Source organism: Podarcis gaigeae (genome assembly GCF_964106915.1).
Source record: "Podarcis gaigeae genome assembly, chromosome: W".
Taxonomy (NCBI): domain Eukaryota; kingdom Metazoa; phylum Chordata; class Lepidosauria; order Squamata; family Lacertidae; genus Podarcis; species Podarcis gaigeae.
This window is the reverse complement of record NC_139695.1, coordinates 19,352,440-19,496,618: the sequence shown is the minus strand read 5'-3', so window position 1 is coordinate 19,496,618 and position 144,179 is coordinate 19,352,440. Positions and strand designations below refer to the sequence as shown.

General features: G+C 46.1%; 1 protein-coding gene across 1 annotated transcript; it reads right to left on the bottom strand.

Annotated features, from left to right (window-relative positions):
- Positions 1-72,119: 72,119 nt before the first annotated feature.
- Positions 72,120-114,396, bottom strand: LOC310836049 (nuclear pore complex protein Nup214-like; the record flags this gene model as incomplete). The annotated part of the gene is made up of 8 exons (XM_083720983.1): positions 114,314-114,396; positions 110,557-110,752; positions 87,325-87,476; positions 86,217-86,406; positions 85,692-85,762; positions 83,711-83,774; positions 75,794-75,897; positions 72,120-72,230 (listed from the first exon to the last, which is right to left on the bottom strand). Exons 1-8 carry the CDS (start codon positions 114,353-114,355, stop codon positions 72,120-72,122), a joined length of 930 nt encoding a protein of 309 aa, XP_083577109.1. The 5' UTR covers positions 114,356-114,396.
- Positions 114,397-144,179: the final 29,783 nt, after the last annotated feature.

The following is a 144,179-nucleotide window of genomic DNA, read 5'->3' as shown; positions in this document are numbered from 1 at the left end:
TTTTCTCTTTTATGGTTTTATTTGTATAATGCCTAATAAAGGTTGATAAGTAGTATTAAGTAGCAAAGTAGATTAGGCTGATAGTGCCCGACTGGCCTAAGGTCAGCTAGCAAGCTTCCATGGCGGAATGGGAATTCAAACCCAGGTCGCTTAAATTTTAATCCAGCACTTCAAGCACTACACCACACCGGTTTTCCAAGACTTGGTGAGCCAAGAGTAGAACATCTAGAACAGGAGTCTCCAACCTTTCTGAACCCGTGGGCACCTTTGGAATTCTGACACAACGTGGTGGGTGCAACCACAAAATGGCTTCCACAGAAAGGCTGCTGCAGGAGGTGAATCCAGCAAGAAAATTGGGACCACATCTTACCTTCAGACACACTGTTGGTGGCAGCTGCTTCCAAAGCAACATCTTTAAAAATCTGCACAGCCAATCAGTGGTGGTGGAACCCGCTCCGGCACCCGTATGGGCTGCTGTGCATGCGCAGTCCATACGGACATTGTGCGTGCGCAGTCTGTACAGACGTTGTGCATGCACCGCCAGGCGGTTTGCCCCATCCCTTGGCGCCGCACTCCAGGTGCCGGAGAGGGTTCCTCCGCCACTGATTGGCTGTGCAGATTTTTAAGTTGTTGCTTTGGAAGCAGCTGCCACCAACAGGGTGTCTGTATGGGCTGCCGCTCACGCGGCGACCGTACGGACTGTGTATGTCCTTGGCTGCTCTACAGCTGGGGGGAGGCAGTGGGCCATCTTGTCACCCTTCCCAGGGTGGCACCCGGGGCACCCCCCGCCCCCCTTTGTATGCCCCTGCAGCCAATCAAATGTACTATGACCAATTTGAAGTCATGTTGGGCACAATTCACCACTGATCCTGTCCACTTTCTAAAAACACATGGTGGACTCCAGGAAAGGTGTCAGCAGGCACCACGGCACCCATGGGCACAACGTTGGAGACCCCTGATTTCAAAGTTTGCGCTGACAAAATCTGTTGGCAAGAAAACTTGCAGTTAAACCTCCATTTATAATTACCCCCCAAAAAACAATCAACTTTTGTCCAAAAACCATTTGTAGCTGAATTGACGTAAGATGATTGCTTTTCATGGTTACTTTGGTGGTCTCCATCTAGTTGGTTTGATATATTACATTCACAGGCAAGATCATCACAATCTATGCCTTGGATATTCTTGTAGGTTGGCAGCATCAAAAAACTTCCAGGTGCAGTTCTTCACAGTGGAAGCCATGGATATGAATGTCATTTTAATACAGTGTTCTTACTAATGCAGAATCATTTCAGATAGAGTTTTTATTTCAGTCATTCCATGGACATTGGTGTGATCTTACAAGTAATTTGGTGGAGTCCATTTAACATTCATGACAATCCATGAGGCTCAAAGTATTTAATATAGTGTTTGTTCCTTGGCTGTGCTCTGTGGTTTTTGTGGCTCATTTTGTGATCATATACACCATGTGTGATTTGATGGTGATTTCAGGGTGACCAAACATAAAAAACCTAAGGATCCATGGGGATCCATGCTTCATGAGAATGTTTTTACAGCATGGCAGTGCCCTAAAGTGATCTGGCCATGAACAGCATAGGTGGATGTGTAATGAATATGGGGTGACCCAGAAAACTGTGGAGCCGTAATTTTAAAAAAATTAATAAAATTATTCAATTTTATAAGGATAGGGAAGTACAGAAAGGGAAAAGGGGGAAGGGATAGATAGATAGATAGATAGATAGATAGATAGATAGATAGATAGAGAGATAGATAGAGATTAGAAATTTAAAAGACCTATAAAGATTATCAAATCCTACAAAGTACTGAGCACAAATATAACATTGAATCACAATGGTACAAAATAACTCAGCAGGCTGCCATTTTTCAAGAGTTAAACAAAGGTTAGTGTACTAAATATTATTTCCAATTCTAGGTAGTTTGCTATAAGAGAAATACTACTACTACTACTAATAATAATAATAATAATAATTTATACCCCGCCCATCTGGCTGGGTTTCCCCAGCCACTCTGGGTGTCTTCCAGCAAAATATTAAAATACAATAGTGCGTCAAACATTAAAAGCTTCCCTAAACAGGGCTGCCTTCAAATGTCTTCTAAAAGACTGGTAGTTGTTGTTCTCTTGGACATCTGGTGGGAGGGCGTTCCACAGGGCAGGTGCCACTACTGAGAAGGCCTTGTGTGGTGTAGTGGTTAAGAGCGGTAGTCACATAATCTGGGGAACCGGGTTCGTGTCTCCGCTCCTCCACATGCAGCTGCTGGGTGACCTTGGGCCAGTCACACTTCTGTGAAGTCTCTCAGCCCCACTCACCTCACAGAGTGTTTGTTGTGGGGGAGGAAGGGAAAGGAGAATGTTAGCCGCTTTGAGACTCCTGAAGGGGAGTGAAAGGCGGGATATCAAATCCAAACTCTTCTTCTTCTTCTTCTGCCTGGTTCCCTGTAACTTGGCTTCTCGGAGCGAGGGACCCGCCAGAAGGCCCTCGGTGCTGGACCTCAGGGTCCAGGCAGAACGGTGGGGATGGAGATACTCCTTCAGATATACTGGGCTGAGGCCGTTTAGGGCTTTAAAGGTCAGCACCAACACTTTGAATTGTGCCCGGAAACATACTGGGAGCCAATATAGGTCTTTCAAGACCGGTGTTATGTGGTCCCGGCGGCTGCTCCCAGTCACCGGTGTAGCTGCCGCATTCTGGATTAGTTGTAGTTTCCAGGTCATCTTCAAAGGTAGCCTCACATAGAGCACATTGCAGTAGTCCAAGCGGGAGATTGTTGGGATACTGCCAGGGAGACATCGACCGTCACTGCCTCCAGCCGGACTCCGGACATCCATCGATCCCCCGTAGACGTGCAGTATCAGCAATTAGCGACACGAAGCCTCAGAAATAGATTGCCACATTCTTAGGCTGGTGCACACTCTATCAGCAGAATTCACACAGCAAAAGTTGCACAGCAGGAGAGCATATTTACAAGTTTATTCAACGTTGGTCAGAACAAAGAACAAACATGACCGCCTACTAGCGTGTTCAGGCATCGAGAGAGAAAACGAAAGCAATAGCAAACATAAACATCCTGTGAACAGGAAATACGCAGACTCTGTGACTTACATAGCCTGCTCCCTTTTAAGGTGGAACGGAAATATCCTAACATCCTCCCCCTTTCCGTGTAACCTGTAGTACCTGTGGTTCAACCCAATTGCAACCTCTGTACGTAAACCTTAAGTTGTTCTCTGTTAACAACTTTAGACAACAGATCAGCAGGAATTTCATTTCCTGGCATGTAGGACACCTGAATGAGTCCTTTCTGAATACACTCTCATGCACGATGTAGTTTAATCTGCAAGTACTTGGTTCTTTGCTTGCAACTCTCTGAGTTCAGCAAAGCCAAACAGGATTATTGTCTTGATACACTTGTATAGGACATTTCACAAAAACCCCAATGTCCTTAAACAGTTGCATCAACCATTCACAATCCATGAGTGAAAATGACAGAGCATTGAGTTCTGCTTCACAGGAACTTAGGCTCACTGTCGTCTGCTTTTTGCACAACCAGTCAAACAGACAGTGGTTGTACATGTAGCATACTCCAGAAGTGCTTGTACCATCTGTGGTGTCACTTCCAAAACTAGCATCTGCAAAGATTTCAAGACCTCCAGTCTTCTGACTGGTGAACCTCAGCCTGTAGTGCATAGTCCCTTTCAAATAGCGGGCTATGCGCTTCAGAGCTTTCCAATCCTGAACAGTAGGATTGTTAGCATGTCTGCTAAGCAGGTTCGTGTTTACAGCTATGTCAGGTCTTGAGCATCTAGCAATGAAATTCAACTTGCCTAGAATGCCTAGAATCGGTGCCTAGAATCGGTGTGTCTGCTGGGTTTGCATCAACCAAATTCAACCTGGTTAATACATCAACAATTTTCTGTGTTTGGTGTACCAGAAAATTACCTGCTTGGTCCCTCTCCATCTGCAGAGAAAGATAGTTGGATACCTCACCAAGATCCTTCATGTCAAAGTGCTCCTTCAGCTGAGCAAGGGTGCTTTGGTAAAAAGCCTGATTCTTCCAAAACAGAAGATCATCAACAAAACATAAACAATACAGTTTGTTTTGTCCCTCCTCCTTGACAAACACACACGGATCAGCTTTGCCCTGGTGAAAACCTAGAGAAAGCAATGTCTCAGTGAGTTTTGTGTTCCAACACCTGGCACTCTGCTTGAGACCATATAAGGATTTCCACAGTTTACAGACCATTCCCTTCTGTATCTGCATTCCATCAGGTGGAAGCATGTACAGCTCCTCCCCCAAAATCCCGTACAAAAAAGCTGTATTAATGTCATGGTGAGAAACATGCAGTTTCTCCTCTGCAGCTATCTTGAGCATCAGCCGAATGCTCTCGTATTTGACGGTGGGTGAGTAGGTCTCGTGGTAATCCTGTCCTGGTACCTGTGAAAAACCTCTGGCAACCAATCTGGCTTTGTGTCTGACAACCTTGCCATTCTGGTCTGTCTTGGCCTTGAAGACCCATTTGCTGCCAACCAGTCTCATTCCTGGGACTACCGGTACCAGTTCCCAAGTTTGGTTCCTGTTCAAGGAATCAACTTCAGCCTTCATGGCATTAAGCCAAGGCTCAGCATCTTTAGAGGTTAACTCCTGAACCTCTTTGAAGCTTGAAGGTTCCCACACCTTCTCTGAGCTGCTAAGAACAGCAGTTGCCGTCTTAGCAAACTCATCAGCAAATCTCTTCAGAGGTCTGCCTTTGGTCGCCCTTTCAGACCTGCGAACTAGACGCAAGTCTTCTGGACTCATTTCCTTCTTAGGAGAAAAGCGACCAATGGTGAACAGTGGTTCTTCCAGTTCATTGTCAGACGCATCAGATGGTCTGACTGAGGCCTTTGCGCTCTTATAGTCTGCTGTGTCATCACTGTCACTGACACCAGCAGCAGCGCCACCAACTGAACTGGAATCCGAACTCTGATCCTGATCATCATCATCATCATCATCCTCATCCTCAGCTTTCTCAACATCATCTGCTTTCATCACATCACTTTCATCCTCCTCTGGGTAACTCTGGAAAATTCCCACATTTCCCCCCCACTTAGGATTGTACTCAACACTCTTGGTGAACTTAATGGACTTAGAGTTAGTCATCCATACCCTGTATGCACCTTTTTCGTACCCCATGAACAAACCATGTGCCCCACGCTTCCCAAGCTTGTTGCTCTGTGGGGTGTGTACCCACATGTCAGAACCAAAGATTCTCATGTGCTTGACGTTCGGTTTTTTACCAAACACCTTCTTGTAGGGAGTGCAACCAATAGGTGATGACAGTCTCCGATTATAGGAATAAGTAAACGTCGACAGAGCTTCCCCCCAAAACTTCTCAGGAAGGTTGGCATCATGCAACAAGGTTTTTAGGCCTTGAAGCAAAGTTTGATTTGCTCGCTCAGCAAGCCCATTCATCCATGGCGATCTAGGTGTTGACAAGTCATGCTGGATTCCCTTCTCAGTCAGGAAAGCTTCAAACTGCTGAGAAGTGAACTCCCTGCCCCGATCGGTAAAGAGGCAGCCGATACGTTTACAGTGAACATTCTCCAACCAAGCACAGAATGCCTTGAACTTAGGGAATGCTTGCGATTTCTGCTCAAGCATAAACACATGAATGTACCTAGAAAAAGAATCAATTAGAACCATGAAGTACCTTGCTCCTCCCAAAGAGGGCGCAAGTGGACCAACTAGGTCTGCGTGCACTAGCTGGTAGGGTTTGGAAGCCTGCCTGCTAGACTCCTTGCCTTTTGGAGCAACCTTCACCTTGTTCTCTGCACAAGATGCACATTTCATGTGATACTTACAAGGTTTGATGTTCAAACCTTCAACCAACTCAGGCATCTTGGCCAGCGCCTGCCAAGACATGTGACAAAATCTTCGATGTGCTTCATGAATGCATCCTGCATGAAGAACTTTGTTAGTTTGTGCAACACAACAAGAATCAACATTAGACACAACAGCATTGTCATCATAAGTTATACAGAATAAACCATCTATAAACTTTGCATGCAAAATGTCCTCTTTGCCTTTCCTGATGACACAGACGTTCCTCTTGAAGGAAATCTCAAAACCACGCCCAGTCAGCTGTGGGACACTGAGCAAATTGTCCGCTGCACCTGGAACAAAAAATTCATCACTGATGGTAGGTAGTGTGCAGACTTGCAAGTTTCACAGTCCCGACTCCTGCAATTTGCAACGTCCTTCCATCAGCCAGGTGGATCTCACCATCTTGAGGTGTGAAGGAGATAAACAGGTGCTTATCCTTTGATAAATGGCGGCTGGCGCCAGAGTCCACAATAAACCTGGCTTTAGCCTTTGGAGCAGCTTTTCTGGCAAGCAAAACCTTGTTTTCCACCGGCGTGGGCTTTTGCCGCTTGCCCCCCTGCTCCTGGCCATCAAACTTGCCTTTAGCATTTGGTAAAGCAGTGCCAGCTAACAAAGCCTTGTTTTCCACTGGCGTGGGCTCTTCACCCCCCTTCTGCTTCGGGCCATCTGCAGGCATCTTGCTCTGTTTATTTCTGGCCTTCCGGCCTCTGCAAAGGCGATGACCTTTTTTTTATTATTACTTTATTTACAGCTATTAGCCCATAAAATATGTACAAACATAAAAGCACAGAAGCATAAAAACCAATACATCTAACAACAGAAGGGGAACACCACGATGCAAGGGTGGTCATTGAACAGTGACAGTAACGGCTTGGGGCCTGGAAGGATCCAAGGGATGGTTCACAGAAAAAGGAGAACTGGAGACGAGATCCGTCATGCACTCTCATCATGACTGTCCGATTAGTTTTTGTTGTTGTTGTTTTTTGGTGGTTTTTGTGTGTGAGATAACCGCATTCAGGAATCTCGCCACCTGCAGAGTTACAGAAGGATCTGTATCCTGCAAGAGCAGTGCGGCATGTGACTCAACAGGCCTGCCAACCAAGCACAGTAAAGCAGGACCCAGGAATTTAGTCCTAGCTATGCTATGTAAGGGACAGTTGAACATTATATGAGGAAGAGATTCAACTGTTTTCCCGTCACACTCGCATAGCGGAGACACCAAACCCTTGGAAAATCTGTAGCTCAACAGGTTCGATGGAAAAACATTGAACCTTGCACGAATAAATGCAAGTCGGTGTGGTACAGATGAAAGAGATGACATGTATGATGGAAGGCCAAGTGGTGGGGTTATTCCGTGATACCTGGGGGAGCAAACACCCCCACCCCTGGAGAGGTTGTGTTGATTTTCAATGTCTGCTAATCTTTGCTCGATAAGGCTTTTGGCTGAGCGTAGGTTCATCTTTAAGGAGTCCGCTGGGGAAATTCCGATGCTCAAAAGTTTGGCATGGATTTTTCCTACCCACGGGTTAACAAAGTCATCCCGCCAGAGGCACTGAAAGAGGTAATGGTCGGGAAGCCTATGCCAGCTGGACAGCCAATAGCCAAAGACTCGCTTCCAGATGGCCGTCTCCAATGATGCAATCCTTAACTCCAGATGTATGGCTGCATTGCTCACACACGGGGAGTTTCAGGAGGCGACGGAGAAACTGATTCTGCAATGTCCCCAGCGATGTTAAATTGGACCCTGGGGCCCAGAGCGGGGCAGCATAACAGAGGGTGGAAACCACTTTTCCGTCGGCCGCAAAAAATTGGAGTAGAGTGTAAAGTATTGTTTTCCCTTTGTTCAGTAGGCGATGACCTTGGTTCCCACGAGAAACAGAGCTTTCAGCTGCCGGCTCCTTGGCTCCCCCTGGAGGCTGGAATGCGGCCTGGGATGACATCACAGTCAGCTCCCCCTGTAGCTTGCAACCGGTGCCCTCAGCATCCCTGCATTCACTTGCATTCTGGGAAACAGCCAGGACCTCCGATGCATTCACACTCTGGGCATTCAGACTCTGAGCTGGGATGACTGGCAGATGAGCTTTCTTCAAAGCATTCCACATCTGTCGTGCAGTCACGTTGCCAGCAAGCGTTTTAATTTCCTCCAGAGAGACAGACAAGACTATTACGTCCACGGCTTTCAAATTCTGAGCCGTCCATTTCTCTGTCAGAGGAACTGGAGGGGTCTCACACACAGTATACCACACCCCAAATTGTCGCAGCAAGCTCTCACAGTACACAACCCAGGTGTCATAATTGTGGCCATTTAGCTTTGGGCACTCAGCAGCTTCAGACGCTTGGAAAAACTCCATTTGAGGTCTTTACTTGAGCCCGAGTCTTTTCCTTTACCTCAAAGACTTCTTATCTTGGCTCCCATTAATCATGAAGCCTGCTTGGCTCGGCTCCCAGACCAATTTAGCCCTGCCGGACATCAAAAACTCTTTGCCGTGACCCAACAGAAAAGCCTCATTTGCTTCTGCCTTTGCACACATACCTCAGCAGTCTGTCGCAGTCTTACTCTCCTGTAAGTGCCGTGAATCTGGGCCCGAAACCTGTTGTTGGGATACTGCCAGGGAGACATCGACTGTCACTGCCTCCAGCCGGACTCCGGACATCCATCGATCCCCCGTAGACGTGCAGTATCAGCAATTAGCGACACGAAGCCTCAGAAATAGATTGCCACATTCTTAGGCTGATGCACACTCTATCAGCAGAATTCACACAGCAAAAGTTGCACAGCAGGAGAGCATATTTACAAGTTTATTCAACGTTGGTCAGAACAAAGAACAAACATGACCGCCTGCTAGCATGTTCAGGCATCGAGAGAGAAAACGAAAGCAATAGCAAACATAAACTTCCTGTGAATAGGAAATACGCAGACTCTGTGACTCACATAGCCTGCTCCCTTTTAAGGTGGAACGGAAATATCCTAACAGAGATAACTAGAATCATAGAATAGAATCATAGAATCATAGAGTTGGAAGAGACCACAAGGGCCATCGAGTCCAACCCCCTGCCAAGCAGCAAACACCATCAGAGGACTCCTGGTTGTCAAGCCTCTGCTTAAAGACCTCCAAAGAAGGAGACTCCACCACACTCCTTGGCAGCAAATTCCTGTGAGGAGAACCTGAGCTTACAGGGTTAAACAGCTCAGAGTGTACGCCCTGCCTACAAATTGGGAGGAGGGAGGAGACACGTCATATCTGAGAGTCTCCAGCCTTTGTTCTTTTTCTCTACTTTCACTTTTGAGGAGAGAGGACGTGTTTACACGATGCTGTTCGCTGTGATAGACAATGGATAGTCTGCTGTAAATAAAAACTGCTTCTAGCTGCTAATATCCTGAGTGGATTTTATTTAAGCACACTGAAGAACGCATTGGAGCTTGCAGCTTTTTCTTGCCGCTCGTTAAACTCTGCGTTTGCTCAGAGCCTTTGGAATGTGCCTTTGAAGTCCGGAGGCCCAGCAGAACTGCACAACCGAAGCGGGCTGGACGCCAAGGCTTATCTGAGCAATAAACATTCTTCAATTCCACTGTCAAACAGCTCTTACTGTCAGGAAGTTCTTCCTAATGTTTAGGTGGAATCTTCTTTCTTGTAGTTTGCATCCATTGCTCCGTGTCCGCTTCTCTGGAGCAGCAGAAAACAACCTTTCTCCCTCCTCTATGTGACATCCTTTTATATATTTGAACATGGCTATCATATCACCCCTTAACCTCCTCTTCTCCAGGCTAAACATGCCCAGCTCCCTTAGCCGTTCCTCATAAGGCATCGTTTCCAGGCCTTTGACCATTTTGGTTGCCCTCCTCTGGACACGTTCCAGTTTGTCAGTGTCCTTCTGGAACTGTGGTGCCCAGAACTGGACACAGTACTCCAGGTGAGGTCTGACCAGAGCAGAATACAGTGGCACTATTACTTCCCTTGATCTAGATGCTATACTCCTAGAGCATGCACCACTCTGGCGAGACAGTCTGCAGGCAGATAGGGTCTCAGCCTGCATACCAGATGGAGCTGGTAAACAGCTGCCCTGGACACAGAATTAACCTGCACCTCCATGGACAGCTGTGAGTCCAAAATGACTCCCAGGCTGTGCTCCTGGTCCTTCAGGGGCAGTTACCCCATTCAGGACCAGGGAGTCCTCCACACCTGCGCACCTCCTGTGCCCCCAAAACAGTACTTCTGTCTTGTCGGGATTCAACCTCAATCTGTTAGCCACCATCCTGTTAGTTTGATCAGCTCCGGCCCATCTGGAGCTGATACAGCAGAGTGTAGTTCCGCAGACGAAAGGATAAGTAGGTATCGTGCTACATGCTAATTTTATTTCTAATCTATACCGAGAACACACAAAAGTACATCTTGCCTCTGCGAGAGCACAGAGCAACTCTCTCTCCAACAAAGAAACGACAGAACAAAGAAACAGGAAACCAGTGTACGTCACATCCAGTCTCCCATTCCCGTGGGAATCCAACAGTAACTCGGATTGTGGAATGTAAACATTGCCTTGTGACATGCAGTTGCTACTCAGTGATGGAAATAGAAACCAACATCCTCCCCCTTTCTGTGAACATCACTGGGCAGCGTGTTCGTACAATATCAGTACAAACCCAACTTCCGTACATAGGTACAGTGTTGATCCCTTGATACAACCTTGGACAATACATCAGCAGGAATTTCATTACCTGGCATATAGGACACCGTTACGAGTCCCTTCTGAATACATTCCCTAGAATGTTGCAACTTCAATTGTAAGTGCTTCGTGCTTTGCTTACAACCTTCAGAATTCAGCAAAGCCAAACATGCTTTGTTGTCCTGATAAACCTGGATTGGACATTTGACAGGAATTTTCATGTCTTTGCACAATTGTAACAACCATTCACAATCCTTAAGTGAATAAGACAGTGCATTCAGTTCAGCTTCACAAGTACTTAAGCTAACTGTTGTTTGCTTCTTGCATGACCAATCAAATAGACCCTGATTGTACATATAGCAAACTACAGACGTACTTTTCCTGTCTGTAGTGTCACTTCCAAAACTTGCATCTGCAAATATCTCAAGACCACCAGACTTCTGATTGTTAAATCTCAGTCTGTAATGCATAGTGCCTTTCAAATAGCGTGCTATGCCTTTCAGAGCTTTCCAATCCTTAACAGTAGGATTGTTGACTTGTCTGCTTAGCAAATTACAGCTAACAGCAATGTCAGGTCTTGAACACCTGGCTATGAAGTTTAGTTTGCCTAGCACACTTCTATACAGTGTAGTGTCAGAAAATGCTCCTTCAGTGTCATCTACCTGATAACCTGTTGTCATCGGTGTGTCTACAGGGTTAGCATCCATCAGGTTTAGTTTGCTTAACACATCAGCAATTTTCCGTAACTGGTGTACTATAATGTTACCATCCTGGTCTCTCTCTATTTCCAGAGATAGGTAGTTGGTTACCTCACCAAGATCTTTCATGTCAAAGTGCTCTTTCAGTTGAGCTAGGGCGTTATTGTACATTTTAACATATTTCCAAAAGGAAAGTATATCATCAACATAAAATAAGCAATACAGCTTATTTTGCCCTTCCTCTTTGACAAATACACATGGATCAGCGTTACCTTGCTGAAAACCTAGACAAAACAATACTTCACTGAGTTTAGAATGCCAGCATCGTACACTCTGTTTGAGACCATAAAGGGACTTCTTCAGAGAACAAACAAATCCCTGTTTTACCTGTACACCATCAGGTGGAAGCATATAAAGTGATTCACCTAGAGATCCGTACAAAAATGCTGTATTCATGTCGTGGTGAGAAACGTGAAGATTCTCTTCTGCAGCAAGCTGATAGTCTTCTCCTGGTACCTGTGAAAAACCTCTGGCTACCAATTTGGCTTTGTGTCTGACTATCTTGCCATTTTGATCTGTCTTTGCTTTGAAGACCCATTTGCTTCCTAGCAGTTTCATTCCTGGAACTACTGGAACTAGCTCCCATGTTTTGTTCTTCTCTAAGGAATCAAGCTCAGCCTTCATGGCATTTAACCATGGCTCAGCATCCTTTGAATCCAAATCCTGGATTTCTTGGAAGCTTGAAGGTTCAAATACCTTCTTGTAGCTTTTAACAGCTGCAACTGCTGTTTTAGCAAATTCATCAGCAAATCTCTTTGGAGGTTTACCTTTAGTGGCTCTTTCAGACCTGCGAATTAGCCGTAAGTCTTCAACACTCTCCTCTTCCTTCTTAGGAGAAAAGTGGCCTATAGTGAACAATGGTTCCTCCAATTCTCGATCAGAGCCTTTAGAGGGTCGCATAGAGGCTTTCGCACTCTTGAAATCCTCTGAATCATCTGATTCAGTCTCAGATTCAGAATCAGAACTTTCATCAGTGGGTGTAGGGTGTGGCTGTTGCTGTGGCTGTTGCTTATCCTCAGTCTCATCACTGTCATCAGGCTAACATTGGAAAATTCCCACATTTTCCCCCCACTTGGCATTGTACTCAACACTTCTAGTGAGCCTAATTGTCTTAGAGTCAGTCATCATTACTCTGTAAGAACCTTTCTGGTACCCTAGAAAGATACCATGCAAACCACGCTTGCCTAACTTGGAGCTCTGTGGTGTGTGAACCCACATGTCAGAACAAAAAATTCAATTCTCATGTGTTTGATGTATGGTTTCTTGCCAAACATCTTTTCATAGGGGGTACAACCAATCGATGATGATAATCTTTGATTGTAACTGTAAAGAAAACAGCTCAGAGATTCTGCCCAATAACTCTCTGGAAGATTGGCATCATGCAGCAAGGTTTTCAACCCTTGAAGCAATGTTTGGCTTGCTCTCTCACAAAGTCCATTCATCCATGGCGAACGAGGACTTGACAAATCGTGTTGAATTCCTTTCTCATTCAGAAAAGCTTCAAACTGCTGAGAAGTGAATTCTCCCCCTCGATCAGTAAAAAGAGTTTTTACCTTCTTACCATGCACATTTTCCAACCAAGCACAGAATTCCTTGAACCTAGGAAATGCCTCTGATTTCTGCTTGAGATTGAACACATAAATATACCTGGAAAATGCATCAATGAGAACCATGAAGTACCTGTTTCCACCCAAAGAGGGCGATAGAGGACCAACTAGATCAACATGCATAACCTGGTATGGTTCTGTAGCTTGTCTACTAGACACCTTACCTTTCAGAGCCATTTTCACCTTGTTTTCTGTGCATGCCTTACATTTCTTTTTATTTTTTTGAATTATTTTTTATTCATTTTACAATACAAAAATATAAAAACACATAACACAATTTTTCACAAATACATTTTTTTGGGAGTTCCCTCAGCTCTTCTGCAAATCCTCCGTTTTAGTCCTTCTTCCGCATTTCTTAATCTGATATTGCCTTTTATTAAAAACCTCCTCCCTCTTATTTCCTTTTTTACAATATTTCTGATATTATTTTCACAGAGCCTCTTGCAAACCTACAAATGTTAATTGTTCATCGCAAATACCTTTCAAATAGTCTACAAATTTACTCCAGTCTTCAGTGAATCTGTGGTCTCGTAGGCTTCAGATCCTTCCTGTTAGTTTATCAAGTTCTGCGTATTCCATTAACTTCATTCTCCATTCTTCCATCGACTGTAATTCTTGTTTTCATTTTTGGGCTAGCAGTATTCTTGCCGCTGTTACTGCGTATAGAAAAAGCTTATAATCTTTTATGTTTATTTCATTTCCTACCATTCCTAACAAAAATGCCTCTGGTTTCTTAACAAATGTATATTTCAACATTTTTTTCAATTCGTTATATATCATTTCCCAGAAGCCTTTCACCTTCTTACATTCCCACCACATACGATAAAAAGTCCCTTCCTTTTCTTTACATTTCCAACATTTATTACACACTTTAAACATTCTTGCTAACTTCACTGGTGTTATATACCATCTATATACCATTTTCATACCATTTTCTTTTAACGCAGTACAGGCCGTAAATTTTAACCTTTCGTTCCATAGTTTTATCCATTCACATAACCGTATATTATATCCAAAATCTCTAGCCCAATGAATCATAACCGATTTAATTTCTTCATGTTTAGTATACCATTCTAGCAGCAATTTATACATCTTCAATATCTCTATTTGAAATTTCGATTCTTTTTCAACATAACCTTTTTATTTTAGTTCATTTTAAAACATTTCATTAACCTGATAATAATGCACCCAATCATTAACATATTCTTTAACTTCCTCGTAGGGTTTCAATTTCCATTTACCTCCTTCTTTAACAATCAAGTTCCCATATGTTACCCAATTCCCCCTCATATTGATCTTCTTTACACTCATCACCTCTAATGGAGACAACCACTGTGGTATCCTTGGTTCTAATAGGTTTTTATACCTATCCCAAACTTCTATAAGAGATCTTCTGAAGATGTGGTTTTCAAAGCCTTTGTGAATTTTTTTTCTTATCACACCATAAATATGCGTGCCAACCAAATCTGTTATCAAATCCTTCCAAGTCTAACAATTCTCCATTTTCTAATCTCATCCACTCCTTCAACCAACAGAGGCATGATGCTTCATAATACAATTTCAGGTCTGGTAGGGCGAAGCCTCCTCTTTCTTTCGCATCTGTTAACAACTTAAACTGTATTCTTGGCTTCTTACCCTGCCAGATATACCTTGAAATTGTTCTTTGCCATTCTTTATATATTATTGCCCCTTTGATTATCGGGATTGTCTGAAATAAAAATAGCATCTTTGGTAACACACTCATCTTTATCATTGAAATTCTTCCCCCAAATGATAACTTCATCCTCCTCCACACCTCCAGGTCTCTTTTAATTCCATTCCACATTGGTGTATAGTTGTTTTGAAACAGATCAATATTTTTTTGGGTTAACCAAATTCCCAAATATTTAACCTTCTTAACCACTTCTATTCCTGTTTGTTGTTGCATTGTTTCTATGAGACCTTGTTCCATGTTTTTAGCAATTATTTTAGTTTTTTTCTTATTTAGTATGAATCCTGCTACTTGACCAAACTGTTCTATCTCCTGTAATACCTCTTTAACACTTCTTAACGGTTCTTCCACAGTCAATACCAGATCATCGGCAAAGGCTTTAACCTTATACTCATTATGACGGACTGTCACCCCTCTTATTGATTTATTTTTCCTTATAGATCTCAGAAAGATTTCCAACACGAAGATGAATAATAGTGGCGAAAGAGGACATCCCTGTCTTGTACCTTATAGTTATTTTTATATCTTCTGTCGTCACATTATTTACAATCAATTTTGCTCTTTGTTCCGTATATATAGCTTTTATACCATTAAAAAACTCTTGACCTACATCCATAGTTTCTAAATTTTTTAACATAAAATCCCAAGATATATTATCAAAGACCTTTTCTGCATCCACAAATATCAACATAGCTTGTTTTTCATTTTTGGCTGTCAGATATTCCAAAATATTAATTATATTTCTTATATTATCTTTCATCTGTCTGCCAGGTAAAAAACCAGCTTGATCTTTATGTATCACTTCTTGTAATAACTTTTTCATCCTCTTAGCTAAAATACTTGCAAATAATTTCTAATCATTGTTTAGCAACGAAATAGGCCTATAGTTTTTTACTTGTGTTAGATCAGAGTCTTGTTTTGGAATAAACGTGATAAAAGCTTCTTTCCAAGTTTCAGGAATTTCTTTTTTCTTTAAGATATTATTCATATCTTCTTTCAATGGTACTGTGATGGCCTGGGATTCCGATTCTGAGAGTGAACCGGAGGAATCCCAGCTGGCACAGGAGTCCCCGCCTCCAGGGCCGGCTGAACTGGGGCAGGACCTTGATTCTGAGGCGCCTGCACCTGGGCCGGATCCTCAGGAGCAGGCACCAGGTGAATCCATTCTGGCCCCAGAGGTGGTTGAGGACTCAGTGCCTGCAGGTGAGTCTTCCCCTGGGCCCAGTAACCCTTCAGCCTCTCCTGAACTGCAGAGGCTTAGGGCAGAGAGGCAAAGGGAACTGGTTTCTCCCAGGAGGAGTGATCGCCTTAAGGCCAGGGGAGGCGGGGCTCCTGGGGGCCGGGACCGCCCCTGGCCTCAGAGAAGATAAAGGCCAGTCAGCCCGGTCCCAGGTTGCGGGAGCAACGTCGTCATTGAAGAGCTGTTTTGGCCAGCATCCAGTCCTGTTCCTCCAGTGTTCCTGTTCCCCGCCCGGCTTCCTGCTTCTGATCTTTGAGTGTTCCTGTTCCCCGCCCGGCTCCCTGTTTCGGACCTCGCCTCTCATCTTGTGAACTCGGACTACGGTAACGGTACCTTTCCCCCGGGACCAGCACAGTTTGCTCCCGCCACCTCCCGCACTTCCCCTTTGTTGGGGTGCGTTCGGGAAGAGCCAGAAGCCATGGCTGACCAAGCGGCTATGCTGCTGGCAATAGCCCAGGAGAACCAGGCCTTGACTCACACCGTGCAGCAGCTCAGCAACGCGGTTACAGCACTTCAGCAGCGCTTGGACGCCCTACCGGCTCCTGGGGCCGACGCCCCGGCTCCTGGCAAGTGCCCAGTGGCTTTGCCTGAGAAATTTGATGGGGCCCCGGCCAGTTTTCCCATGTTCCTCGCCCAGGCCAAGTTGCACATTCAGGGGCGAGCCCGGAACTTCCCTGACGACCGCACCAAGGTGCACTTTTTAATCAGTTTGTTAAAGGACCAGGCGGCCAAGTGGGCTTTGCCACTGCTCCGGCAAGACTCTCCTTTGCTAACGGACTATGTGGGGTTTTGTAACCACTTAGAGACTGTGTTTGGTAACCCTCTGAAGGAGAGCCAAGCCAATCGGGCGATTCGTCGGTTGAGACAGGACAAGTCCACAGCCGCCGCCTACGCCACAGAATTTCGGCTGCTGGCACAAGACTTGTCTTGGAATGACTCTGCACTACGGGACCAGTATCTTGAGGGACTGTCGGACGAGATACTGGACCAGTTGGCCATGATGGATCGTCCCACCACGCTGGACGCCCTCATTCAGCGGAGCCTGCAGATAGACGATCGGTTGGAGGACCGGCGCCAGGCCCGGGACCGCCAGCACTCCCGGCTCCTAGCGCCAGTCCTTCCCAGCAGGTCCACGCCCACAGCCGAGTTGCCAGTCGAGCCAACGCAGCTCGGGGCTGCGCGACCTCGCCTCTCCCCCTCGGAGAAGACGCGGCGTCGGGAGGGGCCCTCACCAGTGGAATTGCGACATCTCATGGTACCGGTGCGTCTCTACCCTCCAGGTGGGCCCTGGATTCTTACCCACGCTCTGGTAGATTCGGGGGCAACCCGCTCCTATATGGACGCTGCCTTTGCCGCTCATCATCAGGTGCCACTTCAGAACAAGCCAGAACCGGTACAGGTGGAGGCAATTGACGGAGGGCTCCTGCGTTCGGGTGCTGTCACTCGGGAGACCCAGCCCTTGGTCCTGTGTCTCCAGCAGCACCGGGAGGTGCGAACCTTGGACATTGCCTCCATGCCCTGGTTCCCCCTGGTGCTTGGGATGGACTGGCTGGAGGCTCACAATGTTCAGATTGACTGGGTCAATCGGACTGTGCACTTCCCAGACCCATGTCCCCATGCTCGGTCCGAGATGCTAGCGGCTGCACCCACTGAGGAGGCTGCATCCACGCTCCCCGCCGAGTACCAGGACTACCAAGATGTGTTCGAGGAACGGGGGGCAGACCAGCTGCCGCCACATCGGTCTTTTGACTGCAGCATAGAACTCCAGCCCGGAGCGCCCCTACCGGTGAGTCGCTTATACTCTCTAACAGAGCCAGAGCGCGAAGCTTTGCAGGACTTCCTGCGCAAGAACCTGGAGCGTGGGTTCATTAGGCCTTCTACCTCGCCCACCGCTGCGCCTGTACTCTTCGTTAAGAAGAAGTGTGGGGAGCTTCGCCTATGCCGATGAGGAGATTTCACCCCTCCCATACCCAAGAATCTCCTGATGATCTCCTGATGATCTCTGCTGACTCTCCAGAGAGGAGGAGGCGTGTCCTGCTATCTACTTATTCTGGCCCAGCACCACATCATTGTGTGAGTTAGAGAGTCAGTCAGTCAGTGTATCAGAGAGAGAGAGTGTTAGAGATCGTGACTAGAGAAAAGGTTGCTGCTAAGAGCAGCTGCAGACTCTCAGTGTAGCATTGATTTATGCTTAGAATATTCAGCTCTGTATATAGTTTTGTATCATAGTTGTAGTTACAGAATAAAAGGAAGATATTCTACAGAGCTGCTCTCCGAGTGGTTTATACTCTGCAAAACTCTGCAAAACTCTGCTGCACAACGACTGTATTATTGAGACAGTGAATCCAATGCTCTCAGCTCTAAGCTGTGAGTCCACAGCACTGTGACCTGTTCCTGTGAGAAAGGAGATCTCTGGCAGTGCTACCCAGCTCACCTAGCCCAGTCGGGGTTGAGGTGCATGAGTCTAGTTGGTGCACTGGCTCAAGGGCGATGCTGACATCGGTTATGGGCCCAGTCGTTGTTCCAGTCGTCTGACCTGACGTTGTTCCAGTCATACCAGTCGTCCCAGTTGCCAGAGGTTTCTGTTGCTGATCGCTGGACGGCGGAATGGAGGCTGCATGCTGGACTGATTTGTGGTGCCCAGAAGCAGAGCTGTTTTGGAGCAGAGTGTTCAAGCTGCCGCTGTTGCTGCTGCTTGATTTATGGAGGTATGTTGCTGACTGCCAAAGAAAGAAGATAGCACCCCTGTTTGCCTGTTAATTGCACTCTGAGTGGGAGAGAGAGTGGCTGAAGGAGTCAAGGCTTTATCTGTGTTGCGCGAGGGAAGTGTCTTGCTCTAAGTAATAGCAGACATGGCCTGTGCACATTCTGGCCAGATGGCTCTGTCCTTTCCTCTCCTCACACCTGAAACCTACGCAGTTTGGCAAGTAAAGATGAAAGCACTTTTACAGAGGGAAAAGCTATTTCACACGATAGAAGATGACCCTCCTGATAAGGATGATGATGACTGGGCTGAGTGGCATGCTGCAGATATGAGAGCCCGAGGGACAATTGTTTTGAGTGTTTCAGACCACTTGCTGGTGAACTTAGAGGGTCAAGAGACTGCACGAGCTGTTTGGCATAAGTTGAGAGATATGCATCTGAGACAAAATGCTGGTTCCAGTGTGATTTTCTTCAAGAAGCTGTGCAGGCTGCAGTTGGAGAAAGGTGGTGATTTGCCTAGCCATCTATCTCAGTTAAAGCGTCTCAGACAGGACCTTGTTCAGCGAGACCTGGCTATTTCAGAGGCTGTGTTTGCAATGCTGATGATAAATAGCCTAGATGAGTCTTATGATGGAGTAGCTGCCCAGATTTCCACAATGCCTTCTGACCGGCTAACAGAAGATTATGTGTCTAGCGTGCTCTTGAATGAGTGGGATCGCAGACAGGCTGTTAGAGAAAGCCGGGACTGTGCCGTTAAAAATGTGCTTGAAAATGTGCCTGAGTCTTCAGCAGGGGAAAGTGAAAGTGAAACTGCTGCTGTTAAAGCTTTGAAATTGAAGCGGTGCTTTTCGTGTGGAGCACAAGGCCATTTGAGTTTCCAGTGCAAGAAATCTTCAAAAAAGAAGGGAAACTTCAGAGGCAGAGGGGGAGGAGGAAGAAATCCCCAAGCACCTGCTACTTCAAAGGCCTTGATCTCTCGCTGTTCCAATCAACGTGGGCGGAGTTTCTTCGTGATCAACTCTGGCTGTTCAAACCACGTGGCCAAAGATAAGGATCTCTTTGTTCAGCTTGAGAAGCAAGAGAAAGCAATTCATCAAGCAGATGGGACAGTTCTCACGAGTGTGGCTAAGGGAACTGTGTTCTTAAAGAGCCTGAATGCTACAATTAAGAATGTCCTGTATGCACCTGATATTCAGGACAATTTGTTGAGTGTTTGATCGTCAGGGGTTTAAGGTGGTTTTTGCTAAATCTCGCTGTGAAATTCTTAGAGATGGCAAGCTCATTCTGTATGCCAAATGTGTTAATGGATTGTACCAATTGCCTTTTGTTTCAGGTACTGCAGAAACAACTGAAAAAGAGTGTTGCAATTTGTCTGTAGATAAGAATGAGAAGATGCATGACCGATGTATTCATTATTACCACCGTGTTTATGGTCATTTGAATTTCCAGGCTGTGGCAAAAATGCCTGATATGGTTGAGGGAATGAAGTTGAAAGAATGTCCCTACCACATGAAATGTGTTTCTTGTGCTGAGAGTAAGGCAAGGCAAGCTCCCAAAAGTACAGAGTCTGGGAGAGAGGCCAAGAAACCATATGAAGTCATTCATGCAGACTTAGTGGGGCCTCTAGCACTCTCTAGAGGCAATTCAAGGTTTTTCATGGTTTTGATAGACTCCTATTCAAAATATGTTTGGGTCTATATGCTGCAGAAAAAGTCTGAAGCCTTTACTAAGTTTTGTCAGTTTTGTAAATGGCTCAGGAATGTACATAATGGGAATGTACGTTGTATTTTCACAGACAGGGGTGGAGAGTTTTGTTCAGAAGAGTTTGAGGCTTTTCTTTCTGAACAGGGCATTGAGCATAGGACTGCCACGCCCAGATCACCTTGGCAGAATGGTTTATGTGAGAGAATAAGCCAGACCCTGCAGCAAGGAATCAGAACGCTGTTACATGATTCGGGGCTGCCCAATCCCTATTGGGCCGAAGCTCTTTCGTTTTTCTGTCACGTGTATAACAGGAGGTACCAGTCCGCTGTAAATTGCACCCCATACGAGATGCTTCACAAAAGAAAGCCATGTGTAAAGCATTTTAAAATTTTTGGTTCGGAGGTTTGGGTGCACACCTCGCAGGGTGACAAACTGAATAAGCGTGGAGAACATGGTGTTTTCCTAGGATATGAGAAAGGGTTTTATCGTGTCCTGATCACAGACACAAAAACCATAAGGCTGACCAGGAGTATTGACGACAATCCACAATGGGACAGAGTTGGCGTTTTTCAGTGCCATCCCATTTGTGATGATGGTGCAAATGGGGCAAAGACAGTTAAGAGGGAGGCAAGTTCTGATGTGATTGATAATTCTGATGCCAATGTAGTTCCAGATGATGGCACAGATTATCAGAGCCCAAAAGCCTCAGGTGAGTCTGACGCTGATTCAGACTTAGCAGCTTCATATACTTTAGCTCCCCATTCTCCCAAAGAGGAGGAAGCACCAGAACAAGAGGATCAGAGAGTTCTGCGCAGGTCCGAGAGAACAACCAAGGGTGTACCACTGAAAAGGTTTTCTGAAGAATTTGCAAAGACTGCGGTCACGAGCAACTCTGGTGGGGTTTTTAAACCAGGCATGAAGTGTGCTGAGAGTAGTAGCACAAAACGCTTTATTTATTTCCTTACCTGACCTTAAGTGGTTCATGTGTAATATGTTAAAAGGATCAGGATTGAAGGAGCAAGCGTGTATTTGAGTTCTGAAAAGTGGTTTGTTCAAATCTGCCTAATTAGAAATGTCAATTTGCATTTGAGAGGAAGAAATGTGTGTGAAGATTTTTCTAGAAGCTGCTTATTCATTTGTGTGTTCACAATGTGTATTTTGTGTAAACTACAGGTTGAGATTTGTGTTTTAACTCTTTCCTAATGCACACAGAGTGGTTGCAGCAACTGTTTAATGACATAAAAGTGAAGGTCGCTTTTCCTGTTCAGGTTTATCAGGATAATAAAGCATGTATAACGTTGCTCCACTCAGAGGGATGTAAGCAAAGGACAAAATATCTGCTAATCAAGCTCCATCGAGCTAGAGAGTGTATTCAAAATGGTATTGTAAAAGTGTGTTATATGCCGGGAAAAGAGATACCTGCAAATATGTAAACCAAGGTTGTAAGCAGAGAACAACTTTTGGAGTGTGTGTGCAAATTGCAGTTATGTTAAAGATTCTTGAATGGTCGGATGAAATGGGGGAGGATGAGGAGATTTCACCCCTCCCATACCCAAGAATCTCCTGATGATCTCCTGATGATCTCTGCTGACTCTCCAGAGAGGAGGAGGCGTGTCCTGCTATCTACTTATTCTGGCCCAGCACCACATCAGTGTGTGAGTTAGAGAGTCAGTCAGTCAGTGTATCGGGGAGAGAGACAGTGTTAGAGATCGTGACTAGAGATAAGGTTGCTGCTAAGAGCAGCTGCAGACTCTCAGTGTAGCATTGATTTATGCTTAGAATATTCAGCTCTGTATATAGTTTTGTATCATAGTTGTAGTTACAGAATAAAAGGAAGATATTCTACAGAGCTGCTCTCCGAGTGGTTTATACTCTGCAAGACTCTGCAAAACTCTGCTGCGCAACGACTGTATTATTGAGACAGTGAATCTGGTGCTCTCAGCTCTAAGCTGTGAGTCCACAGCACTGTGACCTGTTCCTGTGAGAAAGGTCTTTGGCAGTGCTACCCAGCTCGCCTAGCCCAGTCGGGGTTGAGGTGCATGAGTCCAGTTGGTGCACTGGCTCAAGGGCGATGCTGACAGCCACGATTACCGGGCCCTGAACAAAATTACCATCCCAGACCGATACCCTTTGCCCCTTATTTCAGAGTTGCAGGAGCGGGTGCAAGGGGCGCAGGTGTTCACCAAGCTAGACCTCCGGGGGGCCTACAATCTAATTCGGATCCGAGCCGGGGATGAGTGGAAGACAGCGTTCGGGACCCGGTACGGGCAGTTCGAATACCTGGTCATGCCCTTCGGATTGTGCAACGCGCCCGCTGTGTTCCAACGGTACATCAACCACGTGTTCCAGGACTTGCTAGACAAGTACGTGGTGGTGTACTTGGATGATATTTTGGTTTTCTCCCGTGACCTGGCTCGCCACGAGGGTCATGTCCGGACCGTGCTGCAGCGTTTGCGGGAGCACCGCCTGTATGCAAAGCTCAGCAAGTGCGAGTTCCATCAGCGGTCAGTGGACTTCCTTGGTCACCGACTCTCTCCAGATGGGGTGCAGATGAATCCTGGGAAGGTGGCAGCGGTTCGGGAATGGGCGGCACCTCGGAACCGCAAGGACCTACAGCATTTCCTGGGGTTCGCCAACTATTACCGGACCTTCATTGCTGATTATGCTCATCGCACCACCCCGTTGACCCGGCTACTGCACCCCAAGACGCCGTTTTCCTGGGACAAGGAGGCAGAGGATGCGTTTCAGGGGTTGAAGGCTTGTTTCCAGAGAGCGCCGATCTTGCAACATCCTGATCCCTCTCGACCCTTTGTGGTAGAGACCGACGCCTCCAGTACGGCTCTCGGTGCCGTCTTGTCTCAACAGTATGGACCTGATGCGCCACTCTTACCCTGCGCCTTTTATTCCCGTCAGCTCCTTCCAGCGGAGCGTAACTATACTGTATGGGAGCGGGAACTACTGGCCATCAAGGTGGCTTTTGAGGTCTGGCGCCACCATCTTGAGGGGGCACGACACCCGGTGGAGGTGAGAACCGACCACCGGAACCTGGAGTACCTCCAGACCACCCGCAAGCTGAACCAAAGGCAGATCCGGTGGGCGTTGTTCTTTTCCCGGTTCCAGTTCCGGATCCGCTACATCCCCAGCGCCCAAAACCAGAAGGCGTATGCCCTGTCCCGGAAACCTGAAGACAACGCAGACACGGTACAGCAGGCAGTACCCACCACGATCCAACCACCGGCTGCATTCCGGGCCACCAAGGAGGCTGAGCCACTGCAGGCTCGGGTGTGGGAACAGCAGCGGGTCGACGCTTGGGCCCAGGAACGACTCCAGGAACTGGCCGAGGGTCATGCCCTCAGTATCCGGGGCTGGTCTTGCATCAGGGCCTTCTGCTGCACCATGGTCGCCTGTACATCCCGCCAGGGCCACTGCGGGCTGAGGTTCTCCAGATGACTCATGATGCTCCAGCAGCGGGGCACTTTGGGCGGTATCGGACCACCCATCTGGTAAGCCGTGAGTTTTGGTGGCCCTGCCTGAAGGCTGACGTGGCTCACTACGTCGCTGGTTGTGATGTCTGCCGGCGGGCCAAGGGCCCTACCAGGCGACCCCCCGGCCTACTTCAGCCATTGCCAGTTCCACCACGTCCTTGGCACACGGTTTCGCTGGACTTTGTAGTGGACCTACCTCCATCTCGTGGCTGTACCTGCCTTCTAGTTTTCTCCGACCATTTCACTAAGATGGTGCACTGTGCTCCCTGCCCATCTGTACCCACAGCCAAGGAAACCGCTCAGCTGTACCTTCAGCATGTCTTCCGCCTGCATGGCCTACCTGAGCGTGTGGTGTCCAATCGGGGCGTTCAGTTCACATCCCGGTTCTGGCGAGCATTGCACCAGACCCTCGGGACAGAGGTCTGTCTCTCGTCAGCCTACCACCCACAGACCGATGGCCAGGCGGAACGGGTGAACGCGGTGCTGGAGCAGTACCTCCGGTGTTACTGCAGCTACCAGCAGGATGACTGGGTCGACCACCTAGCATTGGCGGAGTTCGCCTACAACAACGCGGTGAATGCGTCCACCCAGCAGACCCCGTTCCAGGCCAGTTACGGTTATCATCCACGGCTGTTTCCAGATGTGCTGCCGCCATCTGCAGTCCCTGCGGTGACGGAGTGGCTTCAGGAGCTCCAGTCCCAGCAACAGCTATTGATGGAGCAACTGCGCCAGGCCAAGGAGGCGTACAAGGCCCAGGCCGACCGCCACCGCCAGGTGGGGCCGGAACTTCACGTCGGTGACCTGGTATGGCTCTCCACTCGCCACCTCCACCCCTCTCGACCTTCGCGGAAGTTGGACGCCCGTTTCACCGGCCCGTTTCCTATCGTGGACCAAGTCTCACCTGTGGCATTCCGTCTCCGGTTGCCCGCAATCCTGAAGGTTCACCCGGTCTTCCACAGGTCCCTTCTGAGTCCGGTGGCCCCACCCGATGAGTTCCACCCAAACCGTCCCCGACCGCAGCCAGTTTTGGTCCAGGGGGAGCCTGAGTACGAGGTGGAACGCATTCTGGACTCCCGATACCGCAAGGGAAAGCTGCAGTATCTCATAGACTGGAAGGGGTTTGGACCGGAGGACCGTTCCTGGGAACCAGCAACCAACGTTCACGCGCCTGCCTGCCTCCGAGATTTCCATGCGGCGTACCCCAGCAAGCCGGGTCCAGACCCTCGATTGAGGGGGGGGCTGGGAGGGGGGATGGTGTGATGGCCTGGGATTCCGATTCTGAGAGTGAACCGGAGGAATCCCAGCTGGCACAGGAGTCCCCGCCTCCAGGGCCGGCTGAACTTGGGCAGGGCCTTGATTCTGAGGCGCCTGCACCTGGGCCGGATCCTCAGGAGCAGGCACCAGGTGAATCCATTCTGGCCCCAGAGGTGGTTGAGGACTCAGTGCCTGCAGGTGAGTCTCCCCCTGGGCCCAGTAACCCTTCAGCCTCTCCTGATCTGCAGAGGCTTAGGGCAGAGAGGGGAAGGGAACTGGTTTCTCCCAGGAGGAGTGATCGCCTTAAGGCCAGGGGAGGCAGGGCTCCTGGGGGCCGGGGCCGCCCCTGGCCTCAGAGAAGATAAAGGCCAGTCAGCCCGGTCCCAGTTTGCGGGAGCAATGTCGTCATTGAAGAGCTGTTTCGGCCAGCATCCAGTCCTGTTCCTCCAGTGTTCCTGTTCCCCGCCCGGCTTCCTGCTTCTGATCTTCGAGTGTTCCTGTCCCCGCCCGGCTCCCTGCTTCGGACCTTGCCTCGCACCTTGTGGACTAATTCCAGGCTAGTGACTCAGGACTGAACTTTGACTACGGTAACAGTAACCTTCCCCCCGGGACCAGCACAGGTACTAGTAGGATTTTTTCATCTCTTTATAATAAATACCTTGCCGTAAATCCATCTGGTCCTGGTGTCTTTCCTTTTTTTAATTCCTTTATAGCCTCTTTTTCTCTTCAGTTTCTATTGGGTCATTCAGTCTGTCTCTTTTATCAGTCGGGATTTTCTGCACCTCTTTTTCCTTTAAATTTTTTTCTATTTTTTTCATGTTGCTCTTCTCTCTTCTTTTATATAAATGTCTATAAAAATCCAAGAATCCTTTTCTAATCCCTTTCGGATTATCTATTTCAGTTCCCTCAACGATGATTTTGTTAATTGTATTCTGTTCCTTTCTTTTCTTAATCTGCCAAGCCAACCATTTTCCTGATTTATTAGCAAATTCGAAATTTCTTTGTTTCATTCTTTTAATATTCCATTCCACTTCTTTATTTATTATCATTGTGAATTGTGTTTGTAGAATCTTTATATTTTGTTTTATTTTCAAATTCTTTGGTTTTTTAATTAATTTTTCCTCATTTTCCATTATTTGTTTCAAAATCTCTTTTTTCCCTTTCTCTCTAAATTTATTTTTAATCAAATTCTGCTGAATAAAGAAACCTCTCATCACGGCTTTGCTGGCATCCCATACTATATTCATTTTCGTTTCTTTATTAGAATTGTTTACCAAATAGTCCATCAATTTTTTTTATGCTTTTATTAAAATTTCTTGATCACCGAGAAGGTTCTAATTTATTCTCCATCTAAACGTTTTTTCCTCAAATCCCTTTATTTCCAATTTTATTGCATTATGATCCGAGATTACCTTTGGTTGAATTTCAATTTCTAGAATTCTTGGTGTTAATTCATTAGAGACCCATACTTGATTGATTCTTGACAGTGACTGATTTGGTTCAGAATGAAATGTGAACTGTTTTTCTAATGGGTGTCTTAGTCTCCAAATGTCTATTAGGTTACAGTTCTGAATCATAGGAAAAAAAGTCTTAGGAAGTTTCCCATCTCTAGTCTTCCCCGTTGCCCCCCATTGAAACCACTCCATTCACATCTCCCATTATTATCATCTTTTGATCCATAAAATCAAATAGTTTTTCTTCCAAGTTTTTGTAAAAATCAGTCTTGTTTCCATTTGGTGCATAAATCCCGACTATTATTAATTTCTCTCCTTGCCAGTTGATCTGGACTGCTATGATTCTCCCTTCTTCATCTTTAAATATTTGCTGAGCTTCAATCTTATTCTTTCTATACAGTACTACCCCTCTCTTCTTGTTTCTATCTGATGAGATAAATTTGTTTCCTAATCTTTTATTAATTAGAACTTTTCTATGTCTTCTTGCCACATGTGTCTCTTGTAAACATATAATGTCCAAATTTTTCTTCTTTAAAAATTGTTCAACTTTATTGCGTTTTTTTCCTCTGGTTCATCCCATTAATATTCCATGTCCATAATTTCAGCACCATTTTGTCCTCCTTTTTTAATTTTAATATATTAAAATTGTATAACCTTTCTTCCTCTTCCTCTTTTTCCTCTTCTTCCTCTTCACTCTTTCCCTGATCATCTCCTTCCTCCTCTTCAGGTTCCACTTGATCTTCAACTCCTGCTGCTGCTCCTGCTCCTGCCTCCGCACCTCTTGCTTCTTCTTCTCCTGTTCCTTGTACTGTAGCACGTGAAAGTAAAGTAGTACCCACTTAGAGTGAAACAAGGATCAGACAGACACAGCTTTTTGGAGAAAAAGAAGGTGGGGGTTTATTGCTGAGCAATAATGGACCCAGTTGGAATCTTTTCCAAAAGACTGGGACCCAGAAGCATACAAATCCTGAGGTTATATACCTGAGCAAATCACAGATCATGAGACAATCATGAGACAGTCATGCACGCCAGCGAAAAATGACCAATTAGCGCTTCTTCTTGCCATGCTCACGGCTCCCAACTTCTGCTTTCCGTTGTCTGCAATGATGTGCAGTCTGACCTTTTCCCTAGTTCTGACAGAACAGGGAGTTTTGTGGAGTTTTTGTGGTTTGGCCCTTCCTGTTCTGTGGATTATTTTAGCCTGCATTTGAGGGGGATTTTGTACCAGTGTCTCTGATTCATGTCTTCCCCTTTGTTCAGGGTACAAGGATGTTTTCTAGGTGAAAGGTCGGTTCTGGACTTGCGGTTCCAAGCAGTTTGCAGTTAGCTAAGGCAAAGCTTCCCTTGATTTAAAATGGATTATACAAATCACTGTAAGCCCTGTTATGTGTGAGCATATATGAATATATTGATTACTGATAACTGATTATATGAATAGCATAAGGGTAGCATAAGAGTGCCCCCCCTTTTCTTGCTTTATTCCCCCCTTTTCAAGCTCAGAGAGAAGATTCATCTGACTCCTGAGCTTGAATGCCACTCTGGATGTCAGAATAAACCACTGTTTCCTGAAAGGGGACCTGTTCCTGCAGGGGAACTGGTTCCCGACGCATTCGCTCGTAACCATTGTCTTCCTGGTCCTACTCTGGCTCCTCTGGCACCGGGGGCAGAGCTCGATATATTGCCAGAATCTAGGGGGTCAGTAAGATGCTTAATATTGTGGCTTATCATTCCTCTAAGCAAGGACAGACAGCAAGGGATTACAGAAAGAAGCAACAGAAAAATAAATCCTCCTATGGCTAAGGCAGTCAGTAGGCTATGCACCCACCCTTCTCCTGGGATCCACGACCACATGAGTGGGAGTGTTGTCACCTACAAGGGCCTGTAATTTTTGCAATTCGTCCTCGATTGTCTTGTTAAGGTCATGGAATATAACCTGGCATTGACCTTTTGGGACAATTTTGCAAAAACCGCCCGAGCGTGCAAGGAGGTAGTCAAGAACTAATCTATGAGTCATCGTCAATTGGTTCAAATCCTCCACCTCTGCCTGTAGGGAGCGCAAGACACGAGTGGTGGCATTGATAGTTTTCTCCAGCCTGCATGTAATAATAATAATAATAATAATAATAAATTTATTATTTATACCCCGCCCATCTGGCTGGGCCTCCCCAGCCACTCTGGGCGGCTTCCATAAAAACCAAAAATACAGTAAAATATCACACGTTAAAAACTTCCCTGAACAGGGCTGCCTTAAGATGTCTTCTGAATGTCAGGTAGTTGTTTATCGCTTTGACATCTGCTGGAAGGGCGTTCCACAGGGTGGGCGCCACTACCGAGAAGGCCCTCTGTCTGGTTCCCTGTAGCTTTGCTTCTCGCAGTGAGGGAACCGCCAGAAGGCCCTCGGTGCTGGACCTCAGCGTCCGGGCAGAATGATGGGGGTGGAGACGCTCCTTCAGGTATACTGGACCGAGGCCGTTTAGGGCTTTAAAGGTCAGCACCAACACTTTGAATTGTGCTCGGAAACATACTGGGAGCCAATGTAGGTCTTTCAAGACCGGTGTTATATGGTCTCGGCGGCCGCTCCCAGTCACCAGTCTAGCTGCCGCATTCTGGATTAGTTGTAGTTTCCGAGTCACCTTCAAAGGTAGCCCCACGTAGAGTGCATTGCAGTAGTCCAAGCGGGAGATAACCAGAGCATGCACCACTCTGGCGAGACAGTCCGCAGGCAGATAGGGTCTCAGCCTACGTACCAGATGGAGCTGGTAAACAGCTGCCCTGGACACAGATTTGACCTGTGCCTCCATGGACAGCTGTGAGTCCAAAATGACTCCCAGGCTGCGCACCTGGTCCTTCAGGGGCAGTTACCCCATTCAGGACCAGGGAATCCTCCACACCTGCCCACCTCCGGTCCCCCAGAAACAGTACTTCTGTCTTGTCAGGATTCAACCTCAATCTGTTAGCCACCATCCATCCTCCAACCGCCTCCAGACACTCACACAGGACCTTCACTGCCCTCACTGGTTCTGATTTAAAAGAGAGGTAGAGCTGGGTATCATCCGCATACTGATGAACACCCAGCCCAAACCTCCTGATGATCTCTCCCAGCGGCTGCATGTAAATGTTGAAAAGCATGGGGGAGAGGACAGAACCCTGAGGCACCCCACAAGTGAGAGCCCAGGGGTCTGAACACTCATCCCCCCCCCCACTTTCTGAACACGGCCCAGGAGGAGGGAGCGGAACCACTGTATAACAGTGCCCCCAGCTCCCAGCCCCTCAAGACGGTCCAGAAGGATGTTATGGTCGATGGTATCAAACGCCGCTGAGAGATCCAGCAGAACTAGGAAACAGCTCTCACCTTTGTCCCTAGCCCGCCGGAGATCATCAACCAGTGCGACCAAGGCAGTTTCAGTCCCATGATGGGGCCTGAATCCCGACTGGAAGGGATCCAAATGGTCCGCTCCTTCCAGGCGTGCCTGGAGTTGTTCGGCAACCACTCGCTCAATCACCTTGCACAAGAATGGAAGATTTTAGACTGGGCGATAGTTGGCCATTGTGGCCGCATCTAAAGATGTTTTTTTAAGAAGCGGTTTAATAACCGCCTATTTCAGCGGGTCTGGGAAGGCTCCCTCACGGAGGGAAGCATTCACCACCCCACGAAGCCCATCGCCCAGTCCTTCCCGGCTAGCTTTTATAAGCCAGGATGGGCAAGGATCCAGGAGACAGGTGGTTGGTTTCACTCGTCCAAGCAGCCTGTCCACATCCTCGGAGGTAACAGATTGGAATTGATCCCACTCAACTTGACTAGACAGAACTTTAGCACTCTCCCGCCCCAGCCCTGCTCCCACGGTGGAGTCTACTTCTTCCCGAATCTGAGCGATTTTATCTGCAAAAAACCTTGCAAAATCATTGCAGGAGAACATGTGGCCCGTACTGGGCCCCGATGTTGCAGGTGGTTCCGCTAAATTGTGAACCACCTGAAAAAGTCTCCTGCTGCTGTTTTCTGCAGATGCAATAGAGGCAGTGAAGAAAGTCTTCTTCGCCGTCGCTATCGCCACTTGGAAGGCTCGACGTTGAGCTCTAACCTGTGTCCAGTCAGATTCGGAATGAGTTATCCGCCACCGGCGCTCTAGCCGTCTCAACGATTGTTTCATTGCCCTCAGATCCGTGGAAAACCACGGGACTCTCCGGGCTCCATGCAATCGGAGAGGGCGCTTTGGAGCCAAACAGTCAATAGCCCTGGTTAACTCCTCATTCCAGCGGGCCACCAGGGAATCAGCTGAAAGGCCATCAACATGGGATAAAGCATCCCCTACCACTCTCTGGAAACCATTTGGATCCATTAAGTGGCGGGGGCGGACCATCCGAATTGGTCCCACCTCCCTGCAGAGGGGATGGGTCGCAGAGAAGTCCAGTTGCACCAGGAAGTGATCTGACCATGGCACTTCTTTTGTTTCGCTTTTACTTAGTGTCAGATCACCAACATCCATAGAGGTAAACACCAGGTCCAAGGCATGTCCGCGGCTATGGGTTGGGCCAGACCTATTCAGGGACAGCCCCATGGAGGCCATGCTTTCCACGAAGTCCCGAGCTGCCCCTTGTAAGGTCGTGTCGGCATGGATGTTAAAATCCCCTAGGACGACCAAGCTAGGTGTCTCCAGGAGAACATCCGCCACGACCTGAAGCAGCTCGGTCAGGGAATCCTTGGTGCAGCGGGGAGGTCGGTACACCAAAAGGAATCCTGTACTGCCCCTATTGCCCAGCTTCCAGAACATGCACTCAGAAAACTGGGTCTTCCCAATAGGACGCCTGGTGCAAACTAATGACTTTCTAAAAATCACTGCAACCCCCCCCCTCCCCGCCCACATGACCTGGGTTGCTGTGCGTAAGAGAAACCTGGTGGACAAGCAGCGGCAAGGACAGGCCCATCTGCTTCATCCAACCAAGTCTCTGTTACACATGCCAGGTCAAGTCCTCCATCCATGATCAAGTCATGGATGGCAGTGGTCTTATGAATCATTGACCTGGCATTGCACAGCAGCACCTTCAGGTCATGTGGGTTTCCCTTGCTGATTCTAGTATCCATCCGGTCAGGACCAGACCCGGAGGCAGGAATAGTCCTCAGATAACGACTAAACCTGCCCCCTCTGTAATGACATGGTCTAGTCTTAGCGTAACGCCTCCTCCTACCCGTGATCACTGAGATCGGTTGTCCCAGTGCATCCCCCCCTGTGGAACATGCCCCAGCCATTTTGTGGGCTGGGGCCCACTCCCCGGCAGCCCTGACCCCTCCCCCTAAGAACAAAATAACAACTTAAACAAACAAAACCAATAAAAAATACAAACAAAAAAAATTGTAAAAATTACAAAAACATCAAAATAAAAAAAATAATTCCCCAAACCCAAACAAACATCCATCCCTCCCCCCACATACAAAAAATCCAAAAGAAAATTTTAAAAAAACATTTTAAAAACACTCTGTGCCCCTCCTGCAGTAACAACTGTCCTAGTGAGGCCTGTCAGGCCCCGCCCTGGGCCAGGTGGTAAGTGGCAAGAGCAGGGCCCTCAGGGGAGTCCTCCTGGGCAGCAGGCAGCAAGCAGCACACAGTCCTTATGAGGCTTCAGGCCCTGCCCCAGGCCAGATGGTAAGTGGCAAGAGCAGGGCCCTCAGGCACTCACTCAGGGGAGTCCTCCTGGGCAGCAGGCAGCAAGCAGCACGCAGTCCTTCTGAGGCTTCAGGCCCTGCCCCAGGCCAGATGGTAAGTGGCAGGAAGGAGCAGGGCCCTCAGGCACTCACTCAGGGGAGTCCTCCTGGGCAGCAGGCAGCAAGCAGCACGCAGTCCTTATGAGGCTTCAGGCCCCGCCCCAGGCCAGATGGTAAGTAGCAGGAAGGAGCAGGGCCCTCAGGCACTCACTCAAGGGAGTTTGTAAGAGCAAACAGCGCCGCTCGATTTTGCTCAGAAACTACTCCTTGGGTATATGCCCATTGAGAGGAATCCTATAAATCCTCCCCCAACACTCCCCACAGAATTTGACAGAAAAATTTCATCTTCACAGTGCTCGCCTAGGGCTGCCCTTTTTCATCTGCTTCTGAGGTGGGGCACCTGGTGATTGACCTCCACCGTAACTGGAAAGGTGAAAGCACCTACGCCTACACACTGGTAATTTCCTGGGTGGAAATTTGTTGCCAATCCATCATATAAAAAGCAAAAGTTAGGATCCTTAATCATCCAGCCAGAACATATGGATCCTTGTCCAGTGAAATTAACCGAATACTGAGGGAAGTATGGGTACAAATCTGAAGAGGTAGTATTGCCCTGGTAGGAGGCATTGTAGGAACCCCAAAGCCAAAATTTATCAGTGCATTGGGTATAGTTTCCCAGCCATCCTTTGTCAATGTGGTACTTAAAATGGGGCCAATACTTCCATTTGGAATTCTATACTCCAGTGGAATGACAACAAAACATAGGCCTTTTGTGGTTCTGGTGTATCAAATGTATCGGTAGGAGGTGTCATTCATTTCAGAAGGTGGGGCTGCAAAGAGGCCACTTTGATTGTACAGTAGGCCTGCCAAAACAACGTCAGGATCCTTGATCAATCCTGGTATAAGGGACATGTCAGCTACCTTCCTTGGGTGTTCATAATATAAGGTAGCATTTTCTCCATATATTTGGAACATGTGTTCAGCATGCTTTATAAAGGCATTACCCACTACCATTGGGCCTCTCTGGACCCACAAGCAAATCAAGATTAATAGGAGCTTCATTCTCATTTTCCCTTTGTGGGCCTTCGGGGTTGAACTGTATCAGTTCTGGCTCTGGGTTGGTGTCACTACTGTAATCCTTCTTGTATATGCAGAAGAGAATGATCAGGACCAGAAGGAGTGAGGTTGCAAGAATTATATAAGGTAGCAGGTACCAGAACATACCTTAGGTGAGATATAGCCTCCCGCTCGGCCGCACCCAGTGGACTTATCAGTGGTCCCCGGGTTCTGGTCGGGCTGGAGAGGTCAGCTCACACTGTATACACTCTGCAACTGCTACCTGGAAGGGACCTGTGGGCGGTGGAGGGGAAAAGGCTACAGTGACCAGTATGGCGTGGGGAAATGCCCCTTGGTGAGGTGGGTAGGAGAAGCTGCGTATGGCTCTCCTTGGTTCCCCTGGTATGTACTCTTCCCCCGGTATGTGTCACTATTGTCTTGGACCTGCTTGTGCCCAATCTGGTATGTAGAATTCACAGAAAAAGAAAGGGATGTAATAACCGTATGCAGTCAACCAATCCACCCACTTATCAAGAATGCCCCCACCCAGGGATGCCAACCTCCTATTGGCCCTTGCTACTGTTATTTGTACTAGGGGTTTATATGCAAAATCTGGCTGAAATCTGGGATTGACTGATATTTTAAATGGTAGGGGTCCTCCCATCCGCTGGTGCAGCTCCCAAATCTTCCGGTGTGCGTAGACTCACTGGCATCCAGGTGCAGTGAGAGCAGACCTGTAGTCCCGATGCCTGTGCTCCTGCCCACTTCCGGTGGTGCTAGGTGCAAGGATTCCTGGTGAACTTCAACTTCAGAGGGTCACACGGGTTCAGCTCACAGTTCCAATGACCCTCAGACCGCTTCAGATGAGAATGATGAATCCACGGGGTTACCTCTGCTACCTTGACCGCTGTTGGTGTGGCCAGCAGGACCGTGTAGGGGCCTCTCCACCGGGGTGTCAAGGGGTCGCTTTTCCACTCTTTCACCCAAACTTGGTCTCCTGGGCGGAAAGGATGGACTGGTTCAGCCAGGCTGATCGGCGTATGCTCGAGACACCACCTGTTTAAAGAGAGAAAAATACAAGAAAGAGCCTGGATTATTCCGGAAACATGGAAAGAAGCCTTTATCACACTTATTCCAAAACAAGATTTGGATTTGACACAGGTCAAAAATTATAGGCCTATTTTGCTGCTGAATACTGACTATAAAATCTTTGCGAGTATATTAGCAAAGAGAATGAAAAAAGTATTGCAAGAATTTATACATAAGGATCAAGCGGGTTTTCTTCCTGGCAGACAGATGAAAGAAAATATAAGAAACATAATAAATATATTGGAATATCTGAATGCCAGGAATGAAAAACAAGCTATTTTAATTTTTGTGGATGCTGAAAAGACCTTCGATAATATATCATGGAATATATATATATCATGTTAAAAAATATATAATATATCATGTTAAAAAATCTGGAGTATATGGAAGTGGGTAAGGAATTCTATAATGGGATAAAGGCAATATATACAGAACAGAAAGCGAAGTTGATAGTAAATAACTATACTACAGAAGATATTAAAATAACCAAGGGTACAAGGCAGGGATGCCCACTGTCGCCATTATTATTCATTATGGCGCTGGAAGTTTTGCTAAAATCAATAAGAAAAAATGAAGATATAAAAGGGGTGTCTATAGGGAAAAATGAATACAAAGTTAAAGCATTCGCAGATGACTTGGTAATGACAGTAGAAGAACCAGTGGAAAGTATTGAAAGAATCTTAGAAGAAATAGAACAATTTGGACGAGTTGCAGGATTCTATCTCAACAATAAAAAAGACAAAAATTATGGCTAAAAACATGAATCAAGAACTAATTGAGGAAATACAGCAAAGGACAGAGATAGAAGTGGTGAATAAAGTGAAGTATTTAGGAATATGGTTAACCCCCAAGAACATTGATTTGTTTCAAAACAATTATTTACCTATGTGGAATCAAATAAAAAGGGATTTGGAGGTGTAGGGAAGACTGAAGTTGTCCTTTTGGGGGAGAATATCTACGATAAAAATGAGTGTGCTACCAAAGATGTTATTCCTTTTCCAATCACTGCTGATAATCAAGGGGGCATCAATTTTTAAAGATTGGCAAAAAATAATTTCAAGATATATCTGGCAGGGTAAGAAGCCTAGGATACAGTTTAAGTTATTAACAGACGCAAAAGAAAGAGGTGGCTTCGCCCTGCCAGATTTGAAATTATATTATGAAGCATCTTGCCTCTGTTGGATAAAGGAATGGATTAAATTAGAGAATGGAGAGCTGTTAGATTTAGAAGGATTTGATAACAGATTTGGTTGGCATGCTTACTTATGGTATGAGAAGAAAAAAATCCACAAAGGTTTCGAAAACCACATCTTCCAAAGATCATTGATAGAGGTGTGGGAGAGGTATAAAAACTTGTTGGAACCTAGACTCCCCCATTGGATTTCACCATTAGAAGTGATGAGTGTGAAAAAATTAATATGAGGGGGAGGTGGATAACATATGGAGAATTGGTAACAAGAGAGGGGGGGAAATGGAAAATGAAAACTTATGAAGAGGTGAAAGAATTTGTTTACGATTGGTTACATTACTTTCAGATTAATGAAATGTTTAAAAAAGATTGTAAAATGTGTGGGTATGAAGGTAAAGAATCAAAATTCCAAGTGGAGGTATTGAATAATGATTATAAAAATCTGTCTAAAATGTATAAAATGTTGCTGGAGTGGCATACAAAAGATGAAGAGGTAAAAGCAGTAATGATACACTGGGCAAGAGACTTTGGTTATAATATACAGTATGATGATTGGATGAAATTATGGAATGAAAGGTTAAAATTTACGGCATGTACTGCGTTAAAAGAAAATGTAATGAAAATGTTCTACAGATGGTATATAACGCCAGTTAAACTGGCCAAAATGTATAAAACATGCAATAAGTGTTGGAAATGTAAAGAAAAAGAAGGTACTTTCTATCATATGTGGTGGGAGTGTAAAAGGGTGAAAGACTTCTGGGAATTGATATACAATGAATTGAAAAAGATGTTGAAATATACGTTCGTTAAAAAACCAGAGGCCTTTCTATTAGGAATGGTAGGAAACAAAATTAATAAGAGAGACTGTAAATTGTTTCAATATGCAGTGACTGCCGCAAGGATACTTCTGGTCCAAAGATGGAAACAGGAAGAAATTCCAACAGTGGAAGAATGGAGAAGGAAATTGACTGAATATGCAGAATTGGACAAATTGACTGGGAAGATTCGATATCAGAAATACCAAACGTTTATTGAGGACTGGGGGAAATTTACAGAATATCTGAAAAATATATGTGATGTACAGACAACGCTTGTTGGTTTTGAAGAGACTCTGTGAGATAGTAAGAAATATCGCAAAAAAGAGAGTAAGAGGAAAAGGAGTTGGGAAAGGCAATATCATGTTCAATTCAATTCAATTCAAAATCCTTTATTAGGCATAGCACACCACACATTAACAAACAAACATTATATACAAACTATATAAAATACGGGTACAGCAAACACAATTTATCCTAGTCCTATTCTTAACTCCCAGAAATTAACCGGTGTACATGAATAACATAATACAGTATAATATAAAATAATAATACAACGCAACATCATCACCTACCATTAACAACCACTAAGTCTCTTTATCGTGGCCCATTCTTTCTTCATGGACAGCTCTTAAAAATTCGGCCGCTATTAAAGTAATTTGATCATCGCTGTCCGCCAGCATGTCCTGAACAGTTGGTTGAGTAAAAATCTGTTTATTGAATTTTAGGGCCTCATACAGTTGTATTCTGGCATAACTGCCAAAATCACAGGAAAAGAATATATGCTCTAGAGTATCTAGTTCCTTTTTACTGCATTTGCAGAGACGCTCAGATTCTGGGATAGCTAAATATCTTCCTCTCACTACCACCGAGGGAAACATGTTAAATCTGGCCAACATAAACCGCCTACACTTTTCATGTTTCTTCAGATTTGTCATGTATCCCTTTTGGAAATCTCTACACAAAGGGAGATTTAAGTGGATAGGAGAGCAGGTGCTATGCTTTGCAACCTCAAGCATGGCGAGAGCACTTTTTTCTGTGAGAGTCTTCCTAATAATTTCCCAGGTATCTTTGGGATCAGAGATTTCAAAGTCAGTTAGAATGAGCCCTATAGAATCCAGTTTTCTCCTACATATCAATGATAGATTGTAGATTGCATTATCACTTAAAAGATCGTAAAGTAGAGAATTAGGTTGTTATTAACAAGATGGCAACGAAGGTAGCAGCCTAGTTAACTTCGTCTGCCTTTAGATTAAATTTTAAGTAGTTTTAAGTAGTTTTAGGTAGTTTTTTAAACCCCTCGGGGCTTTTATCTCTCAATTCTAATGATTTAGTGGCTGCATTATCTCCTTCGCTTTCCTTATTAGCGTTTTATTGTTTTATCACCTGATTCGAGCTTCAGCCTTGCTGCCTTGCCGCACCCCCCGCCGTGCATTTGATGCTGAGGAGCTGAGTAATCTTCCAAAGCGAGTGAAAGGGGAAGGAAAGAGGCCTGGCCTGACTCCCCTGCCGTGAAGGGACCCCCGTCACTGGGAAAGGAAAAACTCAAGGTGGGTGATTGGAAACACCGAAAAAATGGGGTTGAAGCAAGTCCCTTTCGAGTCCCGCCGGTGTGAGTAAGAGCGTCTTCAGCAAAGCAGGCTGATAAAGAGGCGCGGCAGGCTGATAAAGAGGCTCGGAAAATAATTACCATCCTTCACCTTATATCAATTAACCCCCAGCTTCTATCAGCTTCTATCAGCAAAAGGACACTGGGAGCTGACGGAAGAGCTCTCAAACCTTCCTCCCTTCCTCCCTTTTCCAGCTCCACCAAAGCTGCCTTAATAGCTCACAGTTAGCATACCCTCTTGGGGCTGACAGTTCTTCCCCTCGAAGCTCCGGAGCAACACGCACAAGTGACCTGCGTGAAGGTGGCTGCTGGACACTGGAACAGATCCTGAGACCCAAGCACCTTATTGTAACTTATACCCTACAACAGAAGAGCCAGTTCTTTCTCCTCTTTTTCTTTTTGTTCAGCAAGGCAGTTTTTAATACAGCACCTCTACTGCACTAGCGCTTCAGCGTTTTCATTGCTTTTTACCTTCTGGTACCTTTTTACCTTTTTACCTTCTGGTACCTATATTTAAGCAGAGAAATATATTGAGACTCAGTGCTCGCTGACGAGCTAAGCAGGAGAAAGCTGCAGATACACCCTTACTCATCCATCAGCCCTGCAAATTAGGCAGAAACACTTGGGGACAACTGGGGACAACTGGCTTTCTAATTGGAAGACAACTGCCCAACATGGTCCTCACCAGAAAGATATGTAAGGAGTTGGGTATCTTGCCAGATACGCCACTCAGCCCCCCGGGACCTGGAAAGAGACAAAGTAAAATTATAAATTATTTCCCTAAGAGGGAGGAGTGCATGAGTGAACAAATTGAACTAATTACTGACGAACTCACTCCTCCCCCCCTTACCCATCTTGACTGGTCACATTACTCCAAAGAGCTTCAACAAAACTCTGGAAACACAAATTCTCCAAGAAGCTTGGCGCAAGAACTAGCTCTAGCGGAGAAACCTGAGGAAAATATTTCTGTCATCAATAATCAGCAGCCTCTGGCAGAATTAACAACATTCCACCAAGACCAGACGCCCACTTCTAAGTATACTCAAACTGAACTGAGTGATGGCCTCTTTCAGGCCCACCTCCAAGACATAAATATAGACCTTTCCAACATAAAAAATTACTTGACAATAACAAATGGGTTATTGCTGACCCTTGTGGAAAACCTTACTCCCCAACCAAAAGAGACAACAGCAACTGATGCACCCCAAGTGCATAAACCAGATGAACCTGTGAAGATGAGACAAGCAGTAACAACCAAGAAATTGCAAAAAAATAGACCAAAAGCCAGAGAAAAGAAAACCAAGAACATTAAAACAAAAAGGAAAATAAAGATAAGTTGACATAAACAATGGCAGAAATTATTTAATCTACTCCCATCGGACTCAAACAAATCTGCTGCACGAGATAAAAAAGAGAAAGGTAGGAAGGGGGGAAAGAAGTCACCGCCACAGCTAATAGATAAGGAGGCATCTCCGAACCAGAGTTTAGAACTAAATGGGAGGATGGAAGCAACGTCCCAGAACCCTGGTAATAGCTCACTCAGTGAACTTGATACTAGGGGAGAAGCGGTCTCCAACAAGGAAGGCAACAAACCGCTTAACAAACTGGGAAATGGGGACGATGCAATGCCCAATCGCGATGACAACATTTTACAAGATGGGCAAGCCTTTACTCAGGCAAGATGTTGGAACCTGATCTTAAATCCCCCAAAATTGGTATTTACAAACTTTCCAAAATCAAAGGGCTTCCTTACAGGGAAAGATCGAAGAATGAGCTCCTTGAACATTCTGAATGATATATTGCCAGGAGCAGTAAAACCAAATGATATTATTTCTGTAGATTATTTGCATCATGATGGCTGTTCTATGAGAGCAATGATCACATTTAGAGACCAGAACCTGGCCAAGTTAATTTACAGATCAAGATATATATTCTTAAAGGCCCAGATAAAAATTCTCAGATTTTTTGAAAACAAGGCACCACTGAATCCCCTTCTGGAAGCTAAGCATGCAAGCCCTAGCAAGGAGAAACAACCTCCCAAAACCCGGCCTGGTCTCCAGAAACAAGAGCCTCAAAAACTAAAAAGGAAAGATGCTCACCTGCAAGACCTGCAATTTCAAGCGAACGATGATGAGGACCCCTTCTCCGTGGAAGAAAATACCTTAATCAGGCAATTTTGCCAATTTCCATCTCTAATACAAACTGAAATATTAGAAAGATTAGATATGCTAAGAATTAAGCTGGCTGGGAGAGATATAAATAAGGAAATCAATGTGGACGCCTATAAAAAGGACCAGACTTCCTTTAATTTGAACCCTATACAAGAACAAAACCCGGCGGCCTGTCGGCCACGTTACCTTCAGACAATGGCTGAGATTAATTTACCTTCAATCAAGGAAGCCCAGTACACCGAAGAGAACTCTACACCACCTCCAATAAGGAGAACCATCCCCAAGGTGAACTCACCAGGCTCTTGGGACAAGCTGAGGTACCTAGACAAGGCAGAATTAGGCCACAATCAGGTACCGGAAGAATACCTACGGAAAGAGATAACACACTTCAAAGGCCCGGTGACCACTAATGTCAGTACTCAACATTTACCAGCCGAAACTATAGAACATTTGGCTAGTTTGCCATGCATGGAGAACAATGGGCCGGCTCATAAAAGAGTAATCCCTAAAAGTTCCTTGGGAAATAATTGACAAAGACCAGACCAGAGGCAAACACCAGCCGGCTTCCTATCTCCGCGGAAATTCGACATCATTAGAAATAAACAGGCTCAATCCTCACCCACAAATCAAGCAAAAGTAGTCCTTTCCCTGAAAGGCGCATCCAACCCACCCCAGAGCCTTAAAATTGTCTCCTGGAATGTTAACGGCTGGGCGACAAAGCAAATGGATCCTGAGGCAATAAACTTCATCTCTTCTTTTGACATTGTGTGCCTCCAAGAGACCTGGTCCCAACAAAGTATCGCTCTCCCAAACTATTGTTCCTTTAGCTCCTGTGCTCGCAAACTGTGGTCGCCCTCAAGTTGGCCTCGCCTGTCTTATTTCAACCAGCTTATCCCTCACAATTTGTGAGGAACTTAAATCTTCCCCTTACTTTCTCACTATAAAGATCCACCTTCCAAAGACCAAAAGCCCATGGTTGATAACTACAGTATATCTGCCCCCAGCAATTAATGATTCCGACCGTAATGAAAGGTGGTCTGAACTTTCGTCTTGGCTCCATGATCTTCAAACAACTAACCCAGGACTCCCTCAAATCCTCTTAGGCGACTTTAACGCAAGAATAGGTCCCAACGACGATGCTATATTATCTCCTGCAGCACTCCTGGACAATCCTCTGCAGCCCCCCTGGGGAAACAGATGCTCTCTTGATCCCATAACAAATGCGTCGGGGAGGCTGATGGCCCAATTGGCCATCGAAAACGATCTCTGCATCGCAAATGGCAACGTTACTCCCTTGTCCTCGCAGCAGTTAACGTGCATCTCTTCCCGGGGAACCAGTGTTGTCGACTACATTCTATTGACGCCGGAGCTATTCTCAATCTCTACAAAAATGGAAGTGGCTGAATATTTTGGTGGTGACCACCTTCCATTCACTCTATTGTTAAACCTAATAGAGCCATTTTCAGCCCCCTCAAACTATAGTTCCACGGCACAAAGCTACCCTGTATACAAAACAAAGAAATGGACAAGCCTCAGCTCCTCTCTTGCCCTGGACATACAAAAATCATTTGATATGTCTGCAGTTCTCTCTGACCCAATTCTGCCCGCTGACCAATACCGGAAATTAATTGATGCTTTTTCAACAACTTACATAACCACCACCTCGCCTACCCACCAACGCTTCTTCTCTGAATCACCTTGGTTTGACAAGGAATGTAAAGCCCTAAGAAGGCGAATAAGGAAAATGGTCAGAATCATCAAATTTTCCAACAACCCCCAAACCCGTGCAGAGCTTTTAGATATTAAAAGGACATACAGAAACATGATTCATTGCAAGAAACAGCAACACATCCTCGAGGCTTGGTCCACTCTTCGTTCAGCTGTAGAGAGGCATGACTCCCGCTCCTTCTGGCGCTTAGTTAGGCCTTCGGCTCCATTCAATTCAGCTACCCTGATTTCCGCTGACGAATGGATCGCCTATTATTCAGCCAGCTTCGCTTCTCCAAATCATCTTACAGATCACCTTCAATCCCCGCTGGGCCTCTGTTCCTGTTCTCTTAGTTCCTCCTCCTCAGTAAACTTCACCTCAACTCGCATCTTCAACATCATAATGTCCATGCGAAGGAATAAGGCCCCCGGCCCAGACATGGTCCCGTTGGACCTCTTCCTGACTGATCCTCTTTGGTGGAGTGAACAGCTGACTCCTGTATTCACCGCTATCTCCTCCGCCCTAGACATCCCCGACTCCTGGAGAGAAGGTACAATAGTCCCGATTTTCAAAGGCGGCCAGCCAAACATCCAAACATCCCTAGGAAGCCCCATCAGTTTATTATCTATTCCGGGAAAAATATTTACCGCTGTTTTACTGGAAGAACTTCTTTCATGGGTCCATGAGAGGAACATTCTACCGCCAGAACAGATTGGCTTCCGAAAGTCAGCATCAACCATGGACCACTGTCTAACTCTCTATCACCTTGCCAGTAAATACACTGCACCAAGGCAAGGCCACCTGTTTGCCGCTTTCATGGACCTGGAGGCCGCCTTTGATTCCATTCCTAGGCAGAGATTATGGTCCAAACTTGCCCATCTGGGAATTGATCCGCACCTCCTCTCCCTAATTATTTCCCTTTATTCAAACACCACAGCTCGCGTCCGAATCGGCCACAATGGCTCCCTTACCACTCCATTCCCAACGGCCAGGGGCTTCCGACAAGGTTGTCTCTTGGCCCCTTTACTGTTTAATCTTTATCTTCATGATGCTCTTTCCCCTTTGAAGCTAGCAACTAAGTATCCTCCTCACTTAGCAGGCCACCCCGTTGCTTCCCTTTTCTATGCAGATGATGCCGTCATCTTATCCAGAACAGCTGCGGACCTAGCAAATGCAGTTAATGCATTTATCGCCTATTGTAAGGCGGAAGCTCTTAATATTAATTATAAAAAATCGAAAGTCCTCCACTTCACTCGTTCCCGCAAACTCAAGATGGAGCCGCTTAAGATCACAGGTGGCTACTTAGAAAAGGTAAAAACCTTTAAATATCTAGGCTTAATATTTACTTATAATCTCTCCTGGACCACCCATCTACAATCTGCCTCTCTTGCTGCAACCATGACCTCTAATGCCATTGTCCGATTTTATCACCAGAAAGGCGGCAAACACCTTCCAGCAGCAATTCAAATATTTAATGCCAAAGTTGTCCCTAAACTATTATATGGCTGCGAAGTATGGACTACAGCAATATCAGGTAACTTGGATCGCCCACTTCACATGTTTCTGAGATCTCTTTCCGGCGTCCCGAGATGTGTCTCAGGTGCAGCCCTACGACTTGAGTTCGCCCAGCCCTCAATCGAAAAACGAGCATGGAGTCGAGCCATTTCCTATAGCTCCCACCTATTAGCATCGGATGCTCGAATTAGAGGTGGTTTCTCCAATCTGATTTTAAGAGATATTCATGATTCTCCCTGGAAAACTACAATTAATCTCAAATTCCGCTCCCTTCTCAACTTGAACCGCAAAACTGTTTTTAACTTAGAGTGTATTAGCCCGGCGGCCCTACCTCCAATCAAAAAGAAGCTACAGCAACTTGACTTCTCTAACACAGCCTCCCATGCAAGAGGGCCGTGTTCAGGCTTAGCCCTAGCTATTCCACCCCCTGAAGGGATCCCTCTATACTGCTTCACAATTCCTTCGGAGGCTAAGCAAAGGGCCTTTACCTGTGCCCGTCTCAACTGTTTTCCTACAGCAGTTCTGTCGGGTCGTTACTCCAGAGTTCCCATCACAAATAGAACATGCACCTGCAATGACACGGCTCTGGAGACTATGGAACATGTATTGCTCTTCTGTCCCAACTGGACAGATGAAAGATCTTGGTTTCTAACTCCTCTCGTGAACAAGCTTCATCTCCCAATCCAGCCTTGGATAGTGTCCCTTCTTCTGCAGGATTCTGACTGTTGGATTACCGAGATGACTTCCTGCTTAGTGTGATGAAGAGGAAAGCGGCACCAACTTCTTCTTTAATACCACAGCTGTAGTCGATACGCCGCACAATCGAACCTGTTTTTGTATTCTCTGTCACTTGATGTTTTAAATCCCCTGTTACTTTTGTTATCCCCATTTTTTCAAAGTATTCGCCCAGGACGACATCTCCTTTTACCTCCCCACCCCCATTTTATGTTGTTATTTCTATGTATATTATGCTATGACCACACGGCTAATGCAATAAATCGATTATTATTATTATAAAGTAGAGAATTAGGGGATAGGGCTCTATAATGGAGGAAGATCCAATATTTCAAGGTCCTCAGCCATGCTCATACTGATAAAGGCAATATTCCCAGCTCACAACATATTGTTTCATATTTTACTGAGTTTGCAAGTCCTAATAATGACCTCAAAAGGGAAGCGTGAAATTTATCCAACCTCTTGAGGTCACCTGAAATCCACACTGGTGTGCCGTATAGAAGTTGGGCACAAAGTTTCATATCAATCACTTGCAATACAGCTGGGATGAATCTGTTTCCTACTGGAGAAAAAAAATAGGATTTTATATGGTGGGCTGTCACTTTGGCCCTAGCTATAGCAGCACATATATGTGTATTCCAATTCATATTATTTTTAAATGTGATTCCCAGATAATTGAAGTGCTTAACTTCCTGTATTAGATGTCCATTAATTATACAGCCTTTTGGGTTCCCTCTCTTTCTGAATTGCATAATCTTTGTCTTATCATAATTAATTTTGAGATTATTAAGAGAGCAGTAGTTTGAGAAACTCTTAAATAATTTTTTTAAACCCAAAACAGAGAGTGAAATAATTACAGCATCATCTGCATAAAGTAGTAAAGAGAGTGGGCAATTGTTTAAATAAGGAGTATGAGTGGTTGCGTTTTGAAGGAATAATGGTAGGTCAGATAAAAAAAGATTAAATAGGGTGGGGTCCAAGATACAGCCTTGCCTAACTCCTTGATTGTTCAGAATAGGACCTGCAAGTCTACCATCTTTTGATACTTTAACATATATTTGGTTATTAGAATGTAAACTTTGAATCAGTGTAAGTAAATATGGGTCAATACCAAGGTGTTCTAGTTTAGTCCATAGTTTGTTGCGGTCGACCGAATCAAAGGCACTTTTTAAATCCACAAATGCCACAAAGAGTTTCCATTTATTTCTCATGACATATTTATCCACAAGATGACTTAACACTAGACACTGGTCAAAAGTTGACGAGCCTGCCTTAAAACCAGCCTGCTCTTTACTAGGTAGGCCTTTTGTCAGCATCCATTCTTCCAATTTAATAAGCAGAGATTTGGCATAGATTTTGCTTATGCATGGTAACAAATTTATAGGCCTGTAATTCTCTTGGCAATTCCTATCACCTTTTTTGAAGATTGGTATCACTATTGAGTTGTTCCACGACTTAGGTACACGGGCTGAGTGATAGATAGAATTAAAAAGTGGCACAAGTTTAATGGCCCACCATTCTACATCTAATCTCAACAGGTGATTTCCCTTGCTTAAACGAAAGGATTATCCTTTTCATCTCCTCAACAGTAATTTGAAATTGTGTGGTTTTTGCCAAAGAAACTTTAAAATTTCCTTTTTACAAACTTGGTGATCATAAAAAACAGCAGTAAAATGTGAAATCCAAACCTCATCGCTTATATTAGGGAACTCAGTGGTATTTTTTTTTGAGAGAAGTGACCAAAAAGTTTTAGTATCTTTAATTTCTAATGCAGTGACAATTTTAGACCATTTAGCTAGTGCAAACTCAGATTTTTTTTCCAGGAGCATGTTCTTAAAAGCATTTTTCATTTCAAAATAAGTCTTCCAGAGACCTTGAAAGTTGGTAATATAGGCTTCTTTTAGACAAGTTCTAAGTTCTTTCTTATAGTTAATACAATCTTTATCGACCCAATTATACTTATTTAAAGGTTTATTGCTGGACTGAGGGTCTAAAAAAGAAGAAAATAATGCCTGGATAGTCTTATAGTAACAATCATTATCCTCCAAGGGCATCAAATTTTGGTTAGCCACAGGTTCCAGAAGAACTGGGTTATTTTCAAATACTGCTAATAGATCCTCCCTATTTTTATCACTTATATAAATTCTTTTGGCATAAATAGTCTTACCAATACTAATAGGAGGTCTAATATCATTATTTCTAGGATTCCTGTACATCTCTAAAACTATTGGGAAATGGTCACTGTTTGATCACATTTAAAGATAGAGAGATGAGAAATACGATTTTACAAAAAAACAGAGAGAAAAGACTATATATCGATGGGAACTACATAATCATTTTTAAAGATATACCAATAAGGCTGTTGAAATGAAGAGAAGCTTACAAACCACTGGTGCAAATTCTTAAGAAAAATAAGATTGATTTCAGATGGGAATTTCCAGAAGGAGTCTCTTTTTTTTATAAAGGTGTGAAAAGAAGACTGACAAGCCCTGAGGAAATAGGGAAATTTACGAGAAGATACAAAGAACTACAAGCGGGAGAGGAGGAAAGCAAAGGAGCTGAGGGAGGTGTGTCAGAATCGGGAGAAGAAGAAGAGCAAAATGGGAAAAAATCGGAAGAAGAAGAAGAGGAAGAAGAAGAAGAGGTTGATAGACTGTAAAGTTATAAAATAAAACTATTTAATTCGGAAGAAGAATGGCGTTAAAATTATGGAATTGGAATATTAATGGGATGAACGAGAAGAAGAAACGAAACAAAATTGAACAATTTTTGAAAAAGAAAAAATTAGACATCATATGTTTACAAGAAACCCATGTGGCAAAGAGACACAGGAAAATTCTAATTAACGAAAGACTGGGGAACGAATTTATATCTTCGGATAAAGAGAAAAAAAGAGGTGTTGTTTTATATATCAAAAACAAAATTGAATCCCACCAACTTTTCAAAGATGAAGAAGGGAGAATCATTGCTGTCCGAATCAATTGGCAAGGCAAAAAATTGATAATTGTCGGGATCTACGCACCAAATGGAAACAAGACTGATTTTTATAGATCATTGGAGGAAAAACTATTTGAATACATGGACCAAAAATTTTTAATAATGGGAGATATGAATGGAGTTGTATCACTGGAAATGGACAGACAAAGGGAAGTTAAAAATAAAGAAGGGAAACTGCCTAAGACATTTTTTTTCAATGACCAAGAACTGTAATTTGATAGACATTTGGAAACTTAGACACCCATTGGAGAAACAGTTTACTTATTATTCAGAACCAAATCAGTCAATGTCAAGAATAGATAAAATATGGATTTCGAATGAATTGACGCCAAGAATCCAACAAATTGAAATACAAGCGAAGGTGATCTCAGATCACAATGCAATAGAATTGGAATTAAAAGGATTTGAAGAAAGAACCTTCAGGTGGAGATTGAATGATAATCTGTGGGACGACCAAAAGGTAGTGGAAAAATCACAAAAGAAATTAACAGAATATTTCATGGACAATGTTAACAAAGGTACGAAATTGAGTATTGTTTGGGACGCAAGCAAAGCAGTAATGAGAGGCTTTCTCATTCAACAAAATTCACTGAAGAAAAATAACAAAGAAAAGAAGACAAAGGAGATCCTAAGACAGATTATGGACAACGAACAAAAACTGATTAAGAGACCTAACAATGTGAAAATAAAGCAAGAAATAAAGACTCTCCAAACCCAGTTTGCAATGATAATAAACAAAGAAGTGGAGTGGAACATCAAAAGACTAAGACAAAAAAGCTTTGCAAACAAATCAGGAAAATGGCTTGCGTGGCAACTAAAAAAGAGAAAAGAATTGAACACAATCAACAAAATTAAAATAAATGGAGAAGAGAAAGTTGATCCAAAAGAAATAAGGAAAGGATTCTTGGACTTTTACGCGCTATTATACAAAAATAAGGAAAGGAACAATAAGAAGAAAATAGAAAGATATCTGTCAGAGCTGCCCGAGGTCCCAGCTCACAAAGGACCAACGCCAGTTCTTGTTATATACAAAAGTCTTTATTGAAGTTCAGTTTCGATTTCAAAGCCGCGGCGCGCAGCTCTACGTCTTGAACTCTAGACCGCTGAAGCTCCGTCTGAATCTCCTCCCCCCAGACACCAGTTTAAGACTCTAGCCTTGCTCCACCTCTTCCTTTGCTCTTTCCTCCTCTGGGTCTGCCTGTCCACTGGGGTCTTGCCCTTTCTAGACTCTTCTGACGCTGAGTCCCCTGAGTCTTCCCCCTGCCTCCGGCGGGCTTTAGGACCTGGTTCCCAATCCGGGTTTTCTGCTGTCCCGCGCGCCTGTACATTTGAACTTGGTGCGCGCGCCCAGCCGGCAACCTTTCTCCTGACCTTTACACTGCTCCTGTCACTGCTTCCCCCTTCAGGAGGGCTAGCTGGACCTGACTTCCCCTCCGTTCCCTCACTCTCTGATAGAGGCGTGGTCAGCCCTGACTCATCTTCTCTCCCTACTGGAGGAGACGCTGGCCCTGATACATGGGACTCTTCCCCCCCACTACGCTCTGGTGGGGGAACTGGTCCTGATCTCCCGCTGCTGCTTTGGGAGTCCCCGCTGGCCCCTTGCTTCTGGTGCGTCCCCCCTGGGACCCCCCTTGCCCTGGCCATCGGCGCCCCCCTCTGGGAATCTTCTGAATCGCTGGAGAAGCTCATGGAATCTCTCGGGCCACTGTCATACTCCCCTACGCTGCCCTCAGATTCTTCTCCTTCGTTCTCCGTTTCCTCTCTCCCCTGTGCCTCTGCTCCTGAGCCCCTGACAATATCTAAAAGAGAAAATGGTGCGAAAGATCCCGACAGAACAAAAAGCCCAACTAAATGCCCCAATAGAAAAAGAAGAAGTAAAAGAAGCGATAAAAGGATTGAAGAGAGGGAAAGCACCAGGACCAGATGGATTTACTTCTAGTTATTACAAAGAGATGAAAGAGGTGCTGGTGACTCCGTTGACGGAAGTTATGAACAACATTTTGAAAGGAAGAGATATTCCAGAGACATGGAAAGAAGCATATATGACATTAATCCCAAAACAGGACTCGGATTTAACTCAAGTGAAGAACTACAGGCCCATTTCATTATTGAATACGGACTATAAGATCTTCGCTGGAATTTTAGCGAAAAGATTGAAAAAGATATTAACAAAACTTATACATAATGACCAAGCAGGCTTCCTGCCAGGCAGACAAATGAGAGATAACATAAGAAATATAATTAATGTCATAGAATATCTGTCTGGCAGGGGCGATAAACAAGCAGTTTTAATGTTTGTGGACGCGGAAAAGGCCTTTGATAATGTAATATGGGAGTTTATGTTGAAAAACGTAGAAAATATGGAGGTGGGACAAGAATTTTTCAATGGCATAAAGGCAATCTACACAGAGCAGAAAGCAAAACTGATAATAAATAATGTGATTACTGAGGATATAAAAATATCCAAAGGTACAAGACAAGGTTGCCCACTATCACCATTGTTGTTTATAACGGTCCTGGAAGTTCTCTTAAATGCAATTAGACACAATAATCAAATAAAAGGGGGAACAGTGGGGCTAAATGAATATAAAGTTAAAGCCTTTGCCGATGATTTGGTAATGACTATGGAAGAGCCAATAGAAAGTGTAAAAGAGGTTTTAGAAGAGATGGAACAATTTGGAAAGTTGGCGGGATTCAGATTGAATAAGAATAAGACGAAAATGTTTGCAAAAAATATGGAACAAAACGTGATCGAACTAATGCAGCAACAAACTGAGATAGAGGTGGTGAAAAAGGTTAAATATTTGGGAATTTGGTTATCACCTAAGAATATCGATTTGTACCAAAATAACTATATCCCGGTTTGGAAAGGTATAAAGAATTTGGAGAGAACTTTGATTTAAGGGTGCTAGTGAGGTATGCGTGGTGCATTCCGGATGTCACACCAAGTTCCTCTGGTTCTTACTATTATCCCTTTCAGCGGGATCATATAGTTCAGATGCTAATTCAATGATGTTTAAAGATGTATTCAGAATGCTCACATTTGAGGAGGGTGGAATGCTAGGGTTGCAACCTGTCGCACCTATGCTGGGCACTTTATTTGGGGAGCCCAATTCAGTCTCATTTAATTCTCTCATTTTATCCCATGCTAATGTAGTGACCAGGTTTGCCTCTGGGATGGATTGCATGCGAGCTGGGTTATAGGAGGGGCGTTTCAGCTCCAGGATCTGCGAGGATGGATTCATCTCCGCAGCAACCACTTGGCCTGGGGTAACGGAGGGTTTCTCGGCCCATAAATCCAGTTCGTGACGATAGAGGCATGAGGCCTGATCTGGGACATACTCAGATATGTTTTGATTATGTAGTACCGGTTGGTCCTTCGTCAAATTTGTCAAACAAGAGCAAAGGTTATTCAGTCTATAAAGTTTTTTATTCTGAGTTTCTTGGGGGAGAGCGCAGTAGGAGTAGATTAAATTATTTTCAAAACTTTCGAACCCGTTACCTTGGCTCACCTCATATAAAGTCCCGGGCGAGTCTGGTCTTTGAAGATCATTAATAAGTAACTCTGGGTGGTGATTAGGCGAGTCCTCAGTGTCTTTTATATCAATTAAAGTGTGGTGTTCAGCCTTTTGATGAGGTGTTGCAGTCGAGGTCGTAGGACTGGTGAATAGTGGGATAGGAGAGGCCTCATTTTTAAAGTACCTTGATATTTTTACACCACTTGTCTTTAGGTGTTCTCTGTGTTTATATATCAGTTTTGCCATTCTCCAATCATGGAATGTAACCACCGCCCTGGCAAGCAAGCCATCAAAATATAGATATTCCACTTGGTCCAGCTCCGAGGGATTACTCAAAGTACCTGCCATATATGCCTTAAGGAAGTTCAGTAAATGGACTTTGCGATCCTCTTGAGATAAAAATCCTGGAGGCTTAGGGTAGCTTGAGAAAACAAGCTTGTTTTGAAGCAACACCAGCTTCCAGTTCTTATTTGTTGGAATGCTCTCCTTTTTTGATTTGGAGTTGTCTATAGTTAAAACGTAGGACCATGGATCTTGGGGCGACAAATCTTGCTTCGAGCTTGGCGGTGGAGCAAGCATTGAAGGTTTTAGACAATCCAGCGCTTTATCAGCACAGCCATTTGGGGGCAAATCCTGTTTAACTGACTTCTTCGCTGAAGACTTCACCAGGTTCCCTGTAGTCCCAGAGGCTGTTGTGCTCTCTAGTAGGTTAAAAAGCTTTTTAAAAACCATTTTTTTATAATGCACTGTCTTAAGATTTTTTATGTTTTTACTTTTTTTAACATTTTTTACAACTATGGATCTCCTTTTACAAGCATTAGCTCTGCAGGCTTTCTTACCCTTCCTTAAAGGGCCACTCCTACAGAGGGTGGGGGCGAGGCCATGCTTACTTTCCGATTTTGCAGGCATTCCGACGGGTTTTCTCCAAAGAGTTTTACAGGAGTCAGCCATGATGGTAAGAATTTTTGTGCAAATGTCCAAGTAGGACTTTATGGATTCAATGTCCTCAGTAAGAAGCACTAGCCATTTGATGATTGAGAGACCCTCTTCATTTGTCTCGTGGGGATGAGGATAAGAGTCTTTCGAAGGTTTAATATTTCCCGAGGCCAGTTCCGAAATTTGTTTTAACATTAGTTCCTCCATTTTTTGATCTAACGATGGTTCGGGGAGAACTTGGGATTTGGCTTTCAGTTTCGGGGATGCTTCATCGACTGTATTGAGGATATTTTGTTTTTTTTATAAATAATTTTTATTAGGTTTTCAAATTTTACACACAGAAATAATCAAAAACAGAACATGTATAATTTCATAACTTTCTTAACCCCCCTCCCTGACTTCCCCCCACCCCCCCTTCATACATCCCACTTCCAACAATTAACTCAGCAAATTCTTATCTCTCATCTTTAACATATATTGTTATTTTTTAAAATCAGTTCTTATAACTTGGCCAAATTTTACTTATCCAATTTTCTTATAAATATTAAATTCTTTTCTAAGGTCGACCCAAATTCCCTTCCACGAATTCCCTTTCACATATTAGATATAGATCATAATAGACAAACATAAAAAAATAAGAGTTTTAAAATTCTATTTCCCCCCCCCCCCCCGCCCCGGTTTCTGTCCCTTCCCAACTAAATGTCCGCAAAACAGTTCCTAGCCTGGATTCCTCACATCAGAGGCCTTTAAATCTCTGTCAGTCTCTCTCTGCCGATTTTGTTGGTAGCCCTCTTTGTTAATCCTCGGGTCTCGAAGGAGCTCTGACACAGTCTCATCCAATTTTCTCCCATCCAAAAAACTTGGTAACAACTGCTGCAAAAGGTCAACTGATCTCCCATACACGAAGAGGAGGCCCCAATCATATTTCTTATTTCTTTTAAGTTCCAGTATTCCAAGTGTTCCAGGGGCTTCCTCTTTCCTCTTTCTCATCTTTCGCAGATTGGTGATCCCAACGTCTTCTTCTTTGTGTTCTAACAATGTAGACTTGGAGTTAGTACTCTCCTGTACTTTCTTAGCTCCTTCTTCCCTCTCCCCCAGTTCCAAAGATGTCTCTTCTTGTTCAGCTGCAGCTTCTGTTTCAGTCAAATCCTTTGTGCATTCAGCCGAGTTGCTTATTTTAGAGTTCAAGGTTATAAGTTGTTTGTTCATAGCCATACTCTGCTCCTGCAGTTTTCCCACGAGAAAAAACATTCTATCTATCTCTGCCTGTAATTTTCCATCTGTAGCCATTGCAATGTTTCAAAGTTTCCCCTAGGGGGATTCTGGTTACTTAATAATCCTTTCCCAACAGTCTAATACTTTGTTGTTTATAACTTCTTTGTTCCCAAGCACTTTAATTCAAATATAACAAATTTAGTCCAGAGAGATGTTAAACAATAAAATTTTTAACTTTAACTGCCCGTTTGACAGCTCTTTTGACAGCTGTCAAACTCCTTGTTCCTTTTCCTCCAGCTCACACACAGGGCACTCCCGGGTCTAGGGGGGGGGGGGTTAGACAAAAGCTTCTAAAATTCGACTCTCGCTCTCCAGCACAAATCTTCTTCTGTCAAATTCGTGGAATTAATGTCTTTTAACTCATACCAAGAAAGAAATCTCTCCACCTTAGTTCTCCGATCTTTGCTTTAAATCTTTTTGTAAATAGAGGGGGTGCGGACTTCCCTTTAGCACATCCCCCGGTCGTACCGAATTCAAAGGTGAAATTTTTTAAAATCCAAATTCCATTCTACTCACGGGTTGTTTCAAGTCCAAATTTCAGGGGGAAAAGTCAGCGCTCTCCGGCCATGGCTCGCGGCTTCGCTTCACTGCAGTAGCGGTCTACTCACAGCACCACGCCACTCTCCGTACCCTCTCCATAGCCTTTAAAAAGGCTCTTCGTGGGTCGGGGGGCTCTTGAGGTGCCCACCGAGTCACCAAGTCCGCAGGCTTCCGCGCCTGCGGTTTCTGAGGGTCCCCGCTTCGCCGTCGCGGTAAGACCCGTCTGCAGTAAAGCCGATTCCCTCCGGAGCTCGGAGGGAATCCGCCATTAGCCGATCGCGCTGACCCGGAAGTCCTGTATTGAGGATATTTTGTGTTGGTTCCAATATATTCAGGCATTTATCACTGCTTTTGGTACACTCCTTTCTTTGCATAGCCAGTCCTTCACTATGGCTGTGAGAGAGATTGGTAGGAGAGGGTAGACTTTCTCTTCCCTTCTCGTTCTCGTTCTCATTCATTTCAGTCGTTTCCTCATTTGTTCCACATTTTGCTCTGTTCGTATAGAAGCGAGTGATTTTTGTTTGTGTTTTTGTTTTCTTTAGAGTGGCTCTTTTAGAGGTAGGTCTTACAGCCTTCAGAGAAAAGTCTGAGGTTTTGCAGCCACTCCTGGTCGTCACCATTGTTTCTTTAAAGTTGTAAATTATTTCTTCATTGTTGTAGATTATTTTGTTGTAATAAACACGCTACAAAGCATTGGCTGAGATAAATAGACATGAGGTAGTTGTAAAAGAGGAGAAAGACAACGTGATGGAGAAGCAGAGGTGAGTTTACTTCTTCTACTGAGGCATCTAATCATAGCCTGCATTTTTATCAAAGCTTATATATTTTTAATCAGGGCCTGTATTTTAAAATGAGCTTAAAAATTCACAAATGTTTCATGCCAGGCAGAAGACCAGCTGCCTAAGAACCTTGACAAGATGTTTATCCTCCTGGACAAGGGGGCCCCCTGATTTATAGCAGAAAACAATTCTCAAAGTCGTAAAAAGGGAATTACAGGCTGAGAGTGAGGACACTGACCTTGCATGTTGCAAAGTACAATTAAGCTGTAAGAGTGGTTAAATTAAGAGTTGATAAATAGTAAAATAAAACCATGTGCCTCCCATTAAACTTGAGCCATATTTTCCTAAGGTTAAAAGGTCAAGAGCAAATGGGAAAAAGCAACTGGCTTGGCTGGAGAAGGAGGGGTGTAAACAGAAGAAGAGGCTTCTTTCTATTTTTATTTTGAGGCTGTAAACCTTCCTTTTTACTTTGAGAAGGTTTATTCTTTTAAAAGGTTACCTATGATAATGTATGAAATATATTGGCTTAAATGTAATTATGCAAAGGATTTAAGAAATGATAGATTCTTATTTCATATAGTTGGAAGAGATCACAGGGGCCATCAGCCCAGCCCCCCTGCCAAGCAGGAAACATCATTAGAGCACACATATGGTTGTCAGGCCTTTGTTTAAAGACCTCCAAAAGAAGGAGATCTTTCAATGATGATGTGAACTCAAGATCCTTGACATCTGTTTAAGATAAAAATTTAAGATTAACCATCTGTTTTGGAAGGCAATAGGGCAAGGAGGGCAAGAGGTGAGCTGGTAATTAAGGTTCCTTGTTGAGACAAGTGTAAGATATATTACTACTTATTTGTCATTTATAGATAGAAGAAAATATAGCTTTCTGTTTCCCATAAAAGGGAAGGGAAATGGGTGTATCTTTTGTGATTGGTTCTAGCAAACAGCCAATAGGAATTTCAACCAGGCTGATTGGACAGAGGCAGCCACAGGAGGAGCAAGGGGGCTCAAAAAGTAGAACAAAAACCAAATGAGAGTCCGGGAGACTTTTTAGAGAGGCTGCAGGAAGCCTATCGTATATGGACTCCTTTTGACCCTGAAGCCCCTGAAAACAGCAGAATGATTACTGCTACATGGCCCAGTGCGCTTCTGACATTCGTAAGAAAATTCAGAAATCAGAAGGATGGGAAGGGATGCTGATGAGCCAAATTATGGCCATTGCACGCCGAGTTTATCGGAATAGGGATGAGGCTGAGAAACAAGAGAAGAAGAAGTGGCAGAAGGAAAAGATGGTAATGCTAGCCACAGCAGTGAAGCAAGACTACCGCCCCTTAAATGGAGGGAGAGGGCGGGGAAAGAATCCACCACTGGGAAGGAATCAATGTGCGAATTGCAAGAAGGAGGGTCACTGGAAGCGGGAGTGTCCTGAACCCTTGAGGTTGGAAGAAGTACGCCCAGGCCCAGGCCTAGGCCCAGGCCCAGGCTCCGGCCCAAGAAACCAGGCACGGGGACGGGGAATGATCCGAGATGGAAGATATCAGAGACCTGGACAAGGACGGAGTAGAGACAATTTCATTGGACTGGCAGAAGAGGATTTTACCCAAGACTAGGAACGACCGGACTCCATAAAGTTAGGCTTCCAGGAGCCCACGGGAAGGCCTTGAAATATGGACCTGAAGTAGAAATCCTGTTGGAAGCAGTATAGGCTCCAGAACAGATTGCTGTAATGCACTGCAAAGGTCATGGACGAGGAAGGGATCCAATAACCAGAGGAAATCATGCTGCTGACAAAGCAGCCCCAGAGGCAGCCCAAAAGCCTGTGGGAGGATTTATAGCAGCCCTCATACCAGAGGTAGTTCCAGAAGAAGTTAAACCTCACTATACCCCAGAAGAGAGGAAGTGGGCTGAACAGGAAGGAGCAGTTGTGAAGGACGGTTGGATGATCCTGCCGGGCAATAGGATTTATGTACCTCATAATCTAGCAGGCACAATTGTAAGAAATTATCATGAATCTACTCACCTTGGCGGTACTGCAACCAGAGAGAGTCTCAGTCAGAAGTTGTATATTATTAATCTATCACAATTAGCAACTTGCATTTCACAGAAATGTGTTCTTTGTGCTAAAAACAATCCCAGGCAGGGACCGGTACAACCTCCTGGAATTCAGCATGTGGGATATGTCCCCATGGAAAGCCTAATTGTGGACTTCACAGAGCTGGTCCCTTCTAAGGGATTCAAGTATCTCCTTGTGTTTGTAGATACTCTTACCGGATGGGTTGAAGCTTTTCCCACCCGAACTGAAAAGGCACGAGAGGTAACTAAGAGACTCCTCACTGAATTGATCCCGAGGTTCGGATTACCTAGATGCATTGGAAGTGATAATGGGCCAGCGTTCATTGATCAAGTAGCACAAGAAGTATGTCGAGTCCTACAAGTGAAATGGAGACTGCATGCAGCATATAGGCCTCAGAGTTCAGGGAAAACTGAAGGAATGAATCGGACTCTGAAAACCCAATTGGCAAAATTAACCCAGGAAACGGGATTGGGATGGGTAGATGTGTTACCCATAACACTGTTTCGTGTTCGGTGTGCACCCACAAAAAGACTTAAGTTGTCACCTTTTGAGCTCCTGTATGGGAGGCCGCCCTCCTTTGTTCAGGATATTCCAGCTGATCTTAAACAAATAGGAGACCATGTGACACAGGAACAAGTGCAATCTCTCTCCCGTGTTTTTGTTTCTCTTAACAGGTGGGCCCTCGAACGCACGCCGTGCAGCATTGCCGAGCCGATTCATCAGTTCCAGGCTGGCGATAGCGTATGGGTGAAAGAGTGGAAACGCGATCCACTTGCACCTAAGTGGCGTGGACCTTACACCGCCTTGCGCTCTACTCCAACAGCGGTGAAGGTAGCTGAGGTGACCCCCTGGATTCATCACTCCCGTTTGAAGAAGTCCGAAGGCAGTTGGACGTGCAAAGGTGACCCCTCTAATCCTTTAAAACTGACTCTCTCCAAAAACCCCTGTATCTAGCCCTACCGGGAACGGGCTAGGTCACGGGCAACATTTAGACGACCGGCCTGCTGCAGCCACAACCTGGAAGCTGGCTGACCTGCGCACGCCTGAAGCTTGAGGAGCGTCTGAACCAGCGACTGTGAACAGGAAGATTCTCTTATACAATTGATTGACTGCCCCCTTGTGGAACAATTATCAGGGATATTACTCATTGGGGATCCTCGGGATATATGTTTTGGTCTTGGTGGTTCCCCATTTCTGTCACTGGGGGAATTATATTGGGACTAATATTTATTTGCTATCACAATAAGGTAATCTTTTGTGGAAGGAATGCATATGCTAGACATCAACATGATTTTATTATTAATCCTAATCCCTTGGGAAGGGGAAGGGTCCTTGAATCTGACCAAATTTGCTAAATATGGATTCCGCCATGACCACAATATGTGGGTAGGCTTAGCTGAGATGGTAGCCAATGTTGCAAATAGGACTAATTGCCTTGTCTGCTCTCTTGGGCCAGATGATTCAGAGGGAGGTATGCCCTTATTACCAATACCATTAAATGCCATTGGTACGGTAAGCGAAATGCCACACCAAACAGAAGTACAGAATTTCCCCGGATGGAACTCAACTAAACCAATACGAGTTATACCTGTGCAAGGGGAATTCTGTGTGCATAAATCATCAGATGCAGCTGATTCTACCATGATAGGCTCTTCTCATTGCCACTATACTTGGGATTATATTAAGAATAGTCAAACCTGGGCAAACGGTACTACCTATCGAACTCGGAATACCTTGCCCTGTGCACCTCCTTTTATCCATGCATGGAAAGTGGTATGGAACATAACTGTGACAGCAAAAGGCAATCTAACATACTGCACAGTGAATTCTCTACCCCTTTTGATATTTCGCCTTATGCACTCCACATACCAAAAACCTCAGACCCGATGGTTGTGGTGGATATGTGGAGAATGGGCATAGAAGAAACTCCCTTCCAAATGGAGTGGGACTTGTTTCCTGGGATGGGTATTGTCAGGGTTTCAGGGACAGAGAGCGAGGGGGAGGGGTCCCAGGGCGACGAGGAAGAGGACGACGACGACCCGAGGTTGTCAGTGAGTCCGTCAAGTGAATCCGAGGATTCCCAAAAGGGAGCCCCCCTGGTCAGGCCAAGGGGCAGTAGAGAGGGAAGCAGTCAGAAGCAGGGGAACGAAGAGGGAATCCCCAGTGGGGGTTGGAGATCGGGACCGGCCTCTCCGTCGGAACGGAGTGAAGGGGGTGGAGTTGCCAGTGTGTCAGAAAGAGCAGAACAGGAAGCAGAGAGGGGAAGGAGTTCGGAGCAGAACGTCCTGCCGGAAGGGGAGGAGTGTAGTACCGAGAGTAGCGTAACGGTCGAAAGGAAGGTCAGAGGCAACGTACGCGCGCCAAGTTCAAATGTGGAGGCGCGCGGAAATGAGGAGAGCCCTGAGGAGGAGCCTGGTCCCAAAGCACGAAGGAGGGGGGAGCAGGCGTCAGAAGACTCAGCCTCGGGGGAGTCCCGGAGGGAGGGAGCACAGGGGGGCAGGAAGACCCTGCGGAAAAGGAAGGAGAGGAAAAGGTGGAGCAGTACAAGCCTCTTAAGCTGGTGTAGGGGCGGGACTGACTCAGAGGGGACTTCTAACATCTAAGGGTAACAGATGCTGAGCCACGGAGCTTGGATGTAACGACAACAATGTTCTTCAATAAAACCTTTTGTATATAACTTGGACTGGACTATGGTCTCTTGTGAGCTGGGACCTCGGGTGGCTCTGACAGTAAGTCCCCTCCCAAAGAACGCAATTTTTTTTTTTGCAAAGCTCACAAACGGTGACAGCCATGAGTGCGGAGGATCAGCTGACAGCACTGCGAACTACAGTTTCCGAACTCACCGCTGCAGTCCTTGCGTCTCAGAAGAAGCATGACGAAATGGAGAAGCGCTGCCAAGACCTGCAAACAAGGTGGGAACGTGCAAGCAAGGAAGGGTTCCCAGGGTCCAGATCAGAGGGAATTGGACTTGGAAGGCGGGGGGGCAGCCTAGTCACCCACTTCGATGGGAACCTGAAGCACTACCCCAGTTTCAGAGCAGACGTTTTGTATGCATTGCACTTGCTTCGTCATGACTTTAAAGATGAGGAGGAGAAAGTGGGGTTTATTGTTTCTCACTTGTATGGGGCGGCCAGAGACTGGTTGCGCAATTTGTGGCGTGAAGATGGCCCTGCCCGCCGCGATTCTGATGAATTCATTAAAGCGATGGATGCCTGCTTCCAGTCAACCGTAGATTTGGATCTTGCACGCAGGGAGATATTTGGACTGCGGCAAGGCGAAACCACTGTGCGTCAGTACCATTCCAGATTTTTTGCTTTACTGACTGCGTTACGCTGGGAGAAAGACTGCACACCTGTGAGGGATTTGTTCTGGGAGGGTCTCAGCGATCCCATAAAGGACGAACTTGCCAGGGGAGACAGACCTCAGACCCTGGAGGAGGTGGTGCAGAGGGCGCTGGCAATTGGGATACGTCACGAGGGACGTCCTTGGCACAATGAGGAAGAACGTCAGGTGCGTCCACCAGCAAGGACGTCTTCTTTCATCCCCAGGGAGTTCAGTCAGTCACATCCCTCGCCGCTGGGGAGGCAGGGGGAGGAGCCGATGGAACTTGGTGGTGCTAAGGCTCAAGCAACAGCCAGAGCCCCAGCTTCCGGTGCAGTAAAGGCGAAGCCTCCTAGAGGGACCAGGAAGTGTTACGTTTGCGACAGTGCACTGCACATGGCGAAAGAGTGCCCCCAGAGGCTCCAGAAACACACTGCAGCTTTAGCAACGGTAGCAGCAGAAGTGATCCAAGGAAGAGGAGCCTCAGGGAAACGAAAGTGCCTGGCTGTAAGCACGAAGGCTGGGGCTCAGCCAGGCGGATCTATAGAACAGTCCCCAGCGTCTTTGCAACCCACAGACCCTTTACCACCCAAGCCAGCGTTGCAGCTCACCGCAACACTTCAGTTGCCAAATGGGACCACCCTAGAAGTGCCCATCACGATCGATTCTGGGAGCAACGCCGATTTCGTGGGGATGCAATTCGTCAAGCAGCATCGCATAGCGCTTCTGCCCGCCACAACGCCTCTGAACGTAGTCACGGTGGATGGCAGGAAATTGCTTGGAGGGCAAGTTGTGCAACAGACACCTCCCATGGTAATGCGGATAGGAGATCACCGAGAAGTCATTAGCTTCAATGTCACCCACCTGTCTGACACGCCTATAGTATTAGGCATGAGTTGGCTGGAGAGACACAGTCCTGCTGTAGCGTGGTACCAACGCCAGATCACCTTTTGCTCATCGTACTGTGCTCAAAATTGCATCCAGTCCTGCCAGGAGGAGGGGGCTGAGACCAGCTGCGACTTGGCATGGTGCAGGCAGTACCTAGCAAGTACGAAGGGTTCCTGGAGGTTTTCTGCGAGAAGGAAGCTGACCAGTTGCCGCCCCACAGACCTTATGATTGTGCCATCGACCTGGTGCCGGGGGCGCAGTTGCCGACTGCAAAACTGTATTCCATGTCTGAGGACGAGATGCAAGAGCTCAGGGAGTTCATAGAGCACAATTTGAAGCGTGGATTCATCCGGGAATCGAAAGCAGTGGGGGGCAGTCCTGTGTTCTTTGTAAAGAAGAAGGACACGCCCCAAAAAAGACTCATTGTGGACTATAGGTTCATAAACAGTATGACCAAGCCCAAGGCCTTCCCCACGCCCAAGATAGATGATCTCCTAGCAACCGTGAGGAAGGGGAAGATCTTCACCAAATTGGATCTGCGTGGAGCGTATAACCTCATACGCATCCGGGAGGGCGATGAGCGGAAGACGGCCATGTTCACGCCTCTGGGCACGTATGAATACAGAGTTATGCCGTTTGGTCTCCAAAATGGATCTCACGTCTTCCAAGCCTTTATGCATCACGTGCTAGCGGGACTTCTCTACAAGAAATGTGTGTGTTTCCTCGATGACATCCTGATCTTTTCGGAAACGGAAGAGGCCCATGAGAAGGACGTAAAAGAAGTCCTGCAGAGACTACGGGAGAACAGGCTCTACGCCAAGTTAGAGAAGTGCCAGTTTGATGTGACGGAGGTGGATTTCCTAGGCTACAAGCTGTCCGACAAGGGGCTCGCCATGGACAGCGTCAAGGTCCGCGCGGTGTTGGACTGGAAGAGCCCACGCAATCGGAAGGAAGTCCAGAGATTCATCGGCTTCGCCAACTTCTACCGCAAATTCATCAGAGGTTTTGCAAAGGAGACGGCAGCGATCACGGACACTCTGAGTTCCAAGAAGAAGAGGTTCGTGTGGACGGAACAGGCGGAGCGCTCTTTTCGGAAGCTTAAAAGCCTTTTCGCCTCCGAGGAGCAGCTGCTGCACGTGAATCCAGGCAGGCCCATGCGAGTGGAGACCGACGCGTCAGACAGAGCGGTTGGAGCCGTACTCCTGCAAGAAGATCCACATGGAAACTGGAGACCCGGTGCCTTTTACTCCCGAAAGCTCAGCAAGGCAGAGCAAAACTACACCATATGGGACAGGGAGCTGTTAGCCATTCACGCAGCTTTCAAAGCGTGGCGACACTTCCTCATAGGAGCCAAGCACACAGTACAGGTCCGCACGGATCACAAGAACCTAGAGTATTGGCGCACGGCGAAGCTCCAAAGCCAGAGACACATGCGCTGGGCGGAATTCTTCGCGGATTTCGACTTTCGGATAGAGTACATCCCAGGAGATTCCAACGTTATAGCCGATGCGCTATCCAGGAAACCGCAATATCTCGATGAAGCGGCGCCAGTAGCAGCCAAGCACATTTTCGCACCGCAGGCGTGGTCGTGCGCTGCCATCACAGTAGATCTGGACGCGGTGCGACGCGCGTTGCAAGTGGATCAGTTCGCACAGTCCAAAATGGAGGAGTTGCGCAGAGGTGTGCAGAGTGGCGAAGAGTTCCAACTACGCGACGGACTGCTAACTCGCAAAGGTGCCCTCTACGTGCCAAGCGACGAGCTTCGCGCAAAGGTTCTGCAGCAGTTGCACGACGCCCCCAGTGCTGGCCACTTCGGTAAGGAGAAGACAATAGAACTGGTGGCAAGGGACTTTTGGTGGCCCCGGATGTGCGGAGAGGTAGCGGATTACGTCGCCAGGTGTGACACTTGTCAGAGGTTCAAGCCAGTACACCAGAAGCCAGCGGGGCTGTTGGAACTGCTGGAAACGCCACAGCAACCGTGGGAGAGGGTAGCCCTGGACTTCGTTACTGACCTGCCCAGCTCCAGAGGGAAGACGGCGGTACTGGTGGTTGTGGACCTGTTCACCAAGATGGCACACTTCATTCCGTGCGCAAAGGTGGCGACGGCGGAACAGACTGCCAAACTCTTCATTGATCACGTGTTCAAGGTGCATGGGCTGCCGCAGTCCATCCTGTCCGACAGGGGGCGCCAGTTTGTTTCCAATTTTTGGCAGAAGCTTTTAGGTATCCTGAACGTCAAGATCAACCTTACGTCGGCGAGACACCCACAGACCAACGGCCAAGCTGAGAGGGTCAACGCGATCATGCAGCAGTACCTGAGATGTTACGCCAATCAGCGACCCGCAGCTTGGGTGGACTACCTGCCGATGGCACAGTTTGCCTATAACAACACGAAGCACGCGTCCACGGGGGTGACGCCGTTCTTCGCGAACAACGGTCGGCATCCCAGAACCTTCCCGGGGTTCGGGGCACCGAGAGAGGGGGTGCCGCAAGAAGCCGACCAGTTTGCAGCGGAGCTGCAGGAGGTGCACGAAGAGTTGCGGAGACATTTGGAGCTGGCCAAGCAAGCATATAAGGTGCAGGCAGACAAAAACAGGAGAGCGGGGGAGGAGATCCAGGTGGGGGACTGGGTGTGGTTAGCGGCCCAAGCGATGCCAGCCAAGTCGTTGGCCAAGAAGAAGCTAGGGCACAGGCAGTTAGGGCCGTACCAGGTGGAGGCTAAGATCAACCCTGTAGCCTTTCGACTAGCCCTCCCCGAAGGTTCCAGAGTGCATCCGGTATTTCACAGGTCGGTGCTCACCCCCTACAAGGCACCGCACAGGTTTCAGGAGTCTGAAACAGTCCCGCAACTACACACTAAGTCACAGGAGAGGGAGAGGGCGCCTAGGGCCGAACCACTCAACGAGGTCACAGAAATCCTGGACTCGAGATGGGGGAAAGAGGGGGTAGAATACTTTCTAGCCACAGAGGGCACTCCAGCCAGTGCCAACGGTTGGGTGCTGGGCTACGCTTTAGACGAACCTCTTCTAAAAGACGAGTTCCATGCCCTTTTCCCGCATAGACCCATGCCAGCCGAGTACTTTGATGACTGGCTCTTTACGCCCACACTCTCAGACAGTACTTTCCGGGGTTTTTCCTCAGCCGAGGAGAGAACGCCAGAATCTAGCCCGCCCAGGGGATCGTGCTCAGGGGTGGACACAGAACCCTCTTATTGGTGGGACGAGCAACCAGAGGAGGACTGGCGCAGGAAATGGCTGACGGGACCTTGGCCGGCAGCACCAGACGAGGTACCAATGGAAGAGGGAGAAGAGAACACTTTGGGTCAAGAACCCGAATTCGAACACTCATACACCGAACTGCAAGCAGAGGATATGGAGGTACACAACCTGTATCCTGCATCCACCTCCGAAGAGCTGCAGCTCCTACAACCTGCACCCGATGGGCGGGAGGGGGGAAGGGGGGGCTTCGAGGGGGGGATGGATGTCAGGGTTTCAGGGACAGAGAGCGAGGGGGAGGGGTCCCAGGGCGACGAGGAAGAGGACGACGACGACCCGAGGTTGTCAGTGAGTCCGTCAAGTGAATCCGAGGATTCCCAAAAGGGAGCCCCCCTGGTCAGGCCAAGGGGCAGTAGAGAGGGAAGCAGTCAGAAGCAGGGGAACGAAGAGGGAATCCCCAGTGGGGGTTGGAGATCGGGACCGGCCTCTCCGTCGGAACGGAGTGAAGGGGGTGGAGTTGCCAGTGTGTCAGAAAGAGCAGAACAGGAAGCAGAGAGGGGAAGGAGTTCGGAGCAGAACGTCCTGCCGGAAGGGGAGGAGTGTAGTACCGAGAGTAGCGTAACGGTCGAAAGGAAGGTCAGAGGCAACGTACGCGCGCCAAGTTCAAATGTGGAGGCGCGCGGAAATGAGGAGAGCCCTGAGGAGGAGCCTGGTCCCAAAGCACGAAGGAGGGGGGAGCAGGCGTCAGAAGACTCAGCCTCGGGGGAGTCCCGGAGGGAGGGAGCACAGGGGGGCAGGAAGACCCTGCGGAAAAGGAAGGAGAGGAAAAGGTGGAGCAGTACAAGCCTCTTAAGCTGGTGTAGGGGCGGGACTGACTCAGAGGGGACTTCTAACATCTAAGGGTAACAGATGCTGAGCCACGGAGCTTGGATGTAACGACAACAATGTTCTTCAATAAAACCTTTTGTATATAACTTGGACTGGACTATGGTCTCTTGTGAGCTGGGACCTCGGGTGGCTCTGACAGGTATTACCACCAATGTGGATTATGCCCACTAGTTCAGCTAAGCGTACACAAAGAAACGCTGATATTTCTCATATAGCAGGAGGAAGTACCCAAAGTTGGAGCGATACTGATGATTGGCCACCAGAGTGCATTATAGCCTATTATGATCCTGCCTCCTGGAATCCTGGTGAGCTCATACAAGGGGCACGGGATCCTATTTATAATCTAAACAGAATAATTCGATTGCAAGCAGTAGTGGAACTTGTAACCAATGCAACGGCCCAGAGTTTGAGACTTATTGCACAACAGTTGGATGAAAGTAGAGCCGCCATTTTGCAGCTGAAAATGGGAATGGATTATGTACTTGCCAGGCAGGGAGGCCTATGTGGAGTTTTGAACTTGACAGGGAATGCCTGTTGCTTTAACATTTCTGATAATGGTGAGGCAATCCGTGTGTTGGCCACAAAGATGGAGAATATAGCACATGTCCCAGTACAAACATGGGAAGGATGGGATATGGGATGGCTCACCAATTGGTTACCTAATGTCGCAGGACTCAAAGGGATACTATTGTCTTGCTTGTTTTTCTTGACAGTAGTAGTAATGGTTTTATGTATGGTGCCATGTATCATTTCATGTTTTAGAAGTACAATTAGCAAGATGATTTCAAATGAAACTCTACCTCATATCATGGCCCTATACAGAGCTTTACCTCAGGAATATGATGAAGGTCAAGCTATCAAGGACACTTGGGATGAAGGTCCTTGAGCTTGAAAGGGGGGAATGAGGCATCTGATCAAAGCCTGTATTCTTGATCAAGGCTTATATTTTTGATCAAGGTTGTATCTTAAAAATTAGCTTAAATTCACAAATGTTTCTTTCGAGGCAGGAAACCAGCAGGCAGCTGGCAAGCTCTTGGGCAGAGGGCCCCTCTGGTTTATTGCGGTCATAAAAAGGCTGGGAACAAAAGGTCACACTGACCATACAAATTACAGAATGCTGCAAAAGCACTCAAGTCTCTAATGGAAACAGCAACTGGCTGGCAAGAGGGGGAGTAAAGAGCCGTTTTTTAAGCTGTTCCTTGTTCCTTTTAAACTTGAGACTTTTTACTCTGCAAAGGTCTTTTCGTTTTAAAAAGTTATTTATCTTATGTTAATGTATGAAATATATTGGCTTAAATGTAATTATGCAAAGGATTTAGAAATTAAGAAATGTTAGATTCTTATTTCATAGAATCATATATTTGTAAGAGACCACAGGGGCCATTGAGCCCAGCCCCCTGCCAGGCAGGAAACACCATCAGAGCACTCCTGACATATGGTTGTCAGGCCTTTGTTTAAAGATCTCCAAAGAAGGAGATCTTTCATTGATGATGCGTGAGAATATGAACCCAAGATCTCTGACATCGGTTTAAAATAAAATTAGCCACCATCTGTTTTAGCCATCTGCTCTATTTTAGAATTAAGGGGGCAAAGGTGATCTGGTAATTAAGGTGCCTTATCGAGGTTAATGGCTACTTGTTTGCCAATTATAAATAGAAGGAAATATAGCTCTTTGTCTCCCATAAAAGGTAATAGGAAATGGGTGTATCTTTTATGATTGGTTCTAGCAAACAGCCAATAGGAATTTCAACCAGGCTGATTGGACAGAGGCAGCCAAAGGAGGAGCAAGGGGGCTGGGTTAAGGAAATATAAGTGCTGGCCATAATGGCAGGAGGGCAGGCCAGAGCTTGGTAACCATATACCACTGTGCCTCTCATTTATTTGTCTGACAAATAAATTATTATTTTAATTTCTCTATTGCTGCGTTGAATATTTCATTCCAGCTAAGTGTTAACCACAAGCAGGGTGCTACACTGGGATGCATCCTGGAATTCTGATAATGCCTCTTGATTGTCTGACTGGAGGACAGCAAGGACTATTATGAGTGTCCGTAGAAACTAGCCTACTATCCGGAGGCAAAATGTACATCCATTGCTCTGCTCGCTTTTGCCTGCAACCCTGCTGTTCACCACTGGCATGTGGTCCCTGGAAAGCTGCTCAGGACAGAACATGGCCCTCAGGCAGAAAGAAAGTTCCAAACACACAAGTTAAACCTAAGAGGTAGGCATCTAACACATGTTTGTATGGGGACTTGGCAAGCAAAACTGACACTCACAGCAGAAGTGTGGAGGCTGCTGTGGTTGGTGAATGCTTCAATTTCCATGCAAGGTTTGACTAAATGGTTTCTATGAAGTGGGATTCTACATCTACTTTTTTATCATTCCGAAGCCAGAGCCTAAAATGCAGGAAGACACAGCAGCACAAACCAGGGGCAAAGACCTAGCAAAATTGTGAGAATGCCACTTCCGACATCAGGAGGAGGGGGTTTTGCGGTCTCACGACCCATTCACACTCTCGCGGGGCTAACTACAGCCCCGCGAGAACAGGGGAATCCCGGGTTCATTAGTATGCATTATTCATCGTGCCAGCCAATCGGCTGGCGGCGGGGGCGGGGTGAGTAAGGGGCATTTAAGGTCGGGATAGCCCATACTCGCCCCTTTCTTTCCTTCCAGCAGCTGCGGTCGTCCAGAAAGTCTCCCCTGATCGTCCTGTGGCTGGCTAAGTACTTGGGTGTGGGGGGTGGTCTTTTGTAATTTAATCAGCCAATCATCCCTCTCTTCGCAGACGGGTATCTGCAGGGCTGTGGATCTTCCTAGACTAATTTTCCAGGCAGTGAGGTTTAAAATCCGTCCCTGCTTTAAGCCGTGCACGCAGCTTCCCTGCTCACTACGCATGTGCTAGGACCTTGTCCGGGTGTGGGGACGGTCCTCGAGAAGGGTGAGTTCGTCAGTGGGGAGGCTGCCTTTGTGATCAAGTAGCTCGGAGTATTTCCCCCCCCCCCAGCCCCTTTATTTCTCCAGCCTCTTTATTTCTCCTCTTTCGTGGTGGGGAGGCTGCATTCGTTGTTGCATAGCTTTTAACATTCCTCCCCCTCTTGCCTCTTTATTTTCACCTCGTTTGTGGCGTCGCTGCAGCTAGGCAACCAGCAGCATTTACAGGCGCACGTGGTGAAGCTTGGGCACCCATCTTTTGTAAGGGCGAGGTACTGGCAAACAGCCATCGCCATTTGGGAGAGCTCACGTGGCGAAGCGCAGACGGCCATTTTAAGTAAGGGAAGGATACTGGCAAGCCTATTCTTTATGGTTCAGGCTTGGCTGTGATACAGGGCTGCTCCGATCTTCGGGGGAGGAATTAATAAGCGATATTAACCTCATTCCTGAGGACTTTGGCAACCCCTGCTGCCAGGTGTTTTGAATAATCGCCCCCTTACACACTAGGGAGACTTGTATTTACAGCTTTGTTTTACCCTTCCCTCTCAGCAGCAGCTCTGACGCTTATTATAAATTGCCAGCATAGGCTAAGCTGCTCTGTGCAGGAGGCAGCTACATTGTTGCAATCCCTCCCGCTGCGGGCTCCCAGGTCTGCAGCATTACAGGGGAGAATCTATTGCTGTAGCAGGTTTCTGAATGACAGGCTTTTAAGTGTGGTTATTGGGGAAAATACTTTAAAAAAAATATAATAAAGGAGTCTTTGGAAATGCTGAGTACTGGTTTTAAAGTCCTGACTGCTGACTGCCTTGGAGGTTAATTGGTGCAATTAGCAAACACTGTGGCTTATATTGTTATTTCAGCTTTCCATTTAAAAGCCTCAACCCATAGAGGCAATTAAAGGTCTTTGGAGGGCTGAGTGCTGGTTGTAAAGTGCTGTCTGTGGGCTGCTTGTAGGATTGATTTTTGCGATTGATTGATTGATTGGTGCAATTGATTCAATGGTGCAGTTGATTGATTGGTGCAATTGATTGGTGCAATTGGCAAGCACTGTGGCTTATATCCTATTTCAGCTCTGCTTTTAAAAGCCTTAACTCATAAAGGCAGCAGAAGGACAAAAGAGTGCAAGGGGCGTCTGGCAGCATCATTTACTTGGCCCCTCATTGGCGATAGCAATTCATTTGCTTTACTTCTTTAGACACCATCTGCCTGATTAATCCATCAGTTGCTTTTAATCAGGGCAGCTTAATAAAATAATAATAATATATTTAATGTTTTAAATAATAATAATAATAATGTGCCCCTGAGCCCCTGACAAATAATAATAATAATAATAATAATAAAATTAAATAGACAAATAAATTTAATAAATAAATAAATAAGGAATAGTCAATAATAGCTTCCTTCTTGACTGGCAATCTGGGCTCTACCCAATAGGCTAAATAATTGCTTTATTAGTAGTCACTGTATAGGCAGTTATATATACATATAGACATATGTAAGTGCATAGTGAGGGGTCGCCCAACAAACGCCGACTCAATGGCAAACAGGGGCAATCCTCAGCCATCCCAGTCGGGGGGTGCGCTAATATCGGTTGCGCACGGTAACCCTCAAGCCTTAGCTCAATTGTTTTCGGCGATTCAAGCATTCTACGCACAATGCGGGCCTCCGGCGGCCCCGGCCATAGTTGAGATCTCACAAGATTGCATCCCGGACACCCCCCCCCCCCAGCCTACAAGGCCAGGCTGGTCCCTCTGCAGCAGTGGCTAGTACGTCACAGCAGGACTTGGGGATTCCCAGTCGCCCCCAAACACGCCTACAAACGGCACAGGCGCAGAAGGCCAGGTCTAGTGCGCAGAGGGCCAAGGCCAGCGCGCCTAAATCCAAGGCCTCCTCAAGGAAATCCAAACAACCTAACGCCGCCCCTTCGGGCGCAGCCCATGGGGCAATTGGTATCCCTAGTGTTTTCCAGGATCCTCCAGCTCTCCACAGCCCATCAGAGGGGTCATCTTCAGATGAAGAGTTACCCCCACAGCAGGCGGAGCCAACTCCCTGTGAACCAGCCCCGCAAGGCAGCACCACCCGTGGCGGGAAGCGAAAAGCCAAGAAGAAGCACGTCTCGAAGAAGAGCAGGAGGGACAACTCCGATTCCGAGGATGACACAGGTACCTCTTCTTCTGAGGGTGACAGTGATGCCCCCATGGAATCATACTGGGGGGAGGGTGAAGAAACTGGTGTCCCCTTATGGATTCACGAGAGGAGGGCCAATTCTCACCGGAAAACTTTCAATGGTACTCTCGAATGGAAAGACGGGGCATTAGTGGAAGATGTTAAAGTCTCAACGCACTCATCTACCGATTTCATTTTGGGTAAACACCTTTCTAAGAGAAAGAGGGATAAGATACTGAACGGGGACTTCATAGATATGTTCACGTTGCTACCGCCGCTGCAAGTAAAGGGTAAAGGGGAGAAAAAGCGGCATTACAGTAAGAAAAGATATAGATCCCCTAGGGCCGAGCGCACATTCAAGAACTGGCTCAATGGCTACCAGGTGTTCATGGGTATAGTGGTGGGGGCCTATCCAAAATGTGGGTTCCACCTCGCATCCTATCTGGCGCACGTGAGAAGAGCTCGAGAACTAGCGGGAGATGAGGCGGCCATTTCGTACGATGAGGATTTTCGTAGGAATGCTTCGCTTTTGTCCTCCACGCGATGGGATCAGAGGGACAATAACTACTGGATGGATCACGTAGGACCTTACATTGAAAAGAAACCACACGACCAAGCAAAAGCGGGTAAGGTGAACACAAAGAGGCGCAAGCACTGCTGGGATTTCAACAAAGGGGCCTGCCAGCGCACCTCTTGTAAGTACTTGCACGAATGTGACAAGTGTTGGGGTAGCCACCCAGCTGTCAACTGCTATAAGGGCAAGCAGCAGCCCTTTCGGGGCGGCAGGGGTCACCTCCACCAAGGTAACCGGGGTGCCCCCTCACCAATTTCGGCGGGTAGGGTTGCTGCGCCGTTTGCACAACCTCCGATTGATCAGCTGCATATTTCACCGCTGGGCATTGTTCCCCAAAAGGCCCCGGGGGAATTCAGGATGATTCACAACCTTTCCTTCCCAAAGGGGGGGTCAGTCAATGATGCCATTCCCCAGGAGCTGTGCACGGTGAAATATACATCTTTTGATCAGGCAGTAAAATTGGTGCGGGGTTTCGGAAGAGGTGCTTTTTTGGCAAAATGCGACACTGAATCTGCATTTCGCCTCCTCCCAGTCCACCCCGATGACTTTCGTTGGCTAGGCTTTAAATACCAGGGAGCTTATTTTATCGATAAAGCAATGCCAATGGGGTGTTCAATAGCTTGTGCAGCTTTTGAAACCTTCAGCACCTTCTTCGAGTGGGCGCTAAAATTCAAAACTGGTTCTGCAGGGGTGGGGCATTACCTGGATGATTTTATTTTGGTAGCAAGCAGCGCTAATGACTGTGCGGCCTTACTTCAGGCCTTCACGTCCATGGCGGAAGAGCTGGGGGTCCCTCTAGCGAATGAAAAGACAGAGGGTCCGGTCACTATAATGACGTACCTGGGCATCAAGCTCGATACTATTGCCCAAACATCGCGCCTTCCTGCCGAAAAATTGATGGCCCTTAGGGAGCTCATTTCACAGCTTTTGCCCATGAAAAAGGTTACCCTCAGGCAAATTCAATCTCTCTTGGGTCACCTTAACTTCGCTTGCCGAGTGGTTTCGCCCGGTCGGCCTTTCTGTGGTCAGCTGGCAAAGTTGTCAGCAGGTTTGCGGTCACCACATCATCGGGTGCGCCTCTCGAAGGCGGTAAAATCAGACCTCCAGGTCTGGTTGCAATTTCTAGAGGGCTATAATGGAATTTCTCTCTGGCAAGACAGCTTGGCCCTTCATTCCGACTTCCAGGTCCATTCAGATGCGGCGGGTTCTCTGGGGTTTGGGGTTTACTTCCGGGGTCAGTGGTGCGCTCAGCGATGGCCCTCTTCATGGCAGGGAAAACCCATTTTGCGCGACCTTACATTCTTGGAATTCTTCCCCATCGTCGTAGCAATTCATTTATGGGCAGAAAAATTTAAAGATCGCAGGGTCTGCTTTTGGACGGACAATCAGGCAGTTGTGTCGGTTCTAAATAAGCAATCTTCCCGCTCGCCTAGAGTAGCGCCCCTTTTAAGGTATTTTGTCCTATCCTGCCTGCGGTTGAACTTATATGCCTCAGCTAAATTCATACCAGGTGTTGATAACAGTATCGCGGATGCTCTGTCTCGTTTCCAGATGGATCGCTTCCTCTTACTGGCGCCGGATGCGCAGCAGCTGCCGCAGCCGTTTCCAGAGCACCTCTGGAGTATTGGCAACGAGAAGCCATAAAGGGAGTATTGTTATCAGTAGCACCGTCAACTCTGCGATCCTATAACAAGGCGTGGTTAGATTTCACATCATTTCGTCAAAAGAAAGGGTCTTTTAAACCAGGTAAGCCTCCGTCCATGGCGGAGGTTATAGAATACTTCGTGCGCCTTCGGGACCTAGGGCGGGCCCCCAAAACCTTGAATATTCACTCCGCTGCAATATCTTTCTTCTCCAAAGCTCTGTTCTCAGTCGACCCCTGTGCAAAGTTCATGGTACGGAGGATACTGGAGGGATGGCGTAGGTCCCAGCCTCCAAGCTCTGACTGCAGAAGACCCATAACTTATGACATCCTTAGTCAAATACGTAAGAAGCTCAGGGTAATCTGTTGGTCCAGGTATGAGGCCAGGTTATTTTCCACGGCCTTTTTATTTGCTTTCTTTGGCGCTTTGCGCATAAGCGAGGTAGTCTGTGAGGACCAACCGGTCAAAAATAACAGGGGCCTCCTGTTGGAGGACGTCACTTTGTCCAGCTCCGAGGTAATCTTAAACATTCGCAGCTCTAAGACGGATCAGCTGGGGAGAGGGGCCCTAATCCGCCTACAGGCTACTCAGAAGGCTGGGCCTTGCCCATTGTTTTTTTTTATTAAAAAAAATATTAAGATTTTCGAATACAAATGCATAAATAATAAACAACATTATTTATATCATAGCATAATTTCATCACTTCTTTGGACTCCCTCACGTCTCCCGCTCTCACTTACATCGTTAAAAAAGGTTTTTCTAAGCAAATTACCATCTTGTTTACAATCTTATATCCGCTCATTTAAATAGAATCTAGCAGTTGTCCAAAAGATTTATATTTTTCTTAATCTCACTTATCGTCAAATTTGGATCTAATTCAGTGGTAGGCAATTATTTATGATCTAGCATCCTTCTTAACATTCAACCAAATTACAATATTTTTGTAGATAAATCTTAAATTTCTTCCAGTCTTCTTCAACCCTCTCTTCTCCCAGGTCTCGGATTCTGCCAGTCATCTCGGCCAGTTGCATATAGTCCATCAGCTGCATCTGCCACTCTTCCAGCGTGGGTAGATCTTGAGTTTTCCAACTCTTAGCGATGAGTATCCTTGCTGCCGTTGTTGCATACATAAAGAATGTTCGGTCCTTCTTTAACACCTTCTGGCCGACAATGCCCAGAAGGAAGGCCTCTGGTTTCTTAGTAAAGGTATACTTGAACACCTTTTTCAACTCGTTATATATCATTTCCCAGAAGGCCTTCACTTTAGGGCAGGTCCACCAGAGGTGAAAGAATGTTCCTTCATTTTTTTTACATTTCCAACATTTATTATCAGACAAATGGTATATTTTGGCAAGTTTAACTGGGGTCATGTACCATCTATATATCATTTTCATTACATTTTCCTTCAGAGCATTACATGCAGTGAAGTTCAGCCCAGTGGTCCACAACCTTTCCCAGTCCTCAAACATAATGTTATGCCCAATGTCCTGAGCCCACTTTATCATAGCCGATTTAACCATTTCGTCTTGTGTATTCCATTTTAACAGCAGGTTATACATTCTTGATAATACCTTAGTCTTTGGTTCTAACAATTCTGTCTCCAACTTCGATTTCTCCACCTGGAACCCTAACTTTTTATCATTTTTAAAGACTTCTTTAATCTGAGCGTAGTGTAACCAGTCTCGCACTTTATCCTTCATTTTCTCCAAACTCTGCAATTTCCAATTGTCTCCATCTTTTTCTAATATTTCCCAATATTTTGGCCATTTGGCCTCCATATTGGGTCTTTTTCGGGCCTTAGCTTCCAGAGGTGAAAGCCACCTCGGAGTTTTAATTTCCAATAAGTCTTTGTATTTTATCCAGACATTAAATACTGCTTTCCTGACAATATGGTTCTTAAAGGCCTTATTGATCTTAACTTTGTCATACCATAAGTATGCATGCCAACCAAAAGCATTATTAAAACCTTCCAATCAGTGTCTTCGAGAAGTAGCCAGTCTTTTAGCCAGCAGAAGGCTGCGGCTTCATAGTACAGCTTTAAGTCTGGCAGGGCAAAGCCCCCTCTTTCTTTCGCATCAGTTAATATCTTAAACTTAATTCTGGGCTTTTTGCCCTGCCAGGCAAATTTAGAGATGTCTCTCTGCCACTTCCGGAAGCACTCCGTCTTGTCCACAATCTGTAATGTTTGGAACAAAAACAACATTTTTGGCAATACATTCATCTTAATAGCAGCAATTCGGCCTAACAAAGAAAGCTTCAATTTTGTCCAACTGTCCAAGTCTCTCAATTTCTGACCAACATTTTTCATAGTTGTCCTTAAACAGACTCAGATTTTTTGCTGTAATGTTTACCCCTAGGTACTTTACTTTTTTAACCACAGTTAGTTCTGTTTCTCTCTGAAACCGTTCTGACTCTGTATCTGTCAAGTTTTTCCCCAACACCTTGGTTTTCTGTTTATTTAATTTAAATCCCGCTACCCGACCAAAGTCTTGTATCAGTTGCAATACTCTTTTTGTACTAGATTCTGGCTCCTGCAAAGTCAAAACTAGGTCATCTGCAAAAGCTTTAAGTTTATATTGTTTCGCTCCAACCTTGGGCCTTGCCCATTGAAGGACGCTAGGAAGTTCCTGTGCGTAAGACCGAAAACTTGCGGTCCTTTCTTCATACACGCAGATGGCTCCCGCCTGTCAAAACATCAGTTCACGAGGGTTATGCGCAAAGCTGTCGCCGCCATTGGGCTCCCCCCCTGAGGAGTACGCCGCACACTCCTTTCGCATCGGGGCCGCAACCACTGCTGTGCACATGGGTTTACCGGCAGAGAGGATTATGGATATGGGGCGGTGGAAATCGAACACCTACAAGGGGTATATCCGCAAGACATACTAGCATTCCATCCTCCATCGGCCTCCACTGATCCGGTTCTCTTGCTCTCTTTAATTTTCAGGTGTCGCGACGGTGCGTTTGTGGATTATCGGCCACAGCATTGTCCACTGGGCAAGAGCACGTGCGGTTTCCAGGGGCTGGTGCGGTTTGCAACTGCCAAACAATGTTGAAGTTTCTTGGATGGCACGTCGCGGAATGCGATGGGAAGAATTCTTCCCTGCTATTACAAAAAGAATCGCCGCGGAAGGCCCACTGGAGGCGGTGGTCATCCAACTGGGCGAGAACGACCTAGCTTATAGGAAAGGGCTTGATTTAATGTGGCATATAGTTAAGGACTTGGGGGAATTGCGGGCCTCCCATCCGAACCTGACTATAATCTGGTCATCCCTGCTCGAGAGGCGTGTGTGGAGGGATTCTAAAAACCCGAAGGCGGTGGTTAGAGCCAGGAGGCTCCTGGAGCGCTCGGTGGTGCGTAGAGTGGCAGTGATGGGTGGCTGGGTCATTGAGCACCTGGCCATCCGTTTCAGCGAGGAGGCCCTCTACCGCGGGGATGGCGTACACCTTTCTGATGCTGGTAGCGACATTTGGCTTGCCGACATTTTCGAGGGGATCAGGGATTGGTTACAGGTTTGAGGGTATTGGCGGCGAGCTCGGCTCGTGTGGCGGTTAGGCATTGGCAGGGGTATTGTTATGCAAATGCGATGGGGGGGGGGAGGAACGCCATCACCTCCCCCAAAATGCTGAAGGGTAGTTCGTTAAAGGACTCGCCTCGTCCGAAACCTACGGAGGCTAGGGCCTAAAGCGCGCTCCCGAGCGGTAACCCCTCGGGGAGCGCCCAGGGATGTGCATATCGGGGGCTCCCCCTGTTGGTGCTTAACCCTTCCCGGTTATACCGGTTAGTCTGATAGGGCCAATGCCTAAAGCCAATACTGCTCTTACCTGTAATCAATAAAGTTGTGGCCATTTTTCGCCCATTAACCTAAATTCCGTGTCCTGTGTCTTTATTTATTCCATTCAGTGGGAGGGGGCGGGAATAGACACGCAATGACAGTAGCCAGCACAGACTTAGAAAGCAAACACAAGAGAAATAGAAGTTGCTTCCCCAGCGCTTCCCCTCTTCACATACAGGAAGCACAGCCATCACCACTTCTGGTGCAGTTTCCAAGATCCCATCCGCAGCCGCATATACAATAGTGAAGATGTAAGTGCTGACCCACAACACATCCAAGACTGGAAAACAGAAATGTGGGTAAACTTGGGTTGTCGGGTTTTTTGCTTTTGTTTTTCTCAAGAGCCACTCATTATTATTATTATTATTTACACAGGAACATAGGGTTGTATGCAAGCGTGGTCCTACTCAGAGTAGGCCCACTGAAATAAATGAACCTGTGTAGAAGTCAGTTGGATGCATCCCACTGGAAGCTGCCTTATGTCAAGTCAGATCACTGGTCCATATAGCTCAATATTGTCTGGCAGGGATTTTCCAGGATTTCAGCCAGGAGACATTCACAGCCCCACCTGGAGATACTGGGGGACTGAGCTTGGGACCATCTGCATGCAAAGCAGATGCCCTTCCACTGAGTTATGCTGCTTTCCCCTCATGCTAGGAAGCTTCCCAATATCATGTCAGATCATTGATCCAGGTAACTGAGTGCTGCCTACAATAATTGGCAGCAGCACTCCAGGGTTTCAGTCTCTCCCAGCCCCACCTGGAGATGAAAATGGGATTTCTAGAGTCAAAAGCATATGTCCATCCAATGAGCTATAGACAAAGAGGGACAAAGAGGGATATCTTGGTGGTACAGCACCTGCTTTGCATGCAGAAAGCCCCAGGTTGAATCCCCAGCATTTCCAGGTATGGCTGGGAGGCACCCCAGCCTGAAATCCCAGACAGTTGCTGCCAGTTAGAGTAAGCAATACTAAACTTTGTGGATTAACAGTCTGACTTGGTATAATGCAGCTGGTCAGTTCCTTTATGTGTTCCTTAACACTGTGTACTGCGTGAAGACAGAAGGATCTAGGACACTGGAAACCTTCCCTACAGAGGGCTGCATCCAGCAAAGTTCTTCTCAAGTAGACACACTGAAGTTAATCTGCCTAATTTAGTCATCTCCATCAATTTCAAAGGGGCTGCTGTGAGTACAACAGTTTTGTTGCTGTATTAACCTTAGGGAACATGACATATAAAGAGCTTCAAGTTTCAATTACAAATATACGAATTAAAAATTTAACGTAACAGATGTGATAATATGCCCAAGGACTGCACTTTTTTTCAAAAGAAAGGAAGGCGTTATCAAATCTTTGCACTATAATTATGTAACTGTGCTGCATTAACAACCCTGACAACTAAATTACAGGAGATTAAATATTAATCCATACTGTAAATGGGATTGGTATGAAATACTACTTAGTATTTTGAGCAAAACACCTGCCAGATTTATTTTTCAACGACTAGTCAAAAACAAGCATCTCACATTCCACAATATGCCTGGATTTCATGGATGGGCAAATTCTAGGCACGTAAGTGAAACACTGTGATTACATGATCCATCTGTACTACTGTAATACCAACCGGTCAAAACGCCAAATTTTAGGAAACACAGTGAGGCACCTAATCATAAGCCTGCATTTTTATCAAAGCTTATATATTGCAATCAAGGCTTGTATTTAAAAATGAGCTTAAAAAAGGATTTTCAAATGTTTCATGCCAGGCAGAAAGAACCTTGGCAAGAGGTTTTTCTCCTAAGACAAGGGGGGCCCCATTGATTTATAGTAGAAAAACAATTCTCAAAGTCATAAAAAGGGAGAATTACATATGCTGCCCTTGCAGACTGAGAAAACACAATTAAAGGCAAGGGTAAATAGTAAAATAATACCAATGTGCCTCCCAGTAAAATGAGCCAGATCTTCTTTCTAAGGTTGAAAGGCCAAGAGCAGTGAAAAAGGCAACTGGCTTGGCTAGAAGAAAAGAGAGCATTTTTGGGAAATCTTTTAAAGCTGTTTTTTACTGAGTTCCTTTTTACTTTACAAAGGCTTTATTCTTTTAAAAGGCTACCTATGATAATGTATGAAATATATTAGCTTAAATATATTGGCTTAAATGTAATTATGCAAAGGATTTAAGAAATGCTAGATTCTTATTTCATAGAGTCATATTGCAATAGGAGACCAGAGGGGCAAATGAGCCCAGCCTCCTGCCAGACAGAAGACGCCATCCAAGCACTCTTGATATATAGTTGTCAGGCATTTGTTTAGAAACTTTCAAATGAAGGAAATCTTTCAATATTGATGTGAAACTCAAGATCCTTGACATCTGTTGAACATAAAAATGTAAGATTAAACATTTGTTTTAGAAGGCAATAGGGCAAGGAGGGCAAGAGGTGAGCTAGTAATTAAGATTCCATGTAAGATATATTATTACTTATTTGTCATATATATAGCTCTTTGTCTCCCTTATAAGGGCAAGGAAGTGGGTGTATCTTTTGTGGGTGTATCTTTTGTGATTGGTTCTACCAAACAGCCAATAGGAATTTCAACCAGGCTGATTGGACAGAGGCAGCCACAGGAGGAGCAAAGGGGGCTGGATTAAGGGAATATAAGTGCTGGCCAGGATGGCAAGAGGCCAGGCCAGAGCTTGGTAACCATATACCACTGAGCCTCTCATTTATTTGTCTGACAAATAAATTATTATTTTAATTTCTCTATTGCTGCGTTGAATATTTCATTCCAGCTAAGCGTTAACCACAAGCAGGGTGCTACATTTTATGGTGCCTCTGTGACTCGGATAAGTGGTCTGCTGGAACGCAGCCCCTTCGCCCTACTGGGCAGGGTACAAGAGAGAGGACAACTGCTTACCCAGCGCGCACTGGTAAATTTTTCCAGGGGGAACGCAGAAGACTCGTCTGTCTGATACCCTGCTCATTGGCGGCGACGGACCGGGGGAAACAGGGAACCAACCAAGGGTAAGTGCACAAAGGGATTTTTGGCCCTCCAATTAATTAGGAGGAAGAGAAGTCTTGATCAAACTTCTGCGTCTCAGTAAGGGGAAACTGAGTACGCTAGGTGGTTGGGTACATCAGATGTTGGTCTGGTGGAGGAAAAGGGAAAATTGGGAGGTAGAGTGTGGTGAAGTATCTAGCGCATTGTATGTGTGAGAAAGTACAGAGCAATCTGTAGCTGACCTGAGTGTGGAGTGGGCAGTACTTCGGTTCCTAGTAAGGCGACTTCACTGGGCAAGGAAACTCACGAAGTGTGTGTGCGAGTGACTGAGTGGATACTTCACAGGGCCATACAATGGGAGTTGGGGGTTCAAAGGGGGAAAATACACCTCTTGAGTGTATGTTAAATAATTTTAAGAAAGCCTTCTCAGGGGCATATGGAGTCAAAATGACGCCAGAGCGCTTGAGAACGTTATGTGAACTAGAATGGCCGAAACAAAATACTGAATGGCCATCTCAGGGAACTTTTGATATAAATTTAGTAAGCAAACTTTGGTCTAATATCGCCAAAGAAACTGGAGGGTGCCCAGAACAATTTCCATATATAGATTCCTGGCTGAGCACATTAAATAAAAATCCTCCATGGATAAGGGAATGCAAAGTCAAACGATGCAAATTATTGGCTATAAAAGCTGAAGCTAGGAAAGGAATCTTGCCAAATAAACTCAAACCCATTTTTGAGGGACCAGAGGAAGAGGTGCTTCCACCTCCACCCTATGCTCCACATCGAAGGGAGCTTAATTCAAACACTCCACCAGTTGTAACCCCAAGGCAAGAAAGTGGAATGAATAATGGGAGTGGAGTCACAGAGCTTGATTCCTTGATAGATTATGATAAATATCTTCAGGAGGCATTGGAGTCCTATAATAAAGCCCAAGCAGAAGTGGTTATTCCACCTGTGACTCCTAATAGACCTGCATCTACAGTCTCCTTTAGTGGAACAACTGATTGCCCACCCCAAACCCCTGTACATCCAAGTCCTAGAGAAATATTACAGAAGTTACAGGGAGACCTTAATCGGTCAGCAAGCAATACAGCCAGGCGTATAAAGCTGCTAAAAGAACGCCTTGGGACAAATACCATCCCCTATGATTTGAGGCCCCTAGAGCAAAGCGAAGAGAAAGATCACGTAGTAGCCCCTCTTAGAAGAGTATTTGATGCACTTGAGGAGCCTGCGCTGGTTAATGGGCAACCCGGACCACGGCCACCTCGAACTTCGACCCTGCAATATATTCCATTCACAACTACAGATTTGATGAATTGGAAAACACACACCCCATCTTTTGCAGAAAAACCTCAGGCTATGATGGACTTGGTGACTTCAATAGTAAATACTCATAGCCCTACTTGGACAGATTGTCGCCAGCTCCTAAATACTCTTTTCACCACTGAGGAAAGGAGAGACATAATTGAAAAGGCACAGATATATTTGCGTGAGCAGGCCAGAGTGGGAAATATTTTTAATATTGACCGTCATCTCCAAGATAACTTTCCCTTGGAAGATCCTAATTGGGATCCAAACAATGGAATTCATCTGGCCAGACTTACCACCTACCGCCAGACACTTGTGCAAGGTATCCGCAGGGCATGCCAGAAGCCCACTAATATGTCTAAAGTCTCAGAAGTAGAACAGAAACCAAATGAGAGTCCAGGAGACTTTTTAGAGAGGCTGCAAGAAGCCTATCGTATATGGGTCACCTTTTGAGCTCCTGTATGGGAGACCGCCCTCCTTTGTTCAGGATATTCCAGCTGACCTTAAACAAATAGGAGATCATGTGACACAGGGACAAGTGCAATCTCTCTCCCGTGTTTTTGTTTCTCTTAACAGGTGGGCCCTCGAACGCACGCCGTGCAGCATTGCCGAGCCGATTCATCAGTTCCAGGCTGGCGATAGCGTATGGGTGAAAGAGTGGAAACGTGATCCACTTGCACCAAAGTGGCGTGGACCTTACACCGTCTTGCTCTCTACTCCAACAGCGGTGAAGGTAGCTGAGGTGACCCCCTGGATTCATCACTCTCGTTTGAAGAAGTCCGAAGGCAGTTGGACGTGCAAAGGTGACCCCTCTAATCCTTTAAAACTAACTCTCTCCAAAAACCCCTGTATCTAGCCCTACCGGGAACGGGCTAGGTCACGGGCAACATTTGACGACCGGCCTGCTGCAGCCACAACCTGGAAGCTGGCTGACCTGCGCACGCCTGAAGCTTGAGGAGCGTCTGAACCAGCGACTGTGAACGGAAAGATTCTCTAATACAATTGATTGACTGCCCCCTTGTGGAACAATTATCAGAGATATTACTCATTGGGGATCCTCGGGATATATGTTTTGGTCTTGGTGGTTCCCCATTTCTGTCACTGGGGGAATTATATTGGGGCTAATAATTATTTGCTATCACAATAAGGTAATCTTTTGTGGAAGGAATGCATATACTAGACATCAACATGATTTTATTATTAATCCTGATCCCTTGGGAAGGGGAAGGGTCCTTGAATCTGACCAAATTGGCTAAATATGGATTCAGCCATGACCACAATATGTGGGTAGGTTTAGCTGAAATGGTAGCCAATGTTGCAAATAGGACCAATTGCCTTGTTTGCTCTCTTGGGCCAGATGATTCAGAGGGAGGTATGCCCTTATTACCGATACCATTAGATGCCATTGGTATGGTAAGCGAAATGCCACACCAAACAGAAATACAGAATTTCCCCGGATGGAACTCAACTAAACCATTACGAGTTATACCTGTACAAGGGGAATTCTGTGTACATAAATCATCAGATGCAGCTGATTCTCCCATGATAGGCTCTTCTCATTGTCACTATACTTGGGATTATATTAAGAATAGTCATACCTGGGCACACGGTACTACCTATCGAACTCGGAATACCTTGCCCTGTGCACCTCCTTTTATTCACGCATGGAAAGTGGTGTGGAACATAACTGTGACAGAAAAAGGCAATCTAACATACTGCACTGTGAACTCTCTACCTCTTTTGGTATTTCGCCTTCTGTACTCCACGTACCAAAAACCTCAGACCCGATGGTTGTGGTGGATATGTGGAGAATGGGCATACAAAAAGCTCCCTTCCAAATGGAGTGGGACTTGTTTCTTGGGTTGGGTATTACCACCAATGTGGATTATGCCCACTAGTTCGGCCAGGCGAACACGAAGGAATGCTGATATTTCTCATATAGCAGGAGGAAGTACCCAAAGTTGGAGCGGTACTGATGATTGGCCGCCAGAGCGCATTATAGCCTATTATGATCCTGCCTCCTGGAATCCTGGTGAGCTCATACAAGGGGCACGGGATCCTATTTATAATCTAAACAGAATAATTCGATTGCAAGCAGTAGTGGAACTTGTAACCAATGCAACGGCCCAGAGTTTGAGACTTATTGCACAACAGTTGGATGAAAGTAGAGCCGCCATTTTGCAGCTGAAAATGGGAATGGATTATGTACTTGCCAGGCAGGGAGGCCTATGTGGAGTCTTGAACTTGACAGGGAATGCCTGTTGCTTTAACATTTCTGATAATGGTGAGGCAATCCGTGTGTTGGCCACAAAGATGGAGAATATAGCACATGTCCCAGTACAAACATGGGAAGGATGGGATATGGGATGGCTCACCAATTGGTTACCTAATGTCACAGGACTGAAAGGGATACTATTGTCTTGCTTGTTTTTCTTGACAGTAGTGGTAATGGTTTTATGTATGATGCCATGTATCATTTCATGTTTTAGAAGTACAATTAGCAAGATGGTTTCAAATGAAACTCTACCTCATATCATGGCCCTATACAGAGCTTTACCTCAGGAATATGATGAAGGTCAAGCTATCAAGGACATTTGGGATGAAGGTCCTTGAGCTTGAAAGGGGGGAATGAGGCACCTAATCATAAGCCTGCATTTTTATCAAAGCTTATATATTGCAATCAAGGCTTGTATTTAAAAATGAGCTTAAAAAAGGATTTTCAAATGTTTCATGCCAGGCAGAAAGAACCTTGGCAAGAGGTTTTTCTCCTAAGACAAGGGGGGCCCCATTGATTTATAGTAGAAAAACAATTCTCAAAGTCATAAAAAGGGAGAATTACATATGCTGCCCTTGCAGACTGAGAAAACACAATTAAAGGCAAGGGTAAATAGTAAAATAATACCAATGTGCCTCCCAGTAAAATGAGCCAGATCTTCTTTCTAAGGTTGAAAGGCCAAGAGCAGTGAAAAAGGCAACTGGCTTGGCTAGAAGAAAAGAGAGCATTTTTGGGAAATCTTTTAAAGCTGTTTTTTACTGAGTTCCTTTTTACTTTACAAAGGCTTTATTCTTTTAAAAGGCTACCTATGATAATGTATGAAATATATTAGCTTAAATATATTGGCTTAAATGTAATTATGCAAAGGATTTAAGAAATGCTAGATTCTTATTTCATAGAGTCATATTGCAATAGGAGACCAGAGGGGCAAATGAGCCCAGCCTCCTGCCAGACAGAAGACGCCATCCAAGCACTCTTGATATATAGTTGTCAGGCATTTGTTTAGAAACTTTCAAATGAAGGAAATCTTTCAATATTGATGTGAAACTCAAGATCCTTGACATCTGTTGAACATAAAAATGTAAGATTAAACATTTGTTTTAGAAGGCAATAGGGCAAGGAGGGCAAGAGGTGAGCTAGTAATTAAGATTCCATGTAAGATATATTATTCCTTATTTGTCATATATATAGCTCTTTGTCTCCCTTATAAGGGCAAGGAAGTGGGTGTATCTTTTGTGGGTGTATCTTTTGTGATTGGTTCTACCAAACAGCCAATAGGAATTTCAACCAGGCTGATTGGACAGAGGCAGCCACAGGAGGAGCAAAGGGGGCTGGATTAAGGGAATATAAGTGCTGGCCAGGATGGCAAGAGGCCAGGCCAGAGCTTGGTAACCATATACCACTGAGCCTCTCATTTATTTGTCTGACAAATAAATTATTATTTTAATTTCTCTATTGCTGCGTTGAATATTTCATTCCAGCTAAGCGTTAACCACAAGCAGGGTGCTACAACAGTACCTTTGACAGGATTATCTGAATCATAGAATGGAGGACAGGGAATTGTTTTCTTCTCCTGCAGGTTCTGAAAAAATAGAAGAATGAGAGTGATTAGAATACCCTAAGTTTAATCATATGGGGGGTTTGTTTCTTCAAAGTATTCTGTTTACAATGCAACACTTCATATCACACATGCAATAATAAAACACAAACACTTTGAATTTATACAAGAACTTTCAAAAAAATGTCCAAAGTGTTTCATCTGAAGCTACCATGGTTCAGTGATCTGATGACATGGTACATTTCACTCAGTACTGTCTGCTCTGTGGATGATGAACCTGAAGCCCTCCAGATGTTCTTGGACTACAACTCCCAGTATCCCCTGACCATTGGCCATGCTAGATGGAGCTGATGGGAGATGGAATACAACAGGGGTCAGCAAACCTTTTCAGCAAGGGGCCGGTCCACTGTCCCTCAGACCTTGTGGGGGGCCAGACTATATTTTTTTTTTTGGGGGGGGGGGGAATGAACAAATTCCTATGCCCCACAAATAACCCAGAGATGCATTTTAAATAAAAGCACACATTCTACTCATGTAAAAACACGCTGATCCCCGAACCGTCCGCAGGCCGGATTGAGAAGGCGATTGGGCCGGATCCAGCCCCCGGGCCTTAGTTTGCCTACCCATGGAATACAACAACAGCTGGAGGGCTATGAGTTCCCTATCCCTAATCTGCTCTCAATGGGAACAATGCTCCAAGATTTCAGGCACAGGCATTTTGTAGCCAAAGATCCCTCTAAGGAGAGATTGTTGGCAGTCAAATGTGGGCACTCTTAACCTCCCGCTTAATTATGGGCATGGTCCCAACTCACTTATATCAGAGATGAACATCATCATGGGAGAGGTGTTTCCAGCAATCCCATCCTTTGCCCTTGGAAGCCTTATAAGCTGCTGCTACAGGAGAGGGACTGTAAGCAACATCATAGGAGTGGTGCTTCTAGGACTAAGGTGAAACTATGATGCTTCCTTGTTTTTGCTATTGCATGCTGCATGGTGCTTAAGTCAATCAGTCAAACCTTTATTGTATTAGCATACAGCCATAGCAAGATAAGACAAAAATGCTAGAGACAAGCAACCAAACAAAATTCAAAGCGATATTACTGGCGTTATGACATTTAAATTAACTAAATCTTTACATTATTGTCTTAGGGTAATTTAAATGGTGCTTAAGTAATCTTGTTATATTTATAGTACTGAAATGTGGGGTTTTGGTATGATATATTTTTGTTGTGCTGTGTTATTATGAAGGTTTTAGTAGTGTTCGTTCGAAATGCATTCCTGTTTCTTTGTTGTAAGCTGCTTTGAGCATGATTTTTTTGTAGAAGAGCAGCAAACAAATAAAATGAAAGAAAATTGATTAATCTTTGGCCCAGGGATCAAATGCAGTCCTCCAAGCCTCTATTTTGTCCTCAGGGTTCACCTCAAGCCACACCCCTTACTAGCCCTCTTTCCCCCTTTGTGTTTTTGCCTGGCTAGGTGCACAGCCATGCATTCATAGCACATGGTTTATCGCTAAGAATCCTTAGAACCATAGTTTACCCCAACAGAACCACAGTTCCCATGATTCCTTGGGGAAGGGGGGAAAGAAATCATGTGTTTTAAATGTATGGTGCATATGTAGCCTTGTGCTGCTAAACTTCTTGATTGCCTGGATGGTGAATAGAGAGGAGTGTGAAGGCATGAAAAAACTAGCTTACTATACAAAATCAAAATTCTCATTCTACCTGACAGTGCCGGTGACTGAACCTGGGGACTAGTGCATGCAAAATGGATGCTCAAGCTCTAGACTACAGCCATTCCCAGACATGTACTTCTGCTACCCTTATGCTTAAGACTCCATCTTCTGAACTGTGAATTGGGAGAACAAAACAGGAAAGAACCAAGAGGGAGAAGCAGGAGGAGGCAGATCATTATAGGCCAAATAGAACAAAACAGACTTACAGGGAGATACTGGACCACTGTGCCATTCTGCTTGCCTACAGCCAGCTGCTTTCCTTTAGGACTCCAACACACTAAAGGGGGGGGGGGGGAGAGAGAGAAGCAAGCAGGCATCATTAAGCAGTTGCAAAGGAAATAGCAACAACAAAACCAACCAGTGCAATTTGGCAAATGGCTTAAATTGCCCTCACAAGTGTTATTCAAACACGACAATCTCAAATTTGGAATGCAATAGAATGTCCATTCAACATGAAGGTGCAGCCAACGATGGTCTCAGGAAAGCATACCCTAGAGTAGGAGAGGGGAAATGTTGGCCCTCTAGATGCTGCCAGGGATGGGTGGTAGTTGGAGTTCAGCAACATTGGGAGGGCCAAAGGTTCCTGATGAGATACCCTTGTTTGCAATAGTCCATATGGTGCAATCAGGCTTACTTTGAGCTGTACCTCTAAAATATATGTAAATCGGAACTCCAATTCAGCTGATTTATAACAGGGATTTTTGCATCAGTCTAAAAGTCATGCTACTAACCTGATGTAACAGCCACTGAAGCAGGGAGAGTTGCATAGATCTTCACGGAATCTGCCACCTGCAGGACAGAGAGGCTTCCATCAGACAGACAGACGGCCAGCATGGAGGCATTCACTGGGTTCCATTTCAGGTCAATGACCATCGCCCCAGCCATCTTCTGATAGGCAAAGGGGCGTTTTTGCTGCTTAGCCTATTAGAAGGAAATGGACGTTTGTTAGATTGTATCCATATGAGCAAAGACACCTGCCTTCAGTAGAGTCAAATCACTGGTCCACCAACCTCAGTATAATAATAATAATAATAATAATAATAATAATAATAATAATAATAATTTATTTATACCGCGCCCAACAAAACACTAAAATACATACTCTATACCATACTCTCCAAGACCTGAAGGAAAGAGATGTTTTCACTAGCCTAAGCTCCTATCAGTGGTAGAGTTCAGAAGTAATGATGAGCTACAGATTATTGTAGGACTGGAGGACCTTTTTATACAGGGGCCACATTCCATTATGGACAACATTCCAGGGGGCACATATCAGTAGTGGGCATGGCTTGAGGCAAACACGCACAGAGTAATGGATATATACAGTGGGCTACATTCCAGCCATGCAAAAGTCAAAGCCTTTTACATGTGCTGCCCCCTGTATCTTCAGCCATGCAAGCAAGAGTCATTATCACAGTTCATGGACAACTTCCAGCCAGGAAAAAGCACTCAAGGAGAATGCTGAGCAAGGCTGGTGAGGAGTGTGGCCTGGGGAGAGCTTTGAGGGTCAGATAGAGAGGATACGAGTCACAGCGAACCTCAGCCTCACACACTTCATCCCCCCTGCCGGCACAGCCACAAGGAAGAGACTGGAATCTTCTGCTCCCTTTTTGATTAACCGCAGTTTACTATCGCACATGAATACTACACTGTGGTAGTGTTCCTCCCAATTTTTAATTAACTATGGTATAGCATTACATCTGAATCCTTAAGTGTGGTTATGCTTCATTAGGGCTTGCTAAAGCTCTCCAGTTTCAAAACTCATAGCAAAGCACACCCTGGAGTGAGGGTTGTGGGGGGGGGGGGGTTCCAAGTTTGTTTTTAAACCATGCAACTTACCTGATTCACAAAGGTGTGAACATCAAAAAAGCCAATGACAGACCTAGCTTCACTGGAGGCCATGCAAACAGAGAGTGTGAGGTTATTACAGCTGAGTGCCAAGTGATGCACAAAGAACTTGGTGGGAACGAAGAGACTCTGGACATTCTCAACTTAAAAAAAATGAAGAGGAGCACCAGGGAGGGGGGGGGGGACAATAAATTATTTAAAAGGTAGTTAGAGGCCTGAACTAATCCAATACTGCCCTATTCGTCTGTTAAGATCAGCTAGGGATGCCCTGCTTGTTATTTCAACCTGCTGGGCAGTAGAGCTGGGCGATATCTGGTTTTCAACATCGCAATATACCAATGTCTGAAATAAGAAGAAAGGAGCAAATAAGGTAGGAAGGAAGAAGCAGCCACATGTTGACTCCTGGATATATACTTCAAACTGGTTTTGGATGATACATTGCCCAGCCCTAGTGTTCTAATCTGGAGGGAGGGATGAGGCAGCCCACTTGCTTGGGTGAAGGTGCAGACAGACAGGCAAGCACCTTCTCAAGTTCCCTCTGCCAAGGCTGGCAGCTGGGCTGCAGAGGGAGGAATTGGGCCTCTCACTGTGGGTGAACATCAGACAGACTTGCAAGTGTCACTCGAGAGTGAAATGTGCAGTGCTGGTGGCAGTCAAGGAGTGAGCAAGGATTCATGATATGTTGCCAGGTGAAAAATTCTGAAACTGTTATCATGATCTGGACTTCAAACCAGTTTGGGGCAATGCTCTGATATATCGCCCAGCCCTACCGGGCAGGCACTGTTAATGCAAGACATTCTGAATGGCACCCTCATAGAATATAGAACTCCCTTGCAAATGGAATGTGTCACAATGTGAAAACCTTTATGGTTTACTCAAGCCTTTGGAATGTAATATACCTTCTTGCCAATGCCACTACTTTATGTGTTGTTAATGTTATTTATTGTTGTGCTGTATTTGTAAACTGCATAGCCCAGCCATGCTCCTGTTGGGAAGGTTAGGATATAAGCAAAGGAAAATAAATACAGAGATACATAATAAACCCCTGATCCCAGCATTCTAAGACAACGCTAAGCTAGTGTAATGGGAATTGGGGTTGCTTGTGCGTAAATTCCAAACTGCTCCGAGCTGGCTACGTAGCTGGACCTTTTCCCTGTTTGACAGCCCTAAAAATGCGACTGTCTCAATCACTGACAGAATCCGTCAGTGGGCGTTTCCTAAACTTCCTCCAACATAAGAATTCCTTAACAGCCAATCTCCTCCTCGCTTCTCTGCGCAGAAGCCTTCTGCGCAGAGTGGGTGTGCCAAGGGGTGGTCCTGCACTTTCCTCACTGACTTCACTGGAAGAGTCTCTGAGCCTCCCCTCCAAAGTACTCTCAGCCCCTCCTTTCTTCCTGGTGTCACCTTGGTTTCCTTCCCCAGCGGAAGCTCTCTCTCTCTCCTTGCTGGTTCCCTCTCCGGTATCATTAGGGAGCCTTGCCGCTCCACTCAGCTCCGATGTCAGTTCCCTGACATCCACCTCCCTCCCAGGGCCCTCCCCCTCCCCCGTCCGTTCTTTGGACGGTGACGCAGGGAACCCCTGGAAGGAGCTATCCCCTCCCTCTGATGATTCAAACACCGCTCTCCACCTGCTGCTGTTTCTTCCCGCTCCCCAATCTTCCCAGTCGGATTCCTCTCCTGCGGATAACTCCCCTTCCTCCTCTTCGGAGGCGGGAAATCCCACAAACTCTTCTTCATCATCCATGGTACCAAATTGCTCCCCCCAGAACCTCTCTAGTGGTTTGGGCTTCCTAGGGAACCTTCGATGAAACTCCTCCTGCAGATACTCATCCCTAATCTCTTCTGCTGGGACCCATGTGTTTTCCGATTCTGACTCCCCCTCCCAAGACACCAAATACTCCACTCGCCTCCCCCTCCACATTGAATCGAGAATTTCAGCTGCATGACCACTGAGTTCCCTTTCCTCCATCTGTGGATGCAGGGGTGTTTCTCTTTGTTGACCCAGAAATTCTCTTCCCTCCCTGAACGGTGAGAGTAAAGACCTGTGGAACACCGGGTGCAGTTTCATGTTGGAGGGCAATTTGAGCCTGAAGGTCACAGGATTCACCTGTTGTGTTACCTCGAAAGGTCCCAATCGCCTTGGCCGTAGTTTCTTACAACCCCCTTTGAATGGTAACCCTTTGGTAGACAACCACACCTGGTCCCCCACTCTTATAGTCTCCCCTTCTCTGCGGTGCTTGTCCGCCTGCCTCTTGTACTCTTCCTTTGCCCTTTCCAGGTTAATCTTAAGCTGTTGGTGTAAAGCCTCCATTTCTTCCACAAATTGTTCGGCTGCCGGCACACTCCACCTCGCCTCCACCTCGACACCCGTAATTGGCCATGAATGGACTCATCCCCGTGGACACATGTTCCGCGTTATTGTATGCAAACTCAGCCAACGCTAATTTGTCCACCCAATCGTTCTCCCTCTCGTTGACGTAGCAGCGTAGGTACTGTTGAAGTATGCTATTAGCTCTTTCTGCTTGTCTGTTAGTCTCTGGGTGTCTGGCCGTCGAGAAGCTCACCTCGACGTCCAGCAGGCTCATCAGCTTCCTCCAGAATCTGGAAGTAAATTGCCGGCCTCTGTCGGATAAAACCCTCAAGGGGGCGCCATGCAACCTGAAAACATGCTCTACAAACAGCTTAGCTGTTTCTTCTGCCGTCACGGCATGCAAGCAAGCAATAAAATGGCACATTTTGGTCATCAAGTCAGCTACCACCATCACTGCCGTTTTCCCCCTGACTTTGGGTAAATCGGTCATAAAATCAATTGATACCACCTCCCATGGTTTCTCTGGTGTGGGTAAAGGCTCCAGTAACCCCGTGAGTGCGGCCCTCTCCCCTTTAACTCACTGGCAACGTTCGCAACCCCGTACGTACTCCCTCACATCATCCCTCACCCTTGGCCACCAGAACTGTCTGGTGACAAGTAGCATTGTTTTGTGTTGACCAAAATGTCCCGCTGTGGGGTTGTCATGAAGCTGTTTCAGTATTCTTCCCCTCAAGTCCCCCTCCGGTATGTACAACGCACCCTTATAGTACAAAGCCCCCTCCTTTACCTCAAAGCCCCCCTGGTTTTCTTCTGCATTTCGGATCTCCCTGATCTTGGTTTGGGCGTACTGGTCCTCCCTCGTCAACCCGGCTAGTTCTTGTCTCCCTACCAACACTCCCCCACACACCCATCGGTCCTCGGGTATGACATGACGTACTTCCGGCACTCCCTCCCCTTCCAAGTACTCTGGTTTGCGGGAGAGAGCATCTGCTCTGACGTTTTCCTTCCCAGGCACGTACCTAATCTCAAAGTAAAACTTGGAAAACTCCTGTGCCCACCGCACCTGTCTTTGGTTCAGGACTCACGCAGTTCTCCAATACTCCAGGTTCTTATGGTCCGTGCACACCTGGATCTTGTGCTGTGCCCCTATTAGAAAATGTCTCCAGCATCGAAAAGCCTCATGAATCGCCAGTAGTTCCCGATCATACACCGTGTAGTTTTGTTCTGACTTGTTTAGCTTCCTTGAGAAAAAGGCGCACGGCTTCCACACACCCCCATCTCCCGGCTGGAGCAATATCGCCCCCACCGCTCTGTCTGACGCGTCCGGCTTCTGCAGATCCACGTGTAGGAGTTGCTCTTCCAATGCGAAAGCCCTCTTTAGTTTTTCAAAGGACCGCTGGGCCTCTTCCGTCCATTCAAACTTCTTCTTACTGCTGAGACAATCAGTTATGCGTGCCGTTAAATGAGCGAAGTTCTTGATGAACTTCCTATAGAAGTTTCCAAACCCCAAGAACCTCTGCACGTCTTTCCGGTTCTTGGGAGACTTCCACTCCAGCACTGCCTGCACCTTGCCTGGGTCCATGGCTAAGCCTTTGTCCGACAACCTGTAACCCAGGAACTCCACCTCTCGCGCGTGGAATTGGCACTTCTCCAGCTTGACCCACAGCTGGTGCTCCTGCAGTCTTTTCATCACCTCCCTGACGTCTTTTACATGCTGCTCTTCATTCTCCGAGTAGATTAGCACGTCGTCCAAGAAAGCCACGCAATTCTTGTACAGCAGGGACCCTAGCACGTGGTGCATGAAAGCTTGAAACGTGCTTGAGCCGGATTGTAATCCGAAGGGCATAACTAAGTACTCAAAGGCCCCCAGAGGAGTGAACATGGTGGTTTTCCATTCATCCCCCTCCCTCATCCTTATCAAATTGTACGCCCCCCGAAGGTCCAGTTTGGTAAAAATCTTCCCCTTCCGTACCCTGGTCAAAATGTCATCAATTCTGGGCATTGGGAAGGTCACTGATTCCGACACCCTGTTGACCCCCCTATAATCTACGATGAGCCTGAGCTCCTTGGAGTCTCGCTTGTCCACAAACACTGGACTACCCCCCACCGCCCTAGATTCCCGTATGAAACCTCTCTTCAGGTTCTTGTCAATAAACTTCCGCAATTCCTGCATCTCCCTATCTGACATGGCGTACAGCTTACCCACTGGCAGCTGAGCCTCTGGGAGCAGGTTGATCTGACAGTCAAAGGGCCTGTGAGGGGGTAGCCTATCCGCCGCCTCCTCGCTGAAGACTTCTTCCAAGTCGGCGTACTGAGGTGGTACCTTCCCCTTTTCCCCTACCGCCATCCCTGCCACCCTGGCTACTGCCATCCTCAGGTTTTCCCCCCGTGGCAGTGCTCTACGCAGTGAGCCGACCCAAAGGTGACTGTCCGCTGGTGCCACCCTACTACTGGGTCGTGCAGTGCTAGCCAACTCATTCCCAGTATGATAGGTGGTCCTGCTAACGTGGTTACGTGAAATGCAATTGTCTCTGTGTGTCTGGAGACTGTCATTTTCATGGGCGGGGTCTCCCTCTCTCCTTGCTGGTTCCTTCTCCGGCATCATTAGGGAGCCTTGCCGCTCCACTCGGCTCCAATGTCAGTTCCCTGACAGCTAGGAACTACACACTCTCCCCTTTTGTGATTCCCAGCAACTGGTATTCACAGTGATTCACACACATTGTCTCAGTAAGCATTACAACGACTGTAGATGGTTGGCCAATGCTATTTCCCCTGCACCAGTTTGGCAGGTTAGAAAATGCAGGCTTACTTAGGGCAACCAAGTTAATGAATGAGGCAACAGTTGAATGCAGACTTCCAGATGTTTAGCTGTCCCTTACCCACTATGCTACATGAGCCCAAGTAGGTAAAAAAAAAAAACCCAGAGGAATCATGGTGGGGGATGGGGAACATAAATTAAATTAAATAAATTAAATTAAATAAATTAAAAGCATATGCACATGATCTTGTAGTAACAGTGGAGGACCCTAAGAACTCTCTGCCAAAAGTCTTAGAAAAAATACAGAACTTTGGGCAGGTGGCAGGTTTTAAGTTGAACAAAAATAAGACAAAGCTGATAGTGAAAAATGTACCAGAAAAAGGGGGGGGGATTACAGCAAAATATAGAAACAGAGGTTCATAAAAAAGTTAAATATTTAGGAGTTTGGTTGACAACCAAAAATATTAACATGCTTAAAGATAATTATGAAAAAAATGGAATGAAATAAAAAGGAATCTAGAAGTATGGGGAAGAATGAATTTATCACTGTTAGGAAGTGATAAACATGAAGTGATCAATATAAACATATTGCCAAAAATGTTATTTTTATTCCAGTCAGTACGGGTTATAGGTAATGCAGCATGCTTCAAGAAATGACAAATGGATATTACAAAATTCATCTGGAAAGGGAAAAACCAATAATAAAACATAAATTACTTACAGACAGTAAAGATAGAGGTGGTTTCCCCCTTCCAGATCTTAAAAGTACAAAGGTACAAAGGAAAGGTACAAAGATTTATTAGAACAGAAGACTCCATGGTGGTTGTCTCCAATGGAAGTAACATCGATTAAAAAATAAATAGGAGAGGAAAATGGCTTACAAATAGAGATCTATTAATAGAAACAGAAGGGAAATTAAAGATGAAAGAATTTGAAGAGATCAGAGAACATGTTAATGACTGGTTACAATATTTTCAAGTAAATGAGGTCTTCAAAGAAGATAAAAAGAAAGGATTTAATTATAATTTATCTAGATTTCAAAGAGAAATTGTAGAGGATAATACCAAATTATTGAAGAAGATGTATAATTTATTATTAAAATGGGAAACCAAAGATGAAGAGGTTAAATGTGTAATGATTAAACGGGCACAAGATGTAGGATATAACTTACAAATGAAAGACTGGGAAAAATTATGGAAAGTTGATTTAAAATTCACCGCATATACAACTTTGAAAGAGAATTATATGAAAATGATGTACCGATGGTATTTAACTCCTGTCAAACTGGCAAAAATGTATAGAACAAGTGCTAATAAGTGCTGGAAGTGTAAAGAGAAAGAAGGTACGCTTTACCACATGTGGTGGACTTGTAAAGTAATTAAAGGTTATTGGCAAATTGTAATGGTTCTAGGGGTTGCTCGTGAGTAAGCTGGTGCTTATCTCCCCGGCTGGGTGCAAACACCTGGCTGGGTTGCCAAAGTGAACCTTTTCTGTCCGGACAGCCACTCACCCGTGGCTGACTCAATCGCTGGCAGAATCCGTCAGTGGGCGTTTCTTAAACTTCTCCCAGCAAAGAAGCTCTTTGACGCCTAGTCTCCTCCTACTCTCTCTGCGCGAAAGCCTTCTGCGCAAGGAGGGCATAGGCAGCGGAGGACCCCTACTCTCCCCGCTGGTCCCCGGCAAGGAGTCATGGGACCGCCTCACTGCTTACCCCATCTGCCCCCCTTCTCCACTGGTGCTACGCTGATTCTCTTCCCCAGAAGATGGGCTGCTTCTCCCGATCCCTGGACGCTCTCTGGAATCCCTCTGGCTTTTGCTCTCTCCCTCCGGCACTGATGGCAGTTCCCTGACATCCACCTCCTCCTCAGGACCCCCACACCCCTGGCGCGATCTTCCGATACATCCTCCTCTCTCTCCTCGACCGACGATGCGGGGAATCCCCTGAAAGAACTGTCATCATTTTCTGAGGATTCAAAACCAGCCTCCCATCTGCTCGGATCTCTTCCAGCTGGTTGAATCTCCCAGTCTGATTCTTCTCCCTCGGACACCTCCCCTCCCTCCTCTTCGGAGGCAGGAAAACCCACAAAGTCCCCTTCGTCGTCTGTGGGTCCAAATTCTTCCTCCCAGAATCTAGCTAATGGTTTGGGCTTACCCGGGAACAAACCATGAAACTCTTCCACCAGATACCCGTCAGTGATTGATTCTGCAGGGACCCAAGTGTTTTAAGACCTAGGTTCCCCCTCCCAGGCTACCAAGTACTCTACCTGGCGACCTCGCCACCTCGAATCGAGTATTTCTGTAGCTTTGTTACAGTGTTCCCTCTCCTCTACCCGCGGGTGGGTGGTAACCCCTCCCTCCCATCCCGGGAATTCCCGCCCCTCCCTGTAATGTGAAAGTAGGGACCTATGGAACACCGGATGTATCTTCATGCCGTCAGGCAACTTGAGTTTAAATGCCACTGGGTTAACCTGCTGTATCACCTCAAAAGGCCCCAGCCGCCTAGGCTGCAACTTCTTGCACCCTCCCTTTAGGGGCAACCCTTGGGATGACAACCACACCCGGTCTCCCACCCGTATGGCCTCCCCCTCCCGACGGTGCCTGTCTGCCTGCCTCTTGTAAACTTCCTTGGCCCGCTCCAAGATCAGCCTAAGTTGCTGGTGTAAGGCCTCCATTTCCTCCACAAATTGCTCAGCCGCCGGTACACTCCATCCTTCCTCCCCCCACCCCGGGAAAGCCCTGGGGTGACACCCGTAATTGGCCATGAAAGGGCTCATTCCCGTGGACACGTGTTCAGCGTTATTGTACGCAAATTCAGCCAAAGCTAATTTCTCTACCCAATCGTTCTGCCTCTCGCTGACATAGCAGCGTAGGTACTGCTGGAGTATACCGTTCGCTCTTTCGGCCTGTCCGTTGGTTTCTGGGTGCCTTGCCGTCGAGAAGCTCACCTCGACCTGTAGCAAGCTCATGAGACTCCGCCAGAACCGGGAGGTAAATTGTTTCCCGCGATCCGAGATTACCCTCAATGGGGTCCCATGCAGTCTAAAAATGTGGTCCACAAACAGCCTGGCTGTCTCCTCTGCCGATACTTCATGCGAGCAAGCTATGAAATGGCACATTTTAGTCAGTAGATCGACCACTACCATGACCACTGTCTTTCCCCTTGACTTGGGCAGATCTGTCATAAAATCAATGGACACCACCTCCCAGGGCCTTTCCGGTGTAGGTAAGGGTTCCAGTAGCCCCGTGGGGACAGCCCTTTCCCCCTTTCCCCTCTGGCATTGGTCGCATTCTCGTACATATTCTCGTACGTCTTCCCTCACCTTTGGCCACCAGAACTCCCTGGTGACAAGTAGCATGGTCTTGTGCTGTCCAAAGTGCCCAGCTGTTGGGTTGTCATGGAGCTGTCTAAGTACCTTCCCCCTCAAAGTATCTCCTGGTACATACAGCGCCCCCTTGTAGTACAGTAGCCCTTCCTCTTCCTCAAACCCTCCATTGTCTTCCTTTCCGTCTCTGAGCTCCCTGATTTTCGTCTGAGCAAACTCATCGTCTCTGGTGAGCCCTGCTAGTTCTCGTTTCCCTACCAACGCTCCCACACCCACCCACCGGTCCTCGGGGAACACGTGCCTAGTCTCTGGTGGCCCCTCTCCTTCCATGTACTCCGGTTTCCTGGAGAGTGCATCTGCCCTCACATTTTCCCCTTCCGGCACGTATCGTATCTTGAAGAAAAACTTGGCGAACTCTTGGGACCATCTGATCTGTCTCTGGTTGAGCACTCGCACGGTCCGTCAGTATTCCAAGTTCCTGTGGTCAGTTCGGACCTGGATCTTGTGCCGCGCCCCTATCAAAAGATGTCTCCATTGCCGAAATGCCGCATAGATCACAAGCAGTTCTCGGTCATACACTGTGTAGTTTTGCTCCGACTTGCTCAGCTTCCTAGAGAAAAAGGCACACGGTCTCCAGTTCTCCTTGGACCCGGGTTGCAAAAGTACCGCTCCAATCGCGCGGTCAGATGCGTTCGTCTCCAGTCTCATGGGCTTCTCCGGATCCACGTGCAGGAGCTGCTCTTCCGAGGTGAACGCCTTCTTCAGTTTTTCAAAGGATTGCTGCGCATCCTCTGTCCATGCGAACTTCTTTTTGCTACTAAGACAATCTGTTATGGGCGCTGTCAAGTGAGCGAAGTTCTTCCTGTAGAAGTTGCTGAAGCCTAGGAACCTCTGCACATCCTTTCTGTTTTTGGGGGCCTTCCATTCCAGCACTGCCTTCACCTTGCCTGGATCCATGGCCAGTCCTTTGTCTGACAACCTGTACCCCAGGAACTCAACCTCCCTGGCGTGGAATTGGCATTTTTCCAGCTTGACCCACAACTGATGCTTCTTCAATCTCTGTAGCACCTCCCTGACGTCTCTGACGTGTTGCGTTTCATTGTCCGAATAGATTAAGACGTCATCCAAAAAGGCTACACAATTCTTGTACAGCAGGGGTCCCAACACATGGTTCATGAAGGCTTGAAAGCAGGCGGAGCCCGATTGTAATCCAAATGGCATAACTAAGTACTCAAAAGCCCCCAGGGGGGTGAACATGGTCGTTTTCCATTCGTCCCCCTCCCTTATCCTAATCAGATTGTATGAGGTCCAGCTTGGTAAAAATCTTCCCCTGCCTCACACGTGTCAAAATATCGTCAATCCTGGGCATTGGGAAAGTCATGGATTCTGACACCAGGTTTACGGCCCTGTAATCCACGACTAATCTGGGCTGATTAGTCTCTTTTTTGTCCACAAAGAACACTGGACACACCCCCACCGCCTTTGATTCCCTTATGAAACCTCTCTTCAGGTTCTTGTCAATAAACTGCCTCAACTCCTGCATCTCCCGGTTGGACATGGCATACAGCTTACCCACCAGTAACTGAGCCCCTTGAAGCAGGTTGATTTGGCAGTCAAATGGCCTGGGGGGGGCAGTCTGTCTGCCTCCCTCTCGCTGAAGACCTCCTTCAAATCAGCATATTGTGGTGGCACCTGCCCTTTTTCCTCCAGGGCCACCCCAGCCACCCTGGCCACCGTCATTTTTGGTTCCTTCCCTCTCAGACAGTGTTCTAAGCAGTAAGCTGACCAAAAGATGAGCGACCGCTGATGCCATGACACCACTGGGTCATGTATTGCCAGCCAGCTCATTCCCAGTATTATTGGGGGTCCTGCCAGCGTGGCCACGTGAAAGGCAATGGTTTCCGTGTGCCTGGAAACACTCATCCGCTTTGGCGGTGTCTGGTGTGTCACTTCCCCTCCCAGGAGTTCCCTGCCATTGATGGTGGTCACCTGCAAGGGAAAATCTAGTGGCAACAGGTGGAGCTGGTGCTCCAGAGCGAAGTCTCTGCTGAATAAATTACACGAGCTGCCAGAATCCAGCAGCCCCTCCACTTTGACTGGGTGCCCATTTGGGAGTTCTAGCACCACCTCTATGACTATAGCTGCCTTGGGAGGGTCAGGCTGGGGCACTTCTATTGGCTGCTGGCCTGGCTGCTGCCCCTGCTGGTTGGCAGCCAGGCTTTCTCGTTTCCCTGCACCGGCCCTTCCTCCCCCTTCTCGTCGTGGCCTGCAGCCCACATCATGCCTTGCCAGGCCTTTCGTTGAGGACAGACCTTTGCAAAATGTCCTGGCCACTGACAGAGGAAACACTTCTTGGTAGTTTTCTACTCCTTCCCCTCCCTTTTCCGGCCTTCACTGGCGTTTGAAACTTCGTGCGCGCTCCATCAATTTCCATCGGCTCTGCCGTCTGGGAAGGCTCCCTCGGCATCTCAGGAATGTGGTTGCCATGGAAACGTTCCGCCCTTATCTACCGCTTCTCCTGAGCCCGCGCTTCCTGGCGTACACCGATCGCAAGCACAGTCTTTGTGAGTTCATCCATCGACCGCGGGCGGGGCGCTCGGGACAACTTGTCTTTCACTTTGGGGTCCAAACCTGCCTCAAACAGCATTTGTACTGGTTCAGAGTCCAGATCCCACCCGAGCTTGTGGACTAACATCGCAAAACGTGACCAGTAGTTTCTGACGGACAGGCTCCCCTGCTTGCACCCCATCAGCTCCCTCCATGTCACGCTTTGCTCAACCTCGCTGGAGAACATCGCGTCCATTGCCTGGTAGAATTTCTTAAGATCTTTCAATGCATCATTCCCTGTTGCCATTAAGGGCCTGATCCATTCGCGCGCCCCATCCTGCAGATGTCCAACAATGTAAGTGTGATGGCCTGGGAATCCGATTCAGAGGCTGAACCAGAGGAATCCCAGCCTGCACAGGAGTCCCCGCCTCCAGGGTCGGCTGAACTGGGGCAGGGCCTTGATTCTGAAGCGCCTGCACCTGAGCCGGATCCTCAGGGGCAGGCACCAGGTGAATCCACTCTGGCTCCAGAGGTGGTTGAGGACTCAGTGCCTACAGGTGAGTCTCCCCCTGGGCCCAGTAACCCTTCAGCCTCTCCTGAACTGCAGAGGCTCAGGGCAGAGAGGCGAAGGGAACTGGTTTCTCCCAGGAGGAGTGCTCGCCTTAAGGCCAGGAGAGGCGCATCTCCTGGGGGCCGGGACCGCCCCTGGCCTCAGAGAAGATAAAGGCCAGTCAGCCCGGTCCCAGGTTGATGAGGTTGATGAGCTGTGGTCCCAGGTTGATGAGTTGATGAGCTGTTTCGGCCAGCATCCAGTCCTGTTCCCCCAGAGTTCCTGTCCTTGCCCGGCTTCTTGCTGTAGACCCCGCTTCGCCCGAGGAGGACTGTCTGCTGACCCTCACCTCAGGTCCTGGACCTCCCCCCACGGTAACCTCCCCCCTGGACCAGCACAGTAAGCCACCCTCTCCCTGTCATCAGCAAAGTCATTTTTCTGCAATTCCAAAGCGTATTGAATTTCCGTTCGGAAAGCATTGTAGTCTTGGGGCTTTCCACCAAACTTGTTTACCAGCCCCGGGACCTTCCTCCCTATCGGAGTGGCTCTGACCTGTTCATCCTGAGCCCGCCTCTCCTCCAGCCGCGCTGACAGGGTCGCAACATGTGCCTCCAGGTCTCGGTTCCTCTCGACCAGACTTTGCACCATGGCTTCTTGCTCTGTCTCTCCAGCCGGCCCTGTTTGGCTCATCGTGCTGCCTCCCCGGGGCTGCGCACAAGCAACGCCAGGGACTGACGGATTGCTGTAATGGTTCTAGGGGTTGCTCGTGCGTAAGCCGGTGCTTATATCCCCGGCTGGGTGCAAACAGCTGGCTGGGTTGCCAAAGTGAACCTTTTCTGTCCGGACAGCCAGTCACCCATGGCTGACTCAATCACTGACAGAATCCGTCAGTGGGCGTTTCTTAAACTTCTTCCAGCAAAGAAGCTCTTTGACGCCTAGTCTCCTCCTACTCTGCGTGAAAGCCTTCTGCGCAAGGAGGGCGTGGGCAACGGAGTGATGGGAAGTTTTGCTTCTGCATATGACTCTGGCAAAACCGTTCTAAGCTGAAACATTCCTTCTTCACCCTAGAATGTTCAGTTCACATTTAGTTCATGAAAACATTGTACCCTGACCTGTTCTTAATGCATGGTTGACTACATCTACGGATGAAGGCTAATCAATCACTAGTAATAGTTTATGTTTTGCTATATTAGTTACTAGTAAGAGTTTAACAAGAAGGCTTTCACGCCTGTCCAATTCTGTGTTCCTTTTCCCAACCTTTAATCTATTCATGATTAATGCTTATATGCAACCTTTGCATTGTATTTGTGTTAACCAATCAGCAACAAGCACATATGTGGCAATGCTGTAATATTCAATAAAAGGGACTCCCCGAGACGTGCTCGGGAGATGCCTCCCATATGACACTTGCTATTCGTCTGTCTTTTATTTCAACCCAACATCTGGTGACCCCAGCATGCCAGATCCCTACGCAGCCACGCCTGTACTTCACTCGACTGGAAAAGTCTCAGCGCGCTACTTCGTGAGTATGGGGGGGGGGGGGACTGACTAAGTTCCAACAGGAGCATGCCAAGTAGCTGCTTCATCTCGTTAGACAGCGGGTGGCGGGTGCTCATATTTCTTTGAAAGAAATTGAACAATTGTTATGTGAGATTGCTTGCCAGTGCCCCTGGTACCCAGAGTCAGGCTCTCTGGGGTCAGAAGCTTGGCAAAAGATCGGGAAAACTCTCTTCTCAGAACCGAGGGCACCGATTCATTGTCTGCTCACTTGGCAGAAGTGTGCAGATGCCATCGTTAGATTAGGACCACAGGCATCTCCGTCGGCACCTGCTCTTTTAGCCGCAGCAAACAATCCCCCCCTTACCCAAAGCTTCTGCCTCCATCGCAACCTTGCCAACCCCTCCCTACGCCTCAGCCCACGTCCACCCCCCATCCCTCCTTTGCCTGCCTCAGCCCCTGCGTGTTCTTTCACCGGAGCTGTGCGCGCCGCGCTTTCTCAAGCTAGGCAGCGAGGGCTCCTCTCCTTAGAGGAAGAGGCTGGATGGGCTGGGGAAATGCCATCTGCTTTCCCTATCTCCTATACGAACCCCGGCACTGCACAACAACAGGTGATGTACGAGGCGCTTCCTTATTCTATTCTGAGAGAATTAAGGAAAGCCATTACTGATTCTGGCCTCAAATCTTCTTATGTGCTGGGGATGCTGGAGGGGATCGCAAATGGTTACACAATGCTACCTCAAGATTGGAAGGATTTGATGCGCATGCTTTTATCTCCTGCTCAGTATGTGGTTTTTGAAAGTGAATTTAAGCATAGCGCAGCAGACCTGGCTGATCCACATCATTCAGCCTCCCAACTCTTTGGCGCTGGTCTGTATGATAATATACCAGCCCAGGCGCAATTGACACCTTTACATTTCAGTCGCACCGCGACCTGTGTACAACGTGCCTTTCAGAAAGTCCCTGTCTCAGGGCAACCACTGAGCTCCTTTGTTAATATTAAGCAACAACATTTGGAGCCTTACCATCAATTTATAGATAGATTGAAAGAATCAGTCACTAGGCAGATTGATGACCCTACAGCTCAAAATGAATTGATGAAAAAATTGGCCTTTGAAAATGCAAACACCGATTTCAAGAAGGCTTTGCAGTCAATCGTACATCGCCCCAAATATGACCTGGCCAATATGATTCAAACCTGTGCAGATGTTGGCAGTCAGAGCCACGCGATGTCTTTGCTTGCCGGGGCCATCCAGGCTGGCAATAAGCCCACGGGCAATTGCTTCAATTGCAAACGCCCAGGTCATTTTGCCTAGCAATGCAGAGCCCCTGGCGGGGGAGCAAACAGGAATGGTGATGCCAATAAGGCTAAACCTTCCAAAAAATGCCCAAAATGCGGAAAAGGCTATCATTGGGCAAATCAGTGCAGGAGTTCGGGAAACTCCATGGGGGCCCAGCTCTCGGGCCAGGACAAATAGAGAGCCCTCCGCCGTTAGTTTCCACTATTGAAAATTTTTCTAAGGATACACCCTCTGATTTCACTATTGATTTAATCAATCAAGAAACCAAAGACACTGTTTTACCTGGTGAAATTGTGCTCATGCCCACCCAATTGGCGGGCCCACTACCACCTAAGGTCGCAGGTTTAATTTTACCCAAATTCTCTGCGGCCAAAGAAGGAATCCTGGTTATTCCAGGAGTCCTAGATCCTGACTATATGGGCACAATCATGGTTCCATTTTGGAGCCATATGCCCATGCAGTTAAAAAAGGGTGAGTCTTGGGCGCATTTGGTAGTGCTCCCTTCTCATCCTACTGCTTCTATTATGGATAGTAATTTGCACCAGCTCTCTCCCCTTTCTCCGCAGCTATTAGCTGTAATCCAGAGGATCGGTGAACAGAAACTTCTTCGTAAGTATAAAATCAATGGCAAAGTTCTGGAAGGCTTCATTGACACGGGCGCAGACATTTCTGTCATATCCAGTAATTGCTGGGATCCCATGTGGCCCCTTGAGTCTGCAGTTTGGGGTGTGGGTGGACCTCAAACCTCTTCCAAAAGCGAACAGTGGTTGCCTGTTTCTCTGCCTGACAGCTCTGAAACCATTGCATACATCCAGCCCTGTGTGCTGAAAATCCACCTCAATCTGTGGGGCAGAGACCTATTACAACAATTACAAGCTACCATTCAATTTAATGAGTAAGCTTGCACTTCCCCTCAACTGGAAATCCACCACCCCTGTATGGATGGAACAATGGCCCATAACAGGGGGAAAGCTACTTGCTTTAAAACAATTGGTGAATGAACAATTATTGGCAGACCATATTGAGTTCTCTGTTACCCCCTACAATACCCCCATCTTCGTCATAAAAAAGAAAAGTGGGAAATGGAGATTTCTCCAGGATTTAAGGAAAATTAATGACATCCTTGAACCCATGGGGCCCTTGCAGTGTGGTCTGCCTAATCCGAATGTGATCCCCCATTCTTACCAATTGGCTATTGTAGGAATGAAAATCACGGGAGAAGAGTAGTGGGTGTCACAAGAGGCGTCTGCCGGGAAAACCCCGGGAACTCTCTTTTATTGAATATTACAAACATTGCCACAGGTGTGGTTGTGGCTGATTGGTTGATACAAACACAAAGAAACTCATTGCCTATTGGTTAATGCAAATGCAAGGCGGGAATTACATGTGAGGGGTGGGAATTACATGTGAACATTAATCACCGGTAGATTAAAGGCTGGGAAACGAGGTTGGGACTAGACAAGCATGAAACCTCCTAATTAATTATAACTAAAGATTAATATGGCATAAAACAATTACTAATGATTGATCATAACATGAAAGAATACAATAATCAAGTTCTATAGATGTGGTCAGCTATGCATGGAGAACAAGTCACCATGAACTTAAGGTGAACGGAGCGATGAGGGAATGTCTTGGTGTTTGGAGCAAGTTCGTACAGTGTGTGCAGAAACAGAGAGAAGATTATAAGCGAGACTTCCCAGAATGCAAGAGAAAAGAAGCAATACTTCCCATAGCAAGACTTCCCATAAGGCCACAGTTATGTGTAGAAAGAGATGCAATGCTTCCCTATAATGCAACAGTTATGTGCAGAGGGAAAACATATGTGCAGAAGGAAAACTTCCCTTTAGGCTATCATAGATTTGCAAGATTGCTTCTTCTCCATTCCCTTACAGGAGAAGGATAGTAAATTCTTTACTTTCACTGTTCCTGTGTTAAATAACAGCCAGCCCACGGAACGGTATCAATGGAAAGTCCTACCGCAAGGAATGCTGAATTCCCCTACCATGTGTCAATATTATGTGAATCAAGCCCTCCAGCCTTTCCGTCTTCAGTATCCACACCTTCTGATCTATCATTACATGGATGATATATTAATTACTGGCCCCCACCTTCCCCCTCAATGGAAACAGGATATGGTAGCCTGTTTGTCAATTTATGGTTTGCAAAATGTTCCCGAAAAGGTGCAGGAATCCTCTCCTTTTCATTACCTGGGACACAAAATGATAGCTAGCTATTCCATTCCCATAGTCCCTGAGCTTCATGCTCCAAAAACAATGAAATATGTCCAGCTACAACAATTGCTGGGCAATATCAATTGGATAAGACCATATTTTAAAATCCCTCTTGAAGTTTTACGGCCGCTTTTTTCAGCCTTAAAAGGCCATCAATCTCCTGGTGAGCAAATTACCTTGACCTCTTCTCAACAAAAAACCGTTGCCCAGTTAAAGGAAATTATGTGTCTCCACTGGGTTGATCGAGCAATTCTTAATGTTTTGCCAGATGTAGTCATAATGACAGATTCTGTCCAACCTTTTGCGGCCCTTGTTCAGTTAGGCCCATCAAAAGTCCATATTATTGAATGGCTGTATTTACATCATACGCCAAAAAAAATGGTGACTCCCTTAGTGGATCTCCTTGCTCAGCTCATCAGCAAGGGTCGCCATTGATGCAAAAGTCTCTTTGGTATTGATTGCCGCCAAATTATTGTGCCCATGCCCCTGGAGCAATGGGAAACTGTTTTTTTCCCCCACTAGCATGGATTTGCAGTGCGCTTTAGCAGATTTTGTCGGCTCGGTGGGATGCCATGCCCCCGCCGACCCTCGCCTGCAAATGGGTAAACAATTTCCCCTATTTTTCTCTTCCATATTGTCTCCTGTCCCTTTGGATGTTCCTACTGTTTTTACTGATGGAGCCCCCTCCAGGGGGGTGGTTGCATGGCAACAAAATGAGGAATGGCACAGCCTCTATATTCTCCCACAAAAATCAGCTCAGCGTTCTGAGTTAGCAGCTGCCGTTAAAGCTCTGCATCATTTCTCCTCACAGCCAATTAATTTGGTAGTGGATAGCCTTTATGTTGCAAATGTTATAACTCGTTTACAGGGCAGCTATGTAAGTCCCTTATTGGATGACAAACTATTGAGCCTTTTCCTGTCCTTACAATTGCTTCTCTCCAATCGCTCCCACCCACTATTTGTGGTGCACATTCGCTCTCACCAACCCTTCCCAGGCTTTCTCACTGATGGCAGTGCTAAAGCGGATTCTTTGCTTAGGGCTTTGCCTGTCTCCCCCATTGAAAGTCATGCTTTCCATCATCAGAATGCAAAAGCTCTTAGCCGCCAATTCCAAATTCCGTTGGAAGCGGCTCGTGCAATTATCCAACAATGCCCTCAATGCTCTAATCAGATTGGCCACCCCAGGCCTGGTGTCAATCCCCGTGGGCTGGAGGCCAACCAGTTGTGGCAAATGGATGTGACTCACTTCTCCCCTTTCTCACCTTGGAAGTTCATACATGTCTGCATTGATACGTTTTCTGGCTTCATTTGGGCCACCCATCAAAGGGGAGAACAGGTTAAACATGTTTGCAATCATCTTGTTCGTACCATGTCAGTCATGGGCAAGCCTCATTCCTTAAAAACTGACAATGCCCCAGCGTATTGTGCAAAAACTTTTGCTCAGTTCTGTGAAACTTGGAATATTCACCATTTATTTGGCATCCCTTACAATTCCCAAGGCCAAGCTATTGTTGAACGTGCCAACCGCACCTTAAAAACTGCCTTAATTCGACAGGAAAAAAAGGCCGGAGTCCCAGCCTCACTTTCAGAAAAGGAAGGCTGGTTGGCTAGTTTTCTTTTTACTCTCAATCATTTGAATGTCTCCATACAGGATCATCAACCCTATACTCGCCTCCAAAAACATTTCCAGCAAAAAGAGATACTTCTGGCCCCGCTGGTCTGTTATAAAATATTACCCTCCAACGAATGGAGTGAACCAGTAAAACTGATTACCTGGGGAAAGGGTTATGCTGCAGTTTCTACTCCACAGGGTGCTCGCTGGGTTCCCGCACGCTGTGTCCACCTCTACCATGGCATGGCAACAGGCCCTGCCGAATGCGATACCGCAGTTCGACTGTCAACTCCAGATCGCCCGGGATGCGGTGCCCAGCCCCCCCCAGGACTCGCAAGCGGGGAAATCGTAATGGACCAGTGACGTGGGGCCAAATAAAATCACTCTCATTTCAAGCTGAACAGCTTAGAAAGGAAAAGCAGCTGGAAGCAACCCCTGATAATTTGCTTCTGTGTCTCATTTCCTGCCTTAATATAAATTCCATGATAGTGCTCATTTTCAGTGTTTTGTTTTTGCCCCTTTCTGCTTCCACTCCTAATAGCGGTGGTTCCACACGAATAAATGTGTGGGAATCTTTTGCAAAAACCTTCAATGTTTCTTCCTTTTGCCTAACCCAGCAGGTAACAATAGGTGAAATCCTTGGCTCGTGCCTTATCCCTGTTTGCCATGACCCTTTTGATGTGCAAAATGATACCTGGTTTTACTCATCCCTACCCCAAAATGATTCTCTCCGCACCCTTGGTTATTCTGGTTACCATCACTGGGGTACCCAAGTGAGTCGATGCCCACCTCTGGCCATTGATTTGTTGACCCCATACGTGGCTTCTTTTAATGTCACTTGCGCCCGTATGGTCAATTGCACAAAAACCAATTGTGTGGAAATGGGCAAGAATAATTTTAACTGCTCTAATTATGTAAATATTTCTTATGTATATAAATATACAGAGCTGCCTGAAGGCTGGTTCTGGTCGTGCCCAGGCTATGCATTCAATTATATTCCAGCAAACATTAACCATGGCACACCCTGCTGCTTAAGTCGTTTGTCCATCATTTTACCCAAAAAGCATCATTTGTCCCGCTCTCGATATCGCCGCTCTGTGGAATTGACTAATGATTGTGACGATTCTGTCTCTCTTCCTAGTAGATCTGAATATATTTCTTTAGCTGTTTCTGGATTGTCCCTGGATTGGCTGTACGAAATAGCATGAATATTAACTCTTTAGCTTGCTCCGCAGCAAAAGCTCTGAACTTTACTTCATAAGCCCTTCACCTTTTGAATAAAGAACAGAGTGAACTCCACCACGGACTTTTACAAAATCGTGCTGCCATTGACTATTTGCTCATGCTTCATCATTATGGTTGTGAACAAGTGGATGACATGTGTTGTTTCAATATTACTGATAATTCCAAAGCTATTCAAAAGCAAATCTCTCATTTGCAAAATCTTACACACCACATTAGACAGGACGTTGGATTTTCTGGCCTCTGGGATTCATTCGCCCAGTGGCTCACTGGCTGGTTGCCAAATCTGAATTGGCTTCGTAATCTTTTTCAATATGTTATTGTCATAATATGTATATTAATTTTGCTATGTTGCTTCATCCAATGCATTCCTGGTCTCCTGCGTCTCTGGTCTCAGTTTTTTTCTCCTCCTCAGCCACCCAATAGAATCATTTCTGCCTACTTTGCGAAATGGCAGCACCAACAGTAAATAATAGGGGAGATGTGGGCGGACTTACTTCGGTCATGCGCTGGCAAACCACGTATCCCGAAGTATTTTTGTCCCACTCACCCTGAAACAAATAATAGGGGAAATGTGGGCAGACTTATTTCGGGCATGCGCTGGCAAACCACGTATCCCGAAGTATTTTTGTCCCACCCATCTTTAAATCAAAAAAGAAAGGAGGAGATGATGGGAAGTTTTGCTTCTGCATATGACTCTGGCAAAACCGTTCTAAGCTGAAACATTCCTTCTTCACCCTAGAATGTTCAGTTCACATTTAGTTCATGAAAACATTGTACCCTGACCTGTTCTTAATGCATGGTTGACTACATCTACGGATGAAGGCTAATCAATCACTAGTAATAGTTTATGTTTTGCTATATTAGTTACTAGTAAGAGTTTAACAAGAAGGCTTTCACGCCTGTCCAATTCTGTGTTCCTTTTCCCAACCTTTAATCTATTCATGATTAATGCTTATATGCAACCTTTGCATTGTATTTGTGTTAACCAATCAGCAACAAGCACATATGTGGCAATGCTGTAATATTCAATAAAAGGGACTCCCCGAGACGTGCTTGGGAGATGCCTCCCATATGACACTTGCCATTCGTCTGTCGTTTATTCCAACCCAACAACAGAGGACCCCTACTCTCCTCGCTGGTCCCAGGCAAGGAGTCATGGGACCGCCTCGCCGCTTCCCCCATCTGCCCCCCTTCTCCACTGGTGCTACGCTGATTCTCTTCCCCAGAAGATGGACTGCTTCTCCCGATCCCTGGACGCTCTCTGGAATCCCTCTGGCTTTTGCTCTCTCCCTCCGGCACTGATGGCAGTTCCCTGACACAAATGATACATAATGAACTGAAGACGATGTTTAAAATAACCTTTGTTAAAAAACCAGAAGCTTTTCTGTTGGGTATAATAGGACAGGAACTACCAAAAAAGCAGAAGAAGTTGTTTATGTATGCTACAACGGCGCCTTGGATACTACTAGCCCCAAAATGGAAGGACGACAAGATTCCAATGAAAGAAGAATCGCAAGTCAACCTTATGGAATATGCAGAAATGGCGAAACTAATGGAAAGAATAAGAGACAATGATAATGTAGAATTTTAAAAAGACGGGGAACCTTTTGTGTTGTATTTACAGAAATACTGTAAAGATACGGACTCACTAGCAGGGTTTGATTAAACACTTACAAGTAAGAAATGAAGATCAAAGGTTAAGTAAGGACAACATGGAATGAAATTGACTGTAAGATGTAATCATGAAGGAAAATTTGGTATAAAACTGATAAGAAAATAAGAGTATTAAGGTATAAAATTATAAAAACAAGATAATAATTAGTAGCAGTAAATGCCTGTTGTCTTTGTCCATGGAGTTTTCTTGGCAGGGATACTGGAGTGGCTTGCCGGTTCCTGCTCCAGGATCACGTTTGGTCAAAACTCTCCACTATGACCTGTCCATCTTGAGTGCCCTGCTCGGCATAGTTCATAGCTTCTGTGAGTTATTCAAGTCTCTTCGCCACGGCAAGGCAGTGATCCATGAAGGGGGATCACTGCCTTGCCGTGGCCAGTGGCCAGAGGATTGAGAAGATCAGTCTACATCCCAATCCCAAAGAAGGGCAGTGCCAAAGAATGCTCCAACTATTGCACAATTGCACTCATTGCACATGCTAGCAAGGTTATGCTTAAAATTCTACAAGGTAGGCTCAAGCAGTATGTGGACCAAGAACTCCCAGAAGTGCAAGCTGGATTTAGAAAAGGCAGAGGAACCAGAGACCAAATTGCAAACATGCACTGGATTATGGAGAAAGCTAGAGAGTTCCAGAAAGACATCTACTTCTGCTTCATTGACTATGCAAAAGCCTTTGACTGTGTCGACCACAGCAAAATATGGCAAGTTCTTAAAGAAATGGGAGTGCCTGATCACCTCATCTGTCTCCTGAGAAATCTCTATGTGGGACAAGAAGCTACAGTTAGAACTGGATATGGAACAACTGATTGGTTCAAAATTGGAAAGGAGTACGACAAGGCTGTATATTGTCTCCCTGCTTATTTAACTTACCGGTATATGCAGAATTCATCATGCGAAAGGCTGGGCTGGATGAATCCCTAGCCGGAATTAAGATTGCCGGAAGAAATATCAACAACCTCAGATATGCAGATGACACAACCTTGATGGCAGAAAGTGAGGAGGATTTAAAGAACCTTTTAATGAGGGTGAAAGAGGAGAGCGCAAAATATGGTCTGAAGCTCAACATCAAAAAAACGAAGATCACGGCCACTGGTCCCATCACCTCCTGGCAAATAGAAGGGGAAGAAATGGAGGCAGTGAGAGATTTTACTTTCTTGGGCTCCATGATCACTGCAGATGGTGACAGCAGCCACGAAATTAAAAGACCCCTGCTTCTTGGAAGAAAAGCAATCACAAACCTAGACAACATCTTAAAAAGCAGAGACATCACCTTGCCAACAAAGGTCCGTATAGTTAAAGCCATGGTTTTCCCAGTAGTGATGTATGGAAGTGAGAGCTGGACCATAAAGAAGGCTGATCGCCAAAGAATTGATGCTTTTGAATTATGGTGCTGGAGGAGACTCTTGAGAGTCCCATGGACTGCAAGAAGAACAAACTGATCCATTCTTAAGGAAATCAGCCCTGAGTGCTCACTGGAAGGACAGATCGTGAAGCTGAGACTCCAATACTTTGGCCACCTCATGAGAAGAGAAGACTCCCTGGAAAAGACCCTGATGTTGGGAAAGATTGAGGGCACAAGGAGGAGGGGACGACAGAGGACGAGATGGTTGGATAGTGTTTTCGAAGCTACCAGCATGAGTGTGAACAAACTGCGGGAGGCAGTGGAAGACAGGAGTGCCTGGCGTGCTCTGGTCCATGGGGTCACGAAGAGTCAGACACGACTAAACGACTAAACAACAACAACAAGCAGTAAATATTTAAAGAACCAGAAGGGGGAGTTGAGGGAAGTCACAGAGGGGGTGGTTCTTTTTCTTATATATGACCAATGTTATATTGTGTTGTTTGACTGAATATAAAATTGTAAAAATCCAAAAGGAAAAAAAGAAAATAAGAAAATGGAGACTTACTTAAGGCAACCAAGTTAATGAATGAGGCAACAGTTGAATGCAGACTTCCAGATGTTTAGCTGTCCCTTATCCACTATGCTACATGAGCCCAAATAGGTAAAAAAATCCCAGCCCTATAATTTGCAAAGGATACTTGCCACTCCAAAGCTTATGATGGGTATTCAAAGCAGAACAAGTGAGTTTATGCTTAATGCTAAAAAATACAGCTCTATAGATAAAAATTAAGGAAGGCTGGGGATGAGGGTGAGGAAAGAGAAAAAACTTACCTATTTTATTAGGAGAATCCCCCACTGGAATCTGCATTAGAAGGTTTTTTGTCTCGAAGATCTGCAGTCCAGCTGCACAGCCAGCAAACAGTAATCCATATTTGTTGGATACAGCAAGAAGACTGGAACGCTCTTTGGGGAGTTCATCAGGAGCATCAAAGATTCGTACTTTCTTCAATGCTCTGAACTTAAAATCCTGTGGCACATTCATAGATTAAAAAATGTGTGCAGCCTAATCTAAATGCATCAGTTTATTCAAATACACCACAGAACTCAACTAAAACATTGATTATTTAATCAAATTTAATTACACAAATGATTCTCAGACTTATTTGCTCCCCATTCCTCAGTGAACCAGCTACTAAAAAGGAGACTGGAAGCATCTACATGCTTTGAATCTAACTGGAGCTCTTTGTTACATCTAAAGTTTAGGAAACTGTGGTTAGTTCAAGCCAGCTAGGGATCATAAATTATGATTTGAACTTGGCTTGTTTGAATTAACCATAGCTTAAATTAACAGCCCCCCCCCCTCTAAGTTCGAACACAACAGGAAACTCTGATTAGTTTAAAGGAGGAAGTGTCCACTCTCCTTCTTACATCACAGTAAAGGAAGAGGGAAGGGGAGTGCATTTGAGTCCCAGTGTCAATTCATAGTTTAGCATCATGTCTGAAAAGATAACACAGTCTACTGAATGGTTCCTCGTTTTTGCTCATGCACCTGATTTAGCAAACTTAGAAAATACCTAAGAAATACCTAGAAATACCTAGAAATACCTTTAGTTTGTGATGATAAACTGTTCAAAATTCTAGATTTCTGTTTTATATTGACTGTTTCAGTTTTAAAGCTTTATCCTGTGGTTTAAATTTCCTCACTATCAGATAATAGCTAAAGATGAAGGGCTTTCCCCAATGCTGCAGTTAGCACATAAATGGAGGCCACTAGCCTCTTACCCCAAATTGCAAACATGCGCTGGATTATGGAGAAAGCTAGAGAGTTCCAGAAAGACATCTACTTCTGCTTCATTGACTATGCAAAAGCCTTTGACTGTGTCGACCACAGCAAACTATGGCAAGCTCTTAAAGAAATGGGAGTGCCTGATCAACTCATCTGTCTCCTGAGAAATCTCTATGTGGGACAAGAAGCCACAATTAGAACTGTATATAACAACTGATTGGTTCAAAATTGGGAAAGGAGTACGACAAGGCTGTATATTGTCTCCCTGCTTATTTAACTTATATGCAGAATTCATCATGCAAAAGGCTGGGCTGGATGAATCCGAAGCCGGAATTAAGATTGCCGGAAGAAATATCAACAACCTCAGATATGCAGATGACACAACCTTGATGGCAGAAAGTGAGGAGGAATTAAAGAACCTTTTATTGAGGGTGAAAGAGGAGAGCGCAAAATATGGTCTGAAGCTCAACATCAAAAAAACGAAGATCGTGGCCACTGGTCCCATCACCTCCTGGCAAATAGAAGGAGAAGAAATGGAGGCAGTGAGAGAATTTACTTTCTTGGGCTCCATGATCACTGCAGATGGTGACAGCAGCCACGAAATTAAAAGACCCCTGCTTCTTGGGAGGAAAGCAATGACAAACCTAGACAGCATCTTAAAAAGTAGAGACATCACCTTGCCAACAAAGGTCCGTATAGTAAAAGCTATGGTTTTCCCAGTAGTGATGTATGGAAGTGAGAGCTGGACCATAAAGAAGGCAGATCGCCGAAGAATTGATGCTTTTGAATTATGGTGCTGGAGGAGACTCTTGAGAGTCCCATGGACTGCAAGAAGATCAAACCTATCCATTCTTAAGGAAATCAGTCCTGAGTGCTCACTGGAAGGACAGATCGTGAAGCTGAGGCTCCAATACTTTGGCCACCTCATGAGAAGAGAAGACTCCCTGGAAAAGACCTTGATGTTGGGAAAGATGGAGGGCACAAGGAGAAGGGGACGACAGAGGACGAGATGGTTGGATAGTGTCTTCGAAGCTACAAACATAAGTCTGACCAAACTGTGGGAGGCAGTGGAAGACAGAAGTGCCTGGCGTGCTCTGGTCCATGGGGTCACGAAGAGGCGGACACGACTAAACGACTAAACAACAACAACAACAAGCCTCTTACCATGCCAACTAAAAGCAACAACAGGCTAGTAACTTTTGGAAGCTCTTTTACAAGGCTGTCTTAGACATTGCTCCAATCTTCTCTTGGTAGAGCACTCAGAGCAACCTATAGCACAGAAGAAATATACTGGGGTGTGTGGAAACGAAATCAATACCTGAACAAATTTCTATGGTGTCAGGTACTGGTGTGGTTGCTCGACAGCAAACAGGCAAGAGTCCAACCTGTCTTTTCCAGGCTTTATTATCTGTACAAAACTATTTACAGTGCAGAGCGTCGCAAGTCCATGTCTGCTCAGTCGCTAGCAGAATCTGGGAGTGGGCGGTCCTTATACCTTCCCCAGCATAACAGTCGTGTGACTCCCATCCTTCTCCTCCCCTCTCTGCGCCCAAACCTACTGTGCAGAGTGGGTGCTGGCAAAGGGGGACTTGCCTCCCCTCTGCTTTGTTCAGGCTCGGTGTTGAGCTCTCCCTAGCATCTTCTGATCCCTGCGCCCGTTCCCCACTGGAGGCGGGGCTTCCCTCCTCACCAGAGGAAGAACTGCTTCGCAAGATCTTCAGAGGCTCCCTGTAACACAACTGCCCTTCTACCTCTCGTCTCTGAGCTGATGGCAGTTCCCTGACATCCAGCCTTATTTACAAGGCTGCAATAATGAAACACTTATAGCTGTCTTGTAAACAGACCCACAGAACTTACTAGCCTGCCAAATATTTTACTAGTCTCTTGGGGCCTGGGCAGAGGAGAAACAGAGTGCAGTATTTCCAGTGGAAGTGAAGGGTATAAGAACATAAAACAAGCTGGATCAGGCCAGTAGTCCATCTAGCCCAGCATCCTGTTCTCACAGTGGCCAACCAGATACTCCAAGAGTTAATTGGTAAGCAGCACTTGAGCACAAAAGCAACTATTCTCTTCTGTGGTTTCCAGCAACTGGTATTATGAGGCATAATGACTCCAGACAGTAGAGGTAGAACAGACATCATGGGTACCAGGCACTGTCCCTGATGCATTAGCCTGGTCTGCTTTCAAAGCCATCTAAGAAGGGAACTTTCCCTCCTCTAAAAGCTGTTTTGGTTTCTAAGCTGGGCATGCAGGAGAGGCACTTTGGCTGGTCCACTCCTTCACCTTCATGCCATTTCTGGTCACCTGCAGCAATGGCAGGGAGCCCCGGTTGGTCCTGCAGGTATTGCTGGACTCCCACTCCCACCAGCCCCCAATATGCAAGGCCAGAGATGGTAGTAGTTGTAATCCCACAAGACACCTGTTTGGACGACCACATAAGTTCTCCATTAGTATCTGTACTGCTGAAGACATTTTCTTTTATTATTCTACACCTAGCTATTATTATTGAAAATAAATAAAAATATATATTTTTAAAATGTTATCCATTCCTGGATAGCGCTTAAATGCATGGCTGGTTTACATAACGTGCTCTGAATTTCCTGACACAGACACAATTTCAAAAATTAAAAAACTGAAACAGACTAAAATTACCTACGCTTTCTAAGCGTTATGAACTTTCACAACATCCCTGTAAGGTAGGCCACTTATTTTAACGTAAATACTGCCGGCAAAAACACAACAGGGTAAAATACAATATTAACATAACAAGTGCATAACAGGTTGCCCCCCCTTCCGACTCACCTTCATCTCCCTCTCAGGGATTACATCCATGTTGTCCCCCATGACAGAGCCTCGGATGAAGACTTACAACGAAGCCAACCGGTACGACAGGAGGACTTCGCATGCGCAACCTCAAATCACATTCCCTGCCTCTTATAAACCAGGATGGGAAGCGAAGGAGGGGAAACATCCGCTTTCGGGGAACAGATGAAGCCCACAACGTCCGGCGATGTTCTAGGCGTGTACCTGCCGTCTTGGTTCCTTTGCTCGAAGCCTCTATGTCAAGAACGAGAGCGGGTGGGAAGTTAGGTGCAGAGCAAACACGAGTCTTTGCGCCCATTACCATGTTTTGGGAAGGCACCCAGCCCGTGGGAGCTGGGGCTAAGGCACCGATAGCCTGGTCGGAAAGTGATGCAGTTCTGTTACCTCAATTCCGGTGACGTATTAGGCCTGGTTTCAAACCTTCTTACCTTACAGTAACCATAGAAAAAGAAATTAGAGAAAGAAATTAGACTATAGACTCACACAGGACAGACAGGACTTCTGAGGCTCTTTAGAAGTCAGCTTCATATCTAAGGCGGAATGAAGAGCTGCCCATAGAAAGCTATGAAACCACGATTTGGCTGTTGTTGTTATAGCGCCGTTGAATGAGTATTCCAAGGTCCCTGCCTTGAGGAACTTACAACATTTTCTGTGAAGATTTCGTTCACCTCTCCACACCCACAAATTATAGCAGAAAATATAGCAATTCCTACTCCTTCCAATATCATATTCACACTATATATTTAAAGCACATGACTCTTCCCCTAAAGAGTCCTGGGAACTGTTCTTTTCATATATACCCCCCAGAGCTACAGTTCCCAGCACCCTTAACAAACTCTGTTTTTTTCAAAAATAGAAGTTGAGGATGCACTCTTTTGTGCACTTATGTGGAAATGAAGCTTCATTGAATGGAGTGGGATTTCTGAATAAAGATGGAATGAGGTTGTGCTGTAGACATTTACCCAGTAATTCCTTGAAAATTGATATATTCCTCTCATCAATTAGTAATTTACATTAACTTCTTTTTTGTAGTATTTTATCTTTCAATAGCCTTGAGTTGAGGAATAACAAACAATCTCCTGGACCTTTGTACATTCTCATTCTTTCAGATCTGATTCTGAAGATTTTTATCAATGTCCATTATCAACTCTTCATCTTGGGCTCCCAACCATTTCGCCAACTCTTGAATTACAGTGGTATCTCTGGTTACATACTTAATTCGTTCTGGAGGTCCTTTCTTAATCTGAAACTGTTCTTAACCTGAGATACCACTTTAGCTAATGGGGCCTCCAGCTGCTGCTGCGCTGCCACCACACAATTTCTGTTCTCATCCTGAAGCAAAGTTCTTAACCCGAGGTAATATTTCTGGGTTAGCAGAGTCTGTAACCTGAAGCGTATGTAACCTGAAGCGTATGTAACCTGAAGCGTATGTAACCCGAGGTACCACTGTATTTTGTTTTTGATGTGTTCATCCTGGATTCTGGTACTCCTCAAAGATGCAGTTCTCTTTGGTGTATTTCAAGAATGGCTACCTGGTCCAATGTCTCCTCCTGAGCTTTCTTTAATTCTGTAATTTCATCTGTTATTATGTCCTGTTTTTTTCAGTTCTTTATTCTCATTTTGAATTTTATTGGTATTTCCTTTTGCTTATTAGACGTGCCTTTACATTCTTGTACTGATTTATCTAATTCCTTGTTTTTGATGGTCAACTTTTAACTGACCTGAAAGATCCATTATTAGTTTTGAATTTTGTTCTATCTTAATATCCATTGAGTTCAGTTTATCATTTATGGTCTTGTTCATTCCAACAATTAATTATTTCAGGTCAACATTTGGGTCTATTTCAGCTGTCGACTGTCGCCTTCCTTGTAAACCTGCAGTGGTGGTTATTGCAGATTGTAATAATAATAATAATAAATAATAATAATAATAATAATTTATTATTTGTACCCCACCCATCTGGCTGGGTTTCCCCAGCCACTCTGGGCGGCTTCCATAGAAACCAAAAATACACTAAAATATCACACATTAAAAACATCCCTGAACAGGGCTGCCTTAAGATGTCTTCTGAATGTCAGGTAGTTATTTATCGCTTTGACATCTGATGGGAGGGCGTTCCACAGGGCGGGCGCCACTACCAAGAAGGCCCTCTGCCTGGTTCCCTGTAGCTTTGCTTCTCGCAATGAGGGAACCGCCAGAAGGCCCTCGGCGCTGGACCTCAGCGTCCAGGCAGAACGATGGGGGTGGAGATACTCCTTCAGGTATACTGGGCCGAGGCCATTTAGGGCTTTAAAGGTCAACACCAGCACTTTGAACTGTGCTCGGAAACGTACTGGGAGCCAATGTAGGTCTTTCAAGACCGGTGTTATGTGGTCTCAGCAGCTGCCCCCAGTCACCAGTCTAGCTGCCGCATTCTGGATTAGTTGTAGTTTCCGAGTCACCTTCAAAGGTAGCACCACGTAGAGTGCATTGCAGTAGTCCAAGCAGGAGATAACTAGAGCATGCACCACTCTGGTGAGACAGTCTGCGGGCAGGTAGGGTCTCAGCCTGCGTACCAGGTGGAGTTGGTAGACAGCTGCCCTGGATACAGAATTGACCTGTGCCTCCATGGACAGCTGTTTCCTTGCCCTCAGCTCCAAAGAAACCCACAGGGCTGTCTGGGCTCCATGCAATCGGAGTGGGCGCTTCGGAGCCAGACATTTGATAGCCCTGGTTAACTCTGCATTCCAGCGGGCCACCAGGGAATCAGCTGAAAGGCCATCAACATGTGATAAAGCATCCCCTACCACTCTCTGGAAACCATTTTGATCCATTAAGTGGCGGGGGTGGACCATCCAAATTGGTCCCACCTCCCTGCAGAGGGGAAGGGTCACAGAGAAGTCCAGTTGCACCAGGAAGTGATTTGACCATGGCACTTCCTTCCTTTCGCTTTTACTTAGTGTCAGATCACCAACATCCATAGAGGTGAACACCAGGTCCAAGGCATGTCCGCGGCTATGGGTTGGGCCAGACTTATTCAGGGACAGCCCCATGAAGGCCATGCTTTCCACAAAGTCCCGAGCGGCCCCTTGTAAGGTCGTGTCGGCATGGATGTTAAAATCCCCTAGGACAACCAAGCTAGGTGTCTCCAGGAGAACATCCGCCACAACCTGAAGCAGCTCAGGCAGGGAATCCTTGGTGCAACGGGGAGGTCGGTACACCAAAAGGAATCCTGTACTGCCCCTATTGCCCAACTTCCAGAACATGCACTCGGAAAACTGGGTCTTCCCAATAGGACGCCTGGTGCAAACTAATGACTTCCTAAAAATCAGTCAAGGAGGAGGAGGTAACAGTGGCTATGGTGAGGTGGTCCCAGGATTTTGGCCATTCAATAACCATGGCCCAATGGGAAAATTTATGGAAGATCAGTTGGAAATTCACAAATTGTTACACGATTAGAGAGAACTTTCAAAAAATGCAACATTGATGGTATCTAACACCATGGAAACTTTCAAACATGTATAAAAATGTGTCAAGTAATTGTTGGAGATGCGGGGATTCAGGAACATTCTACCATATGTGGTGGATATGTAGGAAAATACAGGTATTCTGGGAGAGTATCCATGCAGAACTGCAAAAAATTGCTAACGATCACTTTCAATAAAAAGCCAGAGGCCTACCTCCTGGGAATAACAGATTTGGATATCCCACAAAAGAGGAAGGGTATCTTTTTATATGCGACAGCGGTAGCAAGAGTTTTGATCGCAGCAAAATGGAAGAGTAATGAAATCCCCTCTATACAAGATTGAATCCAAAAGCTGACAGAATATGCCAAATTAGATGGTTTATCAGAAAAAATAAAGAATAAATCAAAACAGGAATTTGTTTCAAAATGGGAGGTTTTCAAAGAATATCTGAAAAATAAATATAGTAGTTTAAATTCTGTTGCAGCATTCGAGGAACTTCAGTAATAGTTGCAAGGTAGATATAAGAAATTAGATTTATTGAGAATAAGTTTAATTATGATAAAAGTGTGTATTGGCAATAAGTAATATGAATTTGAAATATGGAATAGACGGGAGGTTGGGTCTTTAGTGTTAAGACCAATAGATGTTTTTTGGGGGGGCCACAATATGGCCGACAATAACATCTCTCCAACCCACACGAGGTAATTAAGAGGCTGATATGGGAGTATGCAGCCTCCTTTGCCCCCCAAGGGAATGGGGGGCACTGCCTTGCCTGCTGTGTCCATAATTCACCCCCAGATTCGAAAGAAGGGGGTGAGGGCACTAGGCACGAAGCCCTCGGGTGGGGTCAGCTCCCCCGGATGCTGTCTCTGATCGTGCACTGGTTTGCATCAGGTCGAAATATATAATTGGAAAAAGAAGCAAATGCACATACTTCAAGTGAAGATTGGGAGTAACGACTGCTGATTAATGGGATCTCTGTGATGCGGAGCGACGGGCTGGACAATAAAGTAAGTGAGGACTCATCATTAAAAGATTGGTATGTCGGAGCGAAACGGAAAGGGGGGGAGGAAAAAACTTTTCTTTTTTGTCTTATGTGAGTACCCAATAACGCTCCACCCCCCAGAGAAAGAATTGTTGCAAATTACTAATCACAAGCAGGAGATTAAGAACTGTGTGGAAATGGCCTTGAAGGAAAACATTATGAAAATGATATACCGGTGGTACATGACCCCAGTCAAGCTTGCTAAGATATATCACCTGTCTGATAATAAATGTTGGAAATGTAAAGAGGCGGAAGGGACATTCTTTCACCTCTGGTGGACCTGCCCGAAAGTGAAGGCCTTTTGGGAGATGATTCATAATGAACTAAAAAAGGTACTTAGATTTACCTTACCTAAGAAACCAGAGGCCTTCCTCCTGGGCATGGTGGACCAGAGAGTGCTTAAGAAGGACAGAACTTTTTTTATGTACGCTACTACAGCAGCAAGGATCCTGATTGCAAAGCATTGGAAGACACAAGATTTACCCACACTGGAGGAATGGCACACGCAGTTGATGGACTACATGGAACTGGCCGAAATGACTGGCAGAATCCGAGACCTGGGAGAAGAAACAATCGAGGAGGACTGGAAAAAATTTAAGGACTATCTGGAAAAACACTATAAGCTGTATGAATGTTAAAAAATGCATCTTTTAGGAAACTCTAGCTTCAGTAAGGTTAAACTAAAGAAATGGAAATTAAGGCACAAGAAGTCTGAGATAGAATAATGAAATAACTTTATTGTGTTTAAATGAAAATGTACATGATTTGGGTCATAACACATTTGAAATTGGGTAACATGATAAAACGAAGGATACAACAAGTAATGAAATAAGTTAACAAATTGCTGATGTTATGTATTACAGAGAATGCAGGGTTGGGAGGATGTGGGGAAGTCCAGTAGATTTGGAAAAAAGAACAAGAAAACTTGTAACCTTTCTACTTTACTCTTATGATATGTTCTTTATTCTTTTTTCTGTATTTTACAAACTCAATAAAAAATATTATAAAAAAAAAGAACTGTGTGGAAATGAATTACTGATGAAAGAGAGGACTGGTGGGAGTCATCGGGAATGGAAAGAAAGCTTTGTGACGCAGTTACAAATGGAGATTCGTTAAGACAGGCCTGCCCACAGGAGGACAAGGGGGAGGAGGACCATGGTCATCGGAATGTGAATGTATGGTTATCGGAATGTGAATTTGACCTGGCAGGGCCCATTAGATACAGATTTGCAGGCCTGTGGAAATCAACGGACAGACTGTGGGAATGTTCTTTACGGAGGTGTGGAAATGGCGTGTGTCCTTTATGTGATATGGCTCTTGGAGAGTGTAAAATCCACACAGGATATGTTTGTTTTCAACCCGCTTGTGATGATTATCAGAGATCACAAAGAAAGGAATATATGATAACAACAAGAAGATGAGGAAAATAACAAAGAGACTATCTGGACAGAACTGGACAGAACTGTGTAATTAAAGCAGCAGCAAGAGTGATGTTTGTGTTTTTTTGGTTTTTTTAAATAATTTTTATTCAATTTTTAAAACACATAATTAAAGGACAAACACATCACAAAACACAAACAAACATAGACAAATCAAACAAAAATAAATTCATAATCTTATTTTCTTGTAACTTCTTTCAAACGACTTCCCCATACCTCCCTTTCGCTGCATCCTTATTTTAAAAAATAATTTTTAGCAACCCTTTAATCAATTTATCCATTTAGTTCCTTTTCATTAAATTCCCATAAATTTATTGATTACAGCTGTAGTTCTCTGCTTCTTACCCCTTGACATCTTAACACTCCTCAATTTTACAACAGTTTTTTAGATATATTTTAAATTTCTTCCAATCTTCTTCCACTGCCTCTTTCCCCTGGTCACGAATTCTGCCGGTCATCTCTGCCAGTCCCATGAAGTCAATCACCTTTGTCTGCCATTCTTCCAGAGTAGGTAGTTCTTGCATCTTCCAATACTTTGCCAGAAGAATTCTTGCTGCTGTAGTAGCATACATAAAGAAGATCCTATCCTTCTTTGGCACCAATTGGCCAACCATGCCCAGGAGGAAAGCCTCTGGTTTCTTAGTAAATGTCCATTTAAGGACTTTCTTAATTTCATTATAGATCATTTCCCAGAATGCTTTCACCCTTGGGCAGGTCCACCATAGGTGATAGAAAGTACCTTCATTCTCCTTACATTTCCAACATTTATTATTGGGCAAATGATAAATTTTTGCTAGCTTGACTGGAGTCATGTACCACCTGTAGATCATTTTCATTATATTTTCTTTTAAGGCATTACATGCCGTGAACTTAACACCAGTGGTCCATAACTGTTCCCAGTCAGCAAACATAATGTCATGACCGATATCTTGTGCCCATTTAATCATAGCTGATTTCACCGTTTCCTCCTGTGTATTCCATTTAAGCAGCAAATTATACATTCTAGACAGATTCTTAGTATTGGGTTCTAACAGTTCTGTTTCTAACTTTGACCTCTCCTTCTGAAATCCTATTTTCCTGTCCTCTTTGAATGTCTCATTTATCTGGTGGTAATGCAGCCAGTCTCGAACTTTGGACTTTAGTTTTTCATAGCTCTGAAGCTTAACCCTTTCACCTTCATATTCTAAGATTTCACAATATTTTGGCCATTTAGAATCCATATTAAGTTTTTTCACCCCCTTAGCTTCCATTGGTGACAACCACCTGGGAGTTTTACTTTCCAATAGGTCTTTGTATCTGCTCCAAACATTATATAATGCTTTTCTAACAATATGGTTTTTAAAGCCTTTATACACCATTGCCTTGTTATACCATAAGTATGCATGCCAACCAAAACTGTTATCATATCCTTCCAAATCCAAAATGTCTGTGTTCTCAAGAAGTAGCCAGTCTTTCAGCCAGCAGAAAGCTGCTGCTTCATAATATAATCTTAAGTCCGGCAGGGCAAAACCCCCTCTATCTTTCGCATCAGTTAAAATCCTGAACTTAATTCTGGGCTTTTTGCCCTGCCAGACAAATTTTGATATATCTTTCTGCCACCTCTTGAAACAATCCATCTTGTCCATAATTTGTAAGGTCTGAAACAAAAATAGCATTCTAGGCAATACATTCATCTTAATAGTAGCGATTCGACCTAACAAGGACAGTTTCAACCTTGACCATGTTTCTAAATCTTTCTTTACTTCTGACCAACATTTTTCATAATTATCTTTAAATAAATTCACATTCCTAGATGTTAAGTTTACCCCCAGGTATTTCACTTTTTTCGTTATTTCCAAACCTGTTTCACTCTGAAACCTCTCTCTTTCTTCCGTTGTTAAATTTTTCTCCAAAACCTTTGTTTTCTGTTTATTCAATTTAAATCCTGCTACCTGACCAAATATTTCAATTAGTTCTAGCACTCTTTTAGTACTAGAGTCTGGGTGTTGCAAAGTCAAAACTAGGTCATCTGCAAATGCTCTTAATTTGTAGTGTCTGGCTCCGACCTGAACTCCTTTAACCAACTGGTCCCTTCTAATCATATTTAAAAAAACCTCCAGGACTGATATAAAAAGCAGAGGGGATATTGGGCAACCCTGTCGTGTACCTTTTTCTATAGATATTTCTTCCGTTACCACATTGTTTACAATTAACTTTGCTTTTTGTTTAGAATATATTGCACCTATACCGTTTTCGAAACCTTGGCCTACCCCCATCCCCTGGAGATTCTTCTTCATAAAACTCCAACAAATGTTGTCAAAGGCTTTCTCCGCATCCACAAAAATCAGAACTGCCTTTCTGTTAATGTCAACTTCTAATAACTCCAAAATGTCTATAATGTTCCTCACATTGTCTGACATATGTCTCCCTGGGAGAAAGCCAGTTTGGTCTTTATGAATCTCCCCTATCAACACTCTCTTCAGTCTTTTTGCCAAAATGTCTGCAAAAATTTTATAGTCCACATTTAGTAAAGATATTGGGCGGTAGTTTTTAACCTGGTTCTTTTCAGTCTCTGTTTTCGGTATAAGTGAGATGAAAGCCTCTTTCCACGATTCAGGTGCCTTTTTCCCCTCCATAATTTCATTGCAGACTTCCTTTAATGGTTGTATTAACCAATCCTTCAGCATTTTGTAGTATCTGGCAGTCAAACCATCTGGTCCTGGTGATTTTCCCAGTTGCATATTCTGAATGGCACCCTCTATCTCTTGTTCTGTTATTTTCTCGTTCAAGATCCTTTTATTTTGTTCTGAAATTTTTGGTAGTCCATACTTTCTAAGGAATTCTTCAATTTCTTGTTCGTTTACTGGCCCTTGTGTATATAATTTCCTGAAAAAACTTTGAAAACAATTACTTATCTCGTTGGGTTTGTAGATAGTCTTTCCCTCCATCTCTAAACTCGTCACTGTATTCAATTTCTGCCTCTTTTTTAGTTGCCATGACAAAAGTTTCCCACATTTATCTGCTGATTCAAATGTTTTTTGTCTCATTTGCTTTATTTTCCATTCTATTTCGTGATTCATCAATTCCATATATTGCGTCTGATAATACTTTATCTCTCTCAAGATCTCTTGAGACTTTGGTTTGGACCTCAATTTCTTTTCTCCTTCTTTCATTTTTCCTAGAATTTTTTCTTTCCTCTCATTTTGTCTTTTCCTCTTTATAGAGTTCTGTTGAATTAGGAAACCTTGCATCACGGCTTTGCTAGCGTCCCAGATTGTTCTTTTCTCCACGTCTGTTCTCAAATTTATCTCAAAATAATCTTTCAATGTTTTTTGGGCCTTTTTATAAATCTCTTCATCTTAAAATAGGGTGTCATTCATTCTCCATCTAAAGGATCCAGTTGTTGTTAATTTCATCTCCATCTTTACCGCGTTATGGTCGGAGCAGGTTTTTGGACAGATTTCTATTTTTTTGGTTATTGGCGCCAGGCTGCTAGTGATCCAAATTTGGTCAATTCTTGTCCATGTCATTTTTGCTTTAGAAAAGAAAGTTCCCTCTCTTTCAAGAGGGTTCCTTATTCTCCAGATATCAATCAAATCCATAGTTTCAGTCATTTCAAAAAAGGTCTTTGGTAGTCTCCCCTCCTTTGAAATCACTTGTCTCTGTGCTTTATCCATGTTTGTGGAGACGACTCCATTCATATCTCCCATCATAACGATTTTATAATCCAGAAAGTCCATTAAAGTCTCATGCAACTTCTTAAAAAATTCGGCCTTCCCTTCATTTGGTGCATAAACTCCGACTATCAAAATTTTTTCTCCTTGAATTTGTATTTCAATTGCCAGGTATCTTCCTTGTTCATCTTTAAACATCATTTTTGGAACCAATTTTTCTTTTGCATAGATCACCACTCCTCTTTTCTTCACTTTGTCTGATGAGATAAATTCCTGTCCAAGTCTCTTATTTATCAATAATTTCCTGTGTGTCCTGGCAATATGGGTTTCTTGCAAACATATTAAGTCTAACTGTTCTCTCTTCAAAATATGAAAAACTTGGCGTCTTTTTCGGGGAAGGTTCAAACCGTTACAATTCCAGCTAAGAAGTTGCAGAGCCATTTTGTTACTAAGTGCCTGTTCCTCCAACTGCTCCAAGTTTCTGTTCTTCTTCTGATGGTGGTAGCAAAAGTCCGAATGACAGGTTAGCGATATCAGTTGGTTCTTCCTCGTCTACAGTTCCTTTCTGCAGGTCTTCCCGATATCTCCCCAAAAACTGTTCTTTATCTTGGATTGTTCTTATTTTGATCTTCCTTCCTTTGAAGTTAAAGGACAAGCCCTGTGGAAATTCCCATCTAAAAGGAATGGCGTTTTTCTTCAGCAGGTCAACCAATTCTTTAAAGAGGGTTCTCACCTCCAAAATGTATTTAGGGATATCTCTAAAAATCTGTACTTGAGAATTCTGGATCACCAAGGCTTTTTGATAGTGTAGGTTCAATATTTTATCTCTCTGTTCCTTGGATCCCAATGTAATTAGGCAATCCCTTGGTTTCTTTGCCTGCCTCCTGCCTAGCCGAAAGGCTGTTGTTATTTCAATCTCAACTCCTTCTCCTTCTCCCCATTCCTCATGCCAAAATTCTGCAAAGTTGTTTTTAAGGAATCCCACAAGGTTGTCCCCCTCACTCTCAGGAACCAGTCTAAGTTTCAGATTCTTCTCCTTTCTCTGTAGTTCCCATAAAGAGAGGGTTGCATCATGTTCATTTACTTTTTTCACAATCGGCTCAAACCTTCCCCTTGTCTCCTCTGCAGTATTTTTTGCACTTTCAGCAATCCTTCGTGTTTCAGAACTTTCTCGAATTAATTTATTTATAGAATCTGTGTTAGATGATACACTTGCCGTGTTCAAGTCCAATCTTGCTGTCAATTCTGTCAATTTTTTAGAATTTTCTGTGGACTGCTTTGTCAGCTCTATGGATTGCTTTGTCAGTGCTTCCAAAGATTGATTTATTTTGATCAGTGCCTGAGTCATAGAATCCATAGAAGCTGTTACTGTCTTTTCCTGTGCAGCTGGTGTTGTATCTGATATTGAGCCCCTTTTCTTCTGTGCTTGTGCTTGTTTTGATTTATGTCTAGTTACTATCTCATCCGCAGGGCCACTCATGGCCTCAAGGTCGTTCTCACCGAGAAGACTTGCAAGTGGAAAATCCCACTGTTTCTTTTTTCAATGTAAAAGTTTCTCTTTAAACCCTCTAGAGGGAGCTTTCAATTGTATCCGAAAGGAAATGGGTAACAAAGAAGCAAGGGAAACATAGAGCAATGAGCCAAAAGTTCAAGAGTCGATACTGTAAATCCACAAATGTTTCAATTTAACCAAAGTTCAACAGATTTATTAAAGTCCAGCAGCTTAGTTTCCAACAAATCCTTACTTTGTATCCAATTTAAACTGACAGTTCTCCTTTCCCGGTGCCTTACTCAGGCAGCCCGACCTGGGGGAGTTTGGCAGTGAAAGGTCTTTTTTCTACGATTATTTCCACGCAGGAACAATATCCAATTTTATCTTCCCCCCTTCTCCTGCCAATTGGGGGGAGTATTTAAGTCCGATGTCAGGTTTGACAGTTTGCAAAAGGTTTTTTCTTTCAAATACGGCTTGCTATTTTCGTTGCTTTGCTAATCATGCAGTTCGGGGGGGCAGACTTCCTTGTTTAGTGCCTTCCCCGTTTTCAGCCAATTTTCAAATTTAGTGTCCCGTTAAGTCCCTCAATCTTACTCACGGGTGTTGCAGTCAATTCTTTCTTTCAGGAAGGAATCGGCGCTCTCCGTTCATGGTGACGCGGCTTCACTCCACAAGCTGGGTAGCGACTCTCAGCACCGCGCTCACCCCGATGCCGCTCCGGAGCCTTTAAAAAGGCTCCTTTACAGTACCGGGGGGCGCAAAAGGTGCCCGCCGAGTCTCCTTGTTTACAGGCTTCTGCACCTGTAATTTTAGGGGTCCCCCGCTCGCCGTAGCGGGTCGGACCCGAACTTGCGGAGCAGTCCTGCCTCGGAGCTCGAGGCTAGAACCGCCATTAAACGATGGCGCCGAGCAAGAGTGATGTTTGGATCCCTTTCGGAGCTCGAAGTATGGGTACCCCCAACAAAATTTTAAAAATTTGGCTGCATAATTTGGAACTAATGTGATTTGGAATTAATGTGATTTGATTGGCCTGTTAATAAAAATTATTTTTTTAAAAAAGACCAATAGATGTTTTATTATTTGCTAAGAAAATTATGTGTTTATGGTTATTCTTGTGTGTAATTTGGTATTTGTGTTCTTTTTCTTTTTTCTTGTTGTATCAATAAACTTTATTTAAAAATTTAAAACAACAACAACAACAACAACAAACTTACATATTATCAAAGGCTATTCACCAGGGTTGCCAGTTCAGGAACATTCCAGACCCTTTCATTTCAGGTGTAACAGGGAGTCCTTGGAGCACCCCACAATCATCTAACCTTGACTCCCATAGTTTCAGGTCGAGCGTCACAAGCAAGAGACTTTAGCCAGGTGATAGAAACAAAACAGCAGTCCTGATCTTTCTTGCTGCAACAAGAGTTCCCACTGCCACAAAGACAAAGCAGCCAGAAGCCCCGATCAATGGTTACATCCGTATTTTAAAGTTTCCCATAATACATCTCAGGATGCATCATCAAGACATCATAGATATGTCACAGAAAAAGTGTGGTCTCAGTTAGAACCTGAGATCCAGGCATACCCGTCACGCAAATATAGTCTTTCACATTTGCTCCCATCCCAGTACAAAGGAAAGTATTTACAGCTCCTTGGTCCCTGAGTCAAATCAAATACACCCCTTTGTCTTGTCTGGCTTCATCCCACTATGGGGTGGATAGGCATTGTGATTGAGGTGGTTATCTGTCTGACACTCTTAGGGCAGGATATCACTGGTCATGACTCCTTGGAAAGGCCCTGCAGATGTGACTGTACATCTCAGGAATTATGGTGGGCTCACTCACCCCTTCCCTTATACCTCACTTCCCAGGTCCTAAATGCCATTGGAACTGAGAAGATTGATACAATGAGTGATTTCCTATGAATTTCTAAAGTTTTCCCATTGAGCCAGTGCATAAATACATTTATCAGTGAATCGCCCCCAGTCCCTTCTTTCCTGCTCCCAAGAGCTGGGACTAATGATTTAACAGCTTTTAAATGGAATTATGTATTGACAAGACACTGGCTTTTTCTGCCATCTATTAATTCCAACTCTGGGGAGTCCAACTTTCCCTCCCACACTTTTTCAATGTCATGCTGGAGGAATATGTTGACCTGACTGATATTTTGGGAAACGGTTTGCCCATTTGCCCTGTATACAATTGGACAACTCTCCATCTATAATACCAAACTTGGCATGAGGGTTCCCAGGGTGGGGCGGCAGACCTTATTGCTGTTTGTATGTTGGGTGCCATTTTGAATCAAGATGGCAGACTGAAATCTCAGGATGGCAGACTGAAATCTCAGTTTGGCATGACTTTGCCCATTTTGTGGCATATGTTAAGCCACAAGTAGAGACATGATTGCTAGGTTGAGCCCAAGAGTGTTCAAGGTGAGGGGGGGCTCTTCATTGATGTTTGGATGTTGGGTGCCATTTTGAATCCTGGACAGTGCCTGTGTGTGGGTTATTAGTGTGCGGGGTGTTAGAGGAGAGGTAGTACCTTTGGTGGAAGACACACCACGCTCCTTCTGTGGTAGTTTGTTCTCAGGGAGCCAGCCAGCAAGAAATCATACGGAGTAAGTGAAGTTAACTCTTTATTAGAAGAAAAAAGACCTACTTGCTCCCTTTATCAGGGCGAGGAGTCAGACATGCTCTTGCGAGTGAGTCAAGTCTGAGGCCTTCTTCCGACATTAGAGCTGCAGAGGAGTAGAAATAATTACTCCCTCCACAGTCCCAAACATGGTTAGAAGCCTACAGCTTGCTTTAGTTCTGCACTTGCTGGGTGTGAACAGAGAGCCAAAACAAACCTCTGTCTAACCTTTCTGGCTCTGAGCTGGAGGAGGATGATGCAGGTGCAGAGACAGGGAAAGATACCACACCCTTGCATCTTTGTCCTTCATCTTGCACTGTGTTCCAGTGGTGCAGCAGGCCCTTTGTAGCAAGGGCATGTTCTGGTGACCACAAATTTTGAATTGGCTACCCAGGCCACACGAACTTCATAAGCTTGTTATAAGACATTGTAGAAAAATCAGCAATGCTTCTGTTCACTGATTCCTGCAACTTTCTTGAAATGTAGGCTTCAGCTGCAAACATTACTAGAGCAGTGTGTGGGAATGAAAGGCACACCACTTGTGCAATGCAAGAGTCATGGATGTTGAGAGTAAGATGCATCACCAAACCTCTTAAATCCCACATTATTGGCTACACCAGCTCAGTTTCCTCTTCAGCTATTTGTCCGATCTAACCAACATTTGTTAGGATTTGAATGAGTACAAAGAACTTGAATCTGCTGTTTCTGGTGATGCAGTTTTCAAAGACACAATTGACAGGGAAAATACAGCTGGCTTCTAAACTCTCAAGTTTCAAATCACATTTTGAGAGAAACTCTTATTACAGAAAGGTGTTTTTTTGTGTTTTGTTTTACAAAGTTAATCTCCAAGAGTGTAAAAACTTTTTTAAAATCAGTTCTTAATTATTCTGGGAACATGCCTAGCCAACTCTCCAGACAAAGGCATTCTAAACCAGGAGATCCTGGACAACAGCCCAGAAATGGAACCTGAGGCACAGAAGAAGATAACTAAGGGTGCATTTCTGGGCAGAATGAATTAGACTACACCTGCAAAAACGGTTTCCTGAGAAGCTCTAGGTGCCACCTTTACACTTCTTGGAGCCTGGGAAACCAGATGCCTAGAATGCTTATCTACCTACTCCTGTCCGCCTATCTAGGATGTGCCCTACAACACTGCCACCTCCAAAGCAAGGGTGGAAAAAAAATTTCACACAAGCCACTCCCATACAATACAGTTAAACCTCGGGTTACAGACGCTTCGGGTTGCGTGATTTTGGGTTGCGTACCGCACTGAACCTGGAAGTACCGGAACGGGTTATTTTCGGGTTTCGGTGCTTGTGCATGCACACAAACACTAAATCACGCTTTGTGAATGTGCAGAAGCGCCAAATTACGACCTGCGCATGCGCAGACACGGTGCTGCGGGTTGCGAATGTGCTTCCTGCACAGATCACGTTCGCAACCGAAGCATCCACTGTACAGATTTATTGATTTATTTGTATCTTGAACCTGTTTGTCTTCCAAACCAGCAAACACTTCTTCACCAGCTTGGAAACTGAGATTCTTTCTAGCCCAGTCTTGAAAAACCTAAAAGGAAAAATCCCTCAAATAAACTGTTTGGACATAAAAGAACTAGAGAGTTAGGAAGGCAGGTTACATCACTTCCTAGAACGGCACTTTGGAAGGCCTGCTGGTCATAAATACACTGTTATGATAATGAAGCAATGCAGCTGCAAAGTCCTAACTTGAAGTGTAAACATGATGGGAATGTTGGGACTGCTGTGGGAACAGAGGGGCAGTCATTTCACAGTGCGCAGCACCGGAATTACCTCACAGTGTAATATGAGCTGTACAGGATGTACAGGGTGGTTTTGTTCACAACACTGCTGGAATTTGGAGAGAGCAGTCACGTTTTCTGTAACGCTGTAAAGACAGAAATAAAAGCATGTAAATACGTTTCTGTCTATCTCTTTCCCCTGCCTGGGGGAGGCAGGAAAGAGGGGTGTGTTCTTCTCACGTTTGAGAAGAATCGCCGATCGAGACGTTGCCTGCGTCTGCTGGGGAATGCAGCCAGGGAGGTCAAGAGGAAATCAAGCCGGGTGCCTGGACTGCTGCCAGCTTCTCGTGAGAAGGGCTTGAATTCCAACATACACACCTCCCCATTTCCCTATAACATTAACCTCTACTAGTCCAGGCAGCTGATCATTCTCTACCACCACTCTCCTTTTTCTCATTTGGCCTCTGTCTCTCGCCTACATTCACTCTCATGTTCTTTCCCTTAACCCACTTCTTCATCCTGTCACCCATTTCATTCAGTCCCCTTCACTTTACAAATCCCATTTAAATTCAACATTCCGGTCCCATCCTTCTCGCCATTCCACACACTCACTCACAAACAATAATGGCTTTTAAGAGGCTAGCAATGGCTACTAGCCATGATGCCTGTCTCCCCTCCGCTGTTGGAGGCAGTCTGCGTCTGAATATGAGCTGCTAGGATTCACAAGTGGGGAGCACTGTAGTTGCACTCAGCTCCTGCCTGTGGGCTTTCCATGAGGACATCCATCTGGTTGGCCTCAGTCAGGACCGAAAGCTGGATTAGATAGGCTTTGGCTTGATCCAGTTCTTCTGCCCATCTTCTGCTTTCACCCATCCTTGCTCTTCTTCGCTCAATTCATTTTATTTTTATTTATTATTTTACAGTTATTAGTGACATTTTGCATTCAGGTACCTCAAAGCGACTTACACAGTAAAACAACTGAGGCTGTGAACACACTACATTGTTAAAGCACACAATTCCCCCTCACCACAAAAGAATGTTGGGAACTGTAGTCTGTTAAGGGTTTGGGGAACTTGAAGGGGGGAAATATAATTTAAATGTATGTTGCATATGCAACCAGGTTGCACAAATGCCACACATTTAAAGCACATTCCCCACAAAGAACCCTGGGCAATTTAGTTTAAGGGTGCTTGGAACTGTAGCCCAGTGAGAGGTACACTACAATTTCCAGGTTTCTTTGGGGGAAAGACACATGCTTTAAACGTATGATGTTGTCAGGGGCTCAGGAGCAGAGGCACAGGGGAGAGAGGAAATGGAGAGCGAAGGGGAAGAATCGGAGGGCAGCATAGGGGAGTATGACAGTGGCCCGAGAGATTCCATGAGCTTTTCCAGCGAATCAGAAGATTCCCAGAAGGGGGTGCCGATGGCCAGGGCAAGGGGGGTCCCAGGGGGGACGCACCAGAAGCAAGGGGCCAGCGGGGACTCCCAAAGCAGCAGCGGGAGATCAGGGCCAGCTCCCCCACCAGAGCGTAGTGGGGGGGAAGAGTCCCATGCATCAGGGCCAGCGTCTCCTCCAGCAGGGAGAGAAGATGAGTCAGGGCTGACCACGCCTCTGTTGGAGAGTGAGGGAACGGAGGGGAGGTCAGGCCCAGCTAGCCCCCCCGAAGGGGGAAGCAGTGACAGGAGCAGTGTAACGGTCAGGAGGAAGGTTGCCGGCTGGGCACGGGTGCCAAGTTCGAATGTACAGGCGCGCGGGACAGCAAAAAACCCGGATTGGGAACCAGGTCCTAAAGCCCGCCGGAGGCAGGGGGAAGACTCAGGGGAATCAGCGTCAGAAGAGTCCAGAAAGGGCAAGACCCCAGAGGACAGGCGGACCCAGAGGAGGAAAGAGCAGAGGAAGAGGTGGAGCAGGGCTAGAGTCTTAAACTGGTGTCTGGGGGGAGGAGATTCAGACGGAGCTTCAGCGGTCTAGAGTTCAAGACGTAGAGCTGCGCGCCGCGGCTTTGAAATCGAAAATAAACTTCAATAAAGACTTTTGTATATAACAAGAACTGGCGTTGGTCCTTTGTGAGCTGGGACCTAGGGCAGCTCTGACAGTAAGCTCCGTCTCAAAAAAAATTTTAACCCTCACAGCGTGAGTTGGCGCAGCGAGGGGCAAAACTTGGTGTTTTGCGAGCTCACGAAGATCAGCTAAGATGACTACAGAGGACAAGGTGAAAGAGCTGACAGAAGCGGCCACGGCGCTTTACGCAGAAGTTGTTGTTGTTGTTTAGTCGTTTAGTCGTTTAGTCATGTCCGACTCTTCGTGACCCCATGGACCAGAGAACGCCAGGCACCTCTGTCCTCCACTGCCTCCCGCAGTTTGGTCAAACTCATGCTGGTAACCTCGAAAACACTATCCAACCATCTCGTCCTCTGCCGTCCCCTTCTCCTTGTGCCCTCCATCTTTCCCAACATCAGGGTCTTCTCCAGGGAGTCTTCTCTTCTCATGAGGTGGCCAAAGTACTGGAGCCTCAGCTTCACAATCTGTCCTTCCAGTGAGCAATCAGGGTTGATTTCCTTCAGTATGGAGAGGTTTGATCTTCTTGCAGTCCATGGGACTCTCAAGAGTCTCCTCCAGCACCATAATTCAAAAGCATCAATTCTTCGGTGATCAGCCTTCTTTATGGTCCAGCTCTCACTTCCATACATCACTACTGGGAAAACCATAGCTTTAACTATACGGACCTTTGTTGGCAAGGTGATGTCTCTACTTCTCAAGATGCTGTCTAGGCAGAAGTAGAAGCATCCAAAAAGAGAGAGGCAGAAGCACTAGCGCTCTGCCAGGATCTGCAGACCAGGTGGGAACATTTGGGCAAGGAGGGACTGCCAGGACCTAAGCCAGAGGGAGTTGGCCTCGGGAAGAGGGGGGGCAGCATCGTATCCCACTTCGACGGGAACCTGCAGCAGTATCCTAACTTCAGAGCAGACATAGTTTTCGCGCTCAATTTGCTTCGGAAAGACTTTAGAGATGAGGAGGAGAAAGTAGGCTTCATAATAACTCATCTGCATGGGGAAGCTAAATCGTGGCTGCGCAATTTATGGCGCGAAAATGACCCCGCCCTCAAAGATTCAACAGCTTTTATCAAGGCTATGGACGCTTGTTTTAAATCAACGGTTGATGTGGATGTGGCCAGAAGGGAAATGCATGGTTTGAAGCAGGGCAAAGCCACTGTGAGGCAATATCACTCCCGCTTTTTTGCCTTGGTAAATGTGCTGGGCTGGGAGAAGGACTCCGCTGCCGTCAGAGATCTGTTCTGGGAGGGGCTGAATGGGGCCGTGAAAGATGAACTGGCGAGGGGGGAGAGACCTAACAGCACCACAGAAGTCGTGCAAAGAGCGCTGGCGATAGGGGTGCGCCTGGAAGAACGCCCTTGGAGCAGGGATGAGGGACGTATGGCACGCACACCAGCCAGAACGGCTCCCTTCCTACCCAGAGAGACAGTGCGGGCCCAGTCCACGCCTCCACTGGGAGGGGGAGAAGAGCCGATGGAGATAGGTGGTGCCAGGGCTCAGACAGCAACCAGAGCCCAAGCACCAGGAGCAGTCAAGGCGAAGCCTCCTAGAGGGAGCAGGAAGTGTTACATCTGCGACAGTGCACAGCACATGGCCAAAGAGTGTCCCCAGAGGCTCCAGAAGCACACCACTGCAGCCTCAGCAACAGTAAAAGGAGCAGTTCAGCAGGGGGAACAGCTACAGGGAAACGACGAAGCCTGGTTGGAGGCAGAGGCACTGGGGCCCAGCCAGGTGAGTCAGTGAAGCAGTCCCCAGAGATTTTACAGCCCACAGACCCCCTCCCGCCCAAACCAGTGGTGCAACTCACCACATCGCTCCAGCTGCCCAATGGACTCACCATGGAAGTCCCTATTACCATTGACTGTGGTAGTAATGCAGACTTTATAGGAGTGGATTTCATCAAGCAACATCGCATAGCGCTTCTTCTGCGACAAGTAAGCGGACAAGCTGCCTCCCCACAGGCCCTACGACTGCAAGATTGACCTCCTACCAGGGGCGACGCTGCCGACTGGGAACGGAGGGGAGGTCAGGCCCAGCTAGCCCCCCCCCCGAAGGGGGAAGCAGTGACAGGAGCAGTGTAACGGTCAGGAGGAAGGTTGCCGGCTGGGCGCGCGTGCCAAGTTCGAATGTACCGGCGCGCGGGACAGCAGAAAACCCAGATTGGGAACCAGGTCCTAAAGCCCGCCGGAGGCAGGTGGAAGACTCAGGGGAATCAGCGTCAGAAGAGTCCAGAAAGGGCAAGACCCCAGCGGACAGGCGGACCCAGAGGAGGAAAGAGCAGAGGAAATGTAGAAAGGCAGATGGCGACTATTTCCATATGTGGTGGACCTGCGATAAGGTAAAAAAAAAAAAAAATGGGAATCAATTTATAATGAACTCAAAAAAATATTTAGATATACCTTCCCCAAAAGACCGGAAGCGTGTCTATTAGGCTTAATAGGAACAGAAATTAAAATAGAAGATCAAAATTTGTTCATGTATGCTACAGCTGCCGCGAGGACCCTTCTGGCCCAAAGATGGAAAGTACAAGATATACCAACTATTCAGGAGTGGCAGGCGAAGTTGACAGAATATGCAGAACTTGCCAAACTGTCAGGGAGGATCCGGGACCAGGGAGATCAAAGATACCAAAATAACTGGAGTAAATTTATTGAATATTTAAAGAAGAATTGTAAAGAGGTCAAGACACTAGCAGGATTGACATAATACCTCCAATGTATAATAGTACTAATATGAGAATGATGTGCGTGATGTAAAGAGGATAAATATACCAGTTGTGGGGAGGGAGGGGGGTCGCGACTCGACAGAGTCAAAGGGAATGTATGGTGCTATTACAATTTGTTGGAAAAGAATATGTAAGGAAAACAATAAAAATTCACTTGGGAAAAAAAAAATTAAAACTTAATGGAGGCATCCTCGGTCAAACCAATGGCACCTCTTAGACTATGTTATTGTCTGTGCTAAAGATCAATGTGATGTGCTCCTTACCAGAGCTATGATGAGCGCCGACGACTGCTGGACAGATCACCGACTAATACGTTCCACGATGGCTATCAAGATTATACCTCAACACAGGCTTCAGGGAAGGAAACTAAGGTGCAAAATGAACACTCAAGCCCTTCAAGATCCCATTAAGCGGGATTGCTTCCAAATGACTCTTAAGGACCATCTGCTTTCAGAATCCCCTGATAACATCAAGGAACACTGGACCAAGCTATAAACATCCATTATTGTAGCCTGTGAACAAACTTTTGTTGTTGTTTAGTCGTTTAGTCATGTCCGACTCTTCATGACCCCATGGACCAGAGCACGCCAGACACTCCTGTCTTCCACTGCCTCCCGCAGTTTGGTCAAACTCATGCTGGTAGCTTCGAGAACACTATCCAGCCATCTCATCCTCTGTCGTCCCCTTCTCCTTGTGTCCTCCATCTTTCCCAACATCAGGGTCTTTTCGAGGGAGTCATCTTTTCTCATGAGGTGGCCAAAGTATTGGAGTCTCAGCTTCATGATCTGTCCTTCCAGTGAGCATTCATTGTTCAATAGTGAACAAACTATTGGATACCAAACCAAGAAACACCAGGACTGGTTTGATGAGAATGGCAGTGAGATTGGACGCATGATTGACAAGAAAAGGAAGGCATTTCAGATCTGGCTAAGAGATAGAAACTGTGCCACTAAGGGGGGGAAAAACCTATGCCAATGCTAAGAACCAGAGAACTAAAAAACACCTGGTGGATAAAAAACCCCTCAAGAGATCCAGCACTTAGCCGACACTCATGATGCACAGAGTTTCTTTAAAGCCACAAAGACCGTCTATGGACCAATAAATCATGGCATATGACCCCTACGCTCAGCAGATGGTACCACACTTCTAAAAGATAAAGAAACCATTGCACTGTGCTGGAAAGGACACTACCAACATCTCTTTAATCGCAACTCCCCCATAGCTGCTGAGGTCCTCTCACAAATCCCGCAAAAACAAGTTAGAGATGAGCTTGCAGTATCTCCAAATCTGGGAGAGCTGTGTACAGCTATTAACCAAGTGAAAAACAACAAAGCCCATGGACCTGATGGGATACCTGCTGAAATCTTCAAAGTGGGTGAAACTGAACTTACACAACAACTTCACAAGCTCATCGAAAAAATCTGGGAGAGAGAAGCAATCCCAGCAGACTTCAAGGATGCCAAAATTATCAATCTCTTTAAAAAAGGTGACAGAACTGATTGCGGAAACTATCGAGGCATCTCTCTATTAGCTTTGGCCGGCAAAATTCTTGCAAAGATCTTAGCAAACCGTCTCTTAACAATATCCGAGGTGACCCTTCCTGAATCCCAAAATGGTTTTCGTCCTACTAGGGGGACAGTGGACAAGATTTTCACCGCTCAGCAACTTCAGGAAAAATGCAGAGAGCAAAACCAACCCCTGTATATGGCGTTTATCGACATGACTAAGGCTTTTGACACTGTAAATCGTAATGCCCTGTGGACTGTCCTTCTGAAAATTGGCTGCCCAGATGAATCTGTAAACATCTTTCGGCTCCTCTATGATAATATGACAGCAACAATCGCAGGTAACAATGGCTCTCAAAGTGAACCATTCACAGTGGGATCAGGTGTTAAACAGGGTTGTGTTATTGCCCCAACTCTATTCATTATTTTCATTACCATGATCCTACACTTTGTTGAAGGTAAACTCACCACTGGGGTAGATATCATATATCAAACAGATGGAAAGAAAGCTCTTCAATCTGAGCAGGCTGAAAGCAAAGAATAAGGTTACCGTAACTTCCGTCATAGAGCTTCAGTATGCTGATGACAATGTAGTGTGTGCACGCTCAGAGGATGACCTCCAAACCATCCTAAATATATTCACAGAAGCTTACGAAAAGCTTGGCCTGTCCCTCAACATCCAAAAAAACAAAGTGCTGCACCAACAAGTACAAAATAACCCCTCTGCAGTGCCACAAATCCAACTCAATGGTGTAACATTATAAAATGTCAATCACTTCTCCTACCTAGTTACAGATAGGTAGCCGTGTTGGTCTGCCATAGTCAAAACAAAAAAAATTCCTTCCAGTAGCACCTTAAAGACCTGAAGAAGTAGTGTGCATGCACACGAAAGCTCATACCAAGAACTGACTTAGTTGGTCTTTAAGGTGCTACTGGAAGGAATTTTTTTTTGTTTCTCCTACCTAGGCAGTTATCTTTCCACAAGGGTCAACATTGATGCTGAAATCCAGCATCGCCTGAGCTCTGCGAGTGCGGCTTTCTCCCGATTGAAGTGCAGAGTGTTTGAGGACCAGGACATTCACAGGGAAACCAAAATGCTTGTTTACAAAGCTATTGTACTACTAACCTTACTGTATGCTTGTGAAACATGGACCACTTACAAATGCCATCTCCAACTCCTCGAAAGATTCCATCAATGGTGTATCCGAAAAATCTTACACATCACTTGGGAAGACAGGTGAACTAATATCAGTGTACTGGATGAAGCAAAGATCACCAGTGTTGAAGCAATGATTCTTCAGAATCAACTTTGTTGGACTGGTCATGTTGTGCAGATGCCTGATGATCGTCTTCCATAGCAAAGACTCTCCTCCCTGGAAGAGAGGGGAGTGGTTGTGGGCGGGAGCCCGAGCACTGCCCCTAGCAGGGGGCGTTAGCCCCCTGCCTCCACCTTACCTGGCTGGCGCCCACGCCCCTCGGCAGGCACCCAACCAGGTGCCTCAGAAGGGGCGTGTTCAGCAGCCTTTTGCTGCGGCGCCAGCCTCTCCCCGGCCTCATTCTTCGCCGTCATCTCGTCGCGAGTCACCCACCCTCCACTCCCTTTGAGTTAGGGCTTAGGTCATTGGCCTTGCTATGGACCTTAGGTTGGTCGCCCTGGTTGTCCAGGGGGCCTGGTAGGAGTTTTTCCATTTGGCATTAGGCTTTTTGGTTTTTTCGCCTACCTCGTAGCAATCGTCACAACTTTTGTGGTATTGGTGGGTAGGTTAGGCATTGGAATAATGTGTTGTGGTGTGTCGAAGGGCTAGGTGTGGCCATCGCCTATGCCTTCAATTTTTGGGTATTCCGTTAAAGGAATCTGGCGGTCGTGTATTCTGTCCGATGCCTGCTTGGCGGGAGGCCATGGCACGACCCTTGGTGACATCAGGGGAGAGCCTATAGTTGGATTAGCATCAACAGGCTCCACCTACTGGTGAATAAACCCACTTGTTTGAGAGATCCAATGCCTAAGCCAATACCTTTTCACTGCTGTAATCAATAAAGTTGTGGCCTTTTCTTGCCCATTAACCTTATATCACGTGTCCTTGTGTATTCATTTCACATTGCGGGGGTCAGGTCCTCGAACCACAACTACTCTATTCCGAACTTAAAAGTGGAAAGCGTAATGCTGGTGGTCAACAAAAGAGGTTTAAAGACTGTCTCAAGGCAAATCTTTTAAAATGTAGTATAAACACTGACAACTGGGAAACACTGGCCTGCGAGCACTCCAATTGGAGAACAGCCTTTCCCAAACATGTCATGGACTTTGAAGACACTCAAACTCAGGACGCAAGGGAGAAACGTGCTAAGAGGAAGGCACACTTGGCAAATCCTCACCGTGATCAACTCCCGCCCAGGAACCAATGTCCCCACTGTGGAAGGACATGTAGGTCCAGAATTGGCCTCCACAGTCACTTGCGGACTCAGTGTTAAAACCGTGTTTATGGAAGACAATCTTACTTGGCTATGAGGGATCGCCGAAGAAGAAGAAGAAGAAGAAGAAGAAGATCTCAGTTCTGTAGAGCTTGTAAGACCGAGTTGTTTCACCAGTCCTAAGGTTGAGGGCAGCAATGGTTTTATTTTTACCTTTCCCTTCCCCTCCCCTTTTTATTTTCTTACTCTTTCCCTCTTCCTGTTGGGCCTTTCCCTCTTCCCCTTACCCTTGTTGGGCTAGTAGCTGGTAATCAGGGTGCCTCAGTTATTGGAGTTGAATTGTCTTTTAATCTATCTGTTTCATTGAATTTCTGATGTTGCACGTTGTTGGGATACTGCCAGGGAGACAAAGGCCATCATGACTCCACGTCGATTCTGGACGATCCATCAATCTCCCGTAGAACAGTATCAGTCAATTAGTGACACGAGCCTCAGAAATAGCTTCCCACGTTCCAGACTCGTGCACGCTCTTTCAGCAGAGTTCGTATAACGAAAGATGCACTCAGGAGAGCATTATTTACAACTTTATTCAGTGTTGGTCAGAACAAAGGAAAAACATGACTGCCTGTCTGCGTGTCCAGACACAGAGAGTGATAGAAACAACAGCTATATACAAAACAGAAACATCCTGTGAACAGGAAATACGCAGGCTGTGACACAACAACCTGCTCCCCTTTTAAGGTGGAACGGAAATATCCTAACACACACTGCTCTGAGCCCACTTTGGTGAGGAGAGCAGCTTAAAAATGTAATAAATAATAAAATTATTATTGTTTTTTAAAAAGGGCCAGGGTGAAGGCTGAAGCCCATTCTCCCCTTTCACTGTGGTACCAATCCAAATTTGGTCCCTGTCAGCTCTTCCAGCTACTTTGTGTTGCGGCGCTCAGCAGAGATAGCATTCCAGGCAGCCGGCCATAATTTACACACTTTATTGCCTCTCAGCTCAATTACAGGCAGAATAAACAAAGCATTCCGATCGTCATGACGCGTTGTTCTGTCTGGCGTTCTTTCTTCCTGGGTGGCCCCAGCACAACCATTTGCACAACCCCTTCCTTCTTTCCCTGTGACGAGGAGCACTCTCTCTCGGAAGTGGCCCCTCCCGCTCAGACTTACTCCCTTCTGACTCCCCCCCTTCTTTCTCCTCTGAGGACGAAAAGCTGCTAATCAAAGGGGATCTTTCTCTATATCCTCCCCTGTTTTCCTTCCTCGCTGTCTGTAGTTCCCTGACAGTCCCTGTGGTGGTTTTCCCACCAGGAGGTCACAACAGAGTGCCTGTTGTGGGGGACAAAGGGAAAGGAGATTGTGAGACGCTTTGAGACTCGTTAAAGGGAGTGACAGGCAGTGTATCAAGTCCAAGCTCTTCAGGTTGTGGAAGGAGCCAAAATGGCGACGGAGGTAGCAGCCTAGCCAGAACCTCCCGCCTTCAATTAAGCTTTTAATTAGGTTTTAGCCGTCTTCTGACCCTATGTTTATATTTTCAGTTGTCATTTTGTTTCCTTTGCTTTTAGACTAATGGTTTATTGTTTTACTGTTTTATTATCTACTGTTTTATGGCTCAACTCGATTTAGCGTAACAAGGAACGCTAAAGAAGATAGATTGCAGTCTTTGCAACTAACGCACAGCTTTCATCCATTGAACATAAGACCTGGCCTTGATCTGACAAAAGGTTGGTCAAACAAGGAGCGGCTGAAACTGAAGGCAAGTTCTGCTTCATTTTATCCCCTGGCACAAGCCCTATTACTTTGCTGCAGTAAATCATTCTGATTTATTAGTCATTTATAACTTCTTTGAGGGTGACGAGGGTACTGGAGACAGCCTCGGTATTTCTGCTCGCAAATATAAGGGGGAAGGCACCACAGGACAGAAGCGTTAAAAGCCCTAAAGCTGAGAACTAAAGATGGAAAAGGGAGCAGAAACCCTAGAGGCCCACTGAGATAAGGGACAAGCATGAAACCTTGCTTGTAAAACAACCCTCCCCACCTTTCGAAGGTGGGAAACTGGAAGATAAACATAATCCGTCTTGTGGTTGAGCCAAGTGAAGCCAAAAAACCCAGGACTAAGAGATTCCAACAAACTGCTCCCAATTACCTTTTTCCACGCCCAATATGGTCCTCACAAGAAAGAACTATATGGACCTGGGAATTGCACCAATATCACCTCAGGGGGAGTGGGAGCCCTGAAGAAAGCAAAGTAAAATCATCAATTACTTCCCCCATAAAGAAGGGAATAAGAATCCACAGCACAAGAGCACTCCAAAAGAAATTGCCCCTACTGTGCTGGATTGGTCAATACAACGCAAAGACTTACAAACTAAGCATGAAAGACCAAATTATTCCATGAGCTGGGCGCAGGAACTGGACCTAGCTGAGAACGCCTTGATGACCAATTCCCCCAACCCCAATGACCTCGAGCACCAAAAATCAACTCAGAATCTCAGGGAAAACCAGCAAGAGCCTCAGAATCTCAGGGAAAACCATCAAGACCCTCAGCCCACAGCGAATGCCAACAGTATAGAAGACAGGGGTAACCAGTTACATGATCAAATAGATCAGATACGCACAGACCTCTACAATATAAAAAAACTTCCTAGCAGTAACAAATGGCCTACTCCTGACACTTGTGGAGAATTTCAAACAAGCAAAAAGAGCCACTGTGCTGGTCCCGGGGGAAAGGTACCGTTACCGTAGTCCGAGTTCACAAGACGAGAGGCGAGGTCCGAAACAGGGAGCCGGGCGGGGAACAGGAACGCTGGAAGGTCAGGAGCAGGAGGCCGTGCAGGGAACAGGAACACTGGAAGATCTGAAGCCAACAACGAGGTTGCTCCCACAACCTGGGACCGGGCTGACTGACCTTTATCTTCTTCTAAGGCCAGGGGCGGTCCCGGCCCCCAGGAGCCCCGCCTCCCCTGGCCTTAAGGTGAGCACTCCTCCTGGGAGCAACCAGTTCCCTTCGCCTCTCTGCCCTAAGCCTCTGCAGTTCAGGAGAGGCCGAAGGGTTACTGGGCCCCGGAGGAGGCTCACCTGTAGACACTGAGTCCTCAAGCACCTCTGGGGCCAGAATGGTTTCACCTGGTGCCTGCTCCTGAGGATCTGACACAGATGCAGGCTCCTCAGAATCTAGGCCTTGCCCCAGTTCAGCCGGCCCTGGAGGCGGGGACTCCTGTGCAGGCTGGGATTCCTCTGGTTCAGCCTCTGAATCAGAATCCCAGGCCATCACACCATCCCCCCTCCCAGCCCCCCCCCCTCAATCGAGGGTCCGGACCCGGCTTGCCGGGGTACGCCGCATGGAACTCTCGGAGGCAGGCAGGCGCGTGGACGTTGGCCGCTGGTTCCCAGGAACGGTCCTCCGGTCCATACCCCTTCCAGTCAATGAGATACTGCAGCTTTCCCCTGCGGTATTGGGAGTCCAGAATGCGTTCCACCTCGTACTCAGGCTCTCCCTGAACCAAAACTGGCTGGGTCGGGGACGGTTCGGGTGGAACTCATCGGGTGGGGCCACCGGACTCAGAAGGGACCTGTGGAAGACGATAGGAAACGAGCCGGTGAAACGGGCGTCCAACTTCCGCGAAGGTCGAGAGGGGTGGAGGTGGCGAGTGGAGAGCCATACCAGGTCACCGACGTGAAGTTCCGGCCCCACCTGGCGGTGGCGGTCGGCCTGTGCCTTGTACGCCTCCTTGGCCTGGTGCAGTTGCTCCATCAAAAGCTGCTGCTGGGACTGGAGCTCCTGAAGCCACTCCGTCACCGCAGGGACCGCGGATGCCGGCAGCACATCTGGAAACAGCCGTGGATGATAACCGTAACTGGCCTGGAACGGGGTCTGCTGGGTGGACGCATTCACCGCGTTGTTGTAGGCGAACTCTGCCAATGCTAGGTGGTCGACCCAGTCATCCTGCTTGTAGCTGCAGTAACACCGGAGGTACTGCTCCAGCACCGCGTTCGCCCATTCCGTCTGGCCATCGGTCTGTGGGTGGTAGGCTGACGAGAGACAGACCTCTGTCCCGAGGGTCTGGTGCAATGCTCGCCAGAACCGGGGTGTGAACTGAACGCCCCGGTCGGACACCACACGCTCAAAGTAGGCCATGCAGGCGGAAGACATGCTGAAGGTACAGCTGAGCAGTTTCCTTGGCTGTGGGTACAGATGGGCAGGGGGCACAGTGCACCATCTTAGTGAAATGGTCGGAGAAAACTAGAAGGCAGGTACAGCCACGAGACGGGGGTAAGTCCACTACAAAGTCCAGCGAAACCGTGTGCCAAGGACGTGGTGGAACTGGCAATGGCTGAAGTAGGCCGGGGGGTCGCCCGTTAGGGCCCTTGGCCCACCGGCAGACATCACAACCAGCAACGTAGCGAGCCACGTCAGCCTTCAGGCGGGGCCACCAAAACTCACGGCTTACCAGATGGGTGGTCCGATACCGTCCAAAGTGCCCCGCTGCTGGGGCATCATGGGTCATCCGGAGAACCTCAGCCCGCAGTGGCCCTGGCGGGATGTACAGGCGACCGTGATGCAGCAGAAGGCCCTTATGCAAGACCAGCCCCGGATACTGAGGGCTGGACCCTTCAGCCAGCTCCCGGAGTCGTTCCTGGGCCCAAGCGTCGACCCGCTGCTGTTCCCGTACCCGAGCCTGCAGTGGCTCAGCCTCCTGGGTGGCCAGGAATGCAGCTGGTGGTAGGATCGTGGTGGGTACTGGCTGCTGTACCGTGCCTGCGTTGTCTTCAGGTTTCCGGGACAGGGCATCCGCCTTCTGGTTTTGGGAGCTAGGGATGTAGCGGATCCGGAACTGGAACCGGGAAAAGAACAACGCCCACCCGATCTGCCTTTGGTTCAGCTTGCGGGTGGTCTGGAGGTACTCCAGGTTCCGGTGGTCGGTTCTCACCTCCACCGGGTGTCGTGCCCCCTCAAGATGGTGGCGCCAGACCGCAAAGGCCACCTTGATGGCCAGTAGTTCCCGCTCCCACACGGTATAGTTACGCTCCGCTGGAAGGAGCTGGCGGGAATAGAAGGCACAGGGTAAGAGTGGCGCTTCAGGTCCATACTGCTGAGACAAGACGGCACCGAGAGCCGTACTGGAGGCGTCAGGTCTCCACCACAAAGGGTTGAGAGTGGTCAGGATGTTGCAAGATCGGCGCTCTCTGGAAACAGGCCTTCAACCCCTGAAACGCCTCCTCTGCCTCCTTGTCCCAGGAAAATGGCGTCTTGGGGAGCAGTAGCCGGGTCAACGGTGTGGTGCGATGAGCATAATCTGCAATGAAGGTCCGGTAATAGTTGGCGAACCCCAGGAAACGCTGTAGGTCCTTGCGGTTCCGAGGTGCCGCCCATTCTCGAACCGCTGCCACCTTCCCAGGATCCATCTGCACCCCATCTGGAGAGAGCCGGTGACCAAGGAAGTCCACAGACCGCTGATGGAACTCGCACTTGCTGAGCTTTGCATACAAACGGTGCTCGCGCAAGCACTGCAGCACGGTCCGGACATGACCCTCGTGGCGAGCCGGGTCACGGGAGTAAACCAGAATGTCATCCAAGTACACCACCACGTAATTGTCTAGCAAGTCCTGGAACACGTGGTTGATGTACCGATGGAACACAGCAGGCGCGTTGCACAAACCGAAGGGCATGACCAGGTATTCGAACTGCCCGT